This window comes from Python bivittatus, unplaced genomic scaffold, assembly GCF_059951505.1.
Source record: "Python bivittatus isolate LINGU-HERP-01145 unplaced genomic scaffold, Pbiv_v1 ctg000660_np1212, whole genome shotgun sequence".
Classification (NCBI taxonomy): domain Eukaryota; kingdom Metazoa; phylum Chordata; class Lepidosauria; order Squamata; family Pythonidae; genus Python; species Python bivittatus.
In genome coordinates this window covers 1,614,343-1,753,690 of record NW_028277092.1, presented here as the reverse complement: position 1 = coordinate 1,753,690, position 139,348 = coordinate 1,614,343, and the positions used below count along the sequence as shown (strand labels likewise).

The following is a 139,348-nucleotide window of genomic DNA, read 5'->3' as shown; positions in this document are numbered from 1 at the left end:
CAGGCCTGATTAGTCCTTAGATGGGAGGCCATCAGGAAATCCCAGGGTTGGGCATCAACATGCCAGAAAGAGGCAAGGGCAAATCACTTCTGTATTGTTGCAGAGCGAAGCACGTAGACACCCCCATGAAACCACCGAGACTTGAGAGTTTACTACGCCCATCTCAACTGCCCATCTCAATCCAAGCGACTCTGGGTGGCAAACAATTCAATCATTAAGGCCGTTGCAATTTATACATACAGGCAGCTGAGAGTCATAATAATTACGTACAAATTAACGGCAACCAGGTAATGGGGCCCCTAACACTTTTGGGACTCCAGGCTTGGGTGCGCAGCCTTTACTGCACGCCGTCCCAGGCAATCCTATGGCGGAGTTGCGTTGAATTAAAGTTTAATTAAGCCTTCGTTTGCATGACACGTTTCGGGCCCTCGCCCATCCCGGGGAGCGCGCTGCCTCAGCTCGCCACTCCAAGACGGCCGAGAGTCCTGCAGTCTGGCGCCTCTGCTCTGCACCACGAGACTCGCGAAACTCGCTCTGCCCGAGTCCAGAAACTGCCAACTAATTGAGTCCTTCGGCCGCAGCCCTGCCAGCGAGGGATCCTGTCGGCTCTGCCTGCCTCGGTTTCCCCACCTCCCTGTTCCCTTCCCCGCTCCCCTCCGTGCCCTTTCCTTGCTTGGGACGAGGGCCATGGGGAGCGGCTAACTGCCTCCATCTGGCCGCCCGGGGGCCCTCGGGAAGGGTGATTCAGCCGCGCATCCTGCTCGGCGGGTCACTCTCGGCCACAGATTGGATGTGTGGCCATTACCCTGGCCAAGCCCAAGGGGGGGCAAGCAGGAAGAGCCGGAGCGCAGCCTGCAGCAGGCAGCCATGATTGGGCACCTCGGCCATGCCAGCCATGCCAGCGGTGTTCACTTCCTTCCTTTGTTGCCCTGCTTTTCCTGGCTTTTCACTGCAAAGCTCCTTCAAGATCACACGCAGCAGAGGAGGTCCCTTTCTGTGACTCGTGCCTTCTCTTGCAACATCTGCTACTTTTGCAGCTGGAATTCCCAAGATCTCCGGCACATTCACGGAGGAGGAGGAGGAGGAGGAGGAGGAGGATTCTCAGTATTTCTGGAGAAGAAGGCGAAGAGGAGGAGCAGGAGAAGAAGGAGAAGACCACCTTATTGCTGTCAATGAATGACACACAATAGAACCGCAGTAAGGGAAAACAAGGATTAAACTTCCTAAGCATGGACAAAGTGCAGGCCTAGTAAAGTCTGGGCAAAGCTTCATGTGCATGTGCAGAGTGCAGCAAATGAAAACAAAAGCAGTATTTCAAAGCATGTTCTGACTGCATCTGACTGGGCAATACAGCATGGAGAACACCTCAAGAGCAGAGTTTCTCAGCCTTGCTCCACTCCCCTTAACTAAGGCCAGATCGTGAGAACACAACAGATAAACGGCTGCCTTTTCCCCTGAAGTTTTCAGGTTGGACTGGTTAAAAAAAATTGCCCATGACGGAAAGAAGACACCGCATCGTATTTTTGTTCCGGGGTCTGTTGATCTGCGGAGAAACAAGCTATCCTCTGCGGGGGGAGGATGGAGAATTAAAATATGTGGGGAGGGGAGAACAGCAGCAGCAAACGGGGGGGGCGGGTATTGGAGTAAATTGGATCAACACTTCCCTGGATTCTTTATTGAAAAAGAAAACAACGCACTGCAGTGAGTTTTGGGTCTGGCTGTGAAATCTGGGCTCCCGTCCAGATTTCTCCAGCAGAAACTTTGAAGTAGTTCAACTCTTCCTCTGTTCCAGCCCCTGAGCGGGGGCCGATCCACAAGCACAAGCGGGGCGTTCGTTTGGGGGGGAGAGGGTTAACCCTGCAGCCCTTTCTGTGCAGGACTGCCAATCCAGGTCGCTCCCCAACGGAAAACAAACCATCCAACCCCCCCTCGGAGGGGGGGTCCCAGCGCAGCACCAGCTGGGGAAGCGGAGGGAAGGTTGGCCTCTCTCCCACACATCTGGAATTCATTTTTTGGAATTCAACAGCAGCCCCACCCAAGTGCATTCTTCTCCAGTGTGTGTGTGAAAGAGAGAACCAGATCAGGTCCTGCAGTGACTCATCCGAGCCCAAGTTTTTAAGGAAGAAAGCGCTGCCCGGGCGTTTACTCCTGCCCGTCTCCGAAAAGGGAGTATATTCTTTTGGTGGCGTGCCATAATAATCCTGCACATTCGGAGATTCTCAAGAACCTTTTGGAAAGTTTTTCCCCTCCCAAAAGACACACTTCCTCAGCAGCAGTGCAGCACACACACACAAACGCACACTTTTATTCTCTGTATTCCCATCGTGTTTAGCCAAGAAGAGCTGGGCGGTGAAAGTCAGTTTACTTTTTCCTGACTGGGCTGGAGTACTCAGAAATGTTGTCAGACTTTAAGCAAAGTTTGCTCTTAAGACAACCCTATCAGTATCATATTTATTTCGGTCATTGGCCAGTATAAGACGATCCTGCCCAGCTATTTCTGCAACAATTTTTGTGGTTTGTGATTTTTCCCTTTTCCATGGCTGTCTTCCTTCCTTCCTTCCTTCCTTCCTTCCTTCCTATTTTCTTGCTTTCTTGCTTTCTTGCTTCCCTCCCTCCCTTCCTGTTTCCTTCCTTCCTTCCTTCCTTCCTTCCTTCCTTCCTTCCTTCCTTCCTTCCTTCCTTCCTTCCTTCCTTCCTTCCTTCCTTCCTTCCTTCCTTCTTGCCTTTTCTCATTTTTCTTCCTTCCTTTGCTGATGCATATTAAAGGATTTTCTAACAGCTTTTTCAGGCTTGAATGCTGAAAATGGAGGTTGGCATGGGAGTGTGTACAGAGATAGCCCCCATTACTGACTTCAAAAATGCCCTTGCTGCGTAAATCAATCATCCGTCATGTTTGGCAATGTCCCTGGGACAGCCTCAGAGAACTGTTGCCCCCGTGCATTTAAGATGGGCAAAGGTTAACCATCTCCAAGCAGGTAGCTCTAGAAAGGCGTTGGTAGCCCTTCCTACTTTCAAATACCTTTTTTTTTAGTCATTCAGATCGCAGGCCACGTTGCACCTTGTAGCAGGGAGTTCCACAATACAAACACGTTATTGCACGAGCTCATTCTTTCTCTAGCTGGCTCCAACATTCAATGGAGATTTTACTGGCTTTAAGAGGGTTTCGCTTAGATGCCATCTGAGCATCTCACTTCAAAACGTGGCAGTTCGTCTTCAGTTGCCTCCCTTCCCACCCCGTCTCCACCAAATCCTATCCTGACAGCACCACAGGGAATGGAGTTCAACTCTTATTTTGGTTTCCATTCTTAACCGCAGGCCGGTTTCAAGCCGATCCCTGAGAAAGCCATCCACCAAAGGAGATCACGAGATCCGAACCCTGGAAATGCTGTTGGGTTACAGCTAAAAACCAGCCACCAATTTGTTGCAGGCCAGTTTTTTGAAGTCGCAGTTTTCACAGACCCCACTTAGGAGAAAGATGTTGGATATTTATATGATGCCAGGGACTGGGCAAACCCAGAAGATGGAGGAAGACAATATCCAGATTCTGTGTATTATGTGAACGTAGCCCTAGAGCAGTGTTTCTCAACCTTGGCACCTTCAAGACGAGTGGACTTCAACTCCCAGAATTCCTCAGCCAGCCATGCTGGCTGGGGAATTCTGGGAGTTGAAGTCCACTTGTCTTGAAGGTGCCAAGGTTGAGAAACACTGCCCTACTGGTTCCCAGAGGAAGGTGGAAACCTGATTTTGCACTCTGGCTGACGTTGGCTGGGCTATATGCTACCCCAAACCCCACGTGAAGGCTGGAGATCAACTTGGAGTCCCTAAAAACATTTTAAAGAATGAAAAAATACTAAGCACGTAGAGGAGATGGGAAAGATCCGTTCCTAATTAAAAGCACCGTTTGGCACTCCTGTTTGTCATTCATTTATTTGAAGGGTTGGTCACTCAACCAAACCCTCAAAGGTTTGCCTGCGCAGAGATATAAATAAAGGCGGAGGCTGTTTGCACAATAGGCTAGTCTGGGCTCAGATGGGGAGGGAATCTTGGTATCTTGGCCATGGTTGCATGTTATCACAACATTTTTGCATTTTCTTAAGCTGAGTTTTGCCTGTCACTCGAACCCGCGGCAGACAGGTTGGTTTGCAAACAAGCTTCCTTGGTTACAGATCTAGTGATTACACTCCCCCAAAAATCAAGCTTGGTAAGTGTGAATGCCAAGCGTGTGTGTGTGTGTGACCAGGTTATATAAACTCAGCCTGTTTGATTTCCCTGGGGCTTACTCTATTGTGCAAACCCAGACTTAACTTTCTCATTTTCTTTCATGATTAATTTAGAAGCCAGGGCAAGCAGGCACCGTGCAAGCAGCTGTAATGAAACTATGGAACTCACTGCCACGTTTGCACAGTTTGAGAAGGGGAATTAGAGAAATACATGCAGGATCAAGCTTTTGGTGGCTAATAGCTTGAAGGCTGAATTGTACCTCCTCATGTCAGCTTCTGGAATAGAAGAGTGGGGCTACCCTGGGATTATGTTTTATTAATTCTAATTGCTTTTGTGGATTTTTAATTGCTTCTATGGAGTCAGTTTATAAACCACCAGGAATGTGTGTGGCAACCAGTTCTTTCCATTTTAATAAATCTATTTACAGTGTATAAATAGGATATAAGTATACACTATATAAATATAGTTATACGTGTGTGTGTATATACACATACATACACAGAGAGTATAGAAATAGAAACAGAAATGGAAAAGAATTGTTACCCTCCTATTCTATCTTCCAAGATGTTTAAAGTAATCTGATATATTTAAAATACAGGGCAAAGTTTAAAGAAATATATTTTCCAGCTGAAAACACAGAACTCAAATGATTTGGAAAACCGAGCAACAGAGAGCAACTAAAATGGGCCATTTTGCAGAACCGAGAAGATGAGAGAAACTAAAACCAACAGATTCACAAAGAAATGAGAAATGAGCAGAACTGAAACGGGCAGAGAAAAAATAGGGGAAACTGAATGGAAAGATTTGCAAAACTAGGAAGTGGAGAGAATGTGCAATGGAAAGATTTCTTAGAAGTAAAAAACAAATAAACAAAAAAACCCTGAAATTGGCAAGTCCAGAACAATGCAAAACAGAGAGAAAAATAAACTAACTGAGAATCAGTCAATTTGCAAAAAATGAAAATCAGGCATAAATTAAATTGACAGTGACATTTGCACAGCAAAAAAAAAAAAAAAAAAACCCACCCAGTCACTAAAAATCACACCAGGGAGATTGGCAAATGGGAAAAACTGCAGGGATGGATCCGCAAAGAGGAGAAACGGAGAAGTGGATCAAGAGGGCTGCTAAAATGAAGATGTTCGCCCTCCTGTGCCTTGGGGGGAGATGAAAGGGGGGGGATTCTGCCCCCACAACGCAGTTTCTCTTTACTGGCAGTTAAAGTTGATGGTTTATGGTTGAGCTCCCTAAACTGGGAGAAGGAAAAGGCCGTGCTTGGCCTCCACCTCGCCCCTTGATGACCGACTGGGTGCGACAGGTGCCCTTTTCCTAGGCAGAGGGACTTTAAAAAAAAAAAAATTATTCAAGATTTTTTTAAATGGAAGATAAAAACTAATACAAGCTAATATGAAGTGAGAAAAAAATAAAAGAAGAAGAGAAAGCTAAAAGTGTAAGAAGGGGGGGGGAAGGAAAAGAAAAATAGAAAAGAAAGAAAAAAGATACAAAGAAGTAGCTTCCAATCTTCTTTACAGCAGTTGTAAGTACAATTATAAATTTACCTATTTACTCTATGGTTACAGCTTAACTTTCTTCTTTCTGTAATCTATCCTGTCTAATCAAAACCATAAATCAAAAGTTTATTTTTTTCTGTTTCACACAGAAATCTATAAGGGATCAGCAGTAAACATAGATATAGTCTTTTCTCTGATTAAAGAAGTCAATTTAGCCATCTCTGCAAGTTCCATCATCTTCACCAACCATTCCTCCATTGTGGGTAATGCCAGATCTTTCCATCTTTGTTCATACAATAATCTTGCTGCCGTTATCATGTCCAAAAACAAAGTTCCATGACTTTTTTCCAACTGTTTGTCCATCAATCCCAAAAGAAAAACCTCTGCTCTCAATTGTATATTAATCTTTAAAATCCTCTGAATCAGTGTGTATATTTGAATCCAGAATTTTCTAGCTTTTTTACACGTCCACCAAACATGATAAAATGTCCCTTCTTGTTGTTCCCATTTCCAACATAAATTTGAAGTGCCTTTATACATTCTAGACAATTTCTCTGCTGACCACATACCAACGGTACATCATTTTATAAAAATTCTCTCTAAGATTATAACATAGTATAAATTTCAGTCCTTTCAGCCACATATTTTCCCATTGCTCCATCTGTATATTATAACTAAAAAATTTAGCCCACTCTATCGTACATTCTTCCACTTGTTCTTCTTCTGTTTCAAATGTCAGTAAAAGTCAGGAGGAGGGACTCTTGGCCCCCTCAGTGTGCAAATTGCATTATGGTTCCTGCTTGAGCATCTTCAGCCAAAGGAGAGTTCCCCACCTCTCCAAGTAGCCAGTCCCGTGGTGAAACTGTTCCTACCCTTATCCTAAGTCTCAGCTGGAATCTGCCTTCCTGTAACTTCATTATTCCAGATTGGAAAAAGAATTCCCCTTCTGCTATGTGACATCTTTTCAAGTATTTAAAGAGTGCCATCAGTGCATCCTGATTATATTTATATCTCGGCTTTATTTCATAACAGCTCAAGGCAATGTGCATAATATTTTCCCCACAACAACAACCCTGTGAGGTGGGTCGGGCTGAGAGAGAGGAGCTGGCCCAGAGTCGCCCAGCCAGCTTCTGGAGGACTAAACCTCACCGTCTCCCAGGTTCTAGCCCAGCACTTTCACCACAATACCAAACTGGCTCTCAGTATGATCATCGCTGTCCAAAATAGCTAGCGATGGAGCTTCCAAAAAGAGAAGCAATCTATCTTACAGGTGGCAAAGGCAACTCGAGAGAGCACGGGAGCCTCGTGGCTTGTTTGCAAGTTTTGCAAAACTGTATGGCTGTAAAAAATAATAGGGGCTAGGGACTCATGTTAGCCGGGCAATCTTTTCTGATGTCAAATGGAGCTATTAATATAAAGTCAAGAACAACTGTAAATGCCTGTTGGGCTAAACCATGATTCACATCATCATGGGATAACCCCCACTGGGTAGCTCAGCCCAGCTTACAAAGCTGTAACATTTACAACCACCAAGGCAGGATACGCACCAGCTGCTGCGTTGATGTATAAGGCTGCCCATCTCAGAAATGCAACTCTGGGTAGCTGGCGAAGGTTAAAAAACGCAGTATAAATGCAATCCATAAATATATTTCACCTCCCACTGAAGCACAGCACTGAAGACATCATGCACCAACCATTGTGTTGTTAAGAGGCCATAGTGCTTATTTTCTGAAAACATGTTCTAATGTTTAATCAATTCTGACATTTTGTTGTTCACATTTAGCCCACATTAATTGTCATGTTGGGTCTGAGATATATGGTAGAGCAGTGATTCTCATCCTTGGGAACTTTAAGATGGGTGGACGTCAACTCCCAGAATTCCCCAGCCAACAAGGGGTCCACCCTTGAATTCCCCAGCCAGCAAGAAGCCAGCCAGCAAGAAACCCCCAAGAAATTCCCCAGCCAGCAAGAAAACCTAACCCTAACCCTAACCCCAGCCAGAATTCCCCAGCCAGCAAAAAGTCCACCCATCTTAAAGTTGCCAAGGTTGAAAAATACTACTCTAAATAAAAAATTGCTGGAGATGCTCAGGTGATCACTTGTTGCCCCTGAATTGTTTACATGGAGGAAGAGGAAAAAATCATCCAATGAGAAAAATGGATCACAACGACAAACCTGGACAGATATCCCCCTTTTTCCGCCTTGGGAAGGTCTTCCATTGCACTGACAGCTTTGATTTCCTTTTGCAATTCTTTTTCCTTTTCAGCTTTCTACCCAACCCGGCTGAGAGCTTTCCCTTCTGCAGGGAGGCGTCAACCGGGGGATGCGGGATAACGTCTGCAAGCATGCCAGGAGGAGCTCTTGGAAAGCTCGCAGGGTTGAGCAGCGGCAGCGCCAGACGCCGGGAGGAGGTTGACTTTGCCAGAGGTCATCGGCGGATGGAGCAACGTGCCTGGACGGCGAAGCGCGGGCATGACATCCAGCATCGCTCCATCTTTATTATGAAAGCAGGAAATCTCTGCCCGTCTTAAAAAATAGAGATCAAGTTGCATTTTCTCCCCTCCCCGAGTTCCAGCTGAATTCGCCCATCTACAACATGGCCTAAAATTATCTCTACCAGAGGCTAAGTCTTAAACAGACGTCACTTTTTTTAAAGGAGGGGGGATGACTCAATTCCTCCTAAAACCCAAGAAAAAGGAGAAGAACACGTCGACCCCACCGATTGCAGGCTTTTCTCTGGATGGGGGTTTCTCCTCTTCTCCTCCCTGGCAGCTGCTTTTGAACCCTGGGCCCTTTTCTGAAAATCAGGGGAAAATCTCTGCTGGAGTTCCTGGAGCGCTAATCCAGCAGTTCTATGTCGTTTTTCTTGGCAGCAATATGGAAGGGGGGGGGGGCGTTGTCTTCTACGGGGTGCTGTTTCAGTGTCCTGGTCATTGGGATTCCTTAGTGGTCTCCACTCCATATCAAACCCTGCTTAGCTTTCCAGGCCATCCAAGAGCTGCCCCAAAGCAAGGGCTTCCGGGGCAGGGGGGATTGCAAGAAAATTCACATGCACGTAAAATAGGAGCAGGGCTTCAACTGGGTGCTTGCAATCTTAATTTTTTGGGACACCCCCCCCCCACAGATGCTTCTGCCCCAGGGCGACCCTGTAGCATCTTACGCCGCAAACTGTCCCAGGACTCGGTTGCCACGGCTAGGACAACAGTGCCTCAGAGCGCCTGCAGAAGACCTCCCTCTCCTCCCTAACGGGGTTCCCCAGGCACCCGGAGCCGAGGGCCGGGGATGGGAAAGGCAGCCGTGTTTCGGCTCAAGAGGGCAGCGTTCCCTAGTGGCTCTGGCTGGGTGGCTCTGAGCCATGGCCCCTGCTGCAGGGGGGTTTATCGGGGTCAAAGCGGGTGACTCCGCAGGGGCTGGCCTTGCCAGGCCGAGCGGGTGACTCACCGGCCCGGCCGGGGTGGTTTCTGAGTTTCTTTGTCTCAGTTGCTGCAGCAACGCCAGCTCCTCGGCGGCCGGGCGGAAGTCTTGGCGCAGATGTGCCACCGGGCACCGGCTGGGATTGCCGCCCAGCTTGACTCAAATTTCCCCTTTGGGCTTTCCCTAAAATGTTAGTTGCCTTTGCTGTTATGGCAACACAGCACGCGCGCCTGAGTCTTCCCTTAATCCAATTGGAAATCCATAAAGAATCTCATGCTTCTCGGTAATAGATATTTACAGCAGCTTTATGCCACCTTCAGAAGCAGCAGCAGCAGCAGCAGCAGGATGTAGCGCTGCCGCTCATCCGGAGCCCAGGAAGTAAAGGAGCATCCTTCCTTATTGGTTTTACTTTTATTTATAGGTTATTCTATTCTATTTACTTTATTTTATTTCTCAAATATACATGGCCACCCATCTCACAAGGACTGTCCTCGTTGTTTGAGATTTAGAGGTAGACTACTCCTGATAGGGAGGCTTCACTCTTGACAGACCTCTCTTTCCTCATGGGAAGATCTGATCCGGTAAAGGGTGGTATCAATACTCGCGGCTACCGTTATATTGTGTGGGAACAGAGTCCTCAGATGTAGTTGGTATAAAGTAACGACGGTCCTCATTTTGCAGATGGGAGCTAAGCTGGAGTATACTGGGAATTAAGAGCAGAATCCAACTAGCACGTCTGGGCCTGGGTTCACATAACCTGCTTAACAGTTCAAAAGCCAGCAGAGGCATTCACACAACCAGACTGAGCCGGGTCAGTTTCGGGGTGGGGGAGCGTGTTGTGCGAATAGGGGTTTACGGTTCAGTGTATTCTGCAAAGCCAGAAAATGCATTAATTCAGGGCCTTTGCTTTTGAGCTCCTGGGTTGATGCCAAGGAGTCATGGAGGGGGACCAATCACGCCAGCCCTAAAATTTGGGTTTCCTCCATTGTTTTCAATGGCCTGCTTGTATTTAGGGCTCTCATAGCTGGGCTGCCAAATTACAGAGGAGCCAAGGATGGCAGCAGGAGGTGAAGAGTTTGGGGTCGCTTTGGTGCCACTTGCTGGCTTTCTGAATCTCGCAGCCTGGATCTGGTTCCTCTAATCCAGTGTTTCTCAACCTCGGGGGACTTTAAGACGTGTGGACTCCAACTCCCAGAATTCCCCAGCCAGCATGGCTGGCTGGGGAATTCTGGGAGTTGAAGTCCACACGTCTTAAAGTCCCCGAGGTTGAGAAACCCTGCTCTAGTCAAAGTGATATCAGGGTTTCCAGCTTAGCTCAGGCAGTTGTAAGCCAGGTGCAGTGACCCCAAGAGAAGGGCACGGACGCTCTGGCACTCTTGTGGCATGTGCGGACCACAAGACCCTGCGTGCCAGGATCGAGAGCTTGGCACCCCCCTAGCATGACAGCACTGAAAGGTCACTGAGCAATGTCAAGCTGGAATTTCAGCTATTCTGCTGGGTTGTTTTACTAGAGATTGGCTGGGGTGGGGGACACGTGCCAGGGTCCAAAGAATGTGCTACCCCATTCAAAAGCTTTCTTGGCAAATGCAGATTATTTTCCTTGTGGCCTCCTGGTAATTGAAGGCTTGGGACTGTCCTTGACATGGAGGGCGTTTGGGCCAGGTTCACACAACACGCCGAGCCAGGCTACTGAACAGTCTCATTTTCATTGCACGCGCTCTACCTCAAAGCATAACTGAATGCATCGAATGGGCTGGGGTTGCAAACCGTGCTGTCATAAAAATAAATAAGACAATAACCAGACTCGACACAGTTTTTGTTTCAAATTTGATAACTTAAAGGGTTTGGACATGCAGAGGAGTTGAGGATGGGTAGAGATCAACAACATGCAATGTCATTTTGCAGCCCAGTATGAGTTCACGTCACAGATATCAAACTTGACAGCAGTCAAAGTCTGTTTCCTTCCTTTTGCTTCATTTACGACCACTATTGAGATGGCAACTCAGTCATTAAGTGAAGTGGTCACTAAGTGAAAAATCATGTGACTGTGACTGTGCTTACAATTTTACACAGGGCACGGACATGCAAAATCTATTCAGGTTAAGAGTGATCTACAAATGCTATGATTTTCCTGGATTGTCACCTACCATGAGATGCTCTGGATAATGAGTATAATTATTGCTCTATAATGAGCTATAATTATTTAAATAAGATAAAATAACTGGCACTCAATTTGACTGTCAACCACCTTGAGATATTGAATATCTAAATCTTAGATATGAGCAATATCTAAATCTTTTTGTAAAGCAATTCATTAATAACCAGGCTAACCATGGTCTGCTGAACAATGATTTGGTGAGTAAACTAGAATACTTTGGGTTCGCACCTTATGTTAAACCATAATCTGTGTTTTAGAAACCACGGTAGCCTGGGTTAACATGGTTTGCAATGCTAAAAATTAAGAAACCACAGATGGATTTGCAGGTCTACGAATCCAGTCTTGTTTTGAAGAAGCAACGTTTTTAGGCTATGATTCCAGATAATGTGGGAATCCAGCAAATGGGTCTGTTCGGTCTCTGAGAGAAGCATGTTCTGCGGACCCAGCCTTTCAGGGCCTCCGATTTGTGATTTAATATAACACAGCTCACTTTTAGGTCCCACTGTAGGAGGAGAGCCGTGTTAGTCTATGATGGCAAAAAAATCAGGGGTCCGGTGGCACTTTTCCCGGCTCACCCATTTTATTAAAAAGCTCATGAAAGCTTCTGCCTTTTAATAAAATGGGTGAGCCGGGAAAAGTGCCACCGGACCCCTGATTTTTATGCACAATGCACATTAATCCAGAATATCTGGGCTGGGGTGGAGGGCATATAATGTGCAGATCAAGTCCAGAGAAAGATCAATTGCCTCCAGTTAAAGAAAGCATTTGGGGGCTGTCGTTCTCAAGCAGACCGGATTATGGGTGCTGAAGTCAAAGACATGCACTGGAATATGGGTACTGAAGTCAAAGACCCCCAGGATTCACCAGGAGACAATTGCTCTGCTTGGAAGGGCCCCCCTCCCCAATATGGACAAAGCTTCCTTCCTTCCTTCCTTCCTTGCCCCCTCCCCATCCACGCCGGGTTTTTCTACGTGAAGAAACGCAGAAGGGCCAGGGGTGAACCTCCTGTCACCCTGTCTGGAATGTGCCTGCGGTGACCAACAGCTGTCATCTGAGCACACGCATCGGTTTTCTCTGCTCGTTCAGCTGTTCCGCAGTCCCACCCATGTGGCCGGGCTTTGCGTGCTGGTCTGTGGGTTTGCACGGGAGGAGAGCCCTCGCAAAAGGGGGAGGGGATCCAGTGAAAACTAGCAAAGCTTTTGCCCATCAACACCTGCCGTGCCTTGACACGCACATCGGTTGTGTGTGTGTGTGTGTTCCATTCAACCTCTCTCAGCCTTTCCTTGTGGAAAGCAGCAGTGAATTCATCTTTCAACCAGCAAGAAATTTCAGCCAGGGCCCGGATCCCAGCCAGAGAACCTGATTTCTTTTTTCCCTGGCCAGCTGCAAAATTTACATCAATATCCATCTTGATCAATACGAGAGAAAGACCCTCGCCCTTCTCTCATTTTGCTCCTAGACTGGATCAAAGCCGAGGTATTTCATCTCGTCCGTTTTTTGCTGTGGGAGAAAACGCCGGGGTTAAACTGTGGCCTGCAGGGGAGGAACTGGATCAGTCTTAGCCTATTAAGGTAGGGCTGTTCGGCCCAAGCCAGCCTTCCAAAGAGATCCCATTTCAAGGCCAGTTAACCGCGTGATCCTGCAAGGGTTGGCCCCGAAGGTTTGGAATCTCCAAGATCCTCTGCCTCAGCACTTAAAGAAGATGCACGGAGAACACTCTGAGATTTTAGTCCAGGATTCCTGATAGGTATAATTCGAGGATCCCTGATGGGTTGGGCTTCCTAGAATAACATAGGACATTTTACATCAGTTCCAGCTCTTTGACCAACTAGTTCAACCTCTTTTCTCTGACTAGGAGAAAAGAGGTCTTTGCCTCCATATCTCAGGGCCGGTCTCTAAACTGCCCCAGGGCACACGGGAATGCCGTCCCAACACATCGTAGCCAACGTTTGTCCTGAACTCTTATGAATATTTCCAGTCTCCTTGGATGCTCGGGTTTCATTTTCAAACCCTAGGCTTCTAATCCTTTTGCTTAAGGAAAAGCTAGGAATAGAACACAACCTATACGAGACCCTTGAATTAAGCCCCTAATATTTATACCCCGGCTGTTCTGGAAATAGCCCAGGCCTTCAGGAATCCTGCACCCCAGATGTGGATCTCAGAGCACAGGCGAAGTCCCCTTCTGGAAAAACATCTTTAAAAACACGGCAACACCCCCAGATATGCGCTGAGAGAAAGGGAGCCTTCCTTGTCTCGTATCAGGATGGACCGTCTGCTGCAGCGCGTCCGCTGCTATCCCACCTCTCTGGGACAAGTGGCCAAGGCTGCTTTTATGAGGCAAAGTTAGATTTCATCCCTGAAAATAGAGCCAGGTTTATAAAAAGGCATCTTTCTTTTCCAGGGCAGAAACAATGTGTGAGTAATCCAGTGTCTTGCTATTTCTGGACAGTGTACAGAGACATGTTTTGGAAGCAACGTTCAGAGAAATGTTGGAAATGAACTCAGAGGTCATCAAGTCCAACCCCTGCTCAGCACAGGACTCACTGGGGCAACTGGGACCGACTGAGCCTTTGTTTGAAAACCTCCAGCAAAGGGGAGCTTTTCATGTGACAGCCTGTTTGTATTCGTCCTCTTATTTATACCATTTTTTAAATATCCAGTTCACCTCTGATTGCATTTTGATAGTCTCCTCTTCTCCTGGCATCCCTTTTAACGGCGCTCCGTCCCAACTACATATTTACTTATAGAAACAATCCTCCCTCCCTCCTTCCCTCCCTCTTTCCTTCCTCCTTCCTTCCTCCTTCTTTTCTTCCCTCCTTCCCTCTGCCAACCACCCCACTCTTAGTTCACTTAAAATAAACAGGACCACAATAAAGTTTTCCAAGTTTCAAGTTAAAATAAACAAGCTGACGCTTTTACTCCACCAAAATTCCTCCATTCTGGGCCCTTTGATAGCTTTTCAATTTCAACACTTTAATTCTTTTGATAACATTCCAAGAAATCAGCCAACTATTTATAAAGGATTGATAAAGCCCCTGATTCTGTCCAACTTTGTGCAAATACTTCATGCCTGAGCATACTCAATGGAGGCTCAATCTGGGAAGTGCCTTCTGCATAGGCTCAGACACACTTTTTCCCCCTTGGCCCAACTATTTCCCATAATCCAGGGAGCATGGTGGATTTGAGAAGCTCTAGCCCAGTGTTTCTCAAAGTTGGCAACTTTAAGATGGGTGGACTTCAACTCCCAGAATCCCCCAGCCAGCCTTGCTGCCAAGGTTGAGAAACACTGCTCTAGCAGATAAATCACTGGAAGGAAAAGATTGTAACATTTCCCTCCTGTCCAGCTGCGGTGAGCACCCCTTCAGGGATTTGGAAAAGGGCTGCGTTCTGGATCTTTGCACCAGCACCAGCAAACATCACTGTGCAGAAATTGGCTGGACAATCCCCCTTGAAGATCCACGCTTCAAGCGTGTTCTTTCTTTTTTCTGGCGTGCTTATTCAGGGCAATTCACCAGCAAGAGAGGCAGGCACTTGGACTTTTGCACAATTATGCTGGATCCTGGAGAATTGCAGCGTCTCCAGTTCTGCCTTGGGTGCAATCATCTGCAGAGCCCTGTGCCAACCTGGTGCCCGGTCCCACAAAGATTTGCAGCTTTCTACAATGCTGGCTGGATGAGAGATACGTATAAGCAGTAGGATTCCAGCCTGTCTGGGAGGCATCAAGCTTGTTCTAGATCAGTGTTTCTCAACCTTGGCAACTTTAAGATATGTGGACTTCAACTCCCAGAATTCCCCAGCCAGCAATGCTGGCTGGGGAATTCTGGGAGTTGAAGTCCACATATCTTAAAGTTGCTAAGGATGAGAAACACTGTTCTAGATGTACAGAGCAGAGCTGGGGAGAAATTTTGAACTTCTCCCCCCACCCCTTTCTGGGCCTGGAAATGGGGGGAGGTCTCCTAATCCCCCTGGGGCAGGAGAAACTTTCTTATCACTTCTCAAACTGAGGAGCCTTCTGCAACAGCTGTAACAGCTGCACCGGTGCTGAAAAATGCCTGCTCCCGGTGCCTCTCCAGGCAAAATGCCCCCCCTTCTAGACTGCAAGAAAGCAGATTCCTCTACTCACAGTTGTTGCCCATATAAGTGAGGCACACCACCCTCCCCCCTGAACATTTCTCCAAAATTCTCCTTGAAATGAGTTTCAAAAACAAATTCTCGGTCATCCGACAGCGTGGAAACTTAAAAGAAAAAGCCAAGAAGGCTGCGGAGAAAATTCTTTACGTGCCATGAGTGCGAGGATCAGCACAAGGGCAGGATCTACTGTGGTTGGTGTGTTAGTGGGTGGTGCATTTAGTTAATTCAACGCATTGTGCAAATCCCCCCCAATTCAGTAATCCGGTGAAATGTGTTGTGCGAATGCAGCTATATCCTGCTGGTGTAAAGGAGGACAGAGATGATCTTGGAGAAGGTCTCCAGCGACTGTTAGTCAGACATGAGTGTGGCCTGGGGAAACAGGAACGCGTGAGAAAGAAACTCAAGATTGTCCCATCTTGACTCTCTTTGGTATAATTTGGAAGAAGGGAAGGGAAAACATTGTCAGGCTTTCAAGATCCTGTTATTATAGCCTATGGCAATAAAGTAGAATTCTAGTATTTCTGAGGGTGTTTGTCTCCTGACCTGGCCTACCTTGAAGGGCTGGCAGCTGGTCAAAGAGAGACAACCATGCAAGCTGGTATTGCTGTAACAAAGCATGGTGGTTTGGCTGGTGGCTGGCCTGGCATATCATTTGAGATTGTAAGCTATCATTTACAGCTTCATGGGAGTTATTTAATAGAAGAAGAAGAAGAAGAAGAAGAAGAAGAAGAAGAAGAAGAAGAAGAAGAAGAAGAAGAAGAAGAAGAAGAAGAGAATTATTATTATTATTATTATTATTATTATTATTATTATTATTATTATTACAACAATACCTGGAGGCAGCGGGAGAGAAGAGAAAGAACTGGAGAAAATCACAAAATATAAAGACCTGCAAACAGAACGACTGTGGCAAAAGAAAGCAAAGATCGTACTCATAGCAATCCCAGAACATCTGGAGCACCACTTGAAGACCATCAGCACTGACAAAATCGCCATCGGTCCATTGGAAAAGGCAGCTTTACTTGGAAGAGCTTCCATCCTGCGCCGATGCCTTGAACCCCATCAGACAACAACATCTGCCTATCCCAGGTCCTTGGGAAGGACTCGATCGGTGGATGAAAACGCCAAACCCAGTCTAAACATCTGGCTGACTGCGCGACCAACCCTAATAGTAATAATAATGATTTATTGAGTGTGCAGTGTGAACCAAGTCCTGATATTCATCAGCCAGCAATCAGCAGTCTGAGATTGCTTCAAGCTCCCAGGCTTGAAATAGGCTTTGGGCTTTTCAGTGGGACACACGGCTATATGAAACAGAAGACAACTCGATTTTAAGAAAACAATGAATATAATTGATTTTTAAAACTAGATTTTAAGTGTGTCCACTAAGGGGGGCACTTCTGTATCACCAACAAAGAGGGTAGAGTTTTTACTGAAAAGAATCTTCAGTTGTAAGGCTGAAAAATGGGTCTGGGGGAGACTGAATGTAAGGCTCGTTTGTCCATCTCTGAAACTACGTTTCCTTCAGCCTCAGAACTGTCTCATCAATAGCTTTTCCCACAGAGAACTGTCTTCTGTAATGAGGGGTCTTCTGCCACCTTAAGGAGGGTACTCTGAGCATGAGCAGAGATCTTGGGCCAAACCCAGAGATCTCTGCTCAGTGCTGTGGTGAGCAGTGAGACCGAGAGAGAATGTCCCACCAGCACGTAGCCCTTATTCAGTTAATATTAACTGAAGTTAATATTAAGACGCTAGCCCACATATATGGCATTCCTTAGGATTAACCTGGATTATGTAAAACCATGCCGGAGCCGTGGTCTGGAAATCGTTATCTAGGTTAAATATACAGAGACTGATTTGGACTAAGCCTGCTCCAGAAAGCTTTCCTACAAACCCTGTTTTTCTAAAGTCCACAGAACAGAAGTTGCTGCAAACCCTGGTTAGGATGTGAATATGACATACGGAGGCTGTTGTCTATCTAACCAGCTTAGTTAGATCAGTTACAGCCCTGGTTGCGTTGGCCTGCCTTGAACAGTTTATTCATCCTGAACCCTTGGCTAGTTTGGGAATGGGTGTGTTTATTACACTTCGTGCAAACCCCAAAAGCGAGTTCATGCCCTAACCAAGTTAGCCAGGAGACAAGAGAGAAGAAACTCATTTACTGATAAAGAAACCGAGTCTTTACCTTTGAGATCAGGATTGGAAAATTAACCTGGATTATGGAAAACCATGCCGGAGCCTTGGAATAATTAATAATAATTTAGGTCAACAAGAGTTACCTTGTGGGAGATGGGCGGTCATATACATCGGATAAATTAATTAATTAATTAACCTGTATGTTTTATTTTAATTGTTTGAATGATCTTTCTTACTAGGTGCACATAATTATTTATCATTATTATTGTGGTGATCATCAGTTTTTAACAAGGATCTTGACAATGTGATTTAATCAGAAATCAGGCTTCCTACACAGCATAATTTATTTGAGGGGAGGGCGGGCTTAATCTGGATGAACACAGCCAATTATGGTTTATTCAATACTGGGTTTAAGAAAACCATAGTTGAGCAGGACATGTGACTCTTGTGTTCTACTGTGGTTGGCAGCCATTCCTTATGGCAGCATTTCTCAACCTTGGCAGCTTGAAGCTGGGTGGACTTCAACTCCCAGAATTCCCTAGCCATCTGGCTGGGGAATTCTGGGAGTTGAAGTCCACCCAGTTTCAAGCTGCCAAGGTTGAGAAATGCTGCCTTGTGGCCATGAATGGAGAAAGATCTTTCCCAACACGATTGTAATGTTCGGGTTTTTCAGCCTGCGAAGTTATTCTTTTGGGACTGAGCTGTGAATCTTTCAATCCTGCAATTGCAGGCAGAGTGAACGTTCTGCTTCTTACCAATCAAAATTCTGAATTATCAACCACGGCTGGGAAAATTTGCATCAAGATTCTAGCTGAACAGTACGATGGCTTTAATCAAATAACTTTTCTCGGTTGCAAAAAAATAATAAAATAAAATTGCAGCTCCAACCAGTACAGTAAAGAAAATAAAAGACAGGATTGCATTTCCCTCCCTCGTTCGTCCCCACAAAATGGTGGAGAAATTCTACGACCCCAGCTATTTGGGGAACGGATCTGCCTTACTTTGTCAGGTTAATGCTGGACAAATGCTCTGCAGATCTTGACTTGATCCAATCCAGGTTTGGCCATTCCTTCGGCTGAGCCGTGGCACGGCTGGTCTTGCATAACCTCCTAGGAAAACTCCGTAGGGGAAAAGAAACCAAAATAATAAGTGAAAGGGCATCATTTTTGAGCCTTCCTTTAAAGTCTCTTTCTAAGAATCGTGTCTCTGTCCTTTTCTGTTTCTCTTTTTTTTTCTGCAGATGTTTCTCTGTGCAAGAGAAATTCAGCCTGACTGCAATCTGTTCTCTCTCTCTCTCTCTCTCTCTCTCTCTCTCTCTTTTTCGGCCTCCAATTCATCACAACCGACCAGTTGTTTCTGTTTCTGCAGCTTCAGGAAGTTGGACTTCCTTCTTGCACCAACTGTTAGTTCCCCAGCCTTGCGCAGCTCCCTTCCAGCAGTTTTCTCCCCCAAAGCAGGCCAGCAGCTCTCGATGATGTCAAATGCCGCACTTCTTCAATAGCAAAGTCAGTCGGGGCCGCCCGCAGCTGGCTGCAGACCTCGCGGGGTTCCCCCCCCGTGCACGTGGTCTCTGGAGGCATCCTTCTCCAGCCTTGCAGGGGGTCCCACCGAGCCGCTTCCCTCTTTCTTGTTCTATCTCCATGTTTGATTGACTTTGAAAAGTCATATCCTGCTTCTGGTCTTGCAAGAGTCGGTTGCCTTTTAAAACTGAAGGGTCACGAGATCATCAGCACCTGGCAAGGAAGGTTGGGTTCCCACGGTGGCCGAGCCCCACACCCAGGTTAACAAACCCAGCTGCTGGGGTCACACCACAAGTTGTGTCCAAACCAGTTAGCCACGTTATTGCATCATGCGATGGCCCGGCTTGCGACTGGAGTCCCTCAACTTGTTAAGCCACAAACTAAAGGTAAAACCTCCTTCAAGTCAACTTTAACTCTTAGTGGCACTACGCAAACATGTCTGAGTACTTTTCCTGGCTATCAAATGCAAGTGCTTGGCTACTGTCTTTTTCCAAGACGCTTTTTCATTCCCAAGTCTCACCGCCCGCCCTAGGATTTCCTTGTGGTCTCCCATCCAAGCCCTAAATAGATTTGACTCAGCATAGCTTCCAAGTCCAAACCAGACATGTATGGCCAAAGTATCTGCTGAAACTACCTAATTGTATCTTAAAGGAGTGCAGCCCATTTTACGAATCCAGGCATAATCTAGATCAGCCACCCATGCTGGCTGGGGAATTCTGGGAGTCGAAGTCCACACACCTTAGAGCAGCTGAGGTTGAGAAACACTGGTCTATGAGTTGTTTGAACCTTTTTTTCCAGAATGTGAAACTGAAGAGCTAATAGATCAGTGTTGTCAAACTTGGCCACTTTAAGATGAGGGGAATTCTGGGAATTGAAGTCCATTCATCTTAAAGTGGCCAAGTTTGGACAACACTGTAATAGATCTTTTCCCAGACCCCCTCGGCAGTGAAATGTCCATCTGTTTTCGGCTGGTGATGTTCTGAAATTATCCCCTTTCTGGCTAAGCATCGCTGACTTCTCCTACATCCACCCACCTAGTGAAATGCATTGTGTGAATCAAATCACAATGCCCAAGACAACTTTGAACGGGTTAAGAAGACCCCATGGGCTATTGGCGGTTACCGCTTTGGACATTCCTTGTCCATTCATCTTGCACCTCCACATCTGACCCTCGTGTAGAAGTGTCCTCGGCATCTGTTTGCCATGGCTTTTCTTCTTCCAGCCCTTCCCTACTTTGATTTCTAAAAGAATAAAGATGCAGTCCATGAAAAACCAGAGCTAACAAATAAAGAATAAGAAAGGCACAATTGTTATCTGCAACGTGGGGGGGGGGGGCTGTGTGCGGTTGAACCGCATCTTGAAAAAGAATGGCCATATTTGTATACAGTGATCATTCTCTGTAGATTTCCAACCAAATAAGCTCATTTTGCAAAGACTTTTTTTTTTTTGATTTGACATCTTCTCTGCTTTCCAGCAGGAGGGTATGCTGATTTTAGCCACTGTTAGTAGAATTTATAAAAGTTGCTGGGGGGGGGGGGTCTGCAATGGGGTGGGGGTCCGTCAGATCAATACAGCGGCCCCAAGTGTGCAATTCAAGCCGCCATCTTGACACACCCTCCCCTGGGTTCTCCTGCACAGTTGTAAAATTACAGGTTCCGCCACTTCTTTTAAAAGCACAAAATATACCTACAAAAAAACATTTGGAATTTTCTGGCTAAGAGCAGCCTGGTATTTATTTAATATATCAAAACACACCATTCCAGGTTAATGACCTATGCACAGATTTATTTCATTTTTTTTTTTGAAAAATGAAGAAAAACTGCTTGGAATAATCCTTGGAAAGCATGGTAGAGTTTATATGGCTTACAGTAGTTTGAAAATAGCATTTCTCCCCTTTTTCTGCAGGGGTTGTCAAGCTTCTGCCGTGATAACCCTTCCAGAATCTGAAAGATGTTTTCACAGATATGAAAAGGGTATTTATACAGTACTAACTAGAGATTGTTAACACGATGATGATTTAGATAACTTAAAGATGAGGGGGGAAAAATTTACGTCAATATCAACTACAATGTTTGAAATGTTATTGAACACAAGGTCGCTTAAATAGTACATTTGATGCTGACTGTAGCCTTGATCGACAGTTGCAAAATGCATTAAATTCTTTGGCAACATAAGAAAGGTTTCTATCTTAAGATTAATGCTTTACTTAATATAGTATTAAATATGAAAAATCTTTTTTAGGGTTTCTAAAGATTGACATCAAGGGCAAATGCCCCGCCTCCTTTCCTCAGGCTCCGCCCCAGAGCTACCAGGCTCCACCTGAGCCTTTTAGGATCACGACCAGGCGAACCAAACCCAAGGTTGGGACGGTTTGGCCCCTTTTCCCCTGTGCTTAATTTGATTGAAGTAATTAATTAACTAACGAAGCCAATGTATACAGCCGCCCATCTTGCCGAAGCGACTCTGGGCGGTGTAGAACAATTAGATCAAAAGGACAGATATGAAAACAGCAGAAGAAATATAAAATCACGTTAATAAATACTGCAGAAACCAAAAATGCAAACCGCAGGGGAAGGGAGAATAAAAATGGCTCCCTCAGCAATTTAATTTAATTTAATTTAATCAGCCCTCGCCAGACTCCCTATTTTGGGCAAGTCAGAAATCCTGCCCCCCCCCCGCCGGGTCCCTTTTCCAGCAGCTGGACTCTGCCCCCAGGCCCCTTGCCCTAAGCCTGCCCCTGCTTTGGCCACCCTCCCTGGGCTTTGGCTTCCTTGTCTCGCTGATTAAGTTAAAAAACATCCAACCAGCTCACTGTCTGTTGTGATTTCTCATTTAGGAAGGAAGATTGAGGCGGGTCATTAAGGAGCGATGCTTAATTTCCTGGGAGACCTGGAGCAGGGAAGATCCTTGCAAACAAGCGTGTGCCACATTACAAGCCTTCTTCCCTCCTGGCCCTTTTTAAATCCCATTTACAATGCCTTAAATGTTTCCAGCGTGCGAGGCGTCCAACGCCTGGAGGCAGGAAAGGCGCGAGTCTTGCAAGGAGGAGAACAAGCCCGGCTTTTAGGACAGTGCAAATCTGGCTGAGGGCACCCGTCACATGCAGCGGCCCGCCTTTGCTTTTCACCTTCACTTGCTGCAGCAACCCAACCGTTGGGGGCTTCTTCAACAAACCATGGCTAAACCAACCGCGATTTCGTGGGATATGGGAACTTGGTCTCAGTCATCCATTTATCCCCAGGAGGAATTGGACCGACCTAAGCCAGCTTTCTCCATCCTGAATAGGACTTGGATGGGAGACTATTAGAGACTCTAGCGCAGGGTTTCTCAACTTTGGCCACTTTAAGAAGGGTGGACTTCAACTCCCAGGATTCCCCAGCCAGCATGGCTGGCTGAGGAATTCTGGGAGTTGAAGTCCCCTCGTCTTAAAGGTGCCAAGGTTGAGAAACACTGCTCTAGGGCTACGTTCACATAATACACAGAATCTGGATATTGTCTTCCTCCATCTTCTGGGTTTGCCCAGTCCCTGGCATCATATAAATATCCAACATCTTTCTCCTAAGTGGGGTCTGTGAAAACTGCGACTTCAAAAAACTGGCCTGCAACAAATTGGTGGCTGGTTTTTAGCTGTAACCCAACAGCATTTCCAGGGTTCGGATCTCGTGATCTCCTTTGGTGGATGGCTTTCTCAGGGATCGGCTTGAAACCGGCCTGCGGTTAAGAATGGAAACCAAAATAAGAGTTGAACTCCATTCCCTGTGGTGCTGTCAGGATAGGATTTGGTGGAGACGGGGTGGGAAGGGAGGCAACTGAATCTTGCAAGACTGAAAGTATTTCTCCCTCCTCTCCTTTTACTCTCTGGAAAACCCGGGAGGGTCCCTTCTGAGATGCTTCCCAGGCCCCTTTTCCTTCTGAGGGCTGAGAAACCTTTTGCATGAAGATTGTCTAGGCCAGTGTTTCTCAACCTTAGCAACTTTAAGATGAGTGGACTTCAGCTCCCAGAATTCCCCAGCCAGCCATGCTGGCTGGGGAATCCTGGGAGTTGAAGTCCACCCTTCTTAAAGTGGCCAAGGTTGAGAAACCCTACTCTAGAGAGCCTGGAAGAAGGCCTGGGCAAGCCATTCTTGTTTTGTTGCTAGAGAAAAAACATGGATTTTCATCCCATTCACTCGAGGGAGCTTGATTGCTTTGATTTCATTTTATTATTGATTGCATTTATGTCCTGCTTTTTCTCTGTCAGCTTATGGATCAGGATCCAGGGTCAGCTCTTTTAACTGGTGATTGGCCTGGATGGGAGACCACTAGGAAATCTCCAGACTGAAGATTCCTCAGCTATCAAAGTTCTTGTAGTGTCAAAACTCTTGTTCTGTGGTTGGAAAATCACAAGGCATGTCCCGAGTCACCAGGGTCGCGCTCGACATGAAAGAGACTTTAATTTAAAGTCATACGCCCTTTTTCACAAAAGGCTAGGTCAAATCCCTTGTTTTACTTGGGCTGCCGGATCTTTCTCCTCCTCCACTTGCATGAAATTCTTGCGCAAGGCAGGGAAACGGTCAGAACAAGGCCAACCATCTGGTCAGTATGGATAACGCCTTGTCCAAATCGACCTGACAATGTCTCCAAAATTTTTTCCCTTGGCACATTCAACTTCTGTCATTTCACCTTTTCCTCAAAGTGCCAGAGAGTCCCCTTTGGGGATCTGGGGTGGGTGGGTGCCTTTGAGCATTCAGAATGGCAGAAGGTCTGGCTTGGCAGGGGTCAGCACATCTCGGCCCCCTCGGCAGCCTCCCTGCTAGCCCCTCTTCCCCCTTTGAAAACGCCCTACAAGAGGAAAAGTCCCTTTTCTATCTTGGCTCTGCAAGGCGGGCCAGGGAGGCTGAGAAGCTGCTGAAAAGGTGGTGCGAAAGAAGGCTGCGAGATTCACACACACGCTCCTTGGCCAACTCATCGGTAAATAAGGGCAGGAATTCCCACCCCACCCAGGAGGATTTCCCCAGGCTCGAAAGGAATTTTGAAAGCGAGGCATCTTCCTATCAAATAAGAACTGGCGCGGGGGGGGGAGTACCCCAAAGACGCTTCCTGCACGACTCTCTTTGGTCATCAGTCTGCCGTCCTTCGTGGCTCTGCCAAGACCCGAGTTAGCCGCAGCAAGATGGAGAAAAGGCTCGATTGCAGCAGCCATCAAACAAAACAGTCATCCTTGAATGACGGTCTCCACCCTCGGCGAAAAGAATCATGCGCTCTGACCACAGGAGCGCAGTTTTTCCTCTCTCTCGCTTATCTTGGCTCCAATCATGTGTTTCCGGTCCCTCTCCCACTTTGTGGTTTTCTGTAAGCACCCTGCCTTCGGTGAAGGAACAGGCTGGTCTGCTGTGTTATTTATTCCCTTTCCTGCAACAGGTCGGCCACGGAGCATCCGAAGCAAGACCGCCTGGCCCAGATCGATCTCTACCCCAGCCTTTCCCAAGCTTTCGACAGCAGGCAGAAGAGAAAGCGTGGCTTTGCGCAAGGAAGGCCTCTCGGGTTCTCCAGTTCAAGGATCCTAAGATCTCTGGGGCTGGAGCTGGGAGGGACGGCTGTAAATCAGGATAGACATGAGCTGGCAAGGTGGAGAAGCCATCTAACTTGGTTTAAGGTAACTTCGGTCTGTAGCAGGAATGCAGTTGAATGCATAAAACACATGTTTTACAGGCGGAAAGCTGCAGGTTTTATCCCAAATACCTTTGAAGAATGGATCAAGGTTTTTCTCTGCTCGAGAACAACTGTGGCCAGGTTAAACCATGCCTGCTAGGTAGACTAAAAGTATGGCTTATTGTGGTTTATTTAACCATGCCATTCCATGCCACTGTGGCCTGGAAAGCCACATTTGCACAATTGGCAATGATATAAGCTATGGCTTACAAACCAAAGAGGACCAGTTCTTTTATCATACTACACCAAAACTGGACAAACTAGGTTTGATAAGGTAGCCTTCTTTTCCTTGGCTCTGTCCATCTCAGTATTTCTCATGCCTGGCTGGGGAATTCTGGGAATTGAAGTCTACACATCTTAAAGTGGCCAAGGCTGAGAAACACTGGTCTCTCGCATCCCATGGAAACTGGGAACAGAAAAGTTTAGGCTCCCAAGATGGATGATTTGTTCCTCACAGATGTATAAACCCAGAAATAGCCAGGTATTCTTTGCATCTCGGTGCTCGGACTGCTCTGAGACCACATAACACACTGGACAAGGCTCAACTGGGATGTGGAATTCATGTAGTTCAGTGCAATGTAAGAACCCACCTTTGTCATAGTTAATTGTGTGAACTGTGGTGCAAACGAAGTCAACTTACATAAAAAATAGGCAGAGCTTCAATTGCACTGTCATGGACACCATTTTGACTTTTTTGACCATATCCTGCAGACACTGCTGCACCAAGCCCTGGAAGAGGAACGCATGCAGCCTGCTGACCAGGATTTCCCCCTCTCGTTAAGCTGGAGCAGGTGGCCTGGGCTGAAATACGGGGGGTGTTGAATTGCCAAAATTCCATGATCATCTCAACCCTTAGTAAGAAAGGATAAATAGCTTGTCAGGCAGAGCCACTAGTCCTCAGTGTTTCAGACCTACCTATCTTGCCTCTCTCTAAAAATCTGGGCTGACTGGAGAAAGAAACGGAAACGAAACTCCACAAGGCGAGACGAGGACTGTCTCCGATCACTCGGAAGGCTGTTTTCCACTGAATTTCCTAGGAAGGCCATTCCCAGCTCCCTCGAAAAGACTGGTGGCCACTCAGTTGGCTCTTCCAGCTCAATGCTCCTCCTTCTCAGGAACCCTTCTTCACTTCCCCCCAGCCACAGCACGATCATGCCCCAGGAACCCGCTTCTCTCTGCCGCGTCCTCACGGCACGACCTATGTTCATCTCCTGCCCGTTGCAAGGCAGCCGGCGTTCGTCTTTGGCTGCTCCAGTTTTAAAGGAGTGTGCTTTGCTGGGGCTGCAGTCAGGGGTTGGGCTCTGCCCAGCTCCTTTTGCCCACCTGAGGCTGCCCTGGGCATCACGGGAGAGACTGGGCACCTCGCTTTCATAGAGGCGTCTGTCCACCTAACGCCTGACCGGAGGCTTCCGTGGCGCTTTGCAGGCCTTTCGCAGCCTGCTTGTGACGCCGGGTTTAGCGCTCTTCTGGAAGGACACTAGTCCTGCGCTACACCGAAGGTCAATTTACTGCAGGAGTGAAAGCCAGGTGTGTTTCCCTAGGTGCTGGGTGCATTATAAATTTTCCGCTGGTGAAAAAAAGTTTCCCATAGCATATTCTTTACCGTTGATCTTGTTTTTATTCTTCCGGAGGACTGGGTCAAAGGAGGGTAGCTGTTCTCCTGATCAGACAAGGCTCCTGGGGTCAGGTTGATGTGGGTCTAGTTTCTGTGGCTCTTTGTGCAACGCACCATGGTTACTTGCGTCCCCTTGAGGGGTGGGGCAGGCACTATTTTGCTCATTCCACTCCAGCTTTGATGCCAGTAGACGACGAAGGGTGATTGTTATTTAGGGTGGGCCAATAATAATTGCACGCTGCCCAATGTCGGCAGTGGCACGCGTCTTCTTCACGGCTGATCGCCAGCTCGTCCTGAGCGCTGCCAGTCACAAGGTCAGCACGGAATTCCCTGCTCAGTCACAGCCGCTGCCATTTCCTGGCAGCGCTGGCTGGACGTGGAACTTGCTTATCAGTTGCTCCCCATTGCGCGCCTGCCCCATGTCTGTGGAGTCCTTGGGGCTCTCTGAGCTTGGTGCCTTGGCTGCAGATGTTTCGTTACCTGGCTAGGTAATCTCTTCAGTGCCAGAAGGGAGACGCTACCTAGCCGGGTAACAAAACGTGTGCAAGAAAACCATCAAGCTCAGAGCGCCCCAAGGACTCCACCGTTTGACCCAGAGCCACAGAGGTTCTCTTCTCTTCTCTTCTCTTCTCTTCTCTTCTCTTCTCTTCTCTTCTCTTCTCTTCTCTTCTCTTCTCTTCTCTTCTCTTCTCTTCTCCTCTCCGTGTCTGTTACCTGTCAGCGCTACGCTCCTGTTCAGATACAGCTGGAGTGATAAGAAGCCTGAAAGAATGTGTGAAAGGAAAACTCCTTCCTGTTTCACTCCACACCTCCTTCAGGGCTGATTGTCTTTTTGATGGGGAGCCAAACATCTGTCCAAACATCTCCAGCCTATTATGGAGAGACTGGTTGGAGGTTCCCCCCCACAAACCGGTAACGCTTGAGGGCAATAGAAACAAAGGCAGGAGAATCCATTACGTAGTCCTTTTCTTTAACCATCGATTCTTCAAATATATTTATTATTTATCCAGGACTTTTTGTTTGTTGTTCAGTCGTTAAGTCGTGTCTGACTCTTCATGACCCCGTGATCCACATCGCACCAGGCCTTCCTGTCCTTCACTGCCTCCCTGAGTTTGCTCAGTTTCATGCTCATTGCTTCAGGGATGCTGTCTAACCATCTCATCCTCTGCCGTCCTCTTCTCCTTTTGCCTTCAGTCTTTCCCAGCATCAGGGTCTTTTCCAAAGAGTCCTCTCTTCGCATTAGGTGACCAAAGTATCTGAGCTTGAGCTTCATTATCAATCCTTCCAATGAGCAATCAGGGTTGATTTCCTTTAAGACTGACTGGTTTGACCTCCTAGCAGTCCAGGGGACTCTCAAGAGTCTTCTCCAGCACCACAGTTCAAAGGCATCAATTCTTCGGCGCTCAGCCTTCTTTATGGTCCAGCTCTCACAGCCATACATTACTACTGGAAAAACCATAGCTTTGACCATGCGGATCTTTGTCGGCAAGGTGACGTCTCTGCTTTTTAATATGCTATCTAGGTTTGCCATAGCCTTCCTCCCAAGGAGAAAACATCTTTTAATTTCATGGCTGCAGTCTCCGTCTGCGGCAATCTTGGAGCCCAAATAAATGAAGTCTGTTACTGCTTCCATTTCTACCCCTTCTATTTCCCAGGAATTGATGGGTCCAGATGCCATGATCTTAGTTTTTTTAACGTTGAGTTTCAAGCCAGCTTTCGCACTCTCCTCTTTCACCCTCATCAAGAGGCCCTTTAGTTCTTCTTCGCTTTCTGCCATTAGGGTGGTATCGTCCGCATATCTGAGGCTGTTGATGTTTCTCCCTGCAGTCTTAATTCTGGCTTGTGATTCTTCCAGCCTGGCATTTCTCATGATGTACTCTGCATATAGGTTAAATAAGCAGGGTGACCGTATACAGCCTTGTCGTACTCCTTTCCCTATTTTGAACCAATCGGTTGTTCCGTGACCGGTTCTAACTGTTGCTTCTTGGCCTGCATATAGATTTCTCAGGAGACAGGTAAGATGGTCTGGTGCCCCCATCTCTTTAAGAACTTGCCACAGTTTGTTGTGATCCACACAATCAAAGGCTTTTGCATAGTCAATGAAGCAGAAGTAGATGTTTTTCTGGAACTCTCGTGCTTTCTCCATGATCCAGCGAATGTTGGCGATTTGATCTCTAGTTCCTCTGCCTCTTCGAAACCCAGCTTGTACATCCGGTAGTTCTCGGTTCACGTACTGCTGAAGCCTAGCTTGTAGGATTTTGAGCATAACCTTGCTAGCATGTGAAATGAGTGCAATTGTGCGATAGTTTGAGCATTCTTTGGCATTGCCCTTCTTTGGAATTGGAACGTAAACTGACCTTTTCCAATCCCATGGCCACTGTTGCGTTTTCCAAACTTACTGGCATATTGAGTGCAGCACTTTAACACCATCATCTTTTAGTATTTTAAATAACTCAGCTGGAATACTGTCATCATCCAGGACTACCTTGATATTTTATTTTTCATTAATTTTATCTTCTCGGTAAGCCACCCAGAGTCGCTTTTTAACAAGATGGATGGTGACAAATTTGATATATAAATAAATAAGTATAAACAAACAAATCGATAAACTGTACAAATGTCCTTCGTGGCGAGGCTATTTCAAAATGGCTGAATCTTCAGGTCAGTCCGTCAGTTTTATTTTGATCTTGACCCAGCCTGCTAAGAGTTTCCTCAGAGCTGCTAGCCCAGCAACCGAAGGAGAGATTTGGGCAAGGCAAGACCCAAATAAACACCAAACTTTTCTAAAACTCCATCCACTTTTTTCTCTCTCCAATGCTGTCTGTAATGGTATGTGGGAATGTCCTTGGGAGACAGGAGGAAGTGCCACGGCCTAGGCCAGTGTTTCTCAACCTTAGCAACTTTAAGATGAGTGGACTTCAACTCCCAGAATTCTCCAGTCAGCATGGCTGGCTGGGGAATTCTGGGAGCTGAAGTCCACTCATCTTAAAGTTGCTAAGGTTGAGAAACACTGGCCTAGACAATCTTCATGCAAAAGGTTTCTCAGCCCTCAGAAGGAAAAGGGGTGTGGGAAGCATCTCAGAAGGGACCCTCCTGAGTTTTCCAGAGAGTAAAAGGAGAGGAGGGAGAAATACTTTCAGTCTTGCAAGATTCTGTTCATCTCTTGCAATAAAGACAGAGTTAGTACTCCTGGTTGTGCTTCTTGTCTGGACTACCTCGCAGGGCTAACACGGCCCCACTCACCCTTGTAAATTCTATAAACTCTATTTGTCTCCACCAAAAAAAAAAGCAACTAACCACTAGGAAGAGTGGCCTTTTCTGTATCTGCACCCAGTTAGAGATCTGCTTTCTTAGGGAGGAAGTTGGCACCATCTTCACTCCATACAGATTTTCATTCATTCATTCATTCATTCATTCATTCATTCATTCATTCATTCATTCTTTTTGATTACGAAAAGAAGAAAAAAAATACATAAAAAAGGTTTAACAAAAAAGTGAAAAAAACGAGAAAAAAAGGGTTAATATATCATTATAACAATAAACAATTTCAATTTTACATATGCTTATCTGATACAAGTATTATTCAAGTACATTTATATTTCTAATAGATTTATATAATTACCTTTTTTTTTTTCTAACTCAGTGTATTTGGTATAAACGAGTCTCCTATTTCATGATTCTCGTCCATACAAATCTACGTCTACAGGCAATCCGCTCATAAGCGGCAAGTGCAATCAGGTCTTCAATCCACTGAATAAATGGGGTCATACGTGTATCTTTCCAAAGCTGCAGTATCAGCCTTTTGGCCACAGTAAGGGCACGGAGAATCCATTTACGTACTCCACGACTATTTTCTTCATGGTGCCATGTCTCTCTCTTTGCTGATTGAATTTAACAGTTTTCTTGGGAAGAGAGAGGCTTCTCCACCGAAACCCGTTCTGCAATGTTTTCGTTTCCTTTGCAAGCGTTGTCTTGCTGTTCTCCAGGGCTGATGATATATATGAAGTTTTCTTGGGTGTGGATGAGAGAGGGTTGTAATTACAAGGCAACTGGGTGATACCCTTTCTCCCCCCACCACTTCATTTTGAGGGCCTCCAAGCCCCAGACTAGGAAAAGTTGCATACTGAGTCTTAACCATAAAAAACAGGCAAAGTTTCTAGCTTTGCCAATCTGAATCTATCATTGGGGGGGGGGGTGTATGTTTTCAGAGGGGTCCCAGGAATCCTCTTTTTGCAGCAAGAGTTTCGCTGCCCTTGAAAGACGCACCAATTTATTATCCCCAGAGACTGGTGGATTGGATGTAACGATAAATATGAAATCACACCCCCCAATTTGCAATCCCTGCCCAGCGATCGCAGGGCGACCTCTTTGTTAGGATAAATTTAACACAAAAGCGTGCCCACCTTAGTTCTTACTGCTCTTTTGAAGGCAGGTGGTATTTAAAAATTAGGCTCAGTATTTGAGATGTTCCTGTATGGATGGGGTGTAGTTTCCTTCTTGGGGGTCCCTTGGTTAGAGTATTGGCTTTTGCCTGAGGCAGAACCAAAACCCACCAAAACTGGCAGGGCAAGCTATGTATATAAACAGGGAGAACACCCCACACTCACCCGCACTGATGATGTAACCTCGCTGGGTAACGGAGTGTCTGCAAGCAAACCGCCAAGCTCAGAGAGCGCCCAGGACTCCACAGTGCCGTATATACCTGTGAACAAGCCGAGAATTTTGGGTTCCAAAACACCCCCCCGAAATTGGGTTCGGCTTATCCACAGATGGGCTTATCTGCAAATATAGGCGGTAAATTCTTTGGGCTTCTGGGTTCTCTCTCAGCAAGAATGGGTTTCCAGTCTCCACTTCTGGCTTTTAGTCCTTTAAGACCCAGAGAGGCGACCTTGGCCCCACAAAGCAGGCCTGGCCTGTGGGGTGTCTTGTCCCAGCTCCGGTCTCCCTCTCTTCCCCGTGGGGCTCTTAGCCTGACCGGCTGGGCATCGCAACTGTCCTTTCATCAGCACCTGGCAGAGAAATTCCGCTCTGTTTTTTCAACTGCTCACGCAAAGGGACAGAAAAATGTGGAGAATTGTCCTGGGTGGGGTGTCCTTATATTTATTTAAAGATGAAACAACTGGGGGGGGGCATCAATGCCCCCCCCTCTCTCTGCATCCTCCTCCCTCCGGCCTCCCTTCCATCCAGTCTCAAAGGAAGACATTAAGAAGGAACATTTTCCATCCAGCTCGCTCTGTTTCCTATGGAGTACTCCATATTTTCCTCCACCCGCCCTATCAGGGCATATCGCTTCCTTTGTGGGCTGTCCCCAATTTGTCCTTAATTATTTCAAAACAGGAGTTTTGAGATCGGTGTCTGTCCTTTACTCAGAGGTGACATCTCTGCATATGTTTCAGTGCTCCAGAACGTTTCCAGATCTTGAACTGCAGCATAGTACAGATTGCAACCGCATGCACATCTCATGCTAAAATAGGCCTCGTTTAATCATGGTTTGTCAGCTAAACCACCATGTCTCAGGTTTGCTGAACAGGTTGAACTGCAACCTAGCATTCACATACAGGGGCTGAGTCATACACGTCGCACAGCCAAATTGAACAGACCGATGGCTGAGCGTGAGATGAAAAGCAAATCTTTTCCTTTAGTTTTGCCCAGTGGAGTGAAAGGGGCTGGGTGGGGTGAGTTCCACAACAGCTTTCTACCTAGTGTGCAGCAGTGGGCGTGAGATTCGCGTTCCTGCCCTCAAAGGAATTTAAAAGGCTCACGTTTCTAGTCCTCCAGGCTGCAGAGAAAGGCTTCAGATGGGAGGGTGTGATATTTCACACTAACCCTAATCTTAGTCCCAATCAGCATAAAAAGCATCGATTGGCTCTATTTGCCCGGGAAAGTTGGGTCCAGCCCACCCCCTCCTGTCAGCCCCAGTAGGTAGACCACACCAAGAAATCAACGACTTTTATTGAAATTGCATATAATGCCAAAATCTTCCAAGTCCGATTGTGCTGGACCTCCTCCTCCTCCTGCTTATAGTTCAGTGAATTAGGGAGGGGTCTGCCTGAACCGCTTCCGAATATTATCTGTCTGTTGTGGGCTTAAAAGATGTTTTACCCCTGCCAAGGTTGAGAAGCGCGGGCTCCAGTGCCGCCCAGGAGAAAACAGGGAGGGAGAAAGAGAGGGGTTAGGCCTCCTTTTGCAAGTCAATTTTTTTTTTCAGAGCTTCCTGCTGGTTTGCTGAATTTGAGAGGGCTTTGCTGGATGTATCACACACTCCCTCCAAGGAAGAACTGAGTCACTTGGGCCGTCCCCATTTGTGATGGAGACCCATCACAAGCCACGTTTCTTCTTTACCCAAAACCTCTCTCTCTCTTTCAGCCTCTTCCCCCACTTTTTTGTCCCAGTCATTATCCCCAAATAACCGCAAACCACCCTATTTCCGCTGCAGCATCCTCCTTTTTTTTCAAGATCAGAACAATAATAATTAACAAGGGGGGGGGGGGAAAGAGCGATTCTGTTCAAATCAAGCATCCCCCCCCAGCTTTTCTCTGAAAGGCTGGGTGGGTTCGCATTTGGCCAGCTCAGGGAAAGACCCAAAACAACAGGCCGACCTGAGTGATGAGAATCCAGATAATTTGGTTACAGGGTTAGGGTTTGTTCAATGTGTACTTGGCACCTCCTCCAGGAGAACAGGGTGGCATTCGCAGCGATGCCTGCTCCAACGTTTCCCCACAAGAACAACGCTGTGGGGTAGGTTGGGTTGAGAAAGGACTGGCCCAAAGCTACTGAGTGACCCTGTAGAGCAGTGTTTCTCGACCTTGGACACTTTAAGAAGGGTGGACTTCAACTCCCAGAATCCCCCAGATTCTTGGACGTCCCCAAAGCAGAGGAGGAGCTGTGGGTGAGACGGGAGCCTCGGCCCTTCTCCCAGCCTCCGTCAGGCGGAACCTGGTAGCACCTTTTCCGACTCATCCATTTTATTTTTTTAAATATAATTTCACTAGAACTTTTAAGAAAGGAGATAAAAAAGAATAGAAACTAATACAGAGTAAGAAAAAGAGAAAAAGAAAATCAAAGAAAGCGCTAACGGTGCAAAAGCAAAGAAAGAAAAAAGATACCAAGAAGTAGCTTCCGATTTTCTTTACAGCAGTTATAAGTACAATTATAAATTTACCTCTTGCTCTGTGGTGACAGCATAACTCCATTTTTTCTATGATCATTAAAAGGCACCTCTATGAAATTCTATGAAATTTATTACTGATTAAACACATTATTAGGTATTATGTATTCCGTGTATATTTTATAAATCTAAATTAAATAAATACTAAATAAACGAAACGATCAATCAATAAACCAAATAAATATATATTATTTATTAAATATTTGTTCGTTGTTACATTGTTAGGTGTTATTTATTAAGCCGGTACTTAATAAAATTAATAAATACTAAATCAACTGAACTATCAATAAATAAACCAAATAAATACATGCAAGTATTAGATACTTGTGGTTTATTCAATGTATTAATTTTATGAAGAGGCAGAAGCTTTTTATTAAGAGGCAGACGCTTTCACGAGCTGTAGCCAGCTCTCGGCAGCTGACGAAAGCTTCCGCCTTTTAGAAAAAATTGGTGAGTGGCAACGGTGCCACCAGACTCCTGACTTTTTTGCCCCAGCCTGGGCCAGACGGAGTTTCCGAGGCAGGAGCTCTTCCCCAAGAAGACAAGCAGATGCTGTTTCTGAAGCAGAGCAAAGCTGGCAAAGGCAGGGCTGGGCTGGCCCAACGTCCGTCCCGAGGACCATCCGCTTTGCCAATGCCCCCCAGCCGAGGCTGCCAGCGCTGACGGGCCGAGGGGTGCCGCGGCTCCTTCAGGCCTTGGGCTTTATCCCACCGCAGCCATTCAACTCTCGGTGGTGCGAAACCCCGAAAGGGTTGCTGAAAAGTCCTTGGAGACGTGGCTGCGCTCCCAGGCCTGCGGAGTCCCGGTTGTGTTTTTTTCCCAAGTTGTTGTTGTCGTCTTGTCTGGGCAGTTATGGCTTGTTCGATTTTTAATTGTGGAAGGAGGAGGAGGAGGAGGGGAAGGGGAAGAAGAGGAAGAAGTAAAATAGCAGGAATGAAAACAGTTCAATTAATTTGCACTGAAATAGAGCAACTTGTACATATACAACATTCAAGTGGTGTTTACAAACTGCAGTAGTTAAAAATAAACTCTCTGGGCTTTGAGGGGTGTTTCATGGACAGAAGTCCCAAAAGTTTGACTTTACTTTGATTGCGCCTGGTTTTAATCACTCCTCCTCCTCCTACTTTAAAGGCCTGTAGGGCCTCAAGTCATGCATTAACCCATGTTTTGGTTAACCTTGTTTATTGAACAAACCAGCATTGGCTTTTCCCCAGCACATGAGGCCATCAGCTGATGGCTGGGTTCACACCACACGCCACGCCCATCATGGCGTAGTGGGGTAGGTAAGCAAAGTCCAAATGAACAGGGGGAAAAAATCAGAGCGTATTTTCTGGTAAATCTCAGCCTTGTGTTATTAAAGTGTAGGTTTTCCAGCCGGAAAGATGTTGACCTGATCACCATGCTGGGGGTGAATTTTATAACATGGGACTGGATTGTCCTAAACCATGGTTTATTTAACTGTAACCAGCAGAGAGAAAGATGCAGCTTCTGACACGTTGGTGGGGAAGGAGACAAGCGGTGGAGGGATGGGGGGGAGATGCGTGGGAGGCAAGACATTTCGGGGGGGCGGCCAGGAGACAAGCTGGGGCTGAGATGCCGGGGAGGGGGGGCGCTCAGCCTGTCATCAGCACCAGCTCCGCCGAAAGCTGGATTTTACTTTTTAAACATATGTTTGTCCTCCGTTCGTCCTCTTGTTTGGGGGGGCGTCCTAAGGTTTCCCTGCACTCGCTTTGGAGGCCTTCCCCTCCCTGCCTCCCTCCCTTTCTCTCGCAGACTTGGATAACGATGCTTCTAATTAAATATCTCGCAAGGCAGGTAGCAATTAGTCTTCGCTTTCTGGCGCCTCTCTCTCTTCCAAGGACGGGGACACGATTTGCCAATGTGAACTGGATCCTGCCAAAACAGGGCGGGGAAGGGCCTTAGCTGGGGTGGAAGTGGCTCTGGAAAGGGGTGGAGCTCTCCGCAGCTATGGGGTGGGGCAGCTTAGTGGAGCCTCCTGACTCAGGAGCAGTATACCTCTCCCTGCCGTTCCTTGGGGCAGGCTTAGCCTCCTGCGTTCCCAAGCCGGCCATCGGTTTTCCTCCTCTGTCACTGGCTTTGGCATCTTACGGAGATAGACTGCCTCTGCACACGGGAGCTTCCTTTCATGGTCACGGCCAAGACTAAGTGACCGCTTCCTCTGGGTTTTCTCTGTGCATTTGCTGAATTCTTCCTTCCCTAACAATCCTGCGCATCCTCGGTTTGCAATTCACCACGTTCGCTGGGCATTTGGGGGATCCTGGCCCTGGTATAGCTGGATAGTCCGGGCTCAGAGAAAGTCTGGCTTATTTCTTTAAAAAAATAAATAAATCCAGCAGGGATCTCTGCATCCTATGGCAGTGAGTTCCAAAAGACGGCGTGCTTTGGCCTGAAAAAGTCCCCATTGGCCTTTCACCTTCTCTGCTGCTGCTGCTTTCGATTCTCCCCGAAATTTTGGGGTGGGGCGAAGAAGAGAGGCTCGTTCAAACCCCTCCTGTGGTGGTGCATAGGCTCATTGCAGGAGTTGGCTTCCCAAACCCAACATTATCTCAAGAGAAAGCTGGGTCTCCCTTTGCCGGGCGACCGTCTGCTTGGCCTGACTGAGACGCAGCCGGTTCAGAAGCCCCCTCCTTCGGCATCCGGACTCTAATCCGGCTCGGGCGTTTGATTCCAGAGCCAAATTTCAGCGGTAATTAGAGACTAGGTTGGTGAAGCCAACTTTGCCCGGTCTGCATGAAAGGACAAGGAATCTGAGGGTACAGGGAGGAAAAGGAACAGCAAATGGAAGAATTCCCCCTCCCTCTTTTGCAGTGCTCAGGGCTGAGTTCACACATCCCGCTGAACCCTAAACCAAGTGAAGAAAACGCATTTTCCAGCAGTATTTTTCAAACTTGGCAACTTTAAGATGGGTGGACTTCAACTCCCAGAATTCCCCAGCCAGCCATGGGGAGTTGAAGTCCACCCATCTTAAAGTTGCCAAGTTTGAAAAACACTGATTTATAGCATGTTTCAGCCCCAACAGACCATTGTGCCCTTGCTTGCCAGCTGTTTCTTGGTCCTCAGCAAATGATGCAGAATCGTATTTGGTTTCTAAATATTCTACCACTGGATTTTCCTGACTGCTGCTCATTCTAACCTGGAGAGTCCAGAAGTCTTATTCTTATTCTTATTCTTGTTTGGTCACACAGTCAGACAGATGTTTAGACTGGATTTGGCATTTTTATCCTCCTCTTCCTCCTCCTCCTCCTCCTCCTCCTCCTATTATTATTATTATTATTATTATTATTATTAATAATAATAATAATAATTCATCTTTAGGGACTCCAGAACTTGAAATGTGAGACTCGTGGGTTGCAAAGTGGGCGCTTTTCTCTCCGGGCACCCCTCCCTGCATCCAGGTGGCTAAAGCATTGGCATCTTGACCTGCAGAGGGGTGACGGGGGGGGGTGCCATTGTCCGAGGAGGCTTTGGGAACCCTAGCAAGGAAAAATCCAGCTGGAAAGCTCGGGGAAACGTCCAAGGAGAGAAGAGGGGGAGACCCCTTCCCCGAAGTGTGTGTTGGGAACTTCTTTTCTGTGGAGCCCTCGGGGTTCTCTGAGCTTGGTTCTTTTCTTGCAAACGTTTCATTACCCGGCTGGGTCACATCTTCAGTGCCTAGCCGGGTAATGAAACGTTTGCAAGAAAAGAACCAAGCTCAGAGAACCCCGAGGGCTCCACAGTTCAACCCTGAGCTACACATCTTCTTCCACCTCTATTGGAACTTCTTTTCTCTTGCGGGGAAGTGGGGGGGGGGCAATCGAAAGCCGGGAATCGCCGTGTTGTGGGACGTTTAAAAGCTAAAAAGAAGTTGCACGTGATGGGTACTTACAGGGGCAAATGGGCAACAGGTCTTTGGGGTGGAGAAAGGGGCCTGTTGTTGTGGTCTGCAGGAGGTGTGAAGCGCCGTCATTCTTGAGCAACCAGCAGGAAGCTCGTGGTTGGTAAATCTCCTCCTCACAGCAGTATTTCCTACAGTTAAACTTTCCCTCTGGCCCTTTGGGGAAACACCTTCTCCTATCAAAAGCGCAGCTCACCCACTTCCAGGCCACACAACCTTCCTCTGAGTGCCGCAAGAACTTTCCTTTTCTTTTTTGGGGAGATCCGCTGTTTGCTTGTTTTTCACAGGCACGGCTCCGCTTTCTTTTTCAGCTTGAAACGACTTGTGGCTTGCATCTAGTGGCAATGAGTTCCCCAGTGGCGGCCAGCACCACCGTTGGGCACTGCATAAATAACATCTCATGCCACATTGTGGCAGCTGAGCTGATCTTGGCTAAGCTGAGAAAGGAAAGCAGGTTCGGACCCATTTAGGGCTCGGATGGAAGACCACAAGGAGATCTCAGGACTGCTGCCTAGACTATTTCTAAAGAAGATAGCGGCAGATTCTTCGGTAACCCTATCAAGAAAGTTATCAGGTTGCTTCCATGAACTCATCAAAGATCAAAAGCCACTCAGAGGTTAAGACAGCGTGCATGGTGGTCCCCCTTCCGTTTTTCACTGCAACAACCCTGTGAGTTAGGTTGGGCTGAGGGAGAGGAGCTGATCCCAGGCAACTCTCTGGCCGAGGGCCCTTTTTTTTTAAGGTTCTTGCAAACCCCAGAGCTGTTCCCTTTGATAAAATCTTTGGCATTGAGCGCCTCTGTTTGCTATTGGAAATGATGAAATTGCTTTTCCACCTCTTTCTCAGAGGAGACATTCAAATCTGTCAAATCTTGGACAAACGGTCCCACCCACGTTTGCTCGTTAACTTATGGATCTCCTTGACACAAGATTTCAGGCCTCCGTATGAGAAGGCTGGGTGGTAGGAGGAAGAGGAGTGATTTATAGAGCACGGCTCCCTTACGCCTTTCTTCGAACCATTTGCACGTGAACGTGGCCTGTATTTTTATTTCCCCTTTGGAAAACAACCCCACCTGCCTGTAGATCATACATGGCAGAAGAAGTGGGATTGAGCAACAACAGACCCAAAGGGATGTGATAAAAATGAGCGAACAGCCTCCATATAGGTGGGGATGGTGGTTCCCAGAATTCCCCATCCAGCAGCCCCTGAGAATTCTGGGAACTGCAGTCCCAAAGCTTCTGGAGGGCACCAGGTAGGGGGACACAGGCTTGAACTATTCCATGGTGGTTCACACAACACGCTTAACTCAGTTATTAAGTTAATTCACGTTCCGGGTGTGCACAATACCTTGAACCATAAACTAACCAAGTGGTCTGGGTTTGCACATATGCTAACTCCCCGCAAACCTGAATCCAAATTTAAACAAACCAGATATATGTGGAAATGCAGCTGCTTAATCTTTGAGGGACCTGGCTAAGGGTGCTGTGTGAACAGCGCCAGGAGTCCTGCCTGTCCTGTTTTCACGTTAGTGGTGCTGCACGCTTGAGCTTTAGAAATGTTGACCTTGGCAGGGCCTGGATGGGGTGGGGGGCACTCTCATGAATACAAACTGAAATGGGGTGGGGGCGACCTCAGTAATCTCTGGCTCCTGGAGAAGTGACACTTCTTCAGGAAACATTCCCATGAAGTTGGAATGAACATCCTGGTTTAGCACTCTTGGCCCTTCTCCCCAAGGGAGCCCCACATCCAAGGAGGGCTCTCAGTGGACAAAGGACGCCCCTTCTGGCCATGCCCCCTCAGGTATCCAAAACTCACCTGCAGCTACAGTGTGGGCTGGGGTCATCTTCGATCTTGCAATGGTTTCTTGGGGTGGTGGGGGGAAAGCAACTCCAGGAAAAGAGAGCTAAGTTGCTGATGAGGCCTGAGGAAGAGGAGGCATCAGTCGCTATTGACGATGATGGCGGAGTGGAGCCCCCAGCATCAGAAGCAGTCTACCTTTGAAAACCATTTGGTGGGCAGGGAAATTGCAGGGAAAGGCTGCTTAGTTCCATGTTTGTTTGTTTTTCAAAGGCCCTGCTCTTTTCTTGGGTTGCCAGTTAAGGATGAAAGTTCTTGAAGTTGCCTAAAGAAAAAAAGTACTTAACAGAGTTTCCTTTCCTTTGCCCATTTCCTTTCCCTTCCCTTCCCTTTCTCTACCATTAATTTTTCCTTCCTTATTCCTGCTCTCTTTCTCCTTTTTTCTCTGTCATTTACCTTTTCCCTTCCTTCCTTCCTTCCTCCTTCCTTCCTTCCTCTGCTCTCTGCTCGCCGCCTCCCTCCCCTCCCCTCCCCTCCCCTGCCTTGCCCTCCCCTCCCCGGCAGGGCCGAGCAGAGGAGTCACGCAGTCACACCCATCCCGGGCCGAGTTACAAGAGCTCCAGCCGGGCGGGGAGCGCCCCACTCGCTTCGCTCCCGCGGCAGGGCTCGGACGGGCGCCTGCTCGCCAGGGCTCGCTCACCGCCTCCAGGAATCCAGGAACGGCTCGGGGTCTGGGGCGTTACACCGGGGCGTCGCCGGGAATGGCCGTGCTGGGCAGCTGAAAGCCACGGACCCACAGGTGAGGCTGGCGGCGCGTCTCCGGGCCAATTCCCCCGCCCCCGCCCCCGCCCCCGCCCCGGTGCAGCAGAAGAGCCGCGGGGCCCGGCACGAGCCCCCCGAACCCCCGCGTTTCTGCAAAGGGCGGCCGGGCGCCCCCTCGGGCACCCCGTGCCAAAGCGCCCGGGCGGTCGTTCCCGAAAAGAAGGCGCGCCCTGCAGAAAAGGGGCGCCCCCCCGCCTTGCCAGCGCCGGGCACCGCCCTGACGAGTCCGGACGGTTCGCCGAGCCGCCCCCGCGCTCTCCGCGCAGAGCCGGTGGGAAAGTTTGGTGCTCGGGCGGGTGGCTGGGAGCCGGGCGGGGAGGCGGCCCGGGCAAGAGGCTTCGTCCCAGCTGGGGCTCCGGGTCTCCCCGCAGACTTCGGACGGATCGGGGGGGGGAACTGTTGCGCCCGTCCTTCCCCGTAGGTGTTGGACGTGCTCGTTCCCCTCCCCCAGCTCGGGTGGGTGAGTCTGGAGCGGGAAAGGACCCCCGCCCGTTCTTGGTTTGGAAAGCAGGTGGGGTGGCACGCCAAGCCCCCCCCCCCCACTGCAGGGCGAGCGCACAGGTGGGAATTCCTTTTCTGGGAGCTTCGGGGGAGTGGGCGCCTGGCCGAAGAAGGCTGGGCCCCCCCGAGCGAAGTGGAGCTGGAAGGGACGGGGTGTGCAGGCGCACCTAGGCCGTGAGCTGATGTGGCTGCTGCGAAGGCAAGGCGTTGGCTTAATCCGGAGTGACTCCGGTTCGGGAGGGGTGTTCCTCGTGCACCTCTTGGGATTCCCAAGGAAATGGGGGAGCCCCGCGGGGCGCCCCGAAGCTTGCTCCCAGCGTGGACTCCCCTCGGCTCTCGGACTAGCTTTTCCGCGTGTGCATTTCAGGATAGGGTGTGGCCCCGGTTAGCCTTCGCCCGAGAGGTGCGGATGGGGGCGGCGGCAGGTTGGCAGCTGTGCGGAAAAGCCAGTGGCGGAGGAGGCCAGCTTTTGCGGGAGGGGGGCTGAGTGGGCTCGCACCCCCAGTTTATTTGCAGAGCCGCCTCTAGCCCCCCTCCGCCTGTTTATGCCGGAGTGACTCTCCTTGGAAGTTGCTTTGGAAGAGCCGCGTCGAGAGAGGGACGTTCCGGGCGGTCCCGTGGGAAGGCGAAGCGGCACACCCCGCCCGCCCCCTCCCCTCCCCTCCCTCTCATTCGGGTTCAGCCAGCGCCCGGAGCCGCTCCGCTTCGCTTTCCTCACAGTTCTCCCCGCCTTTCCTTTTGCAACTGGCGTTCATTTGGATCGCGGGCGGAGGAGCGGCTGGCGGGGAAGGCGCTCGGTCCCCGCTCGGGCTGGCCCCTCCGGGCGGGGAAGCGCTCCCCCTCCCCACCTCGCCCCCTCCCCGCCCTTGGGCCCCGGCCAGCCCTCTGGAATGCGCGGCTTGGAAAGACTGACTAAGGCCGAGCGGCAGCCTTCGAGGGAAGGGCTGAGGCCAGCTCCCAAAAGCGGGAGGGGGGCTCTGGATCTCGGGAAACCGGCGGGGGGGACGGGAGCCGGAGTCGAGGGAATCCCTGAGAAAGGCGAGGGAGCCGGAGTGCGGGCGCGCAGGTTCACAGGACTCCCGAAACCCGGCTTAGCCAAACCGGTGGTGCACAGGAGGAATCGGAGAAAGAAAGAGAGCCTGAGAAAGGCTGGGATTGCGCAACCTGTTGAACCCCTACCTGAGTTAATGGGACACAGTGGCTGCGTTTATCTTTACTTATTTATTTTTATTTAATGTAGAGGCCACCCGACTCCCAAATGAGAGATATATAAAATATACATAAAAAGCTACATCTAACCGGAAGAGCAAAGTATTCAAAAGAAAGTCAAGATAAAACAGAACAGGCAACAGCAGTGTTTCCCAACTGTGGCAACTTTAAAATGAGCGGACTTCAACGTGTTCCGGTTCGTGCATGGTTTGTGTGGCAGGCTAAAACCGGGGCTGCGTTCTCACAACATCCTGAGCCATGAACCCCTCACTCCCGCTTTAGCTTAGCGTGTTGTGCGAACCCAACCCATGGGAAGCTTTTATTTGCAGGGCTTAGATGGCTCGTGGTGGGGATCAAAGCGCGACATTCGGTGCAAAATGAGGTGGGGGAAACTCACTGCCGTTTGATCGGGGCACTCTTCGGGAGAAGGGGTTGGGTGGCCCAGCTGCAGAGCGAGGCCCCTTGCAAGTCCAGGATGAGGGTCTTTGTGGGAAGGGAGGCTGGCTTCGTGCAATCTTCTGAAACCAAATTCACAGAACGCGGTGGCTGGACTCACGTGCCCTGTCCAAACTGACCTATCCTATTCTGTCTCAACAGAATAGCTGGATTTCGACAACACGCTGAACTAGGAACAAGATACACACTTTAGCCTAGATCAGTGTTTCTCAACCTTGGCAACTTTAAGACGCGTGGACTTCAACTCCCAGAATTCCCCAGCCAGCATAGCCCCCAGCTGGCTGGGGAATTCTGGGAGTTGAAGTCCACGCGTCTTAAAGTTGCCAAGGTTGAGAAACACTGGCCTAGTATTGCCATGTTTTTACTGGAATGTTACCAATTTGAGGCACGTTTTTCTCTTCTTCCAACCTCTGGGTCACCTGTTCAGCAACGGGATGGGCCCTGCTCTCCAAGACTGTAAGATAGTTTTGCAATCCAGCGGCCTACCTTGCAGGGCAGGTGGCTTTTGCTTGCAAAGACTTCTTCTAAGAGGGAGGGCAGGTGACTTGTTTGGAATGGGATTGTATCTATGCGGGTGGGGCGTTCTGGTGCCCTCCTGACAATCGGGCAACAATCCCCCCATTTGTGCAGCAGCAGCAGCAGCAGCAGCAGGGAATGGATTGGAAGTTTTTCCCAGTCTGGAGTCCTCAGCTCCTTGGCTGGCTGGGGATTAGGGGAGCTGGAGTCCAGATTGGTAGGAGGAGACTCGGATCCTTCCCTGCCCTACAAGGTTGCTCTGGTCATCCAGAGGGCTTCGTGGCCCCCTCCCCGAATGGCGCACTTTGTTCTGCATTTCCTGTGCGGAGCTGGCCCAGGGGAGGGAGGAATTCAACGTAATCCTCTTTCAGGTGGGACAGACTGGAAGATGCTGGTCCTGTCATGTTCTGCCACTGGTTTCCACCCAGTTTCCTGCTGCCGGCCTGGAACTGCCTCGTTTCTCTTTGGGCCAAGGGCCCCAACTCCCTCGCGGCTTTCTGCTGATGGCCACAAAAGTTTATTTGGATGTTTCGAACGCCGCGCATGAATTCTCCGGCTGCTTGTCTTGCATTTAGCTCCTCCGTGGCGGGCCGCCCAGGCTGGCTGGCACAGGCGTTGCCAGGTTTTCGGCTTTCCACTCTGTCGGCATGGCGGGCTCTGAAACGGGATTCAGACGGGCTGGGTGGGCAGACGCCTTCAGCCTGTTCCCGCGCCCCATTCTTTTCAGTGGGTCCTGCTCTGTCCAAGAGAGAACGGAATGAAACGAGGCTTCGTCCTTTGTTCCAGAATGATGAAATTCTCGGTTGGCGCCAGAAGGCTGGACGCTGGGTTTTGACCCGAGCTGATGGCAGGAGAGTTGCTTGAAACTGGCAAAGGAGAGGGCAGAAACCAGAGGATTTTTGGCTTCAATGGGGCCTCTGATGTGTTGGTTCCAGCAGGCTGCTGCACGTGGCTCGGCATCTGAAGCGTGCATCCCCGTCCATTGAGCCGCTGCAGGCAGAAGGCTAGCATGTAAGAGAAAACGTGAAGCAGGAGCCTTTCAGGCTGCTTTTCCACGCGCGGTGATTTTGAGATGATTTCTGCTGCTAAATTCCAACCTGCAGCCTGCCTTGCTGAGGCTTTTGAAAGGGCTGGACCCGAAAAAGGGGGCCAGCAGGGCCAAAAGGTGTCCTTTGCACGGAGAAAGTCCTGGGTGCTTCCTTCGTCCTCACTGGATTTCTCCCCTTTCACTCTTGGGCATTGTTCCTGCCCTTCGTTTTCTCTCTCCCCTCTTTGAGAATTTTCTTTTGCGTTTTTAGGGCCCTTTTTCTCCTCTACGTTCATTTTTTTCCCACGTTTGTGCATGCCTTCTGCTTCCTGGGCTTTTTTCTGGATTTTTTTTTCTCCCTTCACTCTGGTCCGTTTGTTGCGGGGCGGGGGGGGGGGAGCTTGCAAAATCTGCCATGCTCTGCCCGGGCTTTGGGTTCTTTTATCTAACCAGGTCTCCGGCACTGTCATTCTTGTCCTGCTCTTCAAAGCAGGCTGCGTTAATTTGTCCTTCAGCTGTTGCTCCTTTTCTGCTGGGGGGTTTGCTGAGGGCACAGTCGGAAAAAGGAGACTCGGAGGTTACATTAGTTTGCGGTCAAACGAGGCCCCTTGTGCTGGCATCTTTTTTAAAACTGGGGGCAAAATGATTTGCTTTGCTGGTGCATCTTCTGTGATTGTGAAATCGAGTCTCTCCCTTCCAACTTGATAGTTTCCCGGTTGCCCCCTCTAAAAGGGAAGGGGGCTTCAGTGGTGAGAGCCCCAAATGTCTGAATTTGTGGTCTGGTGGCAAAGACACGGTTGGGACTTTGGGAGAAGATGTTCTGGAGCTTTGATTCCTGTCTCCGTCCTCCCAAAGCGGGGCGGGGGCTCTGGTAGGCACGAGGTTGACCCACGTGAGGCCAAGACCAAATTCTGAAAACGTTGCAAAACTGCTGCTTGTCCAGAATCTTTGTCCAAGATTTTTGTGGATGTTGCTTTGGAGAAAAGCTGCCAGTTTTTTTTTTAAATAATAAGAATAGTACTGTAGTACAGGTAGTCCTCAACTTATGACCACAATTGGGACTGGAATATCTGTCACTAAGTGATGCGGTCCTTAAGGGAGTCGTGCCCGATTTTACAACCTTTTTCACCGCAGTCGTTAAATGAATCTGGCTTCCCCATTGAGTTTGCTTGTTGGAAGCCTCCCGAGAAGGTTGCAAAGGGCAATGACGTGACCCCAGGACGCTGCAACCGTTGTAAACACATGCTGGTGGCCAAGTGCCCAAATTTTGATCGTGTGACCGCAGGGATGCTGTGATGGTCATAAGTGCCAAGACCGGTCATAAGTCACTTTTTTCAGTGCTGTCATAAGTTCGAACCATCACTAAACGAATGGTCATAAGGCAAGGATTAGAAATCATTTCCATGTCCAATTCTGGGATCTGTGAAAGTTAATACTCGAACTTCCTTTTCTTTTTAAAATTTTTGGCATTATTCAGATTCTCCTAGCTTTGACTGAATGCCACCCAGACCCCCTAGACCAGTGTTTCTGAACTTCGGCAACTTTGAGATGCATGGACTTGGGGAATTGCTGGCTGGGGAATTCTGGGAGTTGAAGTCCACCCATCTTAAAGTTGCCAAGGGTGAAAAACATTGCCCCTAGACACAAAGAATCTTACTTAGCACCCTTTACTAGGCTCAAATAAAAGGATATGTTTGCATCGTTATGGCTGCAAGCGTGTCTTAGCAACCATAGGGACCAGAAACTTGATGAAAACAAAAACGCAAAGAAGAACTGAGGATTCTCAGGCTGCTGAATTCTGAACCTGCTGATCCACTTTGCACTTTTGAAAACGGCGTCTATTCCCTCACCAACCCTACTACAATTCTTTTTTTCTTATAAAGGAAGCAATCCTCTTTTGATATTTCTGGGAACTTCACAAGTTTGCTGAAGGTGTGTAAAGAACTGTGCCCTGCATGATCCTCCTTCCTTCTTTTCTTTTCTTTTCTTTTCTTTTCTTTTCTTTTCTTTTCTTTTCTTTTCTTTTCTTTTCTTTTCTTATGTCCATATTAAGGGTGACAAAAGAAAACTTTGCTTGTTTCCTGAGGATATTAAGCTTTGAAACCAATAGCTTTTCTTTGCCTCTGTCATAGGTGAGGAAGGGCAAAGCCAAGGACAGCCTGCCTTTCCATAAGTGCACCCCTAGAATCTCCTCTGCCTGTAGAAAGCTAGCAGTTCAGGGAAGAATGTTCAGTTTTTCTCCCCAATATGCTATTTTTCTATTCTGTGCATATTAAGTATTATTTTTATTGTATAAACTGGGATCGGTTTGAATTATTATTACCATTCATATTATGCTGTACTACCGTTCTTCTCAACCATGCATGCTGCTTTGCAGGGAGTCTCTGCCTAAAGGAGCTTACAGTCCAAAATTCAACAAGTCAGATAAACATTTCTTTGAGGTGAGCTGATTCTTGGGACTTTATGGACACATCCTTCAGTTTTCTTGGTCATGTATGGAAGTGGTTTGTCACTGCTGCCTTCTTGGATACCTTTTCAGTTGCTCTGTCTTGCCTTCTTTCCTGAGATTTCTTAGTGGTCTCCTATCCAGGCCAACCCAGACAAGGTTGGCTAAGTCTAGGAGGCCATTAATGGTGGCAAAGAACACGGAGGGGTGAGTGAACAAAGGGAGAAACTATCAAACTCAGCTAATGAAGCTCACTAGGTGCCGATTCAGACAATGAGGGGCGTTTGTGCCAAAGGCAGTCAGTAAAACAAACTGCCACCCGTCATCTGAAATGGTACAGCCCAGACGGGCCTGAGTTTATTCTGTAGAAATACGCCAGTAAGAACAATATGATTCTGCTGCAAAGAAAAAAAGAGGAACTTTAGAGCTGAGAAATCTAGAAATAAAGAAATAAATTTCTGTATTTATTTTAACTTGGCAAGTTCCTAGTCCTGATGGCTCCTACTATAGGTTTGGAACTATTTGGGGGAAATGCCTAGTGAAATCCCAGGCTTAAAAAAACTCTTGACAAAGATAAGATTTCCTATCGCCAGAGCATCCGCGGAGTGCGTAATTTCCTTGCCCTTCCCCATAACTAGCTTAACCAGTTCCTCCTGCCCGCCCCAGTAGTGTGCAAAATTGTACATGTTTCCGAAATCACTGTTTCTCAGGGGAGGGCATGGAGTGGAATGCAGAAAGCCATGGGTGCATGTATATATTCGCCAGGATAGGAACCTCTGTTTGAAACTTTAGGGGTTGCAACGTTCCTGGTTCAAACTCTTTGCTGGCTTTGCCCTACTTCCTCCCCCCCACAAACCCTTCCCAAAAACACAGCCGCAGTTATAACGAGAGTCCCCCAGACCTTGCTCTGGCTGCAGGTTCAGATGTGACGCAGGGTTAAAAAATTAATGCTTGTTCTCCTGCAGTCATTGCTCCTGTAAAATCCATACTTTCCAGGAAAACAGAGCACTTTGGAATGTGTGAACGCAAATCTCCTTGTTTGGACCTAAAACAGGCTCTTTATCGGCACGTTCCTTGGAGAAGGTTATGAATCTTCCTCCGTTTTAGGTCAAAGGCAGAAATGGGAGCCATCTGTTCAGTTTCCCGAAAACCTCCGATCGCGGCTGACGAACTAGCAGGCCGGTTTGTATCCCTTATTAATTGCCAATCAATCAATCAAGACAGACAGACAGACAGACAGGTGGAAGGAAAGTTGCAGATGACTCAAGATGGGCCTTTGGTGTTTTGATCAATTTCATGCTCAGTTTGATCAAATAGACTGAAAAAACCTTTGGGCTCAGATTGTATTCTTTTGCATCTAGGTCAATGTTTCTCAGCCTTGTCCACTTAAAGATGTGTGGACTTCAACTCCCAGAATTCCCCAGCCAGCATGGCTGAAGTTGAAGTCCACACATCTTCAAGTGGACAAGGCTGAGAAACACTGATCTAGGCATTCAGTGTCCCCACCACCACCACCACCACCACCACCACCACCAGCACTAAACATGTGTTGAGAAAACTACCAGTGAGTTATGGGTACAAAGCAGAAATCCAGCGTCTAACCCTGGTTGTCTTGTTTCTTACGGTATATCATCCAGAGGTGCAGTGGGAAGCCTCCTCTTCTGGCATTCCCGTGTCTCGCTCTGGCTTCTCCTGGCTTTGCTTAAGAGACATAGGGCGCGCCCCCTTTTTCAGTCCCCAGGCAGCGTAGAGTCCAGAGGCGGGTGAACTTTGCCAAGTGTTTCAGATGAAAGGTCTCTGTTTGCCCACCTGGCTTAATGGCCGTGGTATAGCGGGTAGGAAACGCACTCTGGGCACGTGGCAAGTTTGCTTAGAAGCTTTATCGGTTGGAGATATTGTAGGGTGAGAGGGTGGCATCTGATGTTCTTGGGGCATTGTTAGCGTGGGCTGCCCTTGACGGTTTAGCGGATGTGATTGGGACAAAAGATGGCCACTTCACTTCTAAAATATTATTTTTTCCAGCGCCCTCCGTATAGGTGGGGCTCAATCAAACAGCGCTGAGATCTGAAGAGAACTCTGAAACGGCGCTAAGGAAAACCAAGCTTTTTCCTGATAGCCGAGGCAAAATGAGTAACCTTTTTGGAAACGTGAGGTTTAATTTGGTAACTTAATTTACCACGTTCTGGGTTGCACAGTGCATTGAATTGTAAAGCAAGTGGGTTTGCACAACATGCTCAACCACAGACAAGGAAGCCAGATGTGCTCTGGTCGTCCAAGATAGACTGCCTCTGATCCTGGAGGCGCCATTCTGCTATCATATTTTTTTTCTATAGCGTAGAAAAGTATGGAGAAATTTTGGGGAAAGAATCCAGTAGCCATCAGGTGAATCCCAGCTTAGCCCTGGAAGGAGAAAGGAGCGAGGAAGAAATTCAAGATTGCCCCACTTTGATTCTCTTTCATTAAAAAAAAGGGGGGGGGAGAATCTTTGTCAGGCTTTCAAGATTCAGTTCTTATACCCTTTAACAATAAAGTAGAGTTCCAGTAGCTCTTGGGGGTGTCCGTTTCCTGACCTGGCCTACCTTGAAGGGCTGACATACAGGTGCCAGCCTGAAAACAAGGGCAATGCCAGACCGCTCTCTTGCATATTCCAAATTTGTTTGAGTGGGCCTGCTTCTCTTTCTGTAAGAAGAAGGTACTTTTAAAATCTCTGCCTCCCTTTCTGGCTCTGTCCTTTTCAAAAAAACAATACACAACACCTTCAGCGACCTTCCAGGATGGGGGAACGACACCAGATTTGGCAAGATTTCATGGAGAAAGATTTTTGCCCAAATATGGAGGCCCAGGAGAAGGTGCCTCCAGCAGGATCCAGAGGAGAGGGGAGGATCTCGGGAAACTTCTGCAAAGATGGGAAGACCGCGGGACTTGGGGCAAAGACGTGCTGCGTCGGGGGCAGGACGGTGAGAATCTGGCGGGGCAGAAGGGCCGTCGGGAGCGCTGGAGCCCCGGTTGCGCAGCCCCGGCGCTCCAGGTGGGCAATAGCTACCTGAGCTGCTCGCATCCGGATCTCCCTCACTCCCCGTCATGAGTGGGCGGGAAGGAAGAGCATCGATTTGAAATCTTGTTCCTGCTGCACAGAAAATGCCACCCTTTCAGTCACTAACAAGCCGGGGCAGGTTTTTGCAACAAAGGCAGCGGGATAGGTCTGGTCAAGTTCTCAGGTAGCCGGCTTGTGCCCGAGGCTTGCGCAGACGGGGAGGGGGTGCCTGGGCGAGATCTTTGTCTCGCGAGCAAGCAGAGAGCCGGAGAGCGTGTGGGTGGGCGAACCGGTTGCAGGGTGCCTTGGCTTTGGCGTGGTGGAGTGCCTTCCTCCGAAAATTAGAGTCCCCCTCCAGTGTGGTGAGCAGCGTGCAGGCAAAGCTGGGTGTGTATGTGCTCGTGCATGTGTGTGTGTGTGAGAGGGAGAGGGAGACCCAGGACTGCAGAATTTTGGTGCGGTCCCGAACGGTCCTCTATTTTCATGGGACAGGAAGGGCGGACTGGAACCACTGGCTGGGTTAAGATCAGTGATGTTTGTCGCCTTCCAGTACAAACGGGGCGAGATTCAGCCCTTGGGGGTGTGGTGTCTCTAACTCCTGCAAAATGGGACTTTGCGTGGCAGGGAAGGTGCCCTTCCTAAATCTGCCCTCCGTGCGGGTTGGGGTCGCGCCTGGGATCCCGGGAGTTGAAGTTCTGGAGAGCCCCCCGAGAGAGGGAAGCATCTCCTCTCGGCTTTGCGCTGCCTTCCGCGTGGCAGTCTCAGAAGGGATTCCAGAATTTCTGGCTGTAAATCCTCCCAAATAAACCTGTTGGGGCAGGAAAGAAATCTTGATGGTTCCCACACACGGCTTTTGCCACCATCCTGTGTCGAAACCCGCCAGCTCTGCCCGGAACTGCTCTGCCCGGGAGCTTTGGAAGTTGGGCTCAAAAAGGAATGGCTTTGCGCAACGGGGTGTCTCCAGAGCCTTGTTGGGGTTGCAACCCCTTAAGCCCCCCGCTTCTCTCCAGGGAGTGGGGAAGGCGTTGCAGCCCTCAGAGCTTCCGCGGCTGCTCTTTTAAGAGGGCTCGTGTTTCCTTTAGCTCCAGCAAGGAGGCCTTTTGAGGATTAATTGAACATAATTGCACGGTAGACGGCCGGATATTTTGCTGCGAGTGGGGAGGGAGAGGCGAGAGGGCTTCTCCCCCAGAAGGTGCCCCTGTGGCTAGAGATGAGTTGGCCTTTCCAGGAACATGGGCGGGCAGGCGGACATCTTCTTGGCCTGCCTGTTTTGGGGTCATCTCTGACTTAAGGAGGCTTTTTTGGGGGGTGGGGTGGGAAATGAAGTCTCCTAGACCAGCATCATGTTTTGCAAAGTCAGAAGTAGGAGAAGCAGACATGCAACTCACAGCAACTAGGGATCGGCAAATCTCTAGTTGTCAGTTTCTCTTATTTTTTAATCTTTGCAAATCCACCAAATTCGGTTTGTGGAATTTGATTTTTTTTAAAATTTTGCATTAAAATGTATGCTTTATTTTGTCACACTCTTCTCCAGATCTGGGCTCTTCTGCGCGCAGCTTTCTCAGACAGACGCATTTCTTGCAAACGTGTCCACGATAAGGATTGTGAGCTCTTTCACCATGAAGGTTCTGGCAACAAGGCTTTATTATGTCAATGGCTCGGCCGCCATTGGCCAAGCAAGCAGGGGTGGGCGTGGCTGCGGCGCTGCGGCCAATCAGCTTTGGGGAGTGGTTTCCTGCGCTGCCAAGTCTGGCAGTGAGTTCTCTCGTAGAACGCCTTGTGTTTTCAGCCACTCTGTACTTCTGACTCTTTTCCTTGGAGGACCGATTGGGTAGATCTGGCTCCTACCGTATGATGGTTTGGGTTCTGACGTTCGCATGTCTTCACTGGCTCCAATTGCTACAGCACTGTACAGTGCTGGCTTACAGCTGCCTCTCTCTCGCTGAAACCAGGCATGCCAACCATGTTATGTCCGACGGGCAAACCTGGCTGTGATGCAAAGCCAGAATATGGTTTCTTGGTTCGGGCAGACCATGTTCTTTGCGCAGAGCAGTTGTGTGGTTTTAAAAATAAGGTTTCACGGTTTTGCATGTGGTGTGAGCCCCGCCTATATATTTTTGCTGTTGGTGTGAGAAACCTATCTAAAATTCCTTTTGTTAATAACCCTTTCTTTTGTTCTTGATGTCCCTCCTTTATATTTTTTTGCACTCCACCCCCCCATTCCACTTTTCTCCTTTTCTTGCTGGGCACCTTTTTTCTCCAAATGGGCAATAACCAGAGTGGTTATTCTGCCCAACAAACGCAGAAATAATCTGTATTTCCAGGCTGCTGATATCATTTGGTATCACTGCGCTATGCCAGAACAACAGATCTCGCTCATTTGCCTGCACCAATCAATTCCTGAACTGAAAAAGTGAAAGAGAAAACATGAAAAAGAGAAGGGGAAGAAGTTGTCCTCTTCTTTCAGAGGCAACCTCTTAACGCATGCCGGGACGGGCATTTTTAAACCTCACACGGGCGCCACACTAATGTGGTGTGTTGGAGGATAAAAGCATCTCTCATCCTCAGTTTCCTGAAATTGAAGAGATCAGATCTGATGAGGCCACCTACTCCAGCTTGTCCCATCTTAGCTGCCTTCCAGATAGATTTGATGACAACCCCATTGTTCCCAGCCGGAATCACATTAGAGTATGGGAGTTGCAGTCCAACACTGCTCCGGGTTATGGATGGTGATTTCAGAACTTTTGAAGGCTGGACCGAGGGTGTGGGTGATTCGGTGTCTCTTCTCTTTTGTCCTCCAAAACATATTCCAGAATCGATAGTTGTGGGAAGGGAAGGGTGATTTTCTTCCCATTTTACACCATGTTTTCTTTTGTGGTTTTAATTTTTTGCACACCTCTCAAGCAATGTGACATTTGTACCCATGTCGTGCCTGGGAGAGAACGGGGTGGCGGATTTTTGCTAGGGAAAACATTCAGCTCCACGTTCCCAAGAATTGTACAAGAAAAACAATTCTGGTGGAAAATTCTGAAGAGAGCTGCAGTTCACAAAAGCTGCTGGCTTTTAATAAAATTATTCGTCTGAAAAGGCATTACCAGATTCCTTCTGATTTTTTGCAAACCAACACAGCTTTCTCCTGCAGTTCTTGTAGAGTGAAACTTGGATTTCTATGGTATCTGGACCTGAGATATGGACGAAATCCATTTAGGTTTGAATTCCCTCTGATCTATTTTGTAGTTCCATACTAAAACACAAACTGAAACTTGGTTATTGTTTGATATGTACAGTTCTCTGAGTAATTCTGAGTGCCATTTGACAATATAAATTAAAAAAAAACAAAATGAGATGGAGACCTCTGTGCACAAATGCATGGATGCATGAAAATCACGTACAAAAGTGTGGTTATATTTTGGGGAAATGTTTCTGAAACTATGTTGGGCAGAATTGGAAACAAAAATATAAATGTTTGGATGTCTTTTGTACATGCAAACTATTTCTGTTTATCAAAAATGCGTATGTTGTGGTTGAGTTAGTACAACTCATTGATGGACGGATGGATTGAATTTAGATAACCGCCCATCTCAATCTTGTGACTCTGGAGGTCACAATACAAAACACAAAAACAAGAAATAAAACATTTCAGCAAAGCTACCACCCCTAAAACTTTATAATCCAATCAAATCCCGCATGTCTAACATCTTCCACATGGTTGATTTGCACAGGACATTGAATCATAAACTAACCAAGGGGCTGGGTCATCAAGCCGCAGCAACAAAGCAGGTCAAAACTAACCAGCTTTGACTGTTTAATGAACCCTTGGGCTGACCCAGTTAAGCACATTGTCTAAAGGGGGCAAGGGGAGAATAAACTTAAATCTCTCTTAAACTCTTTCAGTCTCGCCTTTCTCCAGAGAACTTTTCCTCTTGCATTTATTTTAATAAGTCCAAAGCAGGATAAATTCTAAAGTAGCTTTCTCCAAACTCCCCGAGGATTTTTTTAGCTGGGGAGAACTTGAACCCAGATCAGCTTAATCTAGCTAGACGGTCTGGCAAGTTTCTCAAAGAGCCCAAGCGGTGATTGATGATTGGGCAGGTAAAACATCCAGTGACGTTTGCAATCAAGTGCGACGGTGAGGAACCCAAGATCGCGGGCAACCCGTCGCCAACAGATTTGGCACTGATCAGGCAAAGAGGCCGGCGTGAATTGGCCCCATCCGCCCCAGGCAGGAAGCCCTGTTTTTCTCAAGGGTGGGGCTGATGCAGGCATTGGGCCGTTCCCCTGCAGCAGTAGGACGCGTGGGCCACGAGCGGTTGGCGATGTTGCCCACACAAGCTTTGGTGACCATGGAAGCCAGAAACTCATCTTTGACCCTCACAGATATGCAACCAAATTAGGGAAAATTGTGCTCTGTTGCCATACCCCTTTCAAGTCTGAATAATGGCCCCATCAAGGTTGACGACTTCTGAGGAGGAAATCCTGCCTTCTATTCCCTGGTCCGGAATGGTGGGTTGGCATTGCGCCAAGAGTCTGTTTTAAATTCCCCCCAGAAAGGGTCTTCCCCCCACTTCTGCACCCACCACCGCGCTCTCCCTCCCTCCCTCAATCTCTCTCCCTTTCAGCACGAGCTCCCCCAACCATCGGCCCAGGAGAAAGAGAGCTTCGGCGCGTGTCTTGAAGAAAACGCTTTGCTGAAAGTACAGGGTAGGCTTGTTTGCAAGGCTTGGTCCCCCCCCCGAGCAGAAATGAATGTCGGTTGCAGAGATTGCCCCGTAATCTGGGCCAAGCACCGTCCCTTTTGGAGCAGAGGATCGGAGAGGGTTTCCGAAGTGGGGGCTCCACACACAGCTTGGCAAGGGTCGCTGCATTGTGAGAATTCACCCAGTTCGATCACTGAGCGGGCCTTGTGCAAATCAGGTTGTGAGGGTCCCACGTACCCCTTCCCCTCGGCCACTCCGTCTGCAAAAAGGGAACAACAGCCACAACAATATTAATAAGCGGCTGTCCTTAGAAGACGGTTGTGAAGGTTTCAGCACTGTCGTTTCAGCCCTTGCATCGTGGTTACATCTCTGAGTTTTGCAGGAAAATAGGTGCTGCCTTTGAAATCTGCTTGGGAGCCCCACTTTCAGACCTGGGTTTTCAGATATCAGTGCCAGGTACAGTCAGCGCGTGAAGCCACAGTTGTGCTCAGTGTAAGCCACGTGAGCTGCATCTGCCCCTGGGGCTAAGTCTTAAACCGGGGCCCACGCGGAAGCCCTTTGTATATCTCCGATACGGGCAGGAGATCGCTGTGCTTTGCCCATGACCAGAAAACTTGCGTGCCCCGAACTAGGCAGACCGTTGGAAGTTTGTCTTGTTTGATTTATCTCTGCCCTGCACTTGGTTCCTAGCCTGACTGGTTTCAGTTAATCAGGTGATGGGGGAGACGCTCTCCTGCCAGTCAGAGGTGGCAATATCAGCTTGGATGAAGGCTCACGGTCCTGCCCACCTGGGCTGGAGAGGAATCTTCCCCAGCAGGTTTAACAGCCCAGAGTGGGAAGGTAGAGCTGGCTGGCCAGAAACCTCCCCCTGACCAGAATCCTTCAGGGATGAAGTTTCTCTGTGCACCCAAAAGTGGTGCCAAGACAGCCTGGCATTCCAGTGCTGGGTGGACAAATGTGATGTTTATTATTATTATTTTTAATTAAATTTATACGCTGCCCATCTCGCTGAATAAGTGACTCTAGGAGGAGTTGAGATGTGTTTGTGTTCAGCATGCCAAGTCCATGGCTGGCACTGATGGCACCCGTGGAAAAGGCTTGACAATTTGGGAACAGTTTCCCACTTGAAATACGTTCGTTGCGCTCGGCAGAGTTGCACCCATTTTAGCCCTGGCTGCCAACAACAAGAACAGCGGTGTCTTTGGAAAACAGCAATAAGCGACTTAATTTCGCTGTGTGATTTTTTTTTTTTAGAGGCCGACGGGGTTGCATACAGGGTGCAGGTTGTTCACCCTTGGCTTAGCAGTGTGTTTCCTTTTACATTCCTTTTGGGGGGGCATCATGTTTTCCTAGGAAAGAGTTTGGTTTAGGGAGGCCCTGAGTTTTATTGATGTCTGCAATGGAGAAATGGAGTTGTTTTGTTCTTTTGGAGAAAGCTGGCACATGGGGTCGAGGCAGGGTTGAGATGAAATGAACTGGTGAAAAACTTAGTCTGAGTGGGTGCTACTGAGACATTGTTTTCCCCACATTGGAGCGGCGAAGTCTGTGATCCATCAAAAGATGTCTTACATTATACAGAATTCGGTCCTTAGCTGGCCTGGATTCTAAACTTTCCTTTAAATCAGTGTTTTTCAGCCTTGGCAACTTTAAAATGGGTGGACTTCAACTCCCAGAATTCCCCAGCCAGCATGGCTGGCTGGGGAATTCTGGGAGTTGAAGTCCACCCATTTTAAAGTTGCCAAGGCTGAAAAACACTGATTTGGTGTATTGTGTAAATCCAGACAAGTGGGTTCATTCACCAAGCTAAGTGAAATCCAGCTGTCACATTATCATGAGTTGGGATCCTTCTCGTAAATTTTGCCAGCTTTGAACCGCTCCCTGAATTGCACCACCCGTTCTTCTTCTAGAAGCCCAACCTTTGCCGAAAATGCTGACATTCTCTTCGGCTCGCATCACGTTGCCTGCTGTTGAAACGAATGCAGCCGTGCTAAAAAGCGGGTGTAATCAGGGTGGGTCTTTTTTTCTGTGTTATCCTGCAGTGTGTCAAAACTTAGAAGATCCCAGGGACTGTAGAATAGGAGGTTGCCATGACCAGGCAAAATTGCTAGCAATTTAATGGGTTTCTTTTGGCAGAAAAGTGAGAAAAATCCAGGCTGTTTGGAGTCGTAAATTGGGATGTGCTCTTGCATCGCGATCGGTGTCCACCCCAAGTTCTGATTTCCCAACAAAAATCCTTCGGTTGATGTGCAGTTCACATTCACACAGATCAGTAAGCCAGGATTCTGGAAATTTTGCTCCTCTTTGAACGAGAGGGGTGTTACTGGACGCAGCCGGCTCGCGAGGAAGGGTTTGCTGCCAGAGAACAGCAGCAAAGGTTTTCAGCCCCGAACGATGCTAGTCTGGAACTTCAAATGAGCGAGAGCCACATTCCAGAGATGGGGCCAGCGCTTTTCTGATTAAATGTATACTACATTAAATCAATTAAATGCAGCTTAGGTGTGAATCTTTTGTACCTTAAATCCCTTTTGCTTTGCCACCTTAAAGATTGGGGTGGGTTACCCTGTTGTAATGGTTTCAAGTTCCCTTGTATGCTGCCTTGAGTCGTTTAACATACACATTCAGCACATTAAATTAAATTAAAATTTAAAATGCTAATGCAGTTGAATCAGCGTTTTGGCACGCTGCTTTCTTTACAAGCCAAGATCAAAAGCCAGGGTTTGGGAACCACAAGTCCCTATCCTGGCTTTAAGCAAAATGAGAAATAAATTATTTTTCGTTCATTCAAGTAGTTACGTGTCTGGGTAGAATTCCGCAGCGCAGTGCTCTATGATATCTGTACAAAGCTTTGATGTATCTGCATGCCTCTAAAACCAGGAAGCCCCTGAATTGCAAAAGCGTATTTTCATCACACATGTTGGAGGAATTTGATCTCTTTGCATTGCTTCGTAAAATGATGTGCCGCAGCTGTGCGGTGTCTGCAGGCTGGGGTCAAAAAAGTCAAGACGGCAGCTAGGACAGTGCAGTCAAAGCTCTGCTTGTTTTTTATGTGTGTTGCCAAGCTTTGATTGCACTGTTCTAGCTGCCATCTTGACTTTTTTGACCTAGCCCATAGATCTCCCTGCCTCTAGATTGGTACATCTCTTCCTTTGGTATTCTTGACAGTTTAGAGCAGTGTTTCTCAACCGTGGCAGCTTGAAGATGTGTGGACTTCAACTCCCAGAATTCCCCAGCCAGCATGGCTGGCTGGGGAATTCTGGGAGTTGAAGTCCACCCATCTTAAAGTTGCCACGGTTGAGAAACACTGCTTTAAACAGGCCAAGTCAAGGTGAGCCCTGAGCAAACCACAGCAGTAGCATTCACACAACACGCAGTGCCTAAGTAGACAAGCCACAGTATGACTTAAGAGGGTGTTTTGCAGAACATGCCAAGACAATGGCCGGGCTCCTACAAGATGCCAAAACCCAAATCTCTCAGCCTAGCTGAGTGGGTTGTGCGAACCCAGCCCATGTAATTTTCACCTTATCCGCAAAATCCGTCTTGACGGGCAGGCTTCTTTCCACATTTCTCCAGTCACGACTGAACACGTTTCCCAAGCGCGCACTGATGTTTGTGCAGAAGCCCTCGCCTGGTCACCTGGGGTGAGCAGAAATTTTAATCCAAGCGATCAATCTGGGGAAGATTCTCCCCCACCTTCTGCGAAAAAACAATCCGCCTTTGCAAATGTCCCGCTTCAGCCATTTTCTCTGCATTTTCCCCCATGGCCTTCCTTTGTTGCTTGATGTTTTTGCATCATGTCACCAGGTCGGCTGCTGATACGGAGAATTAACTGGAAGGGCAGCCTTTGTTCCGCTCTGCGCATCTCTGCTTTTGTGTTCTGCTCTTTCTGGAGCGCAGTTTCCCCCGTCTGTCATTGCAGAGTACACACGAACAATTACAGATGTACTGCCAGGATAAAGGGAGGATTACTTTTGCTTGTGATGGTGCCCACAGACCCATCCCTGATACCCGGACCTCTGCATCCATGTGCCTTCCCCGTCACCTTCGCAAAGTGGGATCCCTTAATGGCTCCCGGGGCCAAACTTCCGTGCAAAGGGCCCTGCGCTGATGCACCCTTTGAACACACGGGGATTACTGGCCCGTTTGGAGTTTTCTTCTCTTGGAGTCTCCTTGGGAAACTCCCAGACGAGATCGCCTTTCCAGTCTAGAGACAGCGTTTGAAAAAGGGGCCCTTTTCCTGCAAGATAATATATATTTAGCCAGGGTCATGAGCTGCCCTTAATAGCTCAGTCTTCCGTGAATTTGTTCCACCTGGAAAGAGAGCTCTCCATCACCCTGTGGCAGTGAGTTCAGCAGGTGAATGGTGTGCTGGGTGAAAAGGTGATGTTTCTGAGTTTTCCTGGAAAAACCTGGGCTCTAATATTATGAAAGGGGGAGAAATGTGCATTCTTTCTCCCGCTGTTGTAATATCCTTGCCAGCCCTGTTCTTTCTGCATTTTTTCTCCCCTAACCAAATGCACCCATTTCTCTTTATAAGGGACTAGCTTCATCCTTCTGTTCTCTCTCTTCACACAATATGTTTAACAGGATCATGGAAAGATCTGGGGGCTCATTTGCCAAAACCTGGTTAGCTTTAACCTTGGTTTCATTTTTCTGTCTCTTAGCATAAGGTGCAGGCCCAGCCCGTTAAGTAAGATTAGGACTCCCTATATTCTGCCTACCAGTGAAAGGGGGTTGTGTGAACACCACTAGCATGTCATTTTATAAATCCCTGTGTTCGTTCTCCATTGCCTTGTTCCCAATAAACACATCTGAAATGTTTTAGCATATTTTTTTGGGAAGGGATTATTTTACTTCTCAGCCACGCCAGTTACTTAAATAGAAGCATTTTGGTGCTGGATTTTACATCTAATCCCTTCCTGGTTATCGCCAAGAGGGAGTTAAAGTGGGCATCATAAACAGGTCCACACTATGGAACAGTGTTTCTCAACCTCGGCCACTTTAAGATGGGTGGACTTCAACTCCCAGAATTCCCCAGCCAGCAACGCTGGCTGGGGAATTCTGGGAGTTGAAGTCCACCCATCTTAAAGTGGCCGAGGTTGAGAAACACTGGGTTAGACTTTGTGTGTGCGTGTGCGTGCAAGGAGTTGTGCAAGCTTTTCTCATTGCGTTTTGCGCATACAGAAGGAGGGTCCCTTTTTGCAAAGACCAGATAAGGCTCGTGCTACCCCAAAGCTCCCTCTTTTCATCTCATTGATCCTGCCTGGTCCCGTTGGCAATTTTGGGGAAGAGTTTTGCTCTTTCTTCCTTCTCGGCCTCCCTTCCTGGTAATAGTTGAGCTCCCCCAGGAAGACCTTCACGGCTCCCAGTTTGCCAGGCAAAGCTGACGGTTCTAAAAATACAGGGCAGGCGAAAATAGAAGCGAGAGGCGCAAAGCTCAGTGATTGAGATAGCTGTCTGGGGTGGTCAGTCTCCTCTTTCAGCGCTCGGGACAAACAGCTCTTTCCCAGGATCTCACTTTACTAAATGGGCTACCTTCTGCCAAGGCCATGCACCAGCTGGCGCGAAACTCAGGAGTCATAACTCATGGGGGTGGGAGGGAATTATTATTATTCCTATTACTATTATATATGACACCCAGAGGAAATTTTCCTGCATTTTTCCCGAGCGGAAAATGAGCATTCTTTCAAAAATGTTTTCCAAAGGGTGGAAGATTTTGGTGAAGTCTTCCCAGGCGGTGCGTGACGCTCTTGGGCTCTCTCGGTGCCAAGCGTATGCGTGCAGATGTCATCTCTGTACTGGCGTAACCATCTTCTCTCCGAAGATTCGCAGCCTCCCCTGTTTCAGTTGCAAGGGAAGACCTGGGAAGAGTTTAAGATGGGGAGTTGGGGCTGTCGGATGCTGGAGAATTGTCCTGGCCTTGGGTTGGACTGGAGTAGCCAGCAGGAGTGGGCATGAATGGGTGCTTTAAATCCAGGAAGGTTGCAGAAGGAGCTTGGCCTTGCATTGATTGGATCCGAGGGCTTGTCTTCACCCACATGGCACCTCTTCCCTTGGAAGTGAAGCCATCGAGAAGGTATTTCTGAAGGTTTTATGTGCCTTCACGTTGGTGTCGACTCAGCGACCACCTTGGTCCGTTTTCTCCAGGAGGATCTGTCCCCACCTGGTCCTTCAGCCCCCCCAAGGGTGCCCCCGTTGCCACTGTCACTGAGTCCGTCCCCCTTGCCGCTGGCTATCCTCTTCTCCTGGTTCCTTTCCGTCTTTCCCAACATCAGAGCCTTCTCCAGACAGCCGGGTCTTTTCATGATATATTTCTCAAAAGGGGGGCTTTTTCAGGTAGGAAAATGCAGGCAGTCGGTGGGACGTGGAGGGATGCAACAAGGTGTCTTACAGGAAAGGAGGAATCTGTGGCCAACATAAGTTGTCCTTCCTGCCAGGGTCTTCCTGTTGGGTCCGGCTGTTCCTATTGCCCTCATCCCCCTGGGATGCTCTGGCCAGGGATTATGGGAGTTGAAGTCCAACCTCTCTGGAGTCCCTCTTTGGGGAAAGCTCTGAGCTATTGAAGGGGGGGCAATTGTGACCTCCTTCCACCTTGGTTTCATTAAGCTACATGTGACCACCGGCTTCCAGGGAACTGCTTAAAAATGTGGTTGGCGATCGGTTAATGGGAAGAATCGCCGCCTCCTTGAACGATAGCTAGGAGGAAACTTCTGTGGACAATCAAATTTGCAGGGAGCCCTTGCACCTTTTATCACAGTTCCTATGTGGCTGTTGCCGTGACATGCAGCCCGCTTTGGTCCCCTGGGTGCGCCGCTTGACCACAGGCTCCCCTGTGCATTGGAGTGGCAAAATTGGAATTTGAGCGGATAATCCCCAGAAGGCAATTTATCTATGTATTTATTTATTTAATACATTTATACGGCCGCCCATCTCATAGGCATGACTCTGGGCGGCCCACAATGAAAAACAGAAGAAAAACGTGGTGAAAACAACTAAAACGAGAAACAGCAGAAATAACACAGCAGCCGAGAACACCTGCTTAACATAAATGTGACGAAGTCACTTGGAGGAAGATGCAAGTTTTAGAGTGTTTTTGGATTCCTCGCCCGGAAAGTCCTTCAAGTGGGTCTCGGGAATATCCAAACTGCGGCATAAAAGAAGAGCTTGCAGGCTGAGCAAAATCCATTCAGAAAGTAATTCAGGATTCTGGATGGGCTGAAGGACGGGGCTGACCGTTGCAGACCGGCATGAGTCACTGCTCTAACATTCCTGCCATCCAGTTTTCTTCTATTGGGAAGGGAGGAGGCGAGTGATGTTTCTGCATCACTGAATGACTGATCTTTAGAGAATGCTCCTCTGTCGCAACTCTGCATGAGTCACTGCCTCAGCTGGCTCCTTCCCAATCCGGAAGCTGCACCTGGCGGTGTGATTTATGGGGAAATGTGAGAAGGGAAGAATTTCTCATAAGGTAGCACGTTGCTCCTTCTGGCACTTCTCCTCTTATTGGCTGAGCGTTGGGTGGTACCCAGGCAAAATCAAGTGGGCAAATATTAAGGCTTACGCCAGTGTTTCTCAACCTTGGCAACTTTAAGACGGGTGGACTTCAACTCCCAGAATTCCCCAGCCAGCCATGGCTGGCTGGGGAATTCTGGGAGTTGAAGTCCGCCCGTCTTAAAGTTGCCAAGGTTGAGAAACACTGGCATAAGCCCTTAATGTGAAGATCCGTGGACAACCTATAGCCTGACCCTAACCTACCTGGCAGGGTTGTTGTGAGGATAAACAAGAGTACGGGGGATCCTTAGGCTACATTAATCACCTAAGACAAGGGCACAATAGAAGTGTAACAGCTAAGTAAACATAACCATCATACATAGCAACAAAAACAGTAATAATTGCAGGTTCTATTTTCTGATGGTTCTTTTTTTTTCCCCCTTCCTTTCTGCTTTGCGGTTGCAAAAACGTCAGTTCAGGCTCTCTCTGGTGTGTACATTGTGAGTCATCTCCGCAGGCATCCCGCCCAGGCCAGAGGCTTCTTTCCAGGGGAACAAAGCAGGGCGTGGCGGCTTTGTCTCCATTTTTTCCCAAGAGTGCTACAACAGAACAATTGCAGTCTTGGGGGTTCCTGTGCCTGTACCCTCAAATCAGAGATCATTTCAAGGCTTTGCAGGGCGAGGAAGTGACGGCATGTAATTGCTGTGCAATTGGTCTCTGCTGCGCATCCGGTAGAGTTGGGAAGTACTGACATAAAAGTCACAACATAAAAGGAATCGGGAGGAGGAGGGAGGAGGAAAGGAAAAGGAGGCCAGGGTTCTGATTTCAAAGGTTCTGCCACCACCAACTGAGACAAAAACAGCCTTTAATATTAGGAACCTGTGCTTAAGCACATCTGCACAGGTTCTTTTTCTTCTTCTGCCTTCCAAACATGTAGAAATTCTTTTTTCATTCATTTCCTATGTTGTAAGAAACACATAGTTTTTGAGAGAGAAAAAAAACCACTCACTTTACCAGAAAGATCTAAAAGCCTGGATCTACTGTGTGTTAATCTGCTCAGGGACGGTCTCCTGGTGTGCAGCTTCTGTGTTCCTACGCATGCCGAAGCGATTCTCGAGAATCAGCGTTCCTCGGAGATCTGCAGCTGAGCATATATTAGAAGGCTGGTGCATAAGTTCTAAAAGTGCAGGAAAAGCCCTGTCTGCATCACCCAGGACTCTTTCTGCAAAATAAAAATCTAAAAACAGCTTAAATAAATACTGTATCAGCAAAGGCTTCTTGGTTGTTGCTGGGATCCGTTCTCCCAGATGCTGTACTGCAAACTTTCTGAAACACTTTCTTAAGCAACCGGGATATTTTGAACTTTCTGTGCAGCATAGCAGCCGGGCTAATCCGGAATCAGAAAGACAGATTCCAGCTTAGATAAACAGCTATAAATTGTGCCTGACTTGCAGGAATGTTGATTGTAAAATATTTCTGCAACTTGGGTAGTGCTAGTTAAGAACTGCTGTTTCCCAGGAGGCATTTATTGGGAATTGGGAATTATATATTTATTATTCCTCCCTGAATTTTCATAAAAAGCAAACAGGAGGATGGGAGAGAGGATGTCTTCCAAAGGAAATGCTTTCTGTGAAAATTGGTGCTCATTTCTGGCCTAGAAAAAGGCCCTCCGTATTAACTTTGCTTGCAGCAGGAAGAATAGGAAGAAAGATGAGTTTTTGGAAGGGTCCCCCCCTTTTTTTCCTTTTAACTTTCTCTTTGCAGGACGCTGGAAGGATGAGCGATCCGTGTCTTTTAAACGTTTCTGCAAAAGAGGCCCTGTGTTTGACCACGTGTGGTTCTCTCTTCCTCTACCAAAAACAGGCTCCAGTTTTGGGAAAGGATACTGGAGTCGTGGAAATGTGCGTGTGCAATCTTAGGGCCACAGCGTGGAAAAACAGCCCACATCTGTAAAGCTTGGGAAGCATGTCTGGGACTCTTTAGATTTACACAGTTTCTCAAGCTTGGGAGCTTTCAGATGGGTGGACTTCAGCTCCCAGAATTCCCCAGCCAGGGCAGGGGGCGGGTGGGGAGAGACCTGTACGAAACCCACAGGCCTCCCCCGGAGAATTTCAGAAAAGCTCTGATTCGAATTCCAAAAGCATTTGCAAAGCGGAATGAGAACGCGTCAAGGGATGGGAAGAACGAGAGTGGTTTTTCTGGAGGGCCCTCCTTGGACTACCACTGCCATCCTCCCAAGGCAGCCTGGGAAGGGGATGATGGGAACTGGAGTCTGCCTCTGGCCCCATTTGAAGCCGTTTGTCCAGTTCTGGTCCCTAAAGCCTAATAGAAGACAAACTGGAGCCAGTTTGGAGGGTGGCTGTCAAGATGGTGAAGGATCTGGAAAGTGAGCCAGTTAAAGATGGGTAAGTTTAGCCTTTCTTAAAGAGATGGGGGTACCAGACCATCTTACCTGTCTCCTGAGAAATCTATATGTGGGCCAAGAAGCAACAGTTAGAACCGGTCACGGAACAACCGATTGGTTCAAAATAGGGAAAGGAGTACGACAAGGCTGTATACGGTCACCCTGCTTATTTAACCTATATGCAGAGTACATCATGAGAAATGCCAGGCTGGAAGAATCACAAGCCAGAATTAAGACTGCAGGGAGAAACATCAACAGCCTCAGATATGCAGACGATACCACCCTAATGGCAGAAAGTGAAGAAGAACTAAAGGGCCTCTTGATGAGGGTGAAGGAGGAGAGTGCGAAAGCTGGCTTGAAACTCAACATTAAAAAAACTAAGATCATGGCACCTGGACCCATCAATTCCTGGCAAATAGAAGGGGTAGAAATGGAAGCAGTAACAGACTTCATTTATTTGGGCTCCAAGATCGCCGCAGACGGAGACTGCAGCCATGAGATTAAAAGACGTTTTCTCCTTGGGAGGAAAGCTATGGCAAACCTAGACAGCATATTAAAAAGCAGAGATGTCACCTTGCCGACAAAGATCCGCATGGTCAAAGCTATGGTTTTTCCAGTAGTAATGTATGGCTGTGAGAGCTGGACCATAAAGAAGGCTGAGCGCCGAAGAATTGATGCCTTTGAACTGTGGTGCTGGAGAAGACTCTTGAGAGTCCCCTGGACTGCTAGGAGGTCAAACCAGCCAATCTTAAAGGAAATCAACCCTGACTGCTCATTGGAAGGATTGATAATGAAGCTCAAGCTCAGATACTTTGGTCACCTAATGCGAAGAGAGGAGTCTTTGGAAAAGACCCTGATGCTGGGAAAGATTGAAGGCAAAAGGAGAAGAGGACGGCAGAGGATGAGATGGTTAGACAGCATCCCTGAAGCAATGAGCATGAAACTGAGCAAACTCAGGGAGGCAGTGAAGGACAGGAAGGCCTGGCGCAATATGGCTCATGGGGTCACAAAACATGACTTAACGACTGAACAACAACAACAAAGTTTAGCCTATAGAAAAGATCAGATAGTCTTCAGATTTCTGGTAGGGTGATACACGGGAGAGCGAGTGGATTTATTCTCTATTGCTCCAGAGGGCAGGACCAGAACCAGTCGGCTAACATTGAACGGAGCGACGTTCAGGCTAGAAATCGGCAGGAACGTCAGCCAGCGGAACAGGCTGCCACAAGATGTCATGAATTCTCCTTCTAAACTGAGTTAGATGATCATCTACCAGAGATGCTGTCATGGTCAGAGCAGAGAGTTGGACTAGATGTCCTCTGGGGATCTTTCTGACTCTGATTCTGTGACTCTAGAGCAGTGCTTCTCAACCTTGGCCACTTGAAGATGTCTGGACTTCAGACAACGCTGGCTGGGGAATTCTGGGAGTTGAAGTCCAGACATCTTCAAGTGGCCAAGGTTGAGAAGCACTGCTCTAGTGTAATGTGTCTGTTTTGATAAAACAACAGCACCATCCTGTGCAGCGTCTTTAGGCCACGGCAGTTTGGTCTCCTGGGCGGAGGGTTATATCCTACCAGTGAGATGCCTCCGAGCGTGGTAGCCCCACCATCCTTGGGGAAATGGTGGAGGGGGGCGTCTTGGCCGGGCTGGCATCGGCATGCCTATTTCCCGCCCTGGGTACACAAGTCTAGTTCCTGCTATCTTAAGGGTTGGAACCGCTTTTCTTTTATCTCATCTTTTGATTTACCTTTTGGGGTGTGGGTGTGTTTGTGGTTCCACAGCACCACACCATCTCTCGATTTGCATATTGCTTTGCCTTTTCCCTTGCTTGGCCTCCTTCCCAGGGTAATAATTTTCATCCATTGGGGCAGATTTGACCCCTTTCCATCCTCCCGTCCGCCGTTTCAGCTTCCTTTTTCTTTCCTTACCCTTTTTCTTCCGAGATGATGAGGTATCCTTTGCGGGCCACGTTGGCCCGGCTGGCCAGCAAACCTTTGGATCCTACGGGCAGAACCCCGAGGCTTCCTTGCAGGATCTTGCAAAAGGGATCTTGCAAATCCCAGGGAAACGCACACCAGAAAAATACGTATTTTTTTCCTGGCAGTTGCAAGAAGACATACTATGGCTATTATGACATACTGTTACACAAGGAGAGTTCGGATTTCTTCACCCCTGAAGTTACATGTGAATTCAGATGGGAGAACGGGGCATCGCTTTTCGTTTGTACAGTACGGGACGCTCTTACTGACTTCATTTAGGTTTGGGGCTGTTTTAATTAGCCTTGCTTTTAAGGCCCCCAAAGCAAAAGTGAATTAAACCTTGAAGCCAGGTCAGCGAGAAGCGTGGCAGCGCATTGGCGTGGCGTGTGCAGCTTGAAGAGCTTGAAACTCGGTTGGCTTTTTTGCAGCTTAGCGTGTGGAAAGCAGTTTGCTTATTTGTTGAGTGGTGCGGACCTGAAGCTGGGCGAACACAACTGCGGTGTGTTGCCTGGCTTAAAAAGGAAGGAAACCCCACAATCTACTTTTGAGGGTTGGAGAAGTATCCAAAAGCGGGGGGGGGGGGGAGACCACACATCGCCATCCCCACTCTAAGCGGTTGAGGAACAGATGTTAGGGAAGGAGAACAGATCTTAAAATATCTTTGGGGAATTGAAACTGACAGCTCCTTTCATTTACTCGTCCCCTTAGAAGTAGGTCTCATGAACTCGGTGGAATTACTTCCCGCTAAGAGATTAGAATCCTAGAATGCGAGGATAAGGAATCTTAAGAGATCATGTAGTCCAACCCCGGACTCATACAAGCATCTATTCCGACACTCTCCACGATCGGGGTCCTCCATCCGGCTTCTGTTTAAAGGCCTCCGGCGAAGGAGAGTCCCCAGCCGCCTGATGTCGCCTGCTCCGTTCTGGAAGAGCTCTGACCTTGAGGAAATTATTCTTGATGTCCAGCTGAGTTCTCCTTCCTTTTCTTGTCTGTGTCCAGGAACTATTCAGAGCAATTCTGCCTGTTTTTTAATCTGCTCTTCAGATACTTGAAAATAGCTCCCACATCTCCTGCCGTTTCTAGGACAGCATTTCTCAACCTTGGCAACTTTAAGACGTGTGGACTTCAGCTCCCAGAATTCCCCTTGCTGGCTGGGGAATTCTGGGAGCTGAAGTCCACACGTCTTAAAGTTGCCAAGGTTGAGAAACACTGCTCTAGGGTAAACATACCCAGTGCTTTATATTTTCCCTCCAGGCCCTTTATTTATTTATTTTATTTATTTTATTAAATCAATTTATATAGCCGCCCATCTCACCCCAGGTGACTCTGGACGGTGTACAACAAAGCTAAAAGCAGTAATCCACTTGTCTGCTTTTCTCTGGACACACTCCAGTTTGTCAATGACCTTCCTAGAATGAGGTGCCAAAAGCCAAAACCAACATTTTAGGAGTGGTCTGACCAAGCCAGAACATAGAGGAGTGATGGCTTCTGATCATAAGACTAGACTTCTCTTGATGCAGCCTAGGATTGCATTAGCTTTTTTGCAGCCGCATCACGCCCTTGCCTTGTGCTCAGCTCATGATCCACCCAGAAATCCAGATCCTGTTCACATGTGCTGCTGTTGCCCCTCCTCATCCTATATTTGCACTTTTGATTTTTCAAATCTAGATCTAGGACTTCCCATTTGTCCTTGCTGAGATTAATCTTGCTGGTTTCTGGCTACTGATCCAATTTGTCCATATTTTCCTGAACCTTGATACTGTCCTCTGAGTTATCCCTTTGAATAGGTGACTCTCTGGGGTGGCCCACTGGGTTCAGATATGTGTATTGCATGCTAGGGTCAAGCTCCAAGGGAAGAGGTTGAAAACTCACACGTTTTCAGGTTGAAAACTGGTCACAGGTCACAGGTTGAAAACTGGTGGAAATGAAATGAAAACTGGTAGAAATCTGTAGGAGGAAGTCGAAGAGAGAGATCAATCAGTCAGTCAATCCTGGGCAACTAGTTTTGTGGGCCTCCTTTCTCTTAGAACAGAGGCCCCCAAAATACAGTGTTTCTCAACCTCCTCAACCTTATGACGGGTGGACTTCAACTCCCAGAATTCCCCAGACAGCCATGCTGGCTGGGGAATTCTGGGAGTTGAAGTCCGCCCGTCACAAGGTTGCGAAGGTTGAGAAACACTGCCAAAATGTTTAATTTTTGATTACAGGCCTCACCTTGTATTTTAAATTAGAGAAGAATTCCATGTGCTCTTTCTCTTTCTTAGTTTAGGGGGGTATCTGAAGTTAATTGAGAAACTGAGGATTAAGCTCAGTGTATGTTTAGGACTGCATTCACACAACACCTTTAACCTGGATTCGGAATTAACCCGTTTTCTGAGTTCACACAATAAGGGACACTCTAACGGATCGAAAGGGCTGACTTCCCACAATATGCTAAGACGTACACGCCCAGAAGCCCTGACGCTCACCCAACGCATTGTGTGAATGCAGCCTTTGGGTCTTTTCCCCGTGAACCTAGTTATACCACCAGCTGGCCAAGGAGAGTCCAAGGAGTGTTTGGGGAGAGGGCAGTGATGGTGTCCTGGATTTTCTCTGCATCTTGCACAGCATCTTATCTGTCACAGATGCAGGAAGGTTTATCCTGTCCTGGGATAAGCAAGCCTGTTTTTAAAGAATCCCTGGGTCCTTCCATTTTTCAGGGATCGCTTCTCCGTCTCTGGTGGGAAAGAACAGCAGGGCCTGCAGTTGGGACATCTCTAGAAAAACCTCTTTTTTAGGGACGCCTTAGTTATCCAAGAGTTTCCCGGTTTGGAAGGCACACAGGCCAAGTATATTAGCCCCGACCGCCCCTCGATGCCTTTGCAGAAGACAGGCTGGCCCTTCAGCCTTCAAATGCCAAAGGTGACATATTTTAAATAGCAGCCTCGCCCCGCTGCTAATATTTTCCCCGAAACTCTGGCCTGACCCACTTCTTGGCTTGGAGCTGCTGCAAATCACAATGGCTGCAAATCGCAACTCCTGAGGAATAATTTGATGATCTCTTGCTATCAAAGGAGAGGGTGTAAAATGGAACAAGGGAAGTGAAGAAGCAGCACGGATTTTTATGCAGCTCTTAAGGAGTCTTGCCCGGTTAAGTGGCACGCCACCGACTTTCGCCGATATAGAAGAAAATTGTAAGGACGTGTCCAGGTCTTCATCAGGGGCAGAGCTCCACTTGAAGGAGGCTTTATTTAAATCAGTGTTTTTCAAACTTGGCAACCCGAAGACGTGTGGACTTCAACTCCTAGAATTCCCCAGCCTGGCTGGGGAATTCTAGGAGTTGAAGTCCACATGTCTTCAGGTTGCCAAGTTTGAAAAACACTGATTTAAAGCAAGAATCCTCTGCCTGCTGGACCTCAGACGTGTTGGAGAAGTCTGATTTAAACCTTCACTACCTTTCCACCCCCAATTGCCACTGGTCTGTAACTTTCAACAACCCCAAACAGCAGTGATCGAAGATAATCGTCGGGACGTTCCAACCCAAACTGAATTATGGTGCAATTAAACAAACACATTAAATGACGCATTCATGAAACTCTGCAACCACTAAGATGTGGCATCTATTCATTCCCAACGTGCAAATTGCCTTCCGCGCAGCCTGTCCGTATCAGCGAGCTTCTTAAATAGATTTCCAGGGTGTGTCCCTTCTGTTTAGCAAGCCACAGAACACAGCGGCTTAACTAGATTCCTGAAATAATTTTGCAAAATCATCAGCATTTACAAAGTTGACTAGAAAGGCATTTCTCCAGGAAATAATGTGGTTGGGGCAGGCCCAAATTTGACTTTTTTAAATTTTAGCCCAGCTTCAAAAACTCAAGTAGTCACGGGGGGGGGGGGGGGGAGTTTGGTGGGAAAGGGTACAAATAATTACATAAACAGGACGATGCGCTGGTGTTTTCTCCCAAAGGCTTTGAAAGTGGCGGGCACTAAGTTAGTTTCCGAATTCTCCAAAATATAGCCGTCGCCAGCAAATAAGAATTAAGGGATTTACACAATCTGAACTGTCCTAAGTAAAGCTCAAGGTTTATCTTTTCCAAGAAAGTTCTGAGGGTATTTTCATGCATACATTTATATCCTGAAAAAATCAGACTTTCTTTTGTTGAGCGTTCTGTTTTTCACACTATGGGTCCTGGATCAACATTTTAGAAACATTTTGAGCTAGCTGTACAGAAACATAAACAGAAACTAGTTGTAAAGAAACACAGGTGTAAAGAAACAGAAAAAGGAGATTTTTGCCGAGGTTATGGGGCAGAGAGGGACTGTTGAGTTAATGTTTTAAGTTAGTTTTTTATGCTGCTCTAGGACAATAACACATCTTTGACTTTATTTCACAAGTGATACAAAGCCTGCAAAACAAGAGAACAAATAATGTAATTTCTCACGCTCTCTGAGAAAAATCCAGAAGAAAATTCTCCCTTTGCAGGATGTTAAGCATTGCCTTATCCATTGAGGCAAAGGGAAGTAGGCAAGGGAAGAATTGCCATGCTAGGAATTATCTGGGTTCAACTTTATTTTCCCAAGCGAGTGTCTAGTCCAGTGTTTCTCAACCTTGGCAGCTTGAAGAGGTGTGGACTTCAACTCCCAGAATTCCCCAGCCAGCATATGCTGGCTGGGGAATTCTGGGATTTGAAGTCCACGCCTCTTCAAGCTGCCATGGTTGAAAAACACTGATCTAGCCCCTATTATCTGTGTCAATAGTATGGAAGGACCTGCAGTAACTTGCAGAATTACTTGTTCCTCCTTTCCAAAGTCTGCGCATGAACTGGGATGGGAGGATTCATGCCAAGATACATTTACAGACATGCTCGCCATCAAAAACAGATTTGGGGCACTAGCCTGAAAAATTACATGTCAGCATTTAGAAGGCTGATCATCGCACAACTTTGGATTGCTAAAATGTGATTTGTTCAAAGGTTGCCCTCTACTGTAGATGCTCACAAAGAGCTGAAATACAATTCTCAGATAAGATGGTTGGTGGAAATAAAAGTCCTTGTTTCTTTTCCTCTGTTCCTTTTCAGAAAGGTTTCTATAAATGTATCATATTTTGAGTTGTTGCATAGACTCAATAAACGAAGCCTTAACATTGTTGCGCTTCTGTTATTGCACACTAGCCTGAAATCCGTGAAGCCATTCATTTAACCTGTTAAAAGTATAATCAATAGGTTTGATTGGATTTTTTTTTAACTATCCCAAACATTTTGGGGGGGGAAAAAGAGATGATGAAGAAGGAGAGGAGGTGTAGAACGGCAGGAGAAATAAAGGTGGGGTTTGCACAATACACTTGATTGCCGCTTAACCTACTTTCTCGGTTTGTTCAATGTATTGATCCGAATTAGCCCAACAGGTTGGGTTGGCACGTCGTGTTAATCCACCAAAGAAGTAGCCAGTCCACACTAGCCAAGTTTTGCAAGTGACCTGGTTGAGAGTGGTGTGTGAATTCACCCAAGAAAGGAATGCCTTGTGTATGTGCCACACATTCAGGGTGTTTATCGACAATCGGGATCCTGCTGTTAATGCATTCCAGCCTTGGTCAGAGATGTGGGTGTTTGTGTGTGTACGGCTCTTTCAGCTGTTTGCAGGGCAAGGAATTTGACAGCAGATGAATACAGTTTGTCTGCTCTCTTTCTCTCTAAGAATTCTAGGCCATAACGACACAGAAAGCGCCTTTGTTTCGAGCTCTGAAATCCCCAGAGGCTTGCGAGAAGACGGATTAAAGCCGCAAAGCAAGTCCCGGGCTGTTCTTGGCCACCTTTGCAGAACATAGGTGGGATGTTCTGGTTCAAACCCTAGTTCTTGAAGCTCCTCCAGATCAAGCTTGCCGAGTTGATGTCAGCTGGAACTTTTCAAAGCATTTCCTCCTCCTCTTTTGGTTGGGGCTGATCAGCTTTCAGGCATGGCCAGAGCTTGCGCGTGATCGTGGCTGCTTGAAAATGGAAAACTTTCTTGAGGACTCGGGAAATTGGCAGGGCGCGAGAGGTGGGGCCGGGCAGTTGGGGAAGGTGCCAGTCGAGGCGTGGAAAACACGGATGGTGAGCGCACCACTGCCCCCTGGCTGTGTCCACTAAAACCTCCCAAAATGTCGTGCCGCGTGACTGGTTAGGTTCTGTTCTTCCGCCTCGTTTTAGAAAAGTAAGAAGTCAACTTCTGCAGAGTTCCTGGGTCCGACTAGCCCAGCGTTCCCTGATTTGGAGCCCTTTCAGAGGTGTGGACTTCAACTCCCAGAATTCCTTGCCAGCACAGCCATTGCTGAAGATTGTGGTAGATGAAACTTGCCCATCTCGAGGACCCCCAGGTCGGAAAGGCTGATCTAAGCCAATCGTGATGTGGGCTGCAAGATTTCAGATACCAAATGTTCTTTGCCCTGTCTGGGAGGTGAAAGATTTGTACTTAAGAATATTGGCCTGAGAAAGGGTGATATCGCTCTTCCTCCTCTCTTGTTTGCCTCTCTGCTTAAAGCAATACAGGTCGTCCTTGTTTAGTGACCACAACTGGGATCAGCCACTCGGTCGTTAAGCAAAGCAGTCACTAAGTGAAAGCATGACTGTGCTTACTATCTGACTTCAGCTTTTCTTTGCTTTACAGGTAGTTCTCAACTTACGACCACAATTGGGACCGGAATTTCCATCACTAAGCGATGCAGTCGTAAAGTGAGATGTCATGTGACCGCATTGCTTAGCGACCACAATTCTGGCAGTCCTGGTTGCTGGCATTAACTGAGAATCACGGGTTGTTAAGCAAGTACTCACCCCAATCCAAGCCATTCTAGGCTTGGTCCTTCCCAGCCCCGAGCCTCAGTAAGGTAAGGGACTGCCTTCAACTCCCCACCTGCCTATCTACCCCCCATCTCTGCCCCTTTGGCTGCCCTGCACCCTGCCTTGTGGGGTGGCAAGCAGCCCCAGAGCTGCCTGGCTCTGGGGCTGCTTGCCACACTGCAGCTCTGGGGCTGCAAGAAGCCCCTGAGCCGCAGTGCAAAGCTGCAGCCGCCCCTGGAAGCCACGGCTGCCCCCGCCTGCCACAGCAAGCGCCAGAAACTGCAGTGCCCAGGAAGAGGGCAAAGCAGGAGCCCCTTTTCGGATCCAGCTTCGTCGGCAAACGTTTCCTGCATGTGGCTCCCCCGCCCAGCCCATCAGATAAGAAGGCCAGCCAGTGGAGAAGGCCAGAAGCGGTTTTGCCCAGTCGGAAAGTCTTCGGAAAGCTGCGCTGCCTTCAGGAAGCTGCGAGGGAGCCACACGTAGGAAATGTTCACCAGAGGCGCTTCTGCTTCAGCCGCAGCGGCTGGGCACAAAAGGCAAAAGATCGATGCGGGGAACTGGGGGAGAAGGCAGCTGGGCCAACGAATGCTTGCTGGCACTTGGGCACTGCAGGCTTCCAGGGGGGCTGCAGCTTTGCACTGTGCTGCAGCTCGGACTTCTTGCAGCCCCAAAGCCACAGCGTGCCAAGAAGCCCCTGAACTGCAGTGTAGCAAGCAGCCCCAGAGCCACGCTGTTCTGGGGCTGCTTGCTGCCCCACAAGGCAGGGCACTGGGCGGCCAAAAAGGTAGAGATGGGGGGAGACAGGCAGGTGGGGGAGTTGGCGCGGCCCTGCGGTCATAAATATGGGTGATTTTGATCATGCGATCAAGGCAGTGCTACAACGGCTGTAACTTTGGGAACCAGTCATAAGTCCTTTTTTTCAGCACCGTCGGAACTTCAGACAGTCGCTAAATGAATGGTCATAATTTGAGGGCTACCTGTACAGACCTGCAAAGGTCGTAAATGCACGGAATGGTCGCAAAGTTACTTTTTCATCACTGTCATAATTGTAAATGAGGCAATCGCTAAACTAGGACTATCTGTATGGAGATTGGAGGTTAGGAAGCCAACCATGGTGGTAGATAAACAATGGTTATGGCTGAGCATTTTGATGTTTGTCCAGCCAATTGTGGCTTATTGAAACCAACGACAGTGATTCAAACCAACCACAGCTTTGGACAATGTGTGAATTGCTGCCATTAATTCCTTACCCATTAAAGTTGCTTGTTCTGACAGCCTGTTCTTCTGAAGTGCAGACGCAGGACAGATACAGGCTTTACATTCCTGCTGGCGTTTGTACCATACTTTGAATGCTCGTCCTCTGGGAACAGTGACTTGCTCAACCAATTTAGAAAATCGCCCAGCACCCAAGGGGAGTTGGCCTGCCGGGGCTGGGTTACCTTCCTTCAGTTGCTTTTCAGTTTTCTAGTGCCTTGCAAGCCACATTAACTGTTCATACAACGTGCTTTAACTGTGTCAGTTAAGTGCCAGTGGCCCCATTCGCACAGTAGGGTGAATTTGGTGAATTTTAAACTGAGGTTAGTTTTTTTTTTTAGGAGGCAGCGTGTTGTATAAACCCACCCCTTTGGGTTAATTGAGGTTTCAATGTATTGGGAGAAGCTAAAAAATGGGATCACCAACTGTTGAAGTACAGGTAGTCCTCACTTAACAACGATTTGTTTAGTGATCATTTGAAGTTGCAATGGTGCTGAACAAAGGGACTTACAACCAGTCCTTGCACGTACAACCATCACAGCAACCCCATGGTTATATGATCGCGATCCAGGTGCTCAGCAACCAGCTTGCACTTATGACGGTTGTAGTGTCCCAGGGTCACATGATCACCATTTGCGACCTTCTCAGCTGGCTTCTGGCAAGCAAAATCAATGGGGAATTGCATGATTTGCTTAATGACCGTGTGATTTGCTTAACAGCTGCGGTGATTCGCTTAATGACCACTGCAAAAAAGGTGGTAAAATTGGGTGCGACTCACTTAACAACCACCCCGCTTAACAACAAATTTTCCAATCCCTATTGTGGTTGTTAAGCGAGGACTACCTGTAAGCAAGTGGAAGCTGTTATGTAAACCTTGAGTTATAGTAGTATAGTAGTATAGTCCATCTAGCAGTAAAAATATCATGGTTTGACACCAGATTTACACTGGTGGAAATGAGCAAATATTACTGTTTGATGGGAACCTTCCTTTTTCTGCAAGGAAAGGATTTAGAGAGTTGATTTAGGCACAGTTTACTTCAGATTGGTGAGAGTCATCAGGGAAGTAACCTGAGCCCATTCACACCACACACTTAACTTAGTTCCCGAATTACTCCATTTTCTGGCTTTGTGCAATACGTTGAATCATGAACTACGCAAACCGATGGAGTCCACACCGTATACTAAGCCACAAAAATAAGCCCAGTTTAACACAAACCAAGCTTTTTTATTACTAATTCAGTATCAATTTTTATACTAATTCAGTGTGTGAGATTTTGAGGGTCTTGCATGAACAGAACTGCTTCTGTGGCGCTTAGATGGGGAAAAAAGAAAACTGCTTTGGCCTTCATTTATAATATTTGAAAGGGCATTCTAAGAAAATTAGCTGAAGCTACCGTGTAGGCAAAACCCGCTCCTTTTCCACAGAACATACGTCTGTCTGAGGTGGCTTTTTTGTCCCAGTGAATTGAGGCAAACAGTGAGCTCGTGTTCGCTATGACAACTGAATTCAGGGGCTTTGTCAGATATTAATGATGGCTTGTTATGAGATGGTGTTCTTTGGAATAGATTTGTTCTGGCAAGTTAATGCTGTTGACGTATAAGCATTAGTAACTACAGATGTACTTCCTTGGGGATACGTCTAAGAGTATTTGTCCACTGGTAGTTAAAAGTGTCTTTTCATTCAGCCAGCTGGTGTTAGTGAGGAACGGGCAAGCTTTCAAACCGCACAGCACGCTTTGTCAAGCCAATTGCAAAAGCTGCCGCTTAAAAAAAGTTCTGTTTCTTCCTATCTTGAAAAGATCAGGCCGTCGGTCGAGATAGCATCAGGCACTGCTGGTTCCCTTAAAGCTTACTTTTGCAGCTAAGCAGGAAATACCCCTAGAAAATGAAAGTGGGGGGGGGGAGTCAACGCTGGCATGTCAGGCTGCCAAGTCCTGTGCTTGGTAAAATTCTGGCAATTTGGGTTCCAGAAAAATTGTGAGTTATTTTATTCACCAGAAGTTTTAATTTCTTTTCTAGGTTGAGAAGTTGGAACGAACATTACCAAGGGATTGGAAAGTGAGAAGTACTGAATTCCTGGGGCGGATCCTACCTGGAAAAGTCCTAGAAAGGTCAGAGACTGCACGACAACTCATCTTTGCACCTACTTTTTAGAAACAGCAGTAACTGAATGGTCATCATCTTCCATAGCTTTCTCCAACCTTCCGGATGGGTCAGACTCCAGTGCCCATCCTTCCAACGGTCATGTTGGATGGGGATAATGGGAACTGTAGTCCAACACATCAGGAAGGCTGTAAGTTTGGGACATATATTGGGAATGCAAGGAGGGGCTCTGACAAAGCAGGATCCTCAGGATCAGAGGCCGCTTCCTTGCCAGAGGCCCAAAGGATTTGATTTCCCGTTCAGAAGAGGGATCCGCTACGAAGCGATCTGTAAAATAACTACAGTAGTAGTCTCCGAAGTGAGATGCGTGCCCAAGATGATCTGTTGGGGTATGGGAAGAAAATAATTGGAGTGCTTTTACATGTGTATACTTTTATCTAAAATAATACAAAATCAAGCCATACTAATATTTTATGTACCGATGTGTATACAGGTTAGACCTCGCTTAATGACTGTTCGTCTAGCGACCATTCAAAGTTATGATGACGCTAAAAGTGACTTACGATCAGTGTCCGAAGTTATGACTGTCGCAGTGCCCCCATAGTCACATGATTGTGATCCGGGCACTTGGCAACCAGCTCCCACTTACAATGGTTGCAGCATCCTGGGGTCGCGTGATTGCCATTGGGGCCTTCCCAGCCAGCTTCCAGCAAGCAAAATCAGTGTGGAGCTGCATGATGCGCTTAACGACCATACAATTTGCTTAGCACCCACATGATGCGCTTTAACAATTGCTGCAAAAAAGGTCGTAAAATCGGGTGCAGTCACATGATGCCCTGCTTAACAACCAATTTTCAGGTCCCTGTTGTGGTCACTAAGTGAGGACTACCTGTAATGTATCTAATAATAAGTTGAAAGTTGTAGTGGTTGAAGGCATCAGGCTAGAAACCAGGAGGCCATGAGTTCAAGTCCTGTCATAGGCACAGAATCCAGATGGGTGACCTTGGGCCAGTCCCTCTCTCTTTAGCCCTAGGAAGAAGGAGGCAGAGACAGACCCCTTCTGAAAAATCTGGCCAAGAAAACTGCAGGGACTATTCCAGGCAGTCACCAGGAGTCAACCCTGACTTGGAGGTGTAGATATGTGTAGATGATACCTTTGCACCTCCAAGTCAGTCTTGGCTCCTGGCAATTGCCTAGACAAGTCCCCGTGGGTTTTTTCGGCTGTGGTTTGCCATTATCCTCTTCCTAGGGCTGAGAGAGAGGGCCTGGCTGCAGGTCGGCAGCAAAGGCGCAGAAGCAGGAATCTGTGCTTACCAAATTCTTCCTGGGGGAAGCAGCAGTGAGAAGTGTCCCCCCCTTCTGTTTATCTGTGTCACCTTTGGCAGCCTTTTGTCAATTTCGTCATGTAGATCAGAAAGTTCCTGAGAATTTTATTTTATTGATTTTATTGATTTATATTTCAAATTTGTCACCACCCATCTCACTGCAGAGTGATTCTGGGCAATTTACAGTAAAAGGGAAGGGAAGCTGGTAACAGGGCAAATTTGAGATCCATTTTCCCCCAAGCTGTGATTGGACCTGTCACAAAAGCAGTCAGGAAAAAAAGGGGATTTGAAAAGAAAATATAATCGAAAGGACAGACTACAGGTAGCCCTCACTTAACAACCACAATAGGAACTAGATATTGGTTGTTAAACAGGGCAGTTGTTAACCAAATCATGCCCAATTTTATGACCTTTTTTTCAGCAGTCATTAAGTGAATCACCATGGCCATAAAGTGAATCACATGGTCATTAAGCGAATCACATGGTTCCCCATTGATTTTGCTTGCCAGAAGCCGACTGGGAAGGTCACAAATGGTGATCATGTGACCCCGGGACGCCGCAACCATCATAAGTGCAAGCTGGTTGCCAAGCTCCCGGATCGTGATCATGAGACCGCAGGGCTGCTGTGACAGCTGTAAGTGTGAGGACTGGTTGTAAGTCCCTTTGTTCAGCACCATTGCAACTTCAAATGGTCACTAAATGAATGGTTGTTAAGTGAGGACTACCTGTAGAGTATTTGTTGGGTATTCTGTAATACATCACCCTGCAAAGTCTAACTCCTACCTAAATGAATCCATTTTCAATGCATTCCATCTGTGTGTGTTGCGGATAGCTTTGCTGGTCAATTCAAATCTTGAATGCATTTCTCTAAATGTCACCACCTGGCTCACTGTGGTTGATCTGGAAAAGCTCAGCAGGGTTGGATCTTGTTTGTACTTGGATAAGAGAGGAATCCCAGGGCTATGGGTTAGACCGGGAGTCAAAACAACCTTTCAAAAGAGTCATGAAATAAATAGGAGTCAAACCTGACTCAGAGGGATTTGATTCAAAAAGCTGAGTAAATATTGTAGCTTTTGTTTCTGCAAAAATGCAGAGCAGTGCAAATGGACTGGTTTGCAGCATTCATCTTCCAAGCCCAGTGTTTCTCCACCTTGGTGACTCTGAGATGTGTGGACTTCAACTCCCAGGATTCCCTAGCCAGCAAGCTGGCTGGGGAATTCTGGGAGTTGAAGTCCACACATCTCAGAGTTGTTAAGGTGGAGAAACACTGTCCTAGCCATTGAGCGGAATAAGGAGGTGGTACAGCAAAGTGGGGGGAAAAACCCCACTGGGTGTAGACTGTTCAGGTTCAGGTTTCACTAGCAGAGTTTGCCCAACATGCTAAACTCAGTTAAAATGGGTCTAAAAGTTTTGTGGTTGTGCTTTTTGGCTCAGCATATTGTAGGACCCTCATCCCCCTTCTCTTCTCAGGCAGCGTTTCCCAGGTCATCAGGTTAATCCACAGTATGGTTTCTTTTGTGGCGTATTTTATGGTGGGGACATAGGGAGCTATGTTTTGTTGACCTGGATTTAATGTGTCGCGTGAGGTCACTTAGGCCCAGTTGCCATCATTCCAGCCCACCTGGTTAGGATATAGACGTAAGAAAGACACAGCAGGAACTGGCATCCTCATGAGATCCTTGGTGGGAAAACAGGACCAAAAAAATATATATATTCGATGTATAATCCATTACAGTTCTAGCATAAGTTCAGTTTTCCGTGCTGTGCAATTTGGATACATCCAGAGTAGGACTTTCCCCTATTTTTATTTTTAAGCCTGGGATTTTCACAGTTTCTTGTTTCTGTGCCTAAGATGGAGGAGGAAGAGAATACCCGGGAGATCTTGCTCCCAGATTGGCAGGGCAGCGGCTCTCGTGGGATTACGATCAATGAGACGGACGGAGGTGCTTTCGTGAAGCAGATTCAACAGGGCTCACCGGCCGCCAAGACAGGAATTGTGAAGGAAGGTTAGTGAAACAGTCTGGGGACCGTTGCGAACGAAGGATCTTCATTGTAGAAGGTTGGATGCTCTCAGGTAGCAACAGATCAGTCAAGGTCCTGTCCTTCTGGCGGATGTGCTAGATTAGGACCTCCATCATCCCCAGCCAAGCATGATTAGAGGGCCCCTGGTGATGGAAAGCTGGACTGAATGGAAACATCCCACACGTCTGTTCTGACATTCCTCCCTCACGTTGGGCTCCCCTGAACGCAAAAGGTGTCCGCGAGATCTAATGCTCTTCTCTCGGCGACAGAAGGAGCAGCGCCGTGCTGTATGTTCCGTCCGTTCTGTGCCCGTGCATGAGATGACGCATCTACAAGCGGGGTGGCGCTTGTGTTGCGACACTGCCTTCATCCTCCGCATCCTTCCTTCATCCCACCCACGGATGCCTCCTTGAGCATCTTCCTCATCGAAGGGCCTCATGTGTGTTTCTCGTTCTCTTTTTCCAGGAGACCAGATTGTGAGCGCCACCATCTACTTTGACAACGTGCACTCAGGGGAGGTCACGGAGCTCCTTAAAAACGTGGGCCATCACACGGTGGGCTTGCGGCTGCAGAGGAAAGGAGCCCGCTCTCCGTTGCCAGGGCAGACTGGCTCCTACGATGTGTTTGCTCCAGGGAGTCCAGAAGTTGTTTTGGTGAGTAAGTGGCAGAAGAAGAAGAATGGAAGAATTGGCGGGGGGGGGGGGATATTTAAGGAACTGAATAAGCTCAATGTCAACCCTGTTGGTCTTTGGTGTCTTACTTATTCCAGGACAAGCGTTCTCAAGTTTGCAATTGCACCAGGGTTTAATTAGCGAGAGCATTAGATACCCAGTTTGCTCCAGTTCCTGCGAATAGTTGTGGAAAAAGTTGGTTTAATGCAATTTAACAGCCAGGGAGGGGAAAGCAAATTGGGAAAGACAGGCTGAAGATGGACCAGTTCCAGGAAGGAGGGCTCCTTTCAAGCCCCAGTGACTGCAATGGTTTGGTGAGCCTCGATTCAGAGCCCCCCAGCGACAAAAGAGGGGCTTCCATTCTCATTGGGGGAGGGGCTCTGCTTGGCACTAGGTAGGAGCCAGGAGCACAGGCTGCCCATGTAAAATATATATATTTTTTGCCCATGCAATTTCTTTCTTTTTTTTTTAAGTCTGTAAAAGTACAGAGAAACTCAGAGAACAAAGAAGAGCATTTTTTTTTCCTATTTATTTATCTGTGTTGGCTGGGGATAGTATGATTGGAAGTGACAAACATAGATTTGTAGATCTTTTGCATAAATAATAACCAGATTCAGATTACACAGAAACTCAGGAAAAAAAAGAGGAGCATTTTTCTCCTGCTTATTCATCCCATTTAGCCGGTGATAGTGTGATTGGTAGTGACAAATATCAAATTGTGGGTGGCTGGCACCAATATTAATCCGAATGAGTGTAAGTCAGTTGCAGTGGCTAAGAAGATTAGGAGCATCCAGCTGGGTGCAGGTGTGAAGCCAGAAGCTGGAGTTTGCACAAGGCAAGTCTCAAATGGGGCTGCATGGCTTGTGCCCCACGGCCTGAGCAGATTCCAAGTTCGGTGCGCCGTCCTTCCCCTCGGCTCTCCCCCATCATCAGGGCGACCCAGCTGCCAATCAAACAGCAGCTGCCAATCAAACAGCCACGTTGGGCGGCGGGGAGGAGGAGGAAGGACAAGATGGCTGCCTGGGAGCTCTGCAGCCACAGCCCTCGTGAAGAAGAGGCTCAATAAACGGAGCCAAAACCCAGACATCAAGATAAAGAGAAAAATTGAAGGATGGGCAGCCCTGCGGAAAAGAGGCAACCTGGAAAGGAGGCGGCAGCTGAAACAAACGGGGCAGAGAGGCATTTTTGCTTCTCTCAGACCGTTCTCAGATTTCTCAGATCAGAAAAGTTTCCCTCAGCTGGAGCCAAGAGTTAGAAGTCAGGTGGAATATAAATTATTAAATTTAATTACATTATTAAATTATAATTATTAAATTTATATTCCACCTGACTTCCAGGGAGGAGGAGGAGGAGGAGAATACATCTGCCTGTCACAGGCCCTTGGGAAGGACTCGATTGGTGGACAAAAATACCAAATCCAGTCTAAACGTGTGGCTGACACTGCAACAACCATAATAATTTCCTTGCCACCTGACTCCCAGTGATTCTGGGAGAAGAACCCAAAATCTGAGCTGGGAAGAAAGAAGCAGAAGAAGTTGAAGAAAAAGACAAGACTTCAGAAATAGAAAACAGAAACTGAAAAAAAAAATAGAAAGGGAGTACAGGTAGTCCTCGACTTATGCCAATTTATTTAATGACCATTTGAAGTTACGATGGTGCTGAAAAAAGTGACTTATGACCAGTCCTCGCACTTACAACCATCTCAGTGTCCCTCAGGTTACGTGATCAAAATTCAGGCACTTGGCAACTGGCATGTATTTATGATGGTTGCAACGTCCTTGTGTCACCAGGAAGCTTCCGACAAGCAAAGTCAATGGGGGAAGCCAGATTCACTTAATGATCACGTGATTAATTTAATGACCGCAGCAAAAAAGGTCGTAAAATTGGGTGCAATTAACTTAACGACCACATCGGTTAGTGATGGAAGTTCCGGTCCCAATTGTGGTCATAACTCAAGGACTACCTGTATAGCTTTATAGAGAGCAACAATAGGGAAAAGTAGGGTTTAAGACAAAAGAAATAGAGGTCAGTGATAAACAAATATTGTAGATGTACAGAATAGAAAAATAGGGAGATGCAGTGAAATTGGACTTTAAAGAATATAGTATAGAAACCAAGCCTAAAAAATAGTTAAAATGGAATATAGTTTTAGTAGTAAGATAGCAGTTTCTGAAAGAGTTGAAGGCATTTATAATTTACAGTTCCTTTTTTTGGTAAGCTTTCCTTGTTTTATGTAAAGTAAGTCTCCCCCAGCCATGGAAGGGAGGTACAAAAAACCAGCCAACCATCCACGTTTCCATTGCTTTGTGTCTTTATGAGTCTGGGTCAGTTTGACTACTTGTGGTTCAGAGAAGAACTTGTGACAGTCTAGTGTATTGTGGGATCCCAGGTGTTGTCTTTGACTGTTGGGGGAACCAGCTCATCCCGTTAAGCCTGACCTCAGAACTAATTTGTATTTGGCTAACCTGGATTCGGGTTGCACATGTTTGTTTGAACCTAGCTACGATGTATTTGCAGATTTGGTACAAGGTAAGATCCGAATGTCAGTGGAGAGACACACTTTATGAGTGGAGGTGAGAAGTGGGCAGTGTTTTCATACGTTGCGGGAGGGGGGCTGCAGTCTCCAATAAGGAGATGAAAAGATCTCAAGTGCTCATCAAAATAGGCCATTGCTCCCTTGTTTTGAGGCCCCTTGTGCTGCCAAGCCTCTGCAAAGCTAAAATTCTCCAACCGAACTGCCCAGAAAGACAAGAACCAATATTGGCAGAGATGCCCGCTCAGGGGGTGTTCCAATATTGTAAAGTGTAGAACTCCAGTTGAGGTGAGCAACCATATTTGAGATGAAATGATGAGACTTGTCCCTGGAAGACATTTTGGGGTGTTGCTTTGACAAAGACGGATATCGGTGATTCCCTTGTGGAAGAGCAGCAAATTGAGAGAAAGTTGATGAAACGATTCCTTTCCCTTTCAGAGTGGAGATGATGAAGAGTACCAGCGGATTTACACAACAAAGATTAAGCCTCGCCTTAAGTCAGAAGATGGGATAGAAGTTGAGCACAGAGGAACTCAAAGTAGGACCATCACAGTCACCAAAAGAGTCACAGCTTACACTGTCGATGTCACCGGCCATGAAGGCGCCAAAGAGATTGACATCACCAGTCCTGAGTTTAAGATCAAAATTCCTAAACATGAACTTACCCAGATTTCTAAAGCTGGAATTGAAACAGAGCCTGGGAAAACTGTCATCAAGATTCCACGTGTGGATTTGCCTGGGAGACCCAGCTATGGAAAAGTCTCCCACGAAGGAGGGAAATCTTACGATGTTACATATTCTGGACCAACTATTGACTTGCCTTCCCGAAAATTGGAGGCAGGTGTTCCTGATTCCCCTGTGGGGCAGCCAAAGGTGGGGAAAACTGATATCCGAGTCCCTAATGTCATGGGTGTAGATGTGAGAGCCCAGACAGACTTCACAAGGCCTGAAATCAATGGGAAAACAGGGGAACGACTGCAGTTTGATATCAAAGGTCCTAAAGTGCAAGGGGATTTGGGAGGGTTGCAAGATGCTAGCGTAAAGGTAATTGAAGGCAAGATTACAAGTCCAGGTGTCAGTGATGAAAGCCAAGGAAAACTTGCATTCCCTGCAGTGAGAATGCCCAAATTTGGTATATCATCTCCAGTTGCTGACATTGAGGTTCCTCAGCTTGATGCAACAGCTCCATCAGTGACAATCACAGGCCCAGGAGGATTCCAAAAAAGCCCCAAGCATCCAGTAGCAAGTATAGGAATGCCAGAACCAAAGTTGGATATGGGTATAAAAGGACTGGATTTGAAAGGTGGGGTGAAAGTTACTTCTTCATCCTTGGAAGGGCCCAAAGTGGATATCAGAGCGCCTAAGGTAGATCTTGGGGCTCCAGACATTGGATTTGAAGAGAGTGAAGCAAAATTTAAAATACCCCACATGGATTTTCCTAAATTTTCTGTTTCAGGCCCTGCAGCAGATATCAGTATTCCAAAAGGGGGGATTGAGATTTATGGACAGACACCTAAAATCTCGATGTCAGATATTGACTTGAACCTGAAAAGTCCCAAAGGGAAAGCAGCTACACATATTTCAGGGCCAAAGATTGAAGGGGATTTGAAAGGGCCTAGTATGGGTATTGAGGGCACCAGTGTTGACTTTGGTGGACCATTAAAAGGTCCAAACATCTCAATGCCCTCCTTGAAAACATCGCCAATTAAAGTTGCTGTGCCAGATGTTGACTTGAGCCTGAAAGGGCCATCATTAAAGAGTGACATGGATGTTTCTGTGCCCAAAATAGAAGGTGGCCTAAAGGGCCCACAGGTTGACCTCAAGGGCCCCAAAGTGGACATTTCTGCTCCTGGCATTGGTCTCAAAGGTCCTTCAGGGCAACTGAAAGGAACTCATATCAAGACTCCACAAATCTCCATTCCAGACATTGACCTAAATTTGAAAGGCCCCAAAGTCAAGGGGGACGTGGGTGTTTCCATACCAAGGGTGGAAGGAGAACTGAAGGGTCCAGCTGTGGATATCAAGGGCCCTAAAGTAGACATTGGAGCCCCAGATGTTGACCTTCATGGGCCTGAGCTCAAAATGCCCAAACTGAAAATGCCTAAGTTTGGTGTACCCGGCTTGAAAGCTGAAGTTCCTGATGTGGACATCAGTCTTCCACAGGGCAGCCTTGACATCTCGGGTCCTAAAGTAGATATTAGAGCCCCAGGACTGGACATTGAAGGACCAGAAGGCAAAATTAAAGGTCCCAAAGTCAAGGTGCCACAACTAAATGTGGAGACACCAAAGATTTCAGTTCCAGATGTCGACTTGAGCCTGAAAGGGCCATCATTAAAAGGTGACGTGGATGTTTCTGTGCCCAAAATAGAAGGTGGCCTGAAGGGCCAACAGGTTGACCTCAAGGGCCCCAAAGTGGACATTTCTGCTCCTGGCATTGGTCTCAAAGGTCCTTCAGGTCAACTGAAAGGAACTCATATCAAGACTCCACAAATCTCCATTCCAGACATTGACCTAAATCTGAAAGGCCCCAAAATCAAGGGGGACGTGGGTGTTTCCATACCAAGGGTGGAAGGAGAACTGAAAGGCCCAGCTGTGGAAATCAGAGGTCCGAAAGTAGACATTGGAGCCCCAGATGTTGACCTTCATGGGCCTGAGCTCAAAATGCCCAAATTGAAAATGCCTAAATTTGGCATACCCGGCTTGAAAGCTGAAGTTCCTGATGTGGACATCAGTCCTCCACAGGGCAGCCTTGACATCTCGGGTCCTAAAGTAGATATTAGAGCCCCAGGACTGGACACTGAAGGACCAGAAGGCAAAATTAAAGGTCCCAAAGTCAAGATGCCACAACTAAATGTGGAGGCACCAAAGATTTCAGTTCCAGATGTCGACTTGAGCCTGAAAGGGCCATCATTAAAAGGTGACGTGGATGTTTCTGTGCCCAAAATAGAAGGTGGCCTGAAGGGCCCACAGGTTGACCTCAAGAGCCCCAAAGTGGACATTGCTGCTCCTGGCATTGGTCTCAAAGGTCCTTCAGGTCAACTGAAAGGACCTCATATCAAGACTCCACAAATCTCCATTCCAGACATTGACCTAAATTTGAAAGGCCCCAAAGTCAAGGGGGACGTGGGTGTTTCCATACCAAGAGTGGAAGGAGAACTGAAAGGCCCAGCTGTGGAAATCAGAAGTCCGAAAGTAGACATTGGAGCCCCAGATGTTGACCTTCATGGGCCTGAGCTCAAAATGCCCAAACTGAAAATGCCTAAATTTGGCATACCCGGCTTGAAAGCTGAAGTTCCTGATGTGGACATCAGTCCTCCACAGGGCAGCCTTGACATCTCGGGTCCTAAAGTAGATATTAGAGCCCCAGGACTGGACATTGAAGGACCAGAAGGCAAAATTAAAGGTCCCAAAGTCAAGATGCCACAACTAAATGTGGAGGCACCAAAGATTTCAGTTCCAGATGTCGACTTGAGCCTGAAAGGGCCATCATTAAAAGGTGACGTGGATGTTTCTGTGCCCAAAATAGAAGGTGGCCTGAAGGGCCCACAGGTTGACCTCAAGGGCCCCAAAGTGGACATTTCTGCTCCTGGCATTGGTCTCAAAGGTCCTTCAGGGCAACTGAAAGGAACTCATATCAAGACTCCACAAATCTCCATTCCAGACATTGACCTAAATTTGAAAGGCCCCAAAGTCAAGGGGGACGTGGGTGTTTCCATACCAAGAGTGGAAGGAGAACTGAAGGGCCCAGCTGTGGAAATCAGAAGTCCGAAAGTAGACATTGGAGCCCCAGATGTTGACCTTCATGGGCCTGAGCTCAAAATGCCCAAACTGAAAATGCCTAAATTTGGCGTACCCGGCTTGAAAGCTGAAGTTCCTGATGTGGACGTTAGTCTTCCACAGGGCAGCCTTGACATCTCGGGTCCTAAAGTAGATATTAGAGCCCCAGGACTGGACATTGAAGGACCAGAAGGCAAAATTAAAGGTCCCAAAGTCAAGATGCCACAACTAAATATGGAGGCACCAAAGATTTCAGTTCCAGATGTCGACCTGAGCCTGAAAGGACCATCATTAAAAGGTGACATGGATGTTTCTGTGCCCAAAATAGAAGGTGGCCTGAAGGGCCCACAGGTTGACCTCAAGGGCCCCAAAGTGGACATTTCTGCTCCTGGCATTGGTCTCAAAGGTCCTTCAGGGCAACTGAAAGGAACTCATATCAAGACTCCACAAATCTCCATTCCAGACATTGACCTAAATTTGAAAGGCCCCAAAGTCAAGGGGGACGTGGGTGTTTCCATACCAAGGGTGGAAGGAGAACTGAAGGGCCCAGCTGTTGATATCAAGGGCCCTAAAATAAACGTTGGAGCCCCAGATGTTGACCTTCATGGGCCTGAGCTCAAAATGCCCAAACTGAAAATGCCTAAGTTTGGTGTACCCGGCTTGAAAGCTGAAGTTCCTAATGTGGACATCAGTCTTCCACAGGGCAGCCTTGACATCTCGGGTCCTAAAGTAGATATTAGAGCCCCAGGACTGGACATTGAAGGACCAGAAGGCAAAATTAAAGGTCCCAAAGTCAAGATGCCACAACTAAATGTGGAGGCACCAAAGATTTCAGTTCCAGATGTCGACTTGAGCCTGAAAGGGCCATCATTAAAAGGTGACGTGGATGTTTCTGTGCCCAAAATAGAAGGTGGCCTGAAGGGCCCACAGGTTGACCTCAGGGGCCCCAAAGTGGACATTTCTGCTCCTGGCATTGGTCTCAAAGGTCCTTCAGGTCAACTGAAAGGACCTCATATCAAGACTCCACAAATCTCCATTCCAGACATTGACCTAAATTTGAAAGGCCCCAAAGTCAAGGGGGACGTGGGTGTTTCCATACCAAGGGTGGAAGGAGAACTGAAGGGTCCAGCTGTGGATGTCAGAGGTCCGAAAGTAGACATTGGAGCCCCAGATGTTGACCTTCATGGGCCTGAGCTCAAAATGCCCAAACTGAAAATGCCTAAATTTGGCGTACCCGGCTTGAAAGCTGAAGTTCCTGATGTGGACGTTAGTCTTCCACAGGGCAGCCTTGACATCTCGGGTCCTAAGGTAGATATTGGAGCCCCAGGACTGGACATTGAAGGACCTGAATGCAAAATTAAAGGTCCCAAAGTCAAGATGCCAGAAATGTATATCAAAACTCCTAAAATTGCAATGCCTGATTTGAATCTAAAGGGCCCCAAACTCACAGGAGACATGGATGTTTCTTATCCAAAAGTAGAAGGTGACTTGAAAGGTCCAGAAATTGATATCAAAGGTCCAAAGCTGGATATTGAAGCTCCAGATGTTGACCTTCATGGACCAGAAGGGAAACTGAAGATGCCAAAATTCAAAATGCCCAAGTTTGGGATGCCCAGCTTCAAAGGAGAAGGTCCTGATGTGGATTTAAACCTCCCCAAAGCAGAAGTTGATGTTTCCATTCCAACAGTTGATGTAGAAGCCCCAGGTTTGGACATTGAAGGCCCAGAAGGAAAACTGAAAGGACCCAAATTTAAGATGCCTGAGTTTAACATTCATGCACCAAAGATATCAATGCCAGATGTTGATTTGAATTTGAAAGGGCCAAAATGGAAAGGGGATGCAGATATTTCTGGGCCAAAAATAGAAGGTGAACTCAAAGGACCCCACTTTGATATTGAGGGTTCTAAACTGGATGTTGATGTCCCTGATGTAGAGCTGGAAGGGCCTGAAGGAAAAATTAAAGGGCCCAAATTCAAGATGCCAAAACTGAATATTAAAGCTCCCAAAATTTCAATGCCAGATGTAGATCTTGATCTCAAGGTCCCCAAAGTGAAGGGTGAAATGGATGTAACTGTTCCAAAACTAGAAGGTGATCTGAAGGGACCCGATCTTGATATCAAGGGACCAAAATTGGATATAGATCTCCCAGATGTTGAACTTGAAGGCCCAGAAGCCAAGCTGAAGATGCCCAAAATGAAGCTACCAAAATTTGGAATGCCTGGGTTGAAAGGAGAGGGTCCTGATGTTGATGTGAGCCTCCCCAAAGGAGACTTTGGTGTCTCCGGGCCAAAAGTAGATATTGATATGCCAAGTGTGGACCTTGAAGGGCCAGAAGGAAAATTGAAAGGTCCAAAGTTTAAAATGCCTGAAATGCATTTCAAAACACCTAAAATCTCCATGCCAGATGTTGACTTAAATTTGAAAGGTCCAAAAGTGAAAGGTGATGTGGATGTTTCTATTCCAACATTAGAAGGAGAATTGAAGGGACCCAGCATTGATATCAAGGGGCCCACAGTAGAGCTAAGTGGCCCAGATGCTGATCTCCAGGGTGAGGGGAAATTAAAAATGCCAAAATTGAAGATGCCAATTTTTACTGTTTCGAGCCCAAAACTAGAAGGTCCTGATGTAGAACTAAGCTTGCCAAAGGGAGAAATTGACATTTCAGGTCCAAAGATTGATCTGGGAGCTCCAGAACTTGATATTGAAGGCCCTGAAGGAAAGCTGAAGGGTTCAAAATTTAAGATGCCTAAACTAAATATCAAAGCACCGAAGATCTCCATGCCTGATGTAGACCTGAACATCAAAGGCCCTGGAGCAAGAGGACAGATGGATGTAACTGTACCAAATATTGGAAGCAATCTTGAAGGACCTCACATTGATACCAAATCCCCTAAATTGGATGTGGAAGCACCAGACATTCACTTAGAATGTCCAGAAGGGAAATTGAAAGGACCTAAGTTCAAGATGCCCGAAATGCATATCAGAGCTCCAAAGATCTCAATGCCAGATGTGGATTTGAACCTCAAGGGGCCAAAACTGAAGGGAGATGTAGATGTTTCTGTTCCAAAACTCGAAGGTGACCTGAAAGGCCCCGATGTGGATATCAGGGGACCCAAAATGGACATTGATGCACCTAATGTTGAACTTCATGGACCGGAAGGAAAGCTGAAGATGCCAAAATTCAAAATGCCCAAGTTTGGAATGCCCAGCTTCAAAGGGGAAGATCCAGATGTGGATGTAAGCCTCCCCAAAGGAGATCTTGATGTTTCTGTTCCAAAAGTTGATCTAGAAGCACCAGGTTTAGACATTGAAGGTCCAGAAGGGAAGCTGAAAGGGCCCAAATTTAAGATGCCAGAAATGCATATCAAAGCTCCAAAGATCTCAATGCCAGATGTGGATTTGAACCTCAGAGGCCCAAGGTTGAAGGGAGATGTTGATGTTTCTGTTCCAAAGCTGGAAGGTGACCTGAAAGGCCCAGATGTAGATATCAAGGGTCCTAGGTTGGATATTGATGCCCCAGATGTTGACCTACATGGACCAGAAGGAAAACTAAAAATGCCCAAGTTCAAGATGCCCAAGTTTGGAATGCCCGGCTTCAAAGGGGAAGGCCCAGATGTGGATGTAAGCCTCCCCAAAGCAGACCTTGATGTTTCTCTTCCCAAAGTAGACATTGAAGCACCAAGCCTGGACATTGAAGGCCCAGAAGGAAAAGTGAAAGGTCCCAAGTTTAAGATGCCTGAAATGCACTTCAGGACTCCAAAGATCTCAATGCCTGATATTGATCTGAACCTCAAAGGTCCAAAAGTGAAGGGAGATGTTGATGTTTCTGTTCCAAAGCTGGAAGGTGACCTGAAAGGCCCAGAGGTGGATATCAAAGGACCCAACCTGGACATTGATGCACCTAATGTTGAACTTCATGGACCAGAAGGAAAGCTGAAGATGCCAAAATTCAAAATGCCCAAGTTTGGAATGCCCAGCTTCAAAGGGGAAGGTCCAGATGTGGATGTAAGCCTCCCCAAAGGAGATCTTGATGTTTCTGTTCCAAAAGTTGATCTTGAAGGACCGAGTTTGGATATTGAAGGCCCTGAAGGAAAAGTGAAAGGGCCCAAGTTTAAGATGCCCGAAATGCACATCAAGGCTCCAAAGATCTCAATGCCTGATGTTGATCTGAATCTCAGAGGTCCAAAACTGAAGGGAGATGATGTTTCTGTTCCAAAGTTGGAAGGTGACCTGAAAGGCCCAGATGTAGATATCAAGGGTCCTCGGTTGGATATTGCTGCACCAGATGTTGACATTGAAGGCCCTGAAGGGAAGTGGAAAACTCCAAAGTTCAAGATGCCTGAAATGCACATAAAGGCTCCCAAAATATCCATGCCAGACATAGACCTAAACCTAAAAGGTTCCAAAGTCAAAGGTGATTTTGATGTTTCTGTTCCAAAGCTGGAAGGTGACCTGAAAGGCCCAGATGTGGATATCAAGGGTCCTAGGTTGGATATTGATGCCCCAGATGTTGACCTACAAGGACCAGAAGGAAAACTAAAAATGCCCAAGTTCAAGATGCCCAAGTTTGGAATGCCCAGCTTCAAAGGGGAAGGCCCAGATGTGGATGTAAGCCTCCCCAAAGCAGACCTTGATGTTTCTCTTCCCAAAGTAGACATTGAAGCACCAAGCCTGGACATTGAAGGCCCAGAAGGAAAAGTGAAAGGTCCCAAGTTTAAGATGCCTGAAATGCACTTCAGGACTCCAAAGATCTCAATGCCTGATATTGATCTGAACCTCAAAGGTCCAAAACTGAAGGGAGATGTAGATGTTTCTGTTCCAAAACTCGAAGGTGACCTGAAAGGTCCAGAGGTGGATATCAAGGGTCCAAAACTGGACATTGATGCACCTAATGTTGAACTTCATGGACCGGAAGGAAAGCTGAAGATGCCAAAATTCAAAATGCCCAAGTTTGGAATGCCCAGCTTCAAAGGGGAAGGTCCAGATGTGGATGTAAGCCTCCCCAAAGGAGATCTTGATGTTTCTGTTCCAAAAGTTGATCTAGAAGCACCGAGCTTGGACATTGAAGGTCCAGAAGGGAAGCTGAAAGGGCCCAAATTTAAGATGCCAGAAATGCATATCAAAGCTCCAAAGATCTCAATGCCAGATGTGGATTTGAACCTCAAAGGCCCAAAGTTGAAGGGAGATGTTGATGTTTCTGTTCCAAAGTGGGAAGGTGACCTGAAAGGCCCAGATGTGGATATCAAGGGTCCCAGATTGGATATTGATGCACCAGATGTTGACATTGAAGGCCCAGATGGAAAGTGGAAAGGCCCCAAGTTTAAGATGCCTGAAATGCATTTTAAAGCTCCTAAAATCTCCATGCCAGATTTTGACTTGAATTTGAAAGGTCCCAAAGTGAAAGGAGATGTGGATGTCTCTGTGCCAACGTTGGAGGGTGATCTGAAAGGCCCTGATGTTGATATCAGAGGGCCAAAACTAGATGTTGATGTTCCTGATGTTGAACTTCAGGGTCCTGAGGGAAAGTGGAAAAGTCCCAAATTTAAGATGCCAGAAATGCATATTAAAGCCCCCAAAATTTCCATGCCTGACATAGATTTGAACCTAAGGGGTCCTAGAATGAAAGGTGATTTGGAAGGTGACTTGAAGGGCCCAGAAGTGAACATTAAAGGACCTAAGCTAGATGTCGATGTTCCTGATGTAGATCTTGAAGGACCTGAAGGGAAACTAAAGGGGCCCAAATTTAAAATGCCTGAAATGCATATCAAAGCTCCTAAGATATCCATGCCAGATTTTGACCTGGGCTTTAAGGGACCTAAAATGAAGGGTGATGTGGATGTTTCTGTGCCAAAGGTGGAAGGTGATTTGAAAGGTCCTGACGAGGATATCAAAGGGCCCAAAATTGGTGTTGATCTTCCTGAAGTCGACGTTGAAGGACCTGAAGGAAAACTTAAAGGTCCTAAATTTAAGATGCCTGAAATGCATTTTAATGTTCCTAAAATCTCTATGCCTGATATAGATTTGAACTGGAGGGGGCCTAAAGTAAAAGGTGAAGCTGATGTATCCTTACCAAACGTGGAGGGAGACCTGAGAGGCCCAAGTGTGGACATCAAAGGTCCCAAAGTAGGTATTGATGTCCCTGATGCTGAAATAGAAGGACCGGATGCAAAATGGAAAGGCCCCAAATTTAAGATGCCTGAAATGAACATCAAAGCTCCTAAAATTTCCATGCCGGATTTTGACTTGAATTTGAAAGGTCCCAAAGTGAAGGGAGATGTAGATGTCTCTGTGCCAAAACTAGAGGGGGATGTGAAAGGGCCAGAGCTCGACATTAAAGGGCCCCAATTAGATATTGATGCCCCTGATATCAGTGTAGAAGTACCAGAGGGAAAGATAAAAGGTCCAAAATTTAAGATGCCCGAAATGCATATCAAGGCTCCAAAGATCTCCATGCCTGATGTTGATCTGAACCTCAAAGGCCCAAAGTTGAAGGGAGATGTTGATGTTTCTGTTCCAAAGCTGGAAGGTGACCTGAAAGGCCCAGATGTGGATATCAAGGGCCCCAGCTTAGATATTGATGCACCAGATGTTGATATTGAAGGCCCAGATGGAAAGTGGAAAGGCCCCAAGTTTAAGATGCCTGAAATGCATTTTAAAGCTCCAAAAATCTCCATGCCAGATTTTGACTTGAATTTGAAAGGTCCCAAAGTGAAAGGAGATGTGGATGTCTCAGTACCGAACTTGGAGGGTGATCTGAAGGGCCCTGACATTGATATCAAAGGGCCAAAACTAGATGTTGATGTTCCTGATGTTGAACTTCATGGTCCTGAGGGAAAGTGGAAGAGCCCCAAATTTAAGATGCCTGAAATGAACATCAAAGCTCCAAAAATCTCCATGCCAGATTTTGACTTGAATTTGAAAGGTCCCAAAGTGAAAGGAGATGTGGATGTTTCATTGCCAAATATTGAAGCACCTGATGTTGACATTCAAGGCCCGAACGTGGATATTGACATACCTGATGTTGACTTGCACGGTCCAGAGGGTAAAATCAAGCTGCCCAAATTTAAAATGCCCAAGTTTGGAATGCCTGGCTTGAAGGGTGAAGGCCCTAAAGTGGATGTTCATCTCCCAAAAGGAGATGCTGACATATCTTCTCCAAAGTTGGATATTGAAGGACCTGAATTAGACATTGAAGGTCCACATGGCAAAGTTAAAGGCCCCAGGATTAAGATGCCAGAAATGCATATCAAGTCACCCAAAATCTCCATGCCAGATGTTGACTTAAATTTGAAAGGCTTAAAACTAAAGGGAGATGCTGATATTTCACTACCAAAGGTTGAAGGTGAATTAAAAGGACCTGAAGTTGACATCAAAGGACCTACATTAGATGTTGACACACCTGATATTGACTTGCATGGTCCAGAAGGCAAACTGAAAATGCCTAAGTTTAAAATGCCCAAGTTTGGAATGCCTGGATTTAAAGGAGAAGGTCCTTCAGTGGATGTGACCATACCCAAGGGAGAGGTAGATATATCTGGCCCTAAGCTAGATATTGAAACACCTGATCTGGAAATCGAAGCCCCAGAAGGAAAGTTGAAAGGTCCCAAAATGAAGATGCCAGAAATGCATTTTAATGTTCCCAAAATTTCAATGCCAGATATTGATTTGAATTTGAAAGGTCCAAAACTCAAAGGAGATATAGAAGGTGACATTAAGGGACCTGACATTGCATTGAAAGGACCTGATGTTGAATTGGAGACACCAAAAATAGATATTGAAGCAAAACCAAAGAAATCAAGATTTAAACTTCCCAAGTTCAATTTTTCTGGCCCCAAACTTCATACCCCTGAAGTTGATGTGAAGGTTAAGAAACCAGATGTTGATATCTCAGGGCCAAAGATGGGTGTTCACGGTCCGGATGTTGACATCCAAGGAAAAGCAAAAGGGTCTAAATTTAAAATGCCGTCACTGAACATTTCCTCCCCTAAGGTTTCTATGCCTGATGTGGAATTAAATTTGAAAGGGCCTAAATTAAAAAGTGACCTGAATGTTTCTGCACCAAGCCTGGAAGGAGATTTGAAAGGCCCTGAAGTTGACATCAAAGGCCCCAAGTTGGATGTTGGTGCACCAGAAGTTGATCTTCATGGACCTGAAGGCAAACTCAAAATGCCTAAGTTTAAAATGCCCAAATTCGGAATACCAGGTATCAAAGCAGAAGTTCCTGATGTGGATGTAACCCTTCCCAAAGCTGATATTGAGTTGTCAGGCCCCAGAGTGGACATTGAAACTCCTGACCTAGAAGGGCCAGAAGGGAAGCTGAAAGGTCCTAGGATTAAGATGCCAGAAATGCAAATCAAAACTCCTAAAATCTCAATGCCAGACATAGACTTGAATTTGAAAGGCCCAAAATTGAAGGGAGAAGTCGATGTCTCTGTGCCAAAGTTGGAGGGTGATCTGAAGGGCCCTGATGTTGATATCAAAGGGCCAAAGCTAGACGTTGATGTTCCTGATGTTGATCTTGAGGGCCCAGAAGGAAAACTGAAAGGACCCAAGATTAAGATGCCTGACATCCATTTTAAAGCACCTAAAATCTCTATGCCAGATTTTGACTTGAATTTGAAAGGTCCAAAAGTCAAAGGAGATATTGATGTGGAAACTCCCACACTGGAAGGTAACTTGAAGGGTCCAGAAGTGGACATCAGAGCCCCCAAATTGGACGTTGATATCCCTGATCTTGACATAGAAGGGCCTGATGGGAAGCTGAAAGGGCCCAAGTTTAAGATGCCCGAAATGCACTTCAAGACTCCAAAGATCTCAATGCCTGATATTGATCTGAACCTCAAAGGCCCAAAGTTGAAGGGAGATGTTGATGTTTCTGTTCCAAAGCTGGAAGGTGACCTGAAAGGCCCAGATGTGGATATCAAGGGTCCCAGATTGGATATTGATGCACCAGATGTTGACATTGAAGGCCCAGATGGAAAGTGGAAAGGCCCCAAGTTTAAGATGTCTGAAATGCATTTTAAAGCTCCTAAAATTTCCATGCCAGATTTTGACTTGAACTTGAAAGGTCCCAAAGTGAAAGGAGATGTGGATGTCTCTGTGCCAACGTTGGAGGGTGATCTGAAAGGCCCTGATGTTGATATCAAGGGGCCAAAACTAGATGTTGATATTCCTGATGTTGAACTTGAAGGCCCAGAAGGGAAGTTGAAAGGCCCCAAATTTAAGATGCCAGAGATGCATTTTAAGGCCCCTAAAATCTCAATGCCAGATGTGGACTTAAATCTTAAAGCTCCCAAACTGAAAGGAGACCTGCATATATCAGCTCCAGAGGGTGATTTGAAAGGCCCAGAAATTGACATCAAAGGTCCAAAGCTGGATATTGATGCCCCAGATGTTGACCTACATGGACCAGAAGGGAAGCTTAAAATGCCCAAGTTCAAGATGCCCAAGTTTGGAATGCCCAGCTTCAAAGGGGAAGGCCCAGATGTGGATGTAAGCCTCCCCAAAGCAGACCTTGATGTTTCTCTACCCAAAGTAGACATTGAAGCACCATGTTTGGATATTGAAGGCCCAGAAGGAAAAGTAAAAAGTCCCAAGTTTAAGATGCCTGAAATGCACATCAAGACTCCAAAGATCTCAATGCCTGATATTGATCTGAACCTCAAAGGTCCAAAACTGAAGGGAGATGTTGATGTTTCTGTTCCAAAGCTGGAAGGTGACCTGAAAGGCCCAGAGGTGGATATCAAAGGACCCAACCTGGACATTGATGCACCTAATGTTGAACTTCATGGACCGGAAGGAAAGCTGAAGATGCCAAAATTCAAAATGCCCAAGTTTGGAATGCCCAGCTTCAAAGGGGAAGGTCCAGATGTGGATGTAAGCCTCCCCAAAGGAGATCTTGATGTTTCTGTTCCAAAAGTTGATCTAGAAGCACCGAGCTTGGACATTGAAGGTCCAGAAGGGAAGCTGAAAGGGCCCAAATTTAAGATGCCAGAAATGCATATCAAAGCTCCAAAGATCTCAATGCCAGATGTGGATTTGAACCTCAAAGGCCCAAAGTTGAAGGGAGATGTTGATGTTTCTGTTCCAAAGTGGGAAGGTGACCTGAAAGGCCCAGATGTGGATATCAAGGGTCCCAGATTGGATATTGATGCACCAGATGTTGACATTGAAGGCCCAGATGGAAAGTGGAAAGGCCCCAAGTTTAAGATGCCTGAAATGCATTTTAAAGCTCCTAAAATCTCCATGCCAGATTTTGACTTGAATTTGAAAGGTCCCAAAGTGAAAGGAGATGTGGATGTCTCTGTGCCAACGTTGGAGGGTGATCTGAAAGGCCCTGATGTTGATATCAGAGGGCCAAAACTAGATGTTGATGTTCCTGATGTTGAACTTGAGGTTCCAGAAGGGAAGTTGAAAGGGCCGAAATTTAAGATGCCAGAGATGCATTTTAAGGCCCCTAAAATCTCTCTGCCTGATATGAACCTGAACTTGAAAGGTCCCAAGATGAAAGGAGATGTGGATGTATCTGTTCCAAAGATTGAAGGTGATCTGAAAGGTCCAGAAGTAGATGTTAACATTCCTCAGATAGATGCTCCTGGCATTGATATTGAAGGGAAAATGAAAGACCCTAAATTTCGGATGCCCGAATTTAACATCAAGGCCCCCAAAATCACCATGCCAGATGTGGATTTCAACCTCAGAGGCCCTAAACTGAAAGGAGACCTAGACCTGGACGTATCTGCTCCCAAAATAGATAGTGATTTGAAGGGGCAGGATATTAATATCAAGGGCCCTAAACTGGATGTCTCAGTACCTGATGTTGAATTGGAATGTCCTGAGGGAAAGCTTAAAGGTCCTAAGATCAAGATGCCTGAAATGCATTTTAAAGCTCCCAAAATTTCCATGCCAGATTTTGACTTGAAAGGTCCCAAAGTGAAAGGAGATGTGGATGTTTCTGTGCCTAAGTTGGAAGCTGATCTGAAGGGTCCTGACATTGACATCAAAGGGCCGAAACTAGACATTGATGCTCCTGTTGTTGAACTTGAAGGTCCTGAGGGAAATTGGAAAGGTCCCAAATTTAAAATGCCTGAAATGCATATTAAAGCCCCCAAAATTTCCATGCCTGACGTAGAGTTTGGTCGGAAAGGTGACCTAAATGTCACTGGACCAAAACTTGAAGGAGACTTGAAAGGTGCTAAAGTTGACATTGCTGCTCCCGCTGTTGATATTGAAGGTCCAGATGGAAAAGTAAAGTTACCCAAGATGAAGCTACCCAAATTTGGTATCCCTGAGTTCAAAGGAGAAGGACCTCAGTTGGATGTAAGTCTGCCTAAAGGAGAGTTGAAAATGTCAGGTCCTGATATGAACATTGAAGCTCCGGGTTTGGACATCAAAGGACCAGAAGGACAATTAAAGGGCCCTATGGTGAAGATGCCTGAAATGCATTTCAAAACACCTAAGATCTCTATGCCAGAAATTGACTTAAATTTGAAAGGTCACAAAGTGAAGGGTGATGTTGATGTCTCCATTCCAAAGATGGAAGGTGACTTAAAAACTCCAGGAATGGCGATCCAAGGACCAGGAATTGAAGCTAAAGGTCCAGAGATTGACTTGGAATGTCCTGATGTGAATATTGAAGGGCCAGAGGGCAATGTTAAACTCCCCAAATTTAAGATGCCAAAATTTGGGTTTGGAGCAAAGAGCCCCAAGGCTGATGTGAAGTCTCCCACTGTGGATGTGTCTCTTCCAGAAGGTGAACTGAACGTTGAGTCACCCGACGTCACCATTTCTGCCAAAGGGAAGAAAAGCAAATTCAAAATGCCCAAAATCCACATGAGTGGACCTAAAGTCAAAGGCAAGAAGGCTGGCTTTGATGTGAGTGGAGAAATGGATGCCAGTATGAAATCACCAGATTTAGAAGGAAGCCTCTCTGTCCCAGAAGCGTCACTCAGAGGAGATGCTAACATCAAATCACCCAAGGGAAAGAAACCAGTGTTTGGAAAACTCTCATTCCCCGACATTGAGTTCGATATAAAATCACCCATGTTCAAGGCTGATGCTTCTTTGCCTAAGGTAGAAGGAGATGTCAAGATGCCTGGGATAGACGTGACGTCGCCCAGTCTGAAATCACCAAGTCTTGATGTTTCCATTCCCAGTGGAAGCGCAACCCTTCCTGATGTCAAAATTGGAGGTGCTGATATTGGTCTTAAGGACCCAAAGTTCAAGTTGTCAGGTGAAGGCATTGACCTGGTTGGCCCCAAATTGGAAGGGGATCTGAAAACCCCCAGCATTGATGCAAAGCTTACCGTTCCCGACATCAGCCTGAAAGGTCCGTCAGTCAGTGTACCCTCTGTGGATATTTCTGCACCTTCCATCTCTGCTCCCAATCTTGATGTTGACTTGAAAGGACCAAAACTGAAAGGTGATGTTGATCTCCCAAGTGCCGAAATCCAAGGCCCAGAAGGGAAACTAAAGTTCCCCAAGTTCAGCTTGCCAAAAATTGGGAAGCCAGGTGTGAACCTGGAGGGGCCAGGTGTAGACATTCAAGGACAGCTGCCCTCTGCACACCTTGATGTCTCTTCCCCACGTATTGGAGGAGAGGCAAGCATTCCTGAAATTGATCTGAACCTGAAAGGACCAAACCTTGGAAAAGATGTCGGTCTTTCTGGTGAGATTAGAGCTCCCAAAATTGATGTTGGCATGCCGGGCGTTGGTGTTAGTGGATTTGATGGGAAGTTTCAAATGCAAAAGCCTTCAGGTCTCGGTGTCAGTGTAATTGCTCCAGACGTTGATGTGAAAGGCCCGACAGTTAAAATGACTTCGGAGGGAGGCATTTCTATACCTGATGTTGACATGAATCTGAAAGGACCAAAGATCAAAGGAGATCTCGGCATTTCTAGTAGCATGACAGCCCCCAAGGTGGAAGGCTCCGGAGGTGGAATTAAGCTTCCCTGTATGAAAATTCCTCAGTTTGGCATCTCTGGGGCACATGGTGAAGGAGTGAACATTTCAGGACCACAGATCAAAGGACCTGAAGTAGACTTTGATTTGAATGTGAAAGGACCAAGTTTGAAGGGTGACGCTCAGATTGCTACCGACCTGAAAAGTCAACACATTGGAATGGAGATGCCAGGCATGAAGATTTCTGGCATGGACACCGGAACTCCTGATATCTGCTTGAGAGGACCTTCCCTCAATGTGTCAGGTCCCAAAGTTTCTGGGCCAGACTTTGATGTCAGCTTGAAAGGGCCCAAGGCCAAAGGCGGGCTGGGTACTTCTAGTGATTTCAAAATGCCTGAGCTCAGTGCTGGCGTCAAAGGGACAGGAGGCCTTCACTTTTCTGGACCAAAGATAGGGGGTGACCTCAGTGGTCCCAAATTAGATATCAAAGGTCCTTCTGTTGGGGTGGATGTTCCACAAGGCCATTTAGAAAGTCCATCTGGGAAGGTATCATTCCCTAAAATGAAAATACCAAAATTTGTGGTGGCAGGGCAGGAACTAACAGGAAGGGAAGTGGGGGTGGATGTTGAGTTTCCCCAGCCGCCACCAGCGAGTCTCCACGTTGGGGCAGGGACTGTTGAACTGGAAGAGCCTGACCTGAAGTTGAAGAAGTCCAAAATCAAAATGCCCAAGTTTGCATTCTCAAAACCGAAAGCCAAAGGCAGCGTTGGCTCCCCCGATGTTTCCGTATCTGTGGCAGGGGGTGAAGGAGGGCTAAAAGCAAGTTTAGGTTCCTTGGAAGGGGACGTAGAAGTAGGCGAAGCAGCCGCCTCGCCCAAAGGGAAGTTCTCCTTCTTTAAGACCAAAAAGTCTCGGCACCGGTCCTCCTCTTTCAGCGACGAGCACTCCTCGCACTCCACCCCGACTGGCACGCTGGAGCACGGGGACAAGGGCAAGCACGCCAAACTCAAATTTGGCACTTTTGGGGGAATCGGGTCGAAAAGTAAAGGGTCTTACGAGGTCACAGGAAGTGACGAGGAGGCAGGGAGGATGGAAGGGAGCGGAGCGTCCCTGGAGTCCAAAAAGTCTCGGCTGTCGTCGTCTTCAAGTAACGAAAGCGGGACAAAAACCGGCTTCCGGGTGCCGGCGGTCGAGTTGACGGTGGCGAAAAAGAAGGAGTAGCCCAGGAAATTCTCTGTACATAGTGCCTCTGTACATAATCGCCCTCTCTCCCGTTCTCCCTCCCTCTGTATATACATTTCCCGGCTTCCAACACTTTGCAATGAAACAGGCGATCTACGGTGAAGTAGTTGGGTTTGAGAGAAAAGCGACTGCTGTTTTTCTGTGAACAGGGAGGGCTCCACTGACAGATTCCTATCTTCCAGAGATCTACATCACCCAAAACTGATACAGCGACTTCCATGGGCATCTGTGGGTGACGGTGGGCAGAGTATCCAATTTGCACCCACCGGGATGTCGGGACACACCCGTCATTGCAGGTTCTACTGGATGCCCCTGGCCGTTTGCTTGGGTCATGAATGCTTCCCACGGCGCATTGTGGTGGCAAGCGCCGAATTGTGCCAAGATATGTATTTATTTTTAAAAAAATGTTTTTAAAAGCAGCAAGGACCTTAAAAGTACCTTAAACCAAACAGCTGTTGGGTCAGTCAGCTGTATCAGTTTGAATTCAGTCAATATAATTCATGCAGAATTACTGATGAGCAAGGGGCAAATTATTGCAAACAGAGAAGTAATAAATTTTTAAAAGCCTGGATTTATGTGATATTTAAAGCTGTGCCATAAGGAAGATAGATGTACAGTTCCTTGGAAGTATTTTGGATGATTTACTCTTATGTTCAGGCATAGGGTTTGTGCTTTGTATGCTAAGAGCTTTATGTTTACCTAAGCAAGCTTTGATTTGAGATATATTATATATATATTTCAATTCACTGAGTAGCTTCAGTGTTGATTCATGAAAATGTGTTAATTTTAACTACTAGGGGTTTTTTGCTTTTACCTGCAGGGGGCTAAAATGTTTATCATTTAAAATTATGGATATATTAAAAAGAAAACACTGCACAATATACAGATGCAAGTGAGATGTGTCACATCTGGGATTTCATTGCAACAAAAACAGGCAAGCTTTCATTGGTTTGATAAAGGACAAAACCAATTGCAGTCAAATATCCACATGTAATTTATTTGTTGTTCAAAAGATGCATTATTATTACAAAAGAATCCAAGCTGTAATCCTTATGACATCATCTTAGTTGTTTCGGTATATTTCTTATTTTTGTAAAAGAAAGAAGTTCTCTTAGTTGAGGAGCAAATATTTTTGTCATTATTCCCTTCCAACAAATGCAAATTGTTATCTTTTGTCATTAACTGTATCTTGATTATAAAACAAAACAATACAAAGAAAACTCTTTTTCAGCACTTTAATGGCAAATTAATTGAGAATGTATGGAAACTGATCTTGTAAAATGCAAATAAACTGTTTATTAACCTTTTAACCTCTGGGCTTTTCCTGGCTCTTTTGTTTGTTGTCCAGCAGCAGCTATCACTACATATCCTTGAGATGTCCCCGTTGGCAAGCCAAGCAGAGCTGGCCAGTTCGCAAAGGCAAAAATAGATCGGCCAGGCAGAAGCTGCTATCCTGCCACCGACACTGTCCTGATATTCAGCTGGAAAGTCAGTTTGATTCAGGGAATGAGAGAGCCACCATTTCTGGCCAGGAAAAGCGAACACGTGTGCATGTAAATAGAATATAACACGGCACCCTGCAAAGCAGGCCACCTTCCTCTAGCATCTAGTTAGCAGGAGCATCTTTTGAGCCCACATCAATCCCAGGAGGAGGGCAGGGGGACTGGACTCGCCCAGAGGGCGCCTTGGGAACCGCAAGTCTCCCGTGATGGCCGTTTACTGGGTGCCCCCCCAGCTCTCCAAATTCCACCTGTGCTCCAGAGCCCCCAAAGGGTGTAGGGTTTTCCTTCTGGTTGTTGCAGATGACTGCCGAAGGTGCAAAGCCCCATAAAGCAGCTTGCCATCATAGCCGGAGGAGCCCTCGAGGCCATCTAGACCACCCTGTGCAGGAATGCAATTGAAGGGATCCTGGACTCTGAAGACCTCTAGCCGAGGGCAGCTCGCTTAATAAACGGCTGCGCTGCTTCTGCTACCCCGGAGTTTTCTCTGCCCTTCAAGCTGCCGGAACGTGCCTTGCAAGCGTTTGTGTGAATGCGACCTGGCAAAGGCGCTCGTCTGGCCCGAGGTCTGCTCGGCAAGAAACCCCCTTTGCATTCCGATGGAGTTGATTCCCCGATCAACTCAACGGCAGCACGGTTAAGGTTGAGGCGAGGTTTCCCAGGACGGTCCCAGTCCCCGCTTGAACGAGAACCCGAAGTCGGGGTCGGCCACGCCCATTCCCTCCTGTCATTCACGGCGAAGACCCGCCTCTTTCTGGGAAGAGCAGACCATTCGCCAAGCGGGGGGAGCTACGTAGATTAATGAAATGTTAGAGCAGTTTCTCAAGCTTGGCGGCTTGAAGATGGGTGGACATCAACTCCCAGAATTCCCCAGCCAGCAAGGCTGGCTGGGGAATTCTGGGAGTTGAAGTCCACCCATCTTCAAGCCGCCAAGCTTGAAAAAGGACGCGCAGAGCGCAATTTTCCTTTTTTCGCTTTCGGGGCGAAAGGAGAGGAATTCTTATTCTTTGCAAGCTTATTTTTCAGCTGTTGCTAAACAGGAAATAGAAACAGGGATTTTTCAGCCGCGTTTTGCAACGGGAGGGGGCGAAACACTCCCGCCCGCTGCAGCCCCGTCGCGGACAGCTTCGCCTTTTCCCCTCTCGCAAGCGCGGCCGAGGCGTGCTCGGCCCGGCCCTCCGCGGCCGCCAACCCCATCAGCCCCGGCTAGCGCGCGGAAAGGCGCGGAGGGCCGGCCCGGCATCCGCATTCCCGTTGCGGGCGGAAGGGCCGAAGGCAAACGTGGCCAAACCGCGCGATCCTACGCCCTTCATCCGCGAGCGGGGTCGCGCAAGCGGGACGGGGACCGGCCCTCGTCTCCACGGGCCGCGGGCGGGCTCGGCCCCGCAGGCAGCGTTCGGCGAAGCAGGCGAGGCCGCGCCGCTTTGCAGCCCGGCGCCCGCGGGCGCCGCCGCGAAGCCGCCGTGCCTCCCCAGCGAGCCTGCGCGGCGTCGGGGCGGCGTCCGGCGGCAGCATGGGCGACGGCGAGGCGGAGGGCCCGCCGCGGGCGGCCACCTGCCCGGGGATGTGCCCGGCGGCGGAGTACGCGCGGCGGAAGCGCCAGGGCCGGCTGCACCGGCTGGAGCTGGGCCCGCCGCCGGGGCGCTGCCCGGACCCGGCGCGGGCCGTGAAGGAGTACTCGCGGCCGGCGGCCGGGCAGGCGCCGCCCTCGCCCGCCGACCTGCGCCCGCCCGCCGTGCTGCTGGCCACGGTGCGGCACCTGCTGGGCCAGGCGGGCGAGGCGGGCGAGGTGGCGCCGGCCGAGCGCTGCGCCTTCGTGGCCGACCGCCTGCGCGCCGTGCGGCTGGACCTGGCACTGCAGCGGCCGCCCGCCGCGCCCTGCGCCGCCCTGCTGGAGCGCGCCCTGGTCTTCCTGCTGCACGCCGGCGCCCGCCTCTGCGCCGAGCCGCCCGCGCGCTTCGACGCCCACCTGCACGGCGCGCAGCTGCGCGAGACCTTCGCCGCCCTGCGCCGCGCCTACCGCCGCCACGCCGCGCCCGCCCAGCCGCGCTTCCAGGCGCTCTTCCTCCTCGCGCACCTCGGTGAGCGCTGCGCCCGTCCGCCCACCCGCCCCGTCCGCTGCGTCCTCCCGCTTCCCAGCGCGAGAGCCTCCTCCAGGGAGCTGCCGGGTCTGCCGTCCCGTGTCCGAAGCGGGATCGCTGGGGCCGGTCCGCGGCGCCTCGGGGGGACCCGGGCGGGCGGGCGGGCGGGCTGGAGGACGCCTCGGCTTGCTTCCGCGGCCGCCCGCGGCCTTCCTCTCGGGCGCCGCCTCCCGCTGCGCTCCTGCTGCTCCCGCGTGTCCCCCGCCTTCCGGCGAGCCCGGCCGCCCTCGCGCTGGCCGGCCCCGGAAAGCGGCCCGCGGGGGAGGCCGCGTCGCCTGCCCCTCCCCGAAATGAGCTGCTCTTCGACAGCCGCGACTCCTTGCGCGCCTCTCGCAGCCCGGCCGGGAGAGGCTCAGCCTTGGAACGGGAGCCCCAGGGCCTGGTCGTGGCAGAGGGCGGCGGCCCCCGCGGGTGTGTGCACGTGGGTGGATGGATGGATGGATGGATGGATGGATAGATAGCAGATAGACTTGTGTGCAGTGTGTCCAAATGAGCGTGCGATGTTACCAAATAGCGCATGGGCTCTTCTGTTTCTCACAAGTTGCCTCGAGGGGATGGGTGAGTTCTGTGCAACCCAAGCTCTAGATCCAGGGCACTACAGCTCCCATCGCCCTGCATCGGTGCTCTACTAGCATAGTATGGAGGGTGGTCTTGCCCCCCCCCTTTGTTTGTTCTTCCTTTTGCCTGATCTCCCGGTCCTCCCCCCACCAGGTTCCCCAGAGGTGCTCTGGCAGATCCTCCAGCTGGCCGACGAGGTCCGAGCGTCTCCTGACCTCAAAGCTGCCCTGGCCATCAACTGGGCTTTCCTGGAAGGTAACTTCGCCCGCTTCTTCCGCTTGGCTCGGGAGCTCCCTTACCTGCCCAGCTGCGCCCTCCATCCCCACCTGGCCAGGGCCCGGCAGCTGGCCTTGCTCACGTTCAGCCACGGCTTCAGTGCGAGGAACTGCCGCTACCCTCTGGCCCGGCTGACCCACCTGCTGGCCACCGACAGCCCCGAAGAGGCTGCTGAATTGTGCCGGGCGCACGGCTTGACCATCACCGAGGACAGCGTTGTCTTCCAGAAGAGTGCCTTCAAGAGCGCGGCTCCCCTGGAGAACAAGGTTTCCCGTCTCCTTGTGGATGAGAAATGGAAGGGGACCCTGCTGGAACTCTCGGAGAGCGTCTGCAGCTGAAGTGGCACGTGGGTTTCACGCTGGGCGGGTGGCCGCTACTCTCTTCTCTTTGCACGCGTGAAATAACGATCCACCTTTAAATCCTGGCTGCAGATTCTGGGAATCTCTCCCAGTATGTAGAAAACTAGCTCATCAGGGGGGTGTTTCCAGCAAATCATGTGGTGCTTCTTTATAGCCTGAAGTGGTCCTCTGTGCTCTGCTACATGGGTAACCCTGTCATTTGCTGCTTGGATTAGAGCAGTGTTTCTCAACCTTGGCCACTTTCAGATGGGTGGACTTCAACTCCCAGAATTCCCCAGCCAGCACAGCTGGCTGGGGAATTCTGGGAGTTGAAGTCCACCCATCTGAAAGTGGCCAAGGTTGAGAAACACTGTATCAGAGACTTGTGACAGTGCCTTTGATCAGTTGTGAGTGCTGCTTACCTTAGTGGAGCAGTTGTGCATAAAGAGAGAGATTCCCACTGAAAGTCAACAACGCACGGTTTATTCTCGGGGTTGAACTTGGTGACGTTTTCCAGATGTTGCTGCACTGCCCAGCAGCTCCAGCCAGCACGTTCGCTGGAAAGTGTAGTGCGTCAACATCTCCAAGGCTGCCCTCTGGATCCTGATGTTGATGAACGACAACTCCCAGCACCCTTCACCATTGGCCAGCTGTCGTTAGCAATATCTGGAAAACTGGGTTTTCTGAATCCTGAAAGAAATGAACAGGGGCAGCCCCTGTGTGCTAGGGGTGTGTGTGAAGGGGCTTTCTCCTTGTTAAAAAACTTTGAAACTGTTGGTGGTAGTCAACGTTTCACGCAAATGGTTGTTTGGGGGTGCTCAGTTGTGTGTTGCTTTTCTCCTTCAGGAGAGCGTAGAGGAGACTCTAGTTGCAAACCGAATAAAAACAGTGTGGTTAGTCAGTGGGATTCTCTGCCTCGAGCTGTTATGGAACAAAGGCACTTTTGAGAAATACAAATTCAGTGTTCGGAGTCTCCTTTTCTCTTGCCTCTGAGGAAGATTTCTTCCCTAAAGGATATCCACGTGCGCCCTTCCGCCTCTGTTTCTGGTGCCCATTCAAAAGGGGTACGACCTCTGGTGCAACAGTCCTGTTTGACACACTCCACATTTGTGGGGCCTGCAGTTGGCAGCATTTCCAACAAGCCAATCTGAGGGCAACAGGCCAGGATGGTGAAGCGAGTCGATGTAGGGCAGATGTAGGGCAACGCCTGTGCTGACCTCATATTCAAATTATTAGTGTCTGGTGTATCGTCTCCTGCCACTGGGAGTGGGGTGGAAGAGGCAGGCCCAGATTTGCAGGCAACCCAGAATTCTGTGGAACAGCTGAGACCTCGCTGATCAATCATGATAAAATCCAAAATAATGCTGAGAGGTAAGAGAAATGCTCTTGAAAGTAAGAGAATGGAACTGAATACAGGGAAAGGCAACATTCTTTGCTCAGCCAGCTGAAATCAAATGCATTAAAAAAGTCCTGTCTGACTTTTTATTTATATATATATATATATATATATATATATACACACACACACACACGCGCACGCGCACGCACATGAAAAGGATCTTGAAACTAGCAGTTTACCGCAAAATGCAGTTGTAGGCTATGTTGCACACGCTGCTCCCAGGTTCGGCTTATGGTCACTCACGATAGGTGTGGCTGGAGCAGACAGACACACAGCCCTGGTCAACAGCCGGGAAATAATCAGGGATTCACACAAATCGCTTCCAACCGAACACTGAGGCACAAGAGGTTCTTTGTAATACACGAAGACCCAGTGAATTTAAAGTAACAGCAAAACTTTACTGGTTGCAAGGTGCATTTGCTCTTTCTCATCCACACCCACGTCCTTCCCAACTAGGCTGCCAGGCACTAGCTAGAGGGACAGAAGCTGCCAGGTCTGGATCCAAAGGTGACTTAGACGACTCAGAGTGGGCGGGCTTTGGGACCCCTTTTATCTGCAAAAGTCCTTGCTCGGTTGATTTGCAAGTGGATGGGATTGGGGTGAGGGCTTCCATGTGCTCAGGCCCAACTTCCTTTTTCTGGTTCAGGTCCTTTGTTTTTTCCTTAACGACTTCTTATCTACCTGTCAAGTCCACAATGTCCAAATCCCAATTCAGAAGAATTCTCATGAAACCAGGCCTGGTTCAGATAAATGCTTTATTTTGTGGTACATGTAGCTTGAAACAAAACATTGCTAAAACTAAAGCTTTGGAAAATTTCCCTCTATTTATTCCTCTCCCCTGTTGCCTTGGCGCCACAATTCTTCATCACCTGGGGGTGGCCTCGTTTCTTCCTCCCACTCATAACATAGCTCCTTCCTGGCCATGGACCCCCATCTGCCTTGCCTGCAATCAATTGCCTGCAATTGCCCATATAAGGCTAAGTACCTCTCTGTCCTAAGCACTATCCCAATTACAACCATTAACTACCATCCCCCCTCCCTAGTCACAAATGGCAGAATCCAATCAAGCAAACACCCATTGACTGCTATAGCTTTTTAAATTGACATTTGGTTGATGCAGGTTTTGACACTACCTCCCTGAAGGAATCTCATCTTTTGTCCTCTCTGCCTGCTTCATCTTTAGGTTATGGCAGCTTCGGCCTAGTCTCACAGCTGCCTCAGCAGAAATATAAGTTCCCAATGGCGCATACCTGTACTTCCACTTTATTTTGGATCTGGCTCTGGATCCTGCATAGATAAATTGGATTCTGAGAAATTGAAGCAGGGTGAGGGAGGGTAATCAAGGGGCTAGAACTTAGCTTTGCACACTTTGAAAATTATTTGAAAAAAGCCCTCTGAACCTCACGTGGATATGAGCCCCGCATTTCTCTGCTGTTCATTAAAGCAGCTGCCTCTTATTAAGGCATCTTATCCAGCCAGCTTCAAAAGCGATGCGATGCGTCATCTTCTAGGCCAGGCTGTTTGAATGAAGAGCAGGGATGCGCTGTGCTCCCCGAGGCCCCCAACACCAATTCATTGATCACTCAGTTCATGAGAAGTCCCTGGTGTGATGTTTTGCAACCCTACCAATTTGAAGATATGTGGACTTCAACTCCCAGAATTCCCCAGCCAGCATGAGAACTACTGCTCTTACTGAAATTTAGCTTTTTCAATTGTAAGAACTGGTACTCGGTTCCCGCTGAAAGCAACCCTCACTGAAACCAAGGCAGGTTCAAAGGAAAGTTCATTTATTGGAAAGTAGCGAATGGCTCTAAAGCATTGCTGGAACTGAGTCCTGCGGGCGCCAGAACTTAGTTCTCCCTCCCCGCATTTCCCTCCCCCTTCAGCCTTGGACCCTCCCTTGTGCGCGCTGGTTCGGCCTTGGCCGTTCCTGGGCGCGAGATAGCCGCTCGCCTGCGCCCAGCCCTTCGCATTCCCATCCTCCCCCGCCCCCCCTTGTAATGGCAGGAGCGGAGCAAGCGAGCCAGCAGTGCGAGTGACGGCTCGGCTCGCGAGGGCTCTGCCACGCCGCCCCCTGGGAAAAGAAGATCAGTTTCATGGAGGAGACCGTCGGGTCTTCGCGCCCCGAGTCGTCCGCCGGCTTTGGGGCGTGTTTGCCAGCAGGCGGCTGGAGTCTCCCGCCGGCTATTGCTCGTCCTCGGAGGAGTCGCTGTCCGCCGCCCAAGGCAGTCGGGGCTGCCCCTCCGCCCCCGGAGCAGCTGCTCCTCTTCGCCCCGGCGTGGGACCCTTCGGTGGGGCCCCCGCCTGCCGGCTCCTCCGTGCGGTCTGCGGGAGGTGGGTTTGAGGGCAGTTCGCCGCGTGGTGCCCCTCTTCTCCGCACGCGAAGCAACCGCGCCTCCCCCGGCCCTGGTTCTGGCCGCCGTCCTTCGGCCTCCAGCCGGGTCTGGCCGGGGGTGTGCGGCTGGCCGCGTCTCTTCCCGCCACAGCCGTCCAGTCGGCCTCCGTTCTCCCTCCCCGCAAGGCCGATCCACTCGCTCAGGGTTTTGGGGCAGCCCCTGGCCAGCGAGCCCTCCAGCAGGTCCAGCCGCAGCCCCTCCTGGACCCACTCGATCGTAAACTCCTCGGGCCAGTCCCGGAGCTTCCCGGCCAGCCGCCTGAAGTCCAGCGCGTCATCCGACACCGTCCGGCTCCCTTGTCTGATGTGCGTGATGCTCACCTTCGCCCTCGCGACGGCGAAGCGGTCCTCGAAGCGCTCGCAATGTGCGAGTTCCGCCGCTTCGGCCTCGCGCAGCTCCGCCGCCCACTCCGCCGCCCGGTCGTCGAGGGAGCAGCACACGTAATCCACCCTCTCCGCGTCGTTCCGGAATAGGCGGCCGCATCGCCCCAGGCAGATCCGCACCTGCGCCAGAAAGCCCGCCAGCTGACCCGGGCTGCCCCCGAACCTCGCCTTCAGCGCCCACTGCAGCAGCGGGTCTCTCTCCCCTCCTCTTCCCCGGGCGCCGACTCCGCTCTCGCCTCCTCGCGGTCCCCAGAGGCCGTCTGGGGATCCCCGGGTCGACGGCCCCGGCCCCGGATGCCCAGCACGTTCCTTGCCGCCCTCTTCAACGACTCCAGTTCCTCCGCCAGGGAAGGAAGCTGGATCTCTAGCTTAGCCATGCGGCCCTCCAGTGAGGCGCCCCGGCGTCCCGGCTCCCTCTTCTTCGGACTTGGAGCCACCCCGACGCCGCGAGCGACTCCAGCCTCCACCCGGACACCTTCCTCTGCCATCTCGAGCTCACGCGGCTCCTCCCGACGCCCGTCCAAGGGCTCTTCCTCGGTGAACTTTCGTTCCCGGCAAAATCCGAAGGGCAGCTCCAGCTCTATGCAAGAACCGCGCACTCGGTTCCCACCGAAAGCAACCCTCACTGAAACCGAGGCAGGCGCGAAGGAAAGCTCATTTACCGGGAAAGTAACGCGCAGCCCCCGAGCATCGCTGGAACCGAGTCCCGCGCGCGCCAAACCTTAGTGTTACCCCCTTCCCATTTCACCCGCCCCCGCCAGCCTTGGGTCTCTCCTGCGCATGTCGAAGATTCCCTCCGGGTCTCACGCTGGCACGACCTTGGGCATTCCTGAGAGTCAGATAACGGCCCATCCCCAAATGCCAAGGAAGGGAGTCTCTGAGCATGTGCAGATGCCTGTCCAGCAGCACGAATCATTCCTTGATTTTATGTGTAAGCTACCTTGGGTGTCTTTTCCGAGCAAGTTGATCAACAAAGACCACTAATTCCTTATTTTGCATTAAATAAACATCGTAAAAAACGAATTTAGACAGGACTGAGATTTTTTCCCCTCTCATTTTGTTGGGTCTGTCGCTTCCCTCCGGAAAGCGTTAAAAAAGGAAAGTTCTGTTTAAAGCCGGAATCCGACAGTACGCATCCCTCTGCAGCTCGCAAATCTACGCTGCCGTCCTCCAGCTTGGCGATTCGTCTTATCTTCCCGGAGGGGGGCGGGACTCGACGGTGAGTGGCCACGGGGAGAAATGGGGTGAGGTCTGACTTGTGGTCGGACTCGACTTCGGGTACCTTTTGGAGTGAGAGATGCGCAGTCGATGGAAAACCGTACTAAATCCCTAAACCTTGCACCCACTGAGCTGCCAAGGAAATTAATTTTGTGGGACACTTTCATTTCTGAGTACACCGAAAACTTTGTCTCAAACACCCAGGCAGTATTCGCACAAACGCGCAATCAGACCAGGTGTTTAAAATAATGCTTCTTTTTTTATTATTTTTAGTGTCTTTAAAATAATGCATCAGATCTGGGCTGCAAAAATCCGGGCGATCGCTAGATGGCAGGAACGCTTCAGATTTTGGGGGCGTCTCTTTGCTGCCATCTCCCTGGTCGCGGCGCAGAGCCAGGAACCCGAGGGGTTGCGATTGCGAGCCCGAATTTCATAGGCGTTCTTTTCCCTTATGCCTCTTCGGGCGGGAACGCCCCCGGCATTCCTGATTGGCGGAGGCGGGGCCCTGGGAGGCGGGGCCGCGGCGTCCCGGCAGTGGGAGGAGCGCGGCCAGACCTTCCGCGCGGGCGATGGGGCTGCTCAGCATCCTGAAGAAGATGCGGCAGAAGGAGCGGGAGCTGCGGCTGCTCATGCTGTATCCTTCCGCGAGGAAAAGGGGAGTGGGCGCGGGGGCGGGCTGGGAGAGGAGAGGAGGGACGCCGGACTTTGCGTCCCGGGGGAGAGGAGCGGCCTCGGGCTGCGCCCCCTCCCAACGGTGGCTGGCCAAGAGCGGCCTTGTGCGTGGGCAGAGTGCTTTGGGCTGTCTCTGCAGACTGTGCGCCTCCCAGGCAGGCTCGCCCCGGGTTCAGGGGCACAGAAGCGCTTGGGAGACTAGCAGGCGTGGCCAGACGCTCCCACGCACGCACCTGTTCTTTCCTTTTCCTTTGCCAGGAGCTTGGCGCGTTCCTCTTTACGCTCCCCGCTCTTTCCACCGTGGCTTATTGCCCTTGACTCGGGCCACCGTCAGGGGCCTGGACAACGCCGGCAAAACCACCATCCTGAAGAAGTTCAACGGAGACGAGATCGACACCATCTCGCCCACGCTGGGCTTCAACATCAAGACCCTGGAGCATCGCGGGTGAGGCACCTGCCCCCCCGCCCGTCCTCCTCCCTCCCCCTGGCCTTTGGCCTGCCCCCCATCGCCGCCCTGCTTCTCTCTCCCACAGGTTCAAGCTGAACATCTGGGACGTGGGGGGGCAGAAGTCCCTGCGCTCCTACTGGCGCAACTATTTCGAGAGCACGGACGGGCTCATCTGGGTGGTGGACAGCGCCGACCACCAGCGGCTGGACGACTGCAGACGGGAGCTGCAGACCCTCCTGGTGGAGGAGGTGGGCCGCCCTGGCTGGGGAGAGCGGGAGGGCGGCTTCACAAGCGTCCAGGATCTCTGGGGGCTCCGCTCCCAGAATTCCTTGGCATGGGCAGGGAATTCTGGGAATCCTGTGGCTGATTCCCCACACGTCCGGAGGGCACCAGGAGGGCTCGACCCATTTAGTTTTTTGAGGTTTGCAAAATCTGGATAGGGGTCGCCACTTGGCTGGGCTCTCCTTTGAGTGGTGCTTGACTCCTAGTCACATCATGGATATAATTATGTAATTTTCTTGCCAATGTAGTCTCCACCCCTGGAGTTTCCTTGTGGTCTCCCATCCAGGTTTTAACCAACTCTGGCACTGCTGAGCTTCTGCTGAGACACCGTCGAGTAAAGCTACATGGGAAATTGGCTCTGTTGTGGCTCAACCCAGCAAGGGCGGGGCTGGATTGGAAAGTGCTATACCGCAGTGGTAGAGTCAGGCCCTTCCAGTGGTAGAGCCAGGCCCTTCTGGGTTTGCACAATATGCTGCATCCCATCAGGGACAAAGGCTTTCACACAATAGACCAGTGTTGTCCAAACTTGGCCACTTTAAGATGAGTGGACTTCAACTCCCAGAATTCCCCAGCCAGCATCAGAATTCTGGGAGTTGAAGTCCACCCATCTTAAAGTGGCCCAGGTTGAGAAACACGGCTTTAGCCTGATCCATTCTTCTCACCCAGGATAAGAGTCGGCCAGGCTTCCCCAACCCCTTTTTGCTTCAGAAGCTGAACTGATCATTCAGTTGGGTGAGAAGATTTGGCGCATCTCATGGGTTTCTCTCTCCGCAGCGTTTGGCTGGGGCCACACTTCTCATCTTTGCCAACAAGCAGGACCTGCCAGGAGCATTAAGTCCCAGCGCCATCCAGGAGGTAAGGACCGTGGCAGTTCCCAGGAGGGCAGCCACCTCAGTGGGGGGCCTGGAGGGCATTCCTCGGGCAGTGTTCCTCAACCTTGGCAACTTTAAGACATGTGGACTTCAACTCCCAGGATTCCCCAGCCAGGCTGGCTAGGGAATTCTGGGAGTTGGTCCATGCATCTTCAAGCTGCCATGGTTGAGAAACACTGGCCTAGTCCCTATTATCTGTGTCAATAGTATGGAAGGACCTGCAGATAGAAAGAAAATTTCTATCAAATGTAATTACGTACATTCTTTTTAAATGTTTGATTTTGATCTGAAATCAAAATTTTAAATCTTGCTATAGTATTTTTTTCATTTTTCTCCTATTCCCTAGAGTTATTTTTTTTGTTTTGTTCACCACATATATATTTATATAAACAATGTCTGTGTTTTGTATCTCTCTCTATATATTTATATATAGATACCCACACCCATGCCCATTTAGAGTTGTTTCAACAAGATGGGCGGTGACAAATTTGATAAATAAATAAATAAAAGATAGATAAAAAGATGGAAAAACAGTTATCAGACTGTTAGTTGAACCTGGAATCAGATTATCAAATTTGCTGCTCCACCAACGCAAAGCTGATTCCCAGGCGGAGCATTGGCGAATGGCACAAAGTCTTTGCCCAGCGTCCATTAGGCCCGGGGTGGGTAATAAACAATGCCAGATCATCAGTGGCTCCTCCCATTTTAAAGTCCGACGTGGCACCGTCCCAGCCACTGAGACCCGCTTTAGGCACGGTTGGTTAAGAAACCACAGCTTAGTGTAGCTGTTCCGCTGGCCCTGCTTCCCCCCCCAAATGCCCTGTTTGCCCCCTCCAGAGGAGACAGTGAGCCCAGACAGGATCATCAACCCAGGGCAGGGAGGTCAAGATGGTGGCCACGATTGTGCATTCTAAGCCCTGCGCAACGCATGCAGCCGCCATCTTGACTTTTTTTACCGCTTTGCAGGCCCTAGGCCAGGTTTCAAGGCTTTGGATGGGTCCCCGGGCCCCTCAAGTCTTTGCCGGCCTTGCACGGAAGGGGATTGCCCTGCTTTTTCCCTTTCCTTCCTCCCCAGGCCCTGGACCTTGACAGCATCCAGACCCACCATTGGTGCATCCGTGGCTGCAGCGCATACACCGGGGAGAATCTGCTGGCGGGCATTGACTGGCTTTTGGATGACATCTCAAGCCGGATATTCACTGCGGACTGAGAGGATCTACAGCGGTTTCTGAACCTTGGCCACTTTAAGATAGGTGGACTTCAACTCCCAGAATTCCCCAGCCAGCGTTGCTGGCTGGGGAATTCTGGGAGTTGAAGTCCACCTATCTTAAAGTGGCCAAGGTTCAGAAACACTGATCTAGAGACTGTATTTTGTCCAATGCTCAAAGGCCCATCTTTGACCTGGACCCGGGGCCCAACAAAAAATCCAGCACAAAAATCTGTCCGTGTCTCCATCCGGCGTGACCCCTGGCATCGGTCCTGCTGCAGGGGCCGGGGGGAAAGCCCTGGGCCCCTTCCTCACCTCGCTTCCCCACGTGGGATCATATTCAAAGCAGACTAATAAAGCCGTGGCTGTGTTTTAAAAAGAGGGTGTCTCGGTGGCTCCGCGGGTTTAGAGGCAGCTTGTATGTTTTCGGCTGGGCTAGGAAGAGGGGTGCATCGTGTGCAGGACTCAGCACTGCGCTGGGTTCCAGGCTTGCCCGTGGCAGACCAGGCCTGGGTTACTTAGCGGAGGGGTTGGGTTCCCACAACCAACTGGTCAGGGAAAGACCCAGCGACTGGATTCACGCCCCCTTGGAAGCTTGGTTGGTTTTTTAAGCCAGTTCTGCGGCTGCGCGGCTGATGCAAAGTTGGCCTGTTGGTTTCTAGTTTCGGGTTTGGCCCATCGTGTGAACGCAGGCCACAGCCCGATTCAACAGGTGAAGCACCCTGGGCAATGCAGGAATTCCACCCCCCATTGAAGAGAGAGAGGACGCATTTTTGGACCAACCCGGAACAAGATGGCTCGGAACGCCTTCTGAACTTAGAACAGAATTCGCGTCGCCCAGCTGACCTGCTTTTTATTTTAGTATAACTGCCAGCATACAGATTTTATTCCTGGTTTTATTTATTGTTGTGAAAACTCCATTTTCCATTTGACGGCACGACAGTCCCAGTCCCCAGACTGTTAAGAACACTGAAATGACCATAACTCTACTTTGGAGAGAGACAATTCTGCTTATTCAACCCCAGATGCAGGAAAACATATTTCTGGTTGCAAAAGTTCTTTCCCCCTCCCTAATAAAAGAGGTCCAGGTGCAGATCGGAATAAACCAAATTTTTCCAGCTTGGCAACCTCTAGAGCAGTGTTTCTCAACCTTGACCTCTTTAAGATGGGTGGACTTCAACTCCCAGAATTCCCCAGCCAGCCATGCTGGCTGGGGAATTCTGGGAGTTGAAGTCCACCCATCTTAAAGTGGCCAAGGTTGAGAAACACTGCTCTGGATGCACGTTGAGGCTCCAACTCCCAAGGTTTGGGATTCCGGGAGTGGTCCTTCCAAGGTCCCTGAAGGGCGCCAGGGTGACGGAAGAAACCGGTCGTGGTTCTCCTTTGCCAATCGAGGACATCGCCCAGGGTCCCTAAACGCCGAACTCGCCGGACTGCCCTTCGCAGACGCTCCCTCGCGCGGCCGCCTCCGGGCGGGGCGAGGGCCGGGCGCGCATGCGCCCTGCAGGAGAGCCCGGGCACCCCGGCGGCGCGCGGACCCTCTCGCGGGCGGCCGCAGCCCTGGATTTAAAGGCGCCGCGACGCCCGAAGAGGCGGCGGGATGTCCCGCCGGGCGAAGGAGGAGTACCAGCGCTCGTACACGGTCGCCGAGCCCCGCGGCCACCCGAAGGGCTACACGGAGTACAAAGTCACCGCCAAAGTGAGGAGGGGGTTGCGGGGAGACTCCCGGGGCGGGTCGCCGCTCTCTCCCAAGACCGATGCGGTGCAGCCCGTGGAGGAAGAAGAAGCAAAGCGCGAGCTTCAGGGGCATGTGCAGAGGGCTGGGCAGAGGGGCGTGAAGAAAGCCCACCTTTGCTTTGCAGAGTGGGGTGGAGGCTGCTCCCCAGCTTCCCTCCCCCGCCTGGCCCTTTGCAGTCGCCTGGCATTGTAATTCCCGTCCTCCTCCTCCTGCATCCGCAGAGCTGGGGCGATGCGGGTGCCAGGCGGGGAGGCGTTGCTGCCAGCTGACTGGAGGCGGGGCTGGGGGGGCTGGGGGGGCTCTGCCTCCTGGCTGCATTTGCTCGGGCAGAAAACATCTGGGCAAGCAGGCAGGCGGGCAGGAGGGAGGGAACCAGCCTTGAGCTGGCATCTCGCGCTTTGCCCACCGCCACAGAGCCCCGCAACGCCTCTGCCATTCCCGTGACTGCCCGGCGGTCGGGGTGGGCAGAACTGGCAAGGCGTCTGCCCGTGGGTCGAGGGCGACTGGGGGCTGGCTTTCAACGTCCTGCATCTCTTTCCTTCCAGTTCGTCTCAAGGGTGAATCCGGACGATGTCAAGGAGGTACGTCCTGACGGGGTGGACCCAGCCTGCCCAGAAAGGGCAAAGAAGCCCTTCTCACAACACACCATCCTGAGAAGGGGGAGGCATGCTGGCTGGGGAATTCTGGGAGTTGAAGTCCACCTGTCTTAAAGTGGCTAAGGTTAAGAAACACTGCACTGCACTACGCTGGCTCTTCAGACATGCAGGGAGCCCCTGACTGGAGAGAGCCAGCATAGGCAAGATCCAGCTGGATCTGGGGAATGGGCTTTTCCTTCTCTGCATCTCCCCCTCCTTTGCATCCCACAGATTGTGGTCTGGAAGAGGTACAGTGACTTTAAGAAACTGCACACGGACCTGGCTTACACCCATCGCAACCTCTTCCGTCGCATGGAAGACTTCCCCTCCTTCCCCAGAGCCCAGGTCTTCGGTGAGTTCTTGGGCTCAGCTCCTTCCTTCCACTCTTCCCCAACCTGCTGCCTTCCCAGTGGGCTGGGACTACAGTGCCCCCAACCCCCAGCCATTGGCAATCCCACACATCTAGAGGGGACTCCCTGTAATGTTCTGTGAGAATGACCTGGGGCGACGGGCAGAAGAGGTGCTGCCAAGGGAACGGTCCGATAAGAGAGGGCACAGCCCACAGCTGCATAGTGGGTGGAGAAAGAGGCCCAGAAGGGACCCTCCCTCAGTTCCCAGGCTGTAAAAGGATTATACTCCCCGGGGGAGAATTGTGCCTTCAGAGTTGCAAGATTCTGTCAACGTAGCCTTGCGATAAAGTAGGATTAGCTCACCTGGTCGTGTTCCCTGTCTGGTCTCCTGGGAAGGCTGGCACTGCCCCTCCTGTTGGCCACATTCGCTGGGAATTAGGGGAGCGGCAGTCCTGAGCTTCATCGCATCCTGTAACGTTGCCCCCGTTCCGCAGGCCGCTTTGACCCCGAGGTGATCGAAGAGAGGCGGAAGGCGGCGGAAGCCATGTTGCGCTTCACCGTGCACATCCCAGCCTTAAACAACAGCCCCCAGCTGAAAGAATTCTTCCGGGTACCATAATTTATTCATTCATTCATTTTAGATCCGGGGTAGCCCCATTAGCACGAGCCGCGTTTGTTGGGGAGGGAGGGCTGACCGTGCACTGAGCCATCGTGGTTTGCCAGGGGCCCCGCTTTGAGTCCTGAGGGGCCACGGTGACAAAGTTGACCGTGATTCCTAATCTCCCTCTTCCCTCGCAAAAGCGGGGCTCCATTTTTGTTGCGATCCCTGCAAGAAAGTTCGTTGGACTGTTGGATCCATGGGGTGGGTTGCCACAGCTTGCCAGACTAGCATCGAATGGCTTTGTGGGTCAGGGTCATCCCTTGCCTGGGCATCTTACATTTCATTACGTTAAACCACGATATGGCTCCACACGCTGTGCCCAACCCTGCCAACACAGCCGTTGTGTGTGACTGGGCCAAGTTTAGGGTTTAGCATGTTGTACGTAGAAGCTGGTGCAACATGCTTAACCAGCCCCGGCAGCTGCCCTCATACAACGTGGCGAGCTTGGTTAGTTTTGATTTGAGCCTGTTATGCGAACCCGGCCCATAGTTTCTGACTCAGCCTAGTGCCCAAATCCAGAAGGCAGAGGAACTCAGCGACTCGGTTCAGTGGATTGCGTGAAGGCAGCGTCTGTCTTGCTCTTCTAGGGTGGAGAGGGGAGGAGTTGTCCTGGGCACTGCGACTCGCCTCCTCTGCCTCTCCCTCTGATCCCGGTGCCCGTGGGGGGCATCGAACAGGGCGAGGATGCTCTGGGGTTAGTCCAGGAAGATGGACTCCTGGACGCAAAGCCGGCGGCGGCCAGCAAAAACGACGTCTCTGAGCCTCAGACGGAGAACAGAGGTACGCCCTTAAGGCTCTGGTTCCTAGAAGGGCAAAGGCTGAAGATCGCATTTCCATTAGGCCCACCTTGTGTAGAGAAAGGCATTCTGCACATGCTCAGGTGCGCTCTTACACAAGGTGTGCACGTGGGTCAAGGGGAGGCTGGAAAATGGAAAGACGGAAAAAGAGAATCCCTGAAAATCCTACCCTCCATTTTTTCCTGATTGTTTGGGGGAAATATGGGGAAAAATCGAACAGTTTCCCCTGGATTTTTCAGGTTTCTCTTTGGATTGTTGTATTTTTGATCCCAGCATTTGGAGTAAATGAGCCTGTTTCTACAGTGTGCTTAACCCAGTTAACCACTAACCCAGTCCAATCTTAATATGGCCCGGCCACCCAGTCTCACATTAACAAGGTCAAAAGTCCTCATTTTGACAATAAAGTTCCACCTACTTTGCCCAGACAGTCCCACAAGCCCTTCTGTCATAGTGTTTCTCATCCCGGGCCACTTTAAGCTATGTTGACTTCAACTCCCAGAATTCCCCAGCATGGCTGGCTGGGGAATTCTGGGAGTTGAAGTCCACGGAACTTAAAGTGGCCCACACTGAGGCAAAATGTCATGACGTAACTAGCTTCAGGAAGTGTGTCCTGTTGCTCTTTCTCTCCAACTCTTTTTCTTGGAGGACTAGAGATGCCAAATAGGTCAATGAGCTGGACTGAATTGTCTGCAAAGCTTAACACCCTGTTGATTTAGTTAATCATGTTGTGAGAACATGGCTCACAGGTCTTACCCTACTCTCTAGAAGACCCACTTGCCAAATAGGCGAGGTACGGATTTGCATCTCACACTAAGCCATAAGCCATAAATTACTTGGGATTTTAATCGGGGGGGATTTTAATCTGTTTTTATTGTTTTTATTGTCTTGGTTTTTAATTGTAAGCCACCCAGAGTCACCCTCTGGGGGAGATGGGCAGCATATACATTTAATAATAAATAAATAAATAAAAATAAACTATGGTTTACAAACTGCAGCGGGTAGGTCCAGAGTTTGCCCTAAGCCATAATGTGGTTGGTTCAGTTTTGCTTTAGGGTGGGAGGTGATTCCAGCTGTTGTGGTTTGCAGAATCCGTTTTCCCCACATGTTGAGTTCTCTTCTGGGGCTTCTGAAGAACCCTGAACCTGGAAAGACGCTTGGGGTGTCCAGCGCGGAGTCTGTAACTGGTGCGATTAGCCTGGATCCCTCCAGCTTTGGGAACACGCTGATCTTAGGGTGGCCGGTCCATAACGGAAGGGGCTTAGTGGAAGTGATGCTCCTGCTTCCATTTACTGATGCTTCTACTACAGAGGGGGCCTCTGAGCCCATGAAACTGGAGGACCTGGACGCCCTCTTTGCCTTTGAGGAGGAAGACGAGGAAGAAGCTAAGAGCGACTCACCTTCCCACTGCCTCTTATCGGTCCAAGAATTAGCCCTCTTCGACCCCTGTTCCAAGGAAGGTAGGTAGGCGATGGAGGGCCACCAAGGGCACGTCTCCCATCCATGCGCAGGCCTGGGACAGGGAGTGGAGGCCCACCCCAGACCCCAATAGGGGTTGGAAGGGTCTCCCCACACGGCTCCCGTCTCCTGGCATGCCTCCCCTAACCAGTTGAGCCTCTGCCCATCCGTTGTTTTCTCTGTGACCCAGCCTCTGCTGCCGCCGGTCTCTGCCACGGAGAAGATCTGGCCTCTCTAGAAGCCTCGGGGACCAGGCCAGGGCCCTTGCTCAGTGCGGAAACGATGCAGAAGCCCGAGGAAGGAGGGGCCTCGTTTGATGCCAGCAGGTATCTGCCCCTGGCAACGGAGCGGATCCGGCAGGCCGTGCGGTGTGAAGCCACCAAAGACTACTCGGGGGCCTTTCATGGCTACCGCAGCGGAGTTGACTTGCTCCTTCAAGGTCTGCAAGGTAACTTGAGTTGCAGGTGCAGGTCCCTTGGGCCCCCTTGGGGAGAGTTTGGTCCCTGGAGAGTTGCTGAGCGCAGGGGGCACCGAGATCCAGTCAAGGCGCCTGCTGTTCCTAGGGAGACATCCGTGCCTGGACCAGGACGTTGATCTACTGAGCAGAACCCGGCAAGTTCACCAGTGGCCCCTGAGAGCCCCCAGAAGGCCAGGTCCAGGTTTGAGAGACTGCGACCTTGATCCTCAGGGCAGGGGAACAGAATCTCAGCGCTCAGTACACCGTTCACAGTGCTGTAGGGGCTTGAGATAACGTCCTCAGTCACACGTCCGGTGAAGAGAAGGGGTGGGTTCCCCCCACCCACTGAACCAGAAACAACCCCACCCCATTTACCCTAGTCTGATGTGTTGTGGGAACCTACTCACTAAGCCAGTGTTTCCAGCCTCAGCAGTGTTAAGATGTGGGAGTCCATAAAGCCTGCTGGCTGGGGAATTCTGGGAGTTGAAGTCCGCCCATCTTAAAATTGACAAGGTTGGGAAACACTGCCCTAAGCCATAAGCAAACCGCCTGTGTAAAACACGAGCATAACTAACATGATGGGTTAGTTGTGCAAACGCAAGGACTATGGTTTATTTCACTTAAGTCAGTGTTGTCCAAACTTGGCCACTTTGAGTGGACTTCAACTCCCAGAATTCCCCAGCCAGCCTTAATGTGTTGCATGATCCCAGATGTTGGGTGTCATTGGAGCTGAAAGTGGCATTATAAACCTCCCCCACTTCTCATTTCACCTAAAGAACAGGCTTTCTCGTTTGAACCGAGAGAAGACTTCATTCAATAGTCAGCCTCCCCTGAACATTTCCGATGGGCAAAGTCTGCATGTCCCAGAATTCTTAGCCAACTTGGGAATTCTGGGAATTGCAGTCACAAGGTATTCCATAGGCACCAGTTGGGGAAGATACAAACTCAGCAAAAGCTGGTTTTGCAACTGAAATCAGTTGTGCATAAACACTGATTGGGCACCGCTGGTGACATCATTAAACCCAGGCATGTTTTCATTCTTTCTTAAAAATGGATTCTCAGTGCGTGTGTTAGTAAAACAGAGAGGAAATATATACCAAGTTTTTTGCAGAAGCTCTACCCCTAAGTGCAGAGGAAGTGCTGTGCTGGAGAAGACTTGAAGCAGCACTCAGAGAAATATCCAGAGGCAGAGAGAACCGTGGCTAATCCTAGTTCAAGGGATAAATCTACACCTTAGGCCCTGTCTGTGGCCATCCTGATTATACCTCCTCCCTCCCATATCATGAGTCTGCTTGGGAACAGAATGGCTGCAGTCACCCAATTCCATTAACCTGCTTTCCAAAGTCTTGGGCCTGGGTTCACACAACACACTGAACCCTAAACGAAACAGGCTGCGTCTGTGCAATAGGCTACGCCCAAGGGAAAAAATGAACCAAGGTTCACCCTTCACCAAGCTTAGCGTGCCGCACAAACGTAGCTGCTTCGACTTTTACGAATCCAGGTTTAAGTGTGTTGTGTGAATGCGGCCACTGATTCTGTGCCGGGGGAAGGCGATTCCCGGAGGCTGTAATCCCAGCCTGTTGCTCTGCCAGATGCTTTGAGCTGATGTTTGACCGTTTTTTTCCCGGCCGGATTCCAGGATCCAAGTAAGAGGCAAGAAGGGTGGGATCAAACCTGTCTTCCTGTTTGCAGGGGATCCAGACCCAGCCCGCAGGGAGGCGGTGAAGAAGAAGACGGCGGAGTATCTCCAGAGAGCTGAAGAAATCTTTCAGCAGCATTTGAAACATCTGGAGCTGTGAGGGAGGCCCCAGGCCCACCGTCGGCCCCCTGCCTTTCCTGCCGCTGGCAGACCAGGGATCCACCCTGGTCACTTCCTGATGCCATTTTTGTAGGGTGCTGGGATTCCAGTGTAAAACCAGTTTGTACATTTTCTTTCAAATGACTCCGGCTTTCTTTGTTCCTTCGGGTGCTTTCCACTCATCCACCATCAGTCGTGGATTTGGAAATGTTAAGTCTGGGCAAAAATGACCTTGGGCATTTCTCTTCCCTTCTTGGAGGGCTGAGAAAGCAGAGCCAGGTTGATGGAGGAGCCTGGGTTCACACAGGGCACTGACCCAGGAGTTGCCTCAACCTGTTGAACTTCCTTATTCAATTCCCCCACTTGGCAAGCTTGCCCAAACCACTGGCTGTCCAACTTGAACCAAACAGGCTGGGTTGATAGAACCAGGTGAGGAGGCTGTGTGAATGCAGACACCAACATCTGGGGAAGGGTCTTTCTGTTTTGCAACTCAAATTCCTTCCTTTTGAGCTGGCTTGCACCCGGCTTGGCAGCTGGCACTTTTCTCCACGTGGAGCCATTTTCCAGCACATTGCTCCAGATGCCAGGGGCAACAAAACGCCAGGGAAGAATATTTGGCGATCGGTTCGCAGAGTGATTTCCCAGAATGGAAGGCTGAGAATAAAGAAATCTGAAATGTTTTGTACGGGGGGAAAGGATTTCGAGCCTTTACATTTACCTTCCCAATCCTGTTGCTCCCCAAGACCCCCCACTCCCAGAATTCCACGCTGTTTAATCTCTTTGAAGATTAAACTGTGCCAGGTTCTCACCCTGCCTGGGGAAAAAAATGGAATTCAAGATGATAATCCTTGAATTTCAAGTCAAAGGTCGGCCATGGCGAGCAAGTCTGGTATTCAGTTCCTGTTGGGCACAAATTTCTCTTACGTTTGAACAATTACTCTGTGAAATACAATTATAGGTTCATACATTACACTGATAAAGTCAGCATTTGATCTCGGCTTCATTTGCATAACATGCTAAGCTTGGTTAATTTTAAGTTTAGGGTTGTTTTTTTTTTACAGCTTAACAGGTTGTGCAAATCCAGCTGGTCCCGTTCATTTATGATTCAGTGTGTTGTATAAACCCAGGTGTGTCAGTCACTAAGTTTTATGCTAAGGATGAAGTAGTTCAGTTTTCTGTATAGGGTTTCTAGGGTGCCTTTCACACCCTTTGATTTAATCCAGTGTTTCTCAAACTGGGCCATTTTAAGGCCTGTGGACTTCAGCTCCCACACGGGCTGGGTTTGCAGAACTCCGCAAGAAACAAACAAAAGCCATAGATTGATGTAACCAAGTTTAGTGTGTCAGGTGAATGCAATCCTTTTTACCAGATTTGGTTATGGATGTTGTGTGAACATCCTGTTTTTCATGGCAAAACTTCTAGCAGGTGGCAGAATTTCTACCTTCCATTCAATCCTCTTTTTGGGAGGGGATGGGCAGGTCACCCCGGAGGCTTCAGAATGATGGAAAGATGCATAAAATAAAGTAAGAATATTGGGAACAGCTGTGCCACCAGCTGCAAAGTCAGCTGAAAAATACCACCCAGACAGATGTAGAAGAATGAGGCAGAAAAACAGAAGCCTCTTTCACAAGGGAAGAGAAAGAGCAACTGCATTGGAGACTTTGGCACAGCGTCAGTCTTGAAGTCCTTCTGCCATGTTCAAAGGACCACCTTTAGTAGGCAGGAAAAAAGAGTTTGCTTACCTCTTGGGCTTACCTGCCCCAGAAGCACTGGGCTCCAGTCTGCCTCGCAGGGTAGGCTCAGACGCTTGTAACTGGCTGGTGGGGAAGGGACCAGATTTGGGGGAGGGAGGGAGGAGGGGAGGGAAAGGGAGGAGAATCTAAAACCAACCAGCATTTCTTTTTTACTGCAGAGAAGCTAATCTTAGGACAGAGAAACCCAGCTGAACACATGCTAATACACAGTCCCCATTCCCACAACATGCTGAATGGAATCAATGGGTTATTGTGTCGTGAGAACGCAGAAAGGGGACAGCTGTCTGTTCACTGCCCATCTGGATGGGAGGAACAGATTTTGGCTCAATCTTGGCAAGACTGAGTGGCTGGGGCTGCTTGCCCCCCACCAAGTCAGGGATGTTTTCACCATTGGGCTTGGAGGGGACTGCTTCACCCTTGCAGATTGGGGCGCAATGGGGGGGGGTCCTCCTGCTCAAAGTGCTGTCTCCAGGAGGGCCTTTGCACAGGTTCATCCAGTTGTGCCCTTTCCTCCACCGGGAGGCTCGCTCACCCCCAGTCACCTTGCGGATGGACTACTGCAATGCGCTGTACGCAGGGCTGCCCTTGAAAATCACCCAGAAGCTACAGCTGGTTCAAAATACAACAATACGAGCAGTAACAGGCGCTTCCCGTTATGCCCACATGTCATCGCTGCTAAGTGAGCTGCACCGGCCGCGCATTGGGTTCCAGGTGCAATTCAAGGTCCCGGTCGTCACCCATAAAGCCCTACAGGGCATGGGCCTGGTCACTTGAGGGGCCGCCTGTCTCCAGTTGATTCTGCCCCCTGGTATGTTCAGGCAGTGTGGTGCACCCCGGGTCCCCTCGATTAAACACTGTCATCTTGTGGGACTCAGGAACATGCCTTCTCTGTCATAGCCCCTGCTATCTGGAATAGCACCCCCCCCACCCCAGATACGTACGGCACCCATTTTCCAAGGTCCTGGAAGGCCCTGAAGATCTGGCTTTGTTCCCGGGCCTGGCGTTAATTCGTGTGTCAGTGGAGCCCCTGTCATGCGCTTTTGACTGTGGTGGCTGTTTACTTGTCCGGGCTGTTAAGTGTTTTAAGTGTGCGTTTCATATGTTGTAAGCTGCCCAGAGTTTTTTGGAGTGAGGAGCTATAATAAATCAAACAATAATAAATAATATCCCATGGGGGGGTTCACACGATACCCTGAGCCATAAACTAACTCAACAGGCTAGAACTGCTTGACCCTCCAAAGCGCATGAAAAACAAACCAAGCTAGTCTGTGAATGCAGGTATGACATTTGGAACAGGCCTGGTTAAGTACATTGAGAACACAACTGATGTGTTAGGGTTACGACTCCCAGAATTCCCCAATTTGGGCATCCTAGCACATCTGGCAGCCCCGGGCTGGGAACGGGGCTATGCCCTCACTGCAAACTTGGGCACAATTCTCAAGCCCTTCCCAAAGTTGCTGCTTGATGGCCACTGAACATTTAATTTAACCAAGCCACTCGGGTTGCTAGACTTGGCTGTGGGTGGTGTGAATGCCACCTTGATCTGAGACGCTGCAGACACAGCCCCAAAACTACCCCTTTCTCTCTCCTCCAACCTTCCTCATCATCCTCGTCCAGGTGACGGAGAGACAGCTACAGACAGACAGCTTGTATCTGGAGGGGCTGAGGGTGGCAGGAAGTTGTATGTGGCCTGCCAGTTGCCCACCGTATTCCGAAGTCACTTTTAACATGGCTGCCCTCCCCAACAACTGTCTCTGTTACTCCACCTTATGTCAACCCACATCACCTACCCACCAAAGCCGTCTTCTCTCCTGGCCCCTGCGTGGGGTCGTGATCCAGCAGCTGATTGCAGAAAAGCACAGAGCCAGTTGTCCCAGCTCAATAATGGGGGGATGCCGGGGAGATGGGGGGTGGAATTTCTTCCAAGGAGCAGGAATTGGGGGGGGGATCATACTGTAATATAAGCCAGCTTTCTGTCATCTGAAGGGACTCCAGAAGTTTGGGGCTTCAGTCCCTAGAATTCCTAGCCAGCTGACAGTCAGCCTGGCTGGAATTCCAAGTTCCAATGTACAGTACAGACAGTCCTCTACTTACGAACAGGTTACGTTCCAAGAGGCTGTTTGTAAGTCCATTTTGTTCGTAAGTCCAACCAAGGCACAATTCATACATACGCCTGGAAGATTACAGCACATCGCATATGTAGGCATGCACGCCATAAACTTCCAGGCGTAGTACACATGCGCGCTGTAAACTTCTGGGACTTTTCTTCTGGGATCTTCATTGTTGGAGGTTTGTTCATATCAGCGAAAGTTCGTAACTTGAAAGTTCATAAATAGAGGACTATCTGTATCTCAAATTTCTCAGAATTTGGGAAGCTGAGGGTTGATGCAGAGTGCAAAAACAGCAATAGGAATAGTAGAGGAAGATGATATGTAACTCAGGGTTGAACCGTTGGGATCCTGGTGTTCTCAGAGCTCCGAGAACACCAAGAACCCAAGAGAAAATAGCAATTTTCAGAACGCCCCACGTGTTTCCCAGTGCCTATTCTAAGACTGTGACAGAAGGACAGGATGTTCCCTTTGGGTACTTGGAGAACCTTCTGAGTTCTTGTCAGCAGAACAAAAGGCGCTGCGTTGCTTCGGATCAGCTCTGCCTGCTTGGAGGATGGGGGGCATCCGAAATCCCCTGGCTTCTTCCAGAAACAGCTGTCCACAGAAAAAGAGAAATCAATGGAGGGGGGGAACAGGATTAAACAGCATCAGTGGCCTGACGTGGGTTAGTTTCAAAGGCAAAGCGACGGAATCCGGCATTCGCACAAGACCACGGCTTCGGATTGCGCAACGATTCGGCCAACTCTCACTGCTGGGAGGGGGGTTAGTGGCGAGAGCAGCCCCCTCGCGGGGAAGGAGGGGGTGCCGACGGCCCTCTTTCCAGAAAGCGAAGGGGGGAGGCGGTGGAGGCGGGAGCGCGCACGGTGCACCACGCAGCAAATCCGGATCACCAGTTCCGTCCCATGCAGACAGAGGAGTGGGGAAGCAGGAGGCAGAGGAGGAGTTGGATCGAGGCGGGGAGGGGGCGTCTCAGGAGAACGCTAATTTTACGAGGCGGACGCGAGAGGTTCTGTAAAAGCCGTTTAATCGTTAACATCTTAAAAACTGGGGAGAGGGGAGCGAACAATTTGCTGCAACGACAACCCATTTCGTTAACCAGTTGTACAAAATTAAAACTTGAACAAACGAAGGGAAAAAAAAGTATATCTATAAAACCAAGGAGCACCCAAGAATACAGCAAAGCAAAAAACGGAAGCCTGGTTAGGGAGCCCGTCGGCGTCTTGGCTGCGGGGACTGAAGCTTAGCACGCAAAACACAGAGCAAGCAAAGAGTGGAGCCGGCGGAGGGGGGCCAAAGTGTGCAAAGGCCTGCGGCATTCTGGGCCCGAGGGAAGAGTTCGGAAAAACCAGACACGAGCAAAACCGTCTTCGGCCCATCGCAGTTTCGCAAGGCGGGGTTGGCGTGGCAGTTCTTCGACCGGACCGGATCGAATCGTGGGGGGAGGAAAGAAGGAAGGAAGAGAAAGGGGGGGCGGGAGGAAAGGAGGGGCAACACAAAATGCAGCATCACCAACCTTGGAAGTCGGGCTTGGGTGACCGGCCAGAAGGCATCGCTCCGAGTCTGCCCAGGAAGAGCCTGTAAAGAAATCTACGTAGTTTAGGGGTGCGCAGTCACCGCCAGGCGCCCGCCTCGACACAGAAACAGCAGCCCTGCCAACCAGGCTGTCTAGAGACAAGGGGGCTGCTGGGAGGGGGCCAAGCTGGGGAAGGAGAAGAGTGGGGACCCGGGGCCTTCTAGATACGGGTGAACTATAGTTCCCCCCAGCCCCAACCAATGCAGCCGAGGGGGAGAACCGGTGGGAATAGCACTTTGGCACCCTCTGGACAGATCCTGGCTCCTCACCTCCGGGGGGGCTGACAGACCAAAACGCAGACAGACGAGCAGGCTGGGCGCAACCACGCTGCCTCACAGGGGCATGGGCGGACCTGCTTTCTAGACCTCATCTGTCTGCCATTTCTCGCCCACAGGGGACCGAGCGAGCGAGCAGAGACGGGGCCCCCGCCCCTCCCCCCGCCCCTCCCCCCCACAGCTGAGCCTCCCTGGACACTTACTGCCGGACGGGGTGCAGCGCCCTCAGAACGTCTGGGCGTACTGGGCGGCATAAGCGCTGGCGTACCTCTCGTAGTACTCCGCCACGTTGTAGGCGGTTCCGAGACTGTACTGAGAGTATGTGGCGGCGGCCGCGGCCGCGGCATACCCGGGTTGGCTGTAGGCTTGGCTGTACGTCTGGTTTGCGGCGGCCGTTGCGGCGGCGGCAGCCGCTGCAGCCGCAGCCGCAGCGTAGGGGTCGGTGTACTGGGCCACTACAGCGGTGGGGGTGGATGTCCTCCGGCCCACAGGGCTCCTTTCTCTGTAGGCAGCCGGGGCAGGGGGCAGCGCTCGGTCATAAGCTGCTCGCGCGCGGTCGTAGAGCTCGTACGTGTACTGGTCGCAGTACTCCCGGTCGTACCACGCTCGAGGACAGTAGGGCGAATAGGTGGCTGGTGGAGGGGGCACGCGGCCCCTGGAGAAGTAGTAGCTGGGGGTCGGGGTGGGCGGGGTGGGCACGGAGGCCCCCTTCGTGGCCCGGAGGGAACTGTTACTCTTGGAAAGGGTCACAAAAATTTTCTGATCCTCCAGGGGGGTGTCATTGAGATTCAAGATGGCGTCCATGGCTTCCCGCTCCTTGGCCATGTGGACAAAGGCGAAGTTCTTGACGATGTCGCATTCCACCACTTTGCCGAACCGCTCGAAGAGCTGGCGGATCTGGGCGGTGGTGGCTTTGGCCGAGACGTTCCCCACGTAGATCTTGGTGGCGTTGCGGATCTTGGAGGTGGCGTACTCCACCGTCAAGTGGGCCCCGTAGAACTCGCTCTTGTGCAAGGTGCTGATGGCCTGGTGGGCCTCATCCTCCTTCTCCATGTGGACGAAGGCAAAATTCTTCAGAATGTCGCACTCATTCACCTGCCCGTACTGCTCGAACAGCTTCCGCAGCTCTTCGGCCGTGACCACGGGAGAAAGCCCCCCAACAAAGATCTTCACCATGGTGATGTGGGGGGCACTGCTGCCAGGAATCCCTTGGAAGAAAGAAAGGGAGAGGAGGAAAAGAGTGAATCCAAAGAAGTTCAGACGTTACACTTAACCCTGGTCAGTCGAACAAGACTGCACGCACACGGTTAGTTTGTTTTCATCTCAGTTAGGGTGGGTGTGTTGGATTACACCCTTGGGACAACCTGTTGTCCCAAGCCAGCCTCTTTGGCTCGTTCAGGTTCAGGGCATTATACAAACCTCGAAAACGGATTAATTCAGTCATCCTGTTAGGGTCGTTGTGTGCACTGAGTCATTCCTTTCCCAACCCAGTTTAGTGCAAGCTGGTAGACATAATTCTGGGCCATGCGCAATCACGGAATGGAAGGTTGGAACGGAACTTGGAGATTATCTATCCCACCCCCTGCCCTGCAGGGACCCAGTGCATGTCCCCCCCACACACACCATTTTACCATCCGTGAAGCCCTCCCACCAACCCCCAAATTCTGGCCCTGAGCTGTCAAATTACAAATATAAGAAAATGTCAAAATATCACCAATTGGACTTTCCAGTCCTCAGGATTCTGAATAAAGGACCGCTTGAAAAGGAACCCAGGACTTGGACCCACTGCGTGGCACTGATTTTTCATGTCGGTCTGAAAATGCCAGGGATTGAACAAGGACCGTCCCACATCCAAAGTGTGATCGTTCCGTGCCATGGCTTGAAACGCAAAGAAAGGCGATTCCAATGGGATATGAGAAGGAATTTCTTGTGGGAAGAGCCATTAAGCAGTGAATCATCGGCCTAGGACACGGGCGGGTTCCCCTTCTAAAATTAGGGCTCGCTGCCCATCTGTCAGGGACGGTTTAGCAGTTTCCTGCACTGTACATGGGGTTGGACTAGATGGCCTTGGAGACCCCTTTCAATGCATCCATTCTGGGTCTCTCCTGTAGGAAGCTGTCAGCAGGAGGCCAGTTCACTGAGAATCAGAGCGGGCAGCCTTTGGGCTTCCAGATGTCGTTCACCTACAATTCCCAGCGTCCCTCACCGGCTGGGTCTTCTGGGTGGTTACAGATGGCCCCCTTTTCCTGGTTTTCAGGCCAACCAGCCTAGGGCAATCTGTTCCCTCCAGATGCGCAGCATTTCAACACTTTGCTTTTGGAGAATCTCTCACCAGCACAACATCTCTTGGGCACGAGGGCAGAGAGGAGCCGCCTCCAGCTGTTGAGCGGAGTTCCTTCTGCCAGGCCAGGCCAGGCCAGGCCAGGCCAGGCCAGGCCAGGCCTGCTGGGCTCCTCCAGATGTCTGATCATCAGAGCCTACCAACCCCAAGAAGCAGCAACCTCACCAAAGGCCATGGAGGCCGTGGGCTGCACCACCTGGAGGGCACCTGCTTGCCTAGCCTGGCAAGGCAAGGCAGCACAGCTGGCAGAGATCGAATTCTCTCGGTGCCCTAGACAACCCAAATGGGCTGCGTGCACAGAACATGCAGAAGCCCTATTATGGGGGGACACCATGACCCCTAACCCACGACCGATTCCATTTTAAGCAACTTTAACAGGTTGGGCTAGCCTGGCCCGAGAACCCCTCCCCGGATCTCCGCCTCTCCCCTTTCCTTCCCCATCAGGGTCTCAGCTCTCCCTCGCCCGCTTCCTCTCCCCGCATCCTCTGCCAACCTGGCGCTAGATGCCTGCAGTCCCATCGTCCTCAACCCGGCTGGCTCAGGACGATGGGGACTCAGGCTGGCCCTGGCCGCCCCCCACTCCGCGAGGGCCACGCGGCTCGCCCTCTCCGCGGTCGCCCCTCAAACTTTGCGCCCGGCGCAGGCTCGGCAGCCGGGCGGGGGCGATGCCCGGGGCCGCAGCGCGGGGGCGGGAGGGCGAGCAGTCCGGGGAGGCAGGGCCAGACGCTGCCCCGCTCCGAATCCGGACGGCCCCGGACGGCGAGGGCCGCGCCACAACGGGGGCGATCTGCGGGGGAGGCCCTCCTGCCCATCGGCGCCCGGCCCGCGCGCCATCCCCCCAGCGGCGCCCCCGACTCACCGGGCCGGATCCCCGCCTGCGCCTGGTGCGTGCGAAGCGAAGACCCCCGCCGCGTCCGCGTCCTCCTCCTCCTCCTCCTCCTCCTCCCTCTCGCGCTCCCTCCTTTTTTGCTGCCTCAACCTCCCACCCGGGCTCGGGCGACGGTGAAGCTGCCTAGGACTGCGCCATGTTGGCCTTCTTCTGGCTCACGTGACTCGGGGGGCGAGGACACGTCCGTCCCCCAAGCGGCTCGTTCCGAGGCGGAGGCGGTCCCACGACCAGAAGTTGACGCGGGTTGCACGTGTGAACGGGTGCGCGCGGAAGAGCGAGGCGGATCCGCCCGTGCGGATATCCCCCGGGAGCGACCCCTGCGCAGGGCTGAGAGCGGGCAGGGCAAGCGGCGAATCTCGGCTCGGCCGCTGCACCGGGCGACGGAGGAGCGGCGCCCACCCTGATCCTGAACCTGCCCTCCCAGCCGCGGCTGCCAGCAGGAAACGAGAACGCGGCGCAGGGGCTGCGCTCCCACGACGCCTTCACCGTTCGCTCGGCTAAGCCCTTGCTCTGGATTCACACGACACGTCGAACCAGAAATCGTCGCCCAACAAGCGGCGTCCGGAGCGCCGATGTGATTGGACAGACACAGCTGAGCCGTGACCCTTCTCATGCTTAAGCCAGGTGAATAACAGTACAAAGGCTGTTTTCCAACGACAGATTTAACCAGGTTACTGAATTAACCCATTCCTTGGACTCGCTCCAGACGCTGAACCGTAAATTAATCTTACGGGCTGGGCTCGCCCAATAAACTAAGCCATGCAATCATAAAGGAAAAGCAAGCCAGCTTTCCTTCTGCAAATGGAACAAGTGACGTGGTTGTGGGAATACAGCCAAACACAGGCCAAGATGAAGGCTGGGCTGCCTTCTAACTAACTAACCCCTAACTATCTAACCAGATTCTGCTCTAGCAAGCAGCAGGTTGTGTGAACTCAACTGCTGTCCACTTTGTTCAAGGTTCAGAAACCTCCTAGCCTAGACAGGGGCATCGCCTTGTATTTGGGACGACCCTGGAAGGCAGGAAAAGCAGCGGCTGTAAAACGGAGCTCAGCTGGATGGGAACATCCAGCCCGTCGGCTAAATGTTCTCCACTGGCTTGCAAAGATATTACAAGAAATTGCTGGTCGCAAGGAACGTCTTTGCTCAACTCTCCAACCCCGTGTCCCCCAGAGGCGTGGACTTTCGCCCCCAGGATTCCCCCGACAGCGTGCCCATCGCTGAGAATTCTGGGAGCTGCAGTTTGCGCACCTGGAAATCGCCCAGGTTGGGAGAAGCTCAGCTGCCCGAGTTCACACAACGCACGGCATCGCAGTCCCATTTGAGCTTAGCTAGTTGTGTGAATGGGAGAAGAGAGGACCGACTCTCGTAATAGCACCCAGTAAAGCTTTTAAAATTGTATCTTCCTGGTGAGGCTTTCAGTGACTTCCGTTTGGGCTGTATCATCAATCGCTTTTTGTAACTTTGTAACTTGTCTGAAGAATGTATTCCACCACGCTGCTGCCTGCTTGCACTCCAGTCCTGGCTGATCTTACACCTGTAACAACAACCCTGTGAGGTCTGGCTAAGAGAGAGGGAGAGGGAGTGACTGGTTCAGCGTTACCCAGAGAGCTTAGTGGTCAAGTGAGATTTGAACCCAGGTCTCCCTGATCAAAGTGCAACACCTTAAACCTGGGGTTTCTCGACCTCAGCCACTTTAAGATGGGTGGACTTCAATTCCCAGAATCCCCCAGCCAGCATGGCTGGCTGGGGGATTCTGGGAGTTGAAGTCCACCCATCTTAAAGTGGCTGAGGTCGAGAAATCCTGCCTTAACCAGTTCATTGCATTGGATCTATTAGATTTCATAATCAAAGTGACTGTGAACACAAGGATAATGTGTAAGGATAATGGATAATGTGTCCCAGAGTTCCCCCATTGGGGGGAGATGGGCGGTTGAAAAATTCAATAAATAAATAAATTAGAAAAAAATCATCCACTCACCCACCCACTTCGATGCTTCTTCCCCAGGCTGGTTCCTTCCTGATGGGTTTCGGTTACCAAAATCCCCAGCCGGCAAGGTCTTTGGCTGGGGATGCAGTAGCTGACTTCCCGTGGATTTGGATGGCATGGGATTGCAAAAGAAAGGTTAACCCAGATCGATTTTTGATCTCCAGACCTGACTGTCCCGCATTCCTGCCCTGCCCTGCCTCTTAAAAGGGGCTTCTTAAATTAAATTAGGCAATGCGATGCTTAATGCCGCATTGCGCAACTTCTGTGGACTTCCACTCCCAGAATTCTCAGCAATGGCCGTGCTGGGTGGAGAACTCCGGAAACCCACACTTCTGGAAGTTTGTCCCTGCTGGAAAACACTGCTTTGTCGTATTCATTACTCCATATTCCGCCTTTCCTCCAAGGGCCCCAGGATGGCACATACAGGTTGGATTCACACAACACACTGAATCCCAAACCTGGGATCATTAAACGCAGCGGCTGTGCTCCCAGAACGTGATGCCCGAAGCAACCCTATTCTGATTCCATATTACAACGTGCTGAGATAAGACCTGCCCTGGGTGCTTTTCTTGTGCGCCCCCCCGAGACCACCAGAAGTGTTTACCTCATTTTAACTGTGACCAACGGGAGAATATATGAAAAAAATACAGGAAAAAAGTCTTCAGATCACGCACTCCTGACGTCTTCAGGGATATTCCATATAGTCTGCTTGGCAAAGGTATGGAAGTGTCTTGCTTTGGCCTTCTCCTGAGATGCTTAATTGATTTCTCAGTCTAGCCTCTAAACCAGGGTTTTTCAACCTTAGCAACTTTAAGATATGTGGACTTCAACTCCCAGAATTCCCCAGCCGGCATGCTTTAAACTAGGTGGACTTTAACTTCCAGAATTCCCCAGCCAGCATGCTGGCTGGGGAATTCTGGGAGTTGAAGGCCACATATCTTAAAGTTGCTAAGGTTGAGAAACACTGCTCTAAATCCTGGTGGTCTCCCATCCCTGCACTGATCACTTTGGATGCTATAAATATAGGCGTGTGTAAATGAAATGAGATGAACCGAGCGGTTGCCCTCGGCTCAGAGAATGGGCCATCTTCAGGGTGAGGCAAAGCCAACAGGAGGCTGGCAGGATTCCCCCCACCGAGTCACTCAGCCTGTTAAACAATGGAGCTGCTGCCCCGTCTGTGACTTCACAGACCACCAGCCAGTTGGCTCCAGCCACTCCGGCACTCCCTGGCTCCACCATGCGCGGCCCCCTCTGCCTTTTCTGTCTGTGCCAGGGGAGTTCTGCCGCACACCAAGGTGTGGTGGGTGGGCAGGATGTGGGAGCTCCCTTCCACCTGGTCTGGGAGTGGTTGGCGGTTTGCTCCGCCATGGTGGTGGCTCTGGTGCTGGCGCTTGCGATGAAGTGGCTCACCAGGAAACAAGCTCCCCGAGACAGGAAAACATCCAAGGTGATGGGCCCAGGACGCCACGTGCTGGGTGGGGAAGCGGTGCCCTGCGGTTGGCCATCGGGGGCGGGGGGGAGAGCAGGGGAGCCTCCAGGGCTGCAAAGCTCCTTGTTCGAAGCATTAAAAAGTCGGGCTTTGGAGTCCCTGCTTGGAAGCACCGACCCAGCGCTGTCTTCAACATCTTACAGCCACTCCGACTTTTCCTCTTGGCCCAGCTTTTAAGGGGCAGCACACTCGAGCCATGCTGCCATCAGAGATCGGCTCTGAAGCACTGCACGAAAAGTAGATATCGACAGACAAGCTTGGATGGATAGAGGACCTCCCTGATTTAAGGCGCCTTCTAATATTTTGGGAAGTGGTTTTAGCTCTGTGCCTGGACACTGATCCCCCAGCAGAAAGCCTCTACCTTCTCCCCAAATTCCTCATCTGGCTGCCTTTTTAATTCACTACAACCTCACTGTGTCTTCTGGGACTCGGCGAGATCGTACGATATGGAGGTTGAGCTCCATCACACATAGAACATAGCTCTTCCCAAATGAGATTCTTCCTTTTTTGAGAAAATAGATAAAAAGGATGGAAGCTGAAAGGCTAATAATAATTACAGCATTCCTTCCTGAATCAGAGGCAGCCGAGTTAAACTAGTCCTGTCTTTTAATCGGCAGTTTGGAATTTCTCTAAAGTTTCTTCCCCCTGCGATGGAAGGGTCGCTTTCTCTGGCTTAGACTTAGGAGAGACGGGAACGATGAATTCATTGAGAACGTCTTTCAAATGTCTCAAAGCGGGTGGGGTGGGACATATGAAGATGGCCTGAGATCTTCCATTGGGATTGAACTGAAATGTGGGAAGCCAAGGAGGGCTCAAAGCTTTGGGTTGTTGAAAGCAAGAAGAGGATTCCCTCTTTCTCTCTTTATGACACTCATTTCTCTTAGCTATCTCTTCCTTTAGTGAATTCTAGAACAGTGTTTTTCAAACTTGGCCACTTTAAGCTGTGTGGACTTCAACTCCCAGAGTTCCCCAGCCAGCCATGCTGGCTGGGGAACTCTGGGAGTTGAAGTCCACACAGCTTAAAGTGGCCAAGTTTGAAAAACACTGTTCTAGACCATTGCATCCTTGAAAGTTTCACCAATATCCTTATTTCCTTGGAACCAAGTTTCAGAGCCACCTTTTTTCCGTCACCTTGAATGAGGACGCTGGGGCCGAAGCGGTAGAGGAGAACAATTGCCATTTCGGACCCTTTCTCGGAGGCTCCTGGCGTCCGCCGCACCGCCCAACCTCTGATACGTTTATGTTCCTCCCGCAGCAGGAAGAGGCCCCGGGAGATCCAGAAGAGATGAAGAGACGCCTCCTGCGGACCTTCTCGCACATGGAACAGGAGCTGGTCAAACTCATGACCCTTATCCGGAATCGCAAGGCCAGCCTCGTCACCCACCACCGGGGCTGCAAAGCATCCGACTGCCAGCGAGTTGGAGAAAACAACAAGGCCTTTAATTTGGCTGTGTACGATATTATTGAGGACTGAGCCGCAGGAAAAGGATTAGAGACGGGAATAAAAGTATTACAGTGGACGGGCACCCCCCACGAGCAATGCGCAGTCCGTGTACCGTCAACCAATGCCCACAACATTGGGAGCGGGCAGGGGGAGGTGGTTGAGGGTGGGGGGCGCTGTGCTGGGCAACAACCCTTAGGCCTGGGGGGTTGTGAAGCACATGTGGGAGGCCTGCTGGCGCTTGGAGTCTAGGCTGGGATGTCTCTGCGCTGGCCTGGCACTCTTGTCTGTGGTTTTATGATGTTTCCTCTTGGCGATGGACTGAGAAGTTGGTTCCAGCAGGCTGCTGATAAGCCGTGATTCGTTTTAACCATGCTTTGAGCCACCCATCACTATTGGTCTACCTGCGATGCGAAGCCATGGTTTACGGGCCACAACGGCTGAGTCAGCGCTAAGCAAACTTAAACCACCCAGTGGCCAGGATCATCCAGCTTAGGAAACCTAATTGAACTCTGCGCTCATCTAGCGCAGGGACAGGCCAATTTGGGGGGGGGGGGGCAGATTGCAGCTTTGCATTTTTTTTGTTCTGGTTGGGAGAAGCACCCCAAGCGGCCGGTGTTTGGCTTGGGGGGGGGCAGAGCTGAGCCGTGTCCCTGGATACCGGACAGGGAGAAGCTCTAGGGCGTAGGCTAGAATTGTTCTGCATTGCGCAACATCGCAGGCTGGGAAATCCTGCCCCCTGTTTTCAGCACCCTCCGGTCAGAGTGTTCCCAGGGCCAAAGAACGGCGGGATCAAGCAGGCTGCCCATCGCCAGCCTCGTGCCTGGGCAGCTCCCTGGCTTGGCCTCCCAGCTGGCCTTCCCTCCTAGCCCCTGGGAGCTCCCCTCCCCAGGGGTTTGTGATGTCACGGCCGGTCCAGACCCAGCTCAGCTCGGGACAGTCAAGGGGGCCAAATGGCTCTGCAGAAGGGCCGCGCCCTCCTCCGGGTGGTCCTCTCCTGCCTGCTGGGTTGGGCAGGCCCCACCTGGGCCCTGAGAGATCCCGGCAAGGACCAGGGGGCGGCCCAGGGCGACCCCTACCTCCAGGTTCCCTCCGAGGTGCTGGGGCAGAGACTTCTGCTGTGGTTCCTGACTCTCGCAGGGTTTTACGGGCTGGTCTGGATCCTGAACGATTTTTCAGGGGAGCAGTGCCTCCCCCCCAGGCCGAAAGATGCAGCGGTGAGTTCCTGACGGGTGGGAGGGCTGGAGGGAGGGAGGGAGGGAGGGAGGGAGGGAGGGAGGGAGGGAGGGATGGCCACCCCACCAAGAGGGGATCTCACGCACAGCACTGGGCCACCTGGCCATTAGTTAACCTTCTGCTTAACAGGAGTCAGAGAGATAGGAGAAGGGAATGGAGGGATGGACGGATAGGTGGGCGGGCGGGCGGGCGGGCAGAGTTGATGCCCCAGGAGAGGACAACCTGGTCAGTTACATTGTATGAATAGCTTTGCCACATGCAAATCTTCCCACTTCACAATCCCATTCTCATGGGAGTGTTCTCCAATCCTCTTTTCTCAAACTGAATTGAAAACCGGTAGGGAAAAAAACCAGAAGAATGTCTCCCCCAGCACTAGGCTCCCTTAAGAGCTGCGGATAAGTCTCTCTCCTTCACTGGATGCCACTGACCTGGGCAGACATCAGTCTTGGACACTTTAATCCACTTTTCTGCCCAGGTGCTTGGACCCCACCCCTTCCAACTCCAGTTCACACAACACACAAAACCTGGATTAACAATTACAGTGTTATAAAACATGCAATGCCCAAAGACGATAATAGGGCTGCCCTTGAAAAGTATCTCCCACTGGGGGGAGATAAATCTAATCAATCAATCAATCAATCAATCAATCAATCAATAAACCTGGAAGCTTCAGTTGGTTCAGAATGCAGCGGCCCGCATAGTTTTGTGCAAGTCTAGATTTGCACACGTGTCACCTCTCTTGCGGGAGCAGCACTGCCTGCCAGTTTGCTTCCTGGCCCAATTCAAGGGGCTGGTTGCCACCTTTAAAGCCCTTCTTGGCTTGGGGCCGGGCTATTTGAAGGACCGCCTTTTCCCAGTTTCATCTGCCCGACCCACCAGATCGGGGAGGCAGGGCATGTTACGGGTCCCCCCATTAAGGAGGTCCATCTAGTGCAGTGCTGTCCAAACTTGGCCACTTTAAGATGAGTGGACTTCAACTCCCAGAATTCCCCAGCCAGCATGGGCTGGCTAGGGAATTCTGGGAGCTGAAGTCCATTCATCTTAAAGTGGCCAAATTTGGACAACACTGATCTAGTGGGACCGAGGAGAAGGGCCTTCTCCGTGGTGGCTCCCTCCCTGGGGAACACCATCCCCGCAGAGATCAGACGGGGATCCTTGATGCTCTTCCGCAGGGCCCCGAAGACGTGGTTTTGCCAGCGGGCCTGGAGATCCCAGGGCAACCCGGAGCCCCTCAAATGGCTAGTGCAAATGTGTCATTGTCACCAGGGTGGTGGTGGGGTGTAGCGGGTTTCGTATTGGGGGGTTTATTCTCGTAAGCCGCGCGGAGTCACCGTGAGTGAGTTGGGCGGCCATAGAAATTGCTCAAATAAATAAATCATAATTCCAGGGTGGTTGAGTCCCCACAACATGCAAAGTCAAGGAAGCTAATCCCCAAACCACAGACAATCCACACACCCCCATCGCAATCGTGTGTTGTCTGAAGCCAGCCTGTGGCTCTATGTGTATTTTTTTGTTCAGATCAGAAACTGGAGCAAGATCCCAGCCCAGGGACCTCGTCCTCCTCCGCGTCACTGCCGTGTGCAATCCAGTCTGAGGTCCCTCAGGCAAACGGAGCAGGACCTGGTCACTTTGTTGTACAAGCTTCGCAAGCACAAGGTCGCCCTGGCCGCCGGATGGTTGCCCAGCAATCCGAGGTCTGGGCGGGGTATTCTCCCTAACGATCTGGTGATCTACACAATTCAGGATGAGACATAACTGATGCTCGGGAAAACAGATCCCCCACCCCGAAAGGATGCGACATAAGGAGAATAAAGTTTTCTGAGAGCGACTTCTACACAAGAGTCTTTGGCATAGCATGGCACAGCATGGCTGGGGTCGCACAACGCCGTCCACCTGGGTTAGCAAACATTATGACTCTACAGCAGTGTTTCTCAACCTTAGCAACTTTAAGATGTGTGGACTACAGCTCCCAGAATTTCCCAGCCAGTAATGAATTCTGGGAGTTGTAGTCCACACATCTTGGTTGAGAAATACTGCTCTACAGTGTTCATGCAATTTACTAGGCCCAAACCAAGTCTTGTCGAATGGAACAACTGGATTCACACAGCCTCCGAAGACAAGGCCTGGCTCCCACAACTCACTAACCTAGTCTTATAAGCTGCGTGAACCCAGCCTACAAATACCCAAGAACTTTCACAGCCAGAGAACTGGTAGAGTT

At 49.4% G+C, this 139,348-nt stretch overlaps 5 protein-coding genes and 1 long non-coding RNA gene across 11 annotated transcripts; 4 read left to right on the top strand and 2 right to left on the bottom strand.

Annotated features, from left to right (window-relative positions):
- Positions 1-33,575: 33,575 nt before the first annotated feature.
- Positions 33,576-40,944, bottom strand: LOC112542145 (uncharacterized). Of its 3 annotated transcripts, none has more exons than XR_015797990.1 (3): positions 40,745-40,944; positions 39,273-39,579; positions 33,576-34,418 (listed from the first exon to the last, which is right to left on the bottom strand). It is a non-coding gene; the product is annotated as an uncharacterized LOC112542145 (long non-coding RNA). The 3 variants fall into 3 exon arrangements; XR_015797991.1 differs by lacking the exon at positions 40,745-40,944 and adding an exon at positions 39,955-40,081; XR_003085995.2 differs by lacking the exon at positions 40,745-40,944 and adding an exon at positions 39,711-39,748.
- AHNAK (AHNAK nucleoprotein) lies at positions 39,915-101,764 on the top strand. Its single transcript, XM_088151131.1, has 5 exons — positions 39,915-40,053; positions 75,901-75,992; positions 79,162-79,315; positions 79,797-79,984; positions 82,974-101,764. The coding sequence occupies exons 3-5, from the start codon at positions 79,162-79,164 to the stop codon at positions 100,431-100,433; spliced, it is 17,802 nt and encodes a 5,933-aa protein (XP_088007257.1). The 5' UTR covers positions 39,915-40,053; positions 75,901-75,992; the 3' UTR covers positions 100,434-101,764.
- Positions 101,765-103,353: 1,589 nt separating this feature from the next.
- SAC3D1 (SAC3 domain containing 1) lies at positions 103,354-107,688 on the top strand. The gene is made up of 2 exons (XM_088151132.1): positions 103,354-104,034; positions 104,806-107,688. Exons 1-2 carry the CDS (start codon positions 103,467-103,469, stop codon positions 105,264-105,266), a joined length of 1,029 nt encoding a protein of 342 aa, XP_088007258.1. The 5' UTR covers positions 103,354-103,466; the 3' UTR covers positions 105,267-107,688.
- A 3,485-nt stretch (positions 107,689-111,173) lies between these two features.
- Positions 111,174-114,522, top strand: ARL2 (ARF like GTPase 2). The gene is made up of 5 exons (XM_007443793.3): positions 111,174-111,296; positions 111,669-111,779; positions 111,868-112,030; positions 112,839-112,919; positions 114,012-114,522. Exons 1-5 carry the CDS (start codon positions 111,232-111,234, stop codon positions 114,144-114,146), a joined length of 555 nt encoding a protein of 184 aa, XP_007443855.1. The 5' UTR covers positions 111,174-111,231; the 3' UTR covers positions 114,147-114,522.
- A 1,102-nt stretch (positions 114,523-115,624) lies between these two features.
- SNX15 (sorting nexin 15) lies at positions 115,625-122,178 on the top strand. The gene is made up of 8 exons (XM_015891043.3): positions 115,625-115,842; positions 116,427-116,462; positions 116,748-116,868; positions 117,361-117,476; positions 118,115-118,307; positions 119,632-119,781; positions 119,970-120,227; positions 121,929-122,178. The coding sequence occupies exons 1-8, from the start codon at positions 115,744-115,746 to the stop codon at positions 122,033-122,035; spliced, it is 1,080 nt and encodes a 359-aa protein (XP_015746529.3). The 5' UTR covers positions 115,625-115,743; the 3' UTR covers positions 122,036-122,178.
- Positions 122,179-123,884: 1,706 nt separating this feature from the next.
- On the bottom strand, positions 123,885-131,577 carry LOC103060754 (uncharacterized). Of its 4 annotated transcripts, none has more exons than XR_015797987.1 (4): positions 130,948-131,577; positions 127,951-128,955; positions 127,413-127,486; positions 123,885-126,493 (listed from the first exon to the last, which is right to left on the bottom strand). XR_015797987.1 is itself a non-coding variant. In XM_088151079.1 (3 exons), the coding sequence occupies exon 2, from the start codon at positions 128,921-128,923 to the stop codon at positions 127,973-127,975; it is 951 nt and encodes a 316-aa protein (XP_088007205.1). In that variant the 5' UTR covers positions 128,924-128,955; positions 130,948-131,577; the 3' UTR covers positions 126,500-127,486; positions 127,951-127,972. The 4 variants fall into 4 exon arrangements, 2 of the variants coding, with proteins under 2 accessions (XP_088007205.1, XP_088007204.1); XR_015797986.1 differs by having other exon boundaries at positions 127,413-127,474; XM_088151079.1 differs by lacking the exon at positions 123,885-126,493 and having other exon boundaries at positions 126,500-127,486.
- Positions 131,578-139,348: the final 7,771 nt, after the last annotated feature.

What these genes read in the sequence shown, in the direction of transcription:
- AHNAK (XM_088151131.1), top strand. Translation starts at nt 79,162, where the DNA reads ATGGAGGAGGAAGAGAATACCCGGGAGATCTTGCTCCCAGATTGGCAG. An exon ending in GACAGGAATTGTGAAGGAAG is followed by an intron (nt 79,316 to 79,796) that starts GTTAGTGAAACA and finishes CTCTTTTTCCAG; the next exon opens with GAGACCAGATTGTGAGCGCC. An exon ending in GGAGTCCAGAAGTTGTTTTG is followed by an intron (nt 79,985 to 82,973) that starts GTGAGTAAGTGG and finishes TTTCCCTTTCAG; the next exon opens with AGTGGAGATGATGAAGAGTA.
- SAC3D1 (XM_088151132.1), top strand. Translation starts at nt 103,467, where the DNA reads ATGGGCGACGGCGAGGCGGAGGGCCCGCCGCGGGCGGCCACCTGCCCG. An exon ending in CTTCCTCCTCGCGCACCTCG is followed by an intron (nt 104,035 to 104,805) that starts GTGAGCGCTGCG and finishes TCCCCCCACCAG; the next exon opens with GTTCCCCAGAGGTGCTCTGG.
- ARL2 (XM_007443793.3), top strand. Translation starts at nt 111,232, where the DNA reads ATGGGGCTGCTCAGCATCCTGAAGAAGATGCGGCAGAAGGAGCGGGAG. An exon ending in GAGCTGCGGCTGCTCATGCT is followed by an intron (nt 111,297 to 111,668) that starts GTATCCTTCCGC and finishes GGCCACCGTCAG; the next exon opens with GGGCCTGGACAACGCCGGCA. An exon ending in AAGACCCTGGAGCATCGCGG is followed by an intron (nt 111,780 to 111,867) that starts GTGAGGCACCTG and finishes TCTCTCCCACAG; the next exon opens with GTTCAAGCTGAACATCTGGG.
- SNX15 (XM_015891043.3), top strand. Translation starts at nt 115,744, where the DNA reads ATGTCCCGCCGGGCGAAGGAGGAGTACCAGCGCTCGTACACGGTCGCC. An exon ending in AGCTGAAAGAATTCTTCCGG is followed by an intron (nt 117,477 to 118,114) that starts GTACCATAATTT and finishes TTGCTCTTCTAG; the next exon opens with GGTGGAGAGGGGAGGAGTTG. An exon ending in GCCTCAGACGGAGAACAGAG is followed by an intron (nt 118,308 to 119,631) that starts GTACGCCCTTAA and finishes CTTCTACTACAG; the next exon opens with AGGGGGCCTCTGAGCCCATG.
- LOC103060754 (XM_088151079.1), bottom strand. Translation starts at nt 128,923, where the DNA reads ATGGTGAAGATCTTTGTTGGGGGGCTTTCTCCCGTGGTCACGGCCGAA.